Source organism: Artibeus jamaicensis, unplaced genomic scaffold (genome assembly GCF_021234435.1).
Source record: "Artibeus jamaicensis isolate MK-2021 breed Jamaican fruit bat unplaced genomic scaffold, CSHL_Jam_final scaffold_2693, whole genome shotgun sequence".
NCBI lineage: Eukaryota > Metazoa > Chordata > Mammalia > Chiroptera > Phyllostomidae > Artibeus > Artibeus jamaicensis.
This window is the reverse complement of record NW_026522033.1, coordinates 330692-448506: the sequence shown is the minus strand read 5'-3', so window position 1 is coordinate 448506 and position 117815 is coordinate 330692. Positions and strand designations below refer to the sequence as shown.

At 51.6% G+C, this 117815-nt stretch overlaps 7 protein-coding genes across 11 annotated transcripts in view; 2 read left to right on the top strand and 5 right to left on the bottom strand.

Moving 5' to 3' along the window:
* Nucleotides 1–4383: 4383 nt before the first annotated feature.
* LOC119056877 (leukocyte immunoglobulin-like receptor subfamily A member 6) lies at nucleotides 4384–16649 on the bottom strand. The gene is made up of 15 exons (XM_053656743.1): nucleotides 16561–16649; nucleotides 16404–16439; nucleotides 15730–16014; nucleotides 15268–15585; nucleotides 14051–14101; nucleotides 13772–13906; nucleotides 9243–9351; nucleotides 8907–8990; nucleotides 8750–8799; nucleotides 8278–8562; nucleotides 7830–8132; nucleotides 7339–7635; nucleotides 6813–7115; nucleotides 5612–5662; nucleotides 4384–5467 (listed from the first exon to the last, which is right to left on the bottom strand). Exons 1-15 carry the CDS (start codon nucleotides 16592–16594, stop codon nucleotides 5319–5321), a joined length of 2490 nt encoding a protein of 829 aa, XP_053512718.1. The 5' UTR covers nucleotides 16595–16649; the 3' UTR covers nucleotides 4384–5318.
* Nucleotides 16650–25512: 8863 nt separating this feature from the next.
* Nucleotides 25513–68572, bottom strand: LOC119054613 (uncharacterized). The gene is given in 28 exon segments (XM_053656742.1): nucleotides 25513–26315; nucleotides 26446–26496; nucleotides 28804–29112; nucleotides 29224–29508; nucleotides 29730–30032; nucleotides 30865–31149; nucleotides 31364–31399; nucleotides 31538–31828; nucleotides 46200–46301; nucleotides 46444–46461; nucleotides 48031–48330; nucleotides 49814–49849; nucleotides 50290–50372; nucleotides 53098–53243; nucleotides 53819–53877; nucleotides 54087–54124; nucleotides 54212–54254; nucleotides 54347–54457; nucleotides 56183–56417; nucleotides 56420–56511; nucleotides 57748–57783; nucleotides 58196–58261; nucleotides 65026–65175; nucleotides 65315–65371; nucleotides 66780–67100; nucleotides 67858–68142; nucleotides 68321–68356; nucleotides 68477–68572. Coding segments are annotated over 28 exon segments (3948 nt in total). The 5' UTR covers nucleotides 68520–68572; the 3' UTR covers nucleotides 25513–26184.
* Nucleotides 68573–76017: 7445 nt separating this feature from the next.
* LOC119060073 (leukocyte-associated immunoglobulin-like receptor 2) lies at nucleotides 76018–79870 on the bottom strand. Of its 2 annotated transcripts, none has more exons than XM_037159951.2 (5): nucleotides 79739–79870; nucleotides 79299–79334; nucleotides 78175–78498; nucleotides 76661–76759; nucleotides 76018–76521 (listed from the first exon to the last, which is right to left on the bottom strand). In XM_037159951.2, exons 1-5 carry the CDS (start codon nucleotides 79770–79772, stop codon nucleotides 76355–76357), a joined length of 660 nt encoding a protein of 219 aa, XP_037015846.2. In that variant the 5' UTR covers nucleotides 79773–79870; the 3' UTR covers nucleotides 76018–76354. The 2 variants fall into 2 exon arrangements, with proteins under 2 accessions (XP_037015846.2, XP_053512697.1); XM_053656722.1 differs by having other exon boundaries at nucleotides 78209–78498.
* A 3994-nt stretch (nucleotides 79871–83864) lies between these two features.
* LOC128626092 (leukocyte-associated immunoglobulin-like receptor 2) lies at nucleotides 83865–90847 on the bottom strand. 3 transcript variants are annotated; one of them, XM_053656719.1, is made up of 6 exons: nucleotides 90764–90847; nucleotides 90423–90606; nucleotides 87937–88128; nucleotides 87624–87659; nucleotides 86017–86310; nucleotides 83865–84378 (listed from the first exon to the last, which is right to left on the bottom strand). In XM_053656719.1, exons 2-6 carry the CDS (start codon nucleotides 90559–90561, stop codon nucleotides 84212–84214), a joined length of 828 nt encoding a protein of 275 aa, XP_053512694.1. In that variant the 5' UTR covers nucleotides 90562–90606; nucleotides 90764–90847; the 3' UTR covers nucleotides 83865–84211. The 3 variants fall into 3 exon arrangements, with proteins under 3 accessions (XP_053512694.1, XP_053512695.1, XP_053512696.1); XM_053656720.1 differs by lacking the exon at nucleotides 87937–88128 and having other exon boundaries at nucleotides 87624–87671; XM_053656721.1 differs by lacking the exon at nucleotides 87937–88128.
* An 897-nt stretch (nucleotides 90848–91744) lies between these two features.
* LOC119060071 (leukocyte-associated immunoglobulin-like receptor 2) lies at nucleotides 91745–96126 on the bottom strand. The gene is made up of 5 exons (XM_037159949.2): nucleotides 95981–96126; nucleotides 95514–95549; nucleotides 93837–94154; nucleotides 92502–92594; nucleotides 91745–92356 (listed from the first exon to the last, which is right to left on the bottom strand). The coding sequence occupies exons 1-5, from the start codon at nucleotides 96012–96014 to the stop codon at nucleotides 92202–92204; spliced, it is 636 nt and encodes a 211-aa protein (XP_037015844.2). The 5' UTR covers nucleotides 96015–96126; the 3' UTR covers nucleotides 91745–92201.
* A 15307-nt stretch (nucleotides 96127–111433) lies between these two features.
* On the top strand, nucleotides 111434–116406 carry CDC42EP5 (CDC42 effector protein 5). Of its 2 annotated transcripts, XM_053656667.1 has the most exons (4): nucleotides 111434–111932; nucleotides 112135–112274; nucleotides 114468–114540; nucleotides 115877–116406. In XM_053656667.1, the coding sequence occupies exons 3-4, from the start codon at nucleotides 114538–114540 to the stop codon at nucleotides 116336–116338; spliced, it is 465 nt and encodes a 154-aa protein (XP_053512642.1). In that variant the 5' UTR covers nucleotides 111434–111932; nucleotides 112135–112274; nucleotides 114468–114537; the 3' UTR covers nucleotides 116339–116406. The 2 variants fall into 2 exon arrangements, with proteins under 2 accessions (XP_053512642.1, XP_053512643.1); XM_053656668.1 differs by lacking the exon at nucleotides 114468–114540 and having other exon boundaries at nucleotides 111438–111932.
* Nucleotides 116407–116823: 417 nt separating this feature from the next.
* LENG9 (leukocyte receptor cluster member 9) overlaps nucleotides 116824–117815 on the top strand; it is a 2373-nt gene continuing 1381 nt past the window's right edge. Inside the window, exon 1 of the mRNA XM_037143740.2 lies at nucleotides 116824–117815. This exon is cut by the window's right edge and continues 1381 nt beyond it. Within this exon, the coding sequence (XP_036999635.2) occupies nucleotides 117256–117815 (560 nt within the window). The 5' untranslated portion in view covers nucleotides 116824–117255.

Here is a 117815-nt window from a genome sequence, read left to right as displayed (position 1 = left end):
GTTTTAGACCAGGGCCATGGAGTTTTAGCAAGAGCAAGACATAACAATCTGTATGCATTTTCTAGGCCTGATTCCCATGGGAAAACTCAGTTTGTGGGTCTGGCTCTTACCCACCAGATTGCTTCTGTAGGTTTTCCATACAGAGCTGAGTCCCATTTGCCAGGCCAAAACAAACTGGTACCCTAGAGTGGAAAATATGAGAGTAATGGAAGCTGATCACATGCAAATATCTGAAAAATAAAGAGATGATTCAATGATTTGAGCCAGGAATGTGAATTGTTTTACCGAAGACTATAACGAGTTAGAAATCTGACAGATGGACAACCCAATAGATGGACACATTGAAACAATTACTCCCATCATGGATGAGACAGAGCTGAAGGTCTAATCATGAAAGTAGAGTACAATATTGAGGACATTTCTAGAAAACATCAATGGGAGACCAGAAGTCGAGAATGTAGGTACCAGGGATTAGATGGAAGGGGGCCAATGTCATATTGATCATGTCAGAAGGAAAGAAGTGAGCATGATATTTAGTAACAGCTCCAGACATGAATATTCAAACGTTTTACAGAGATGTGGGAAGACCAGCTAGTGAGAGAGGGCATGTATGCAAAATTGAAATCTGTGTTTTCACTTAGTGGTGAATGAAGAAACTGAAGGCTAATAAAAATGCAAAACCATATTCTACACTGCATTGTATACATTCAAGAGGTTCATTTTAAGCCCTAGCTGGTAGTTCAGTTGGTTAGGGCATTGTCCCAGTGTGCTAAGGTTGTGGGTTTGGTTCCCAGCCAGGATACACACAAGATGCAAATGATGAGTGCTCCATGAGTAGAACAAGTCTGCCTGCCTGTCTGTCTGTCTGCCTCTTTCTTTATCTCTGTTTGTGTGCATGTGTGTGTGTGTCTCTCTCTCTCACATCTATAAGAATGGTGGTGGAGAAATGAAGAAACTCAACTTTAACAATAATAGTACATGTAAAAAGAATAAAGAAAGGAAAAAAATTAAATCTGATTAATTTAATTTTATGTGCATTTCAACTTAAATGGCCTGGGATCCTGAGTTACTTCCTAGAAAATGTGAATATCACCATAGTGACAAACTGGCTGGGACCAGACTTCCTCATAGCAAAGAGTGACACCAGAAGACAGTGGGGACACACCTTCCAGGAGCAGACTGTAGTGAAGATTGTGCACTGAGCCCCATTAGCTTTAAGGGACAAGGTGAATGTGTCAGCCAGGCCAGTCCCTAAGTGGGAACCTGTGTGTCCTCCCAACCCCACCCAGTGAGGCTGTGTCTCCAGGACAGAGAACGGATTTCTGGGGTGAGAGCCTTAACCACAGGGGGCGTGTTTTTCCTCTTTGAGGAGTGAATCACACACTTTAATTGAAATAGTAAAGTGTTTCCTAGTCACTTGATGAAGAAAATAAGACTGGAATAAGACACTTCCAGAGCAGCATGTTTTTAGATATGGTCCTATTTTCACACTTGTTGAAAGGAACAGTAATTTAGTTAGAAGAACAAAGACAACAAACTAGAGAAAGTGAGATGCAACAGCAAAGGAAAATGGAAAAAACAAAATCGAGGGAAAAATGCTTAATCTCTATCATGTGATCTACAAACTTACATAATATTTGATGTCAACTGTATTGAAAAGCAAAGCTTATATACAAAAGGAAGAAATGATGTCATTTGCTACATGGATGTATCTGAAGGACAAGGGAAATAAACAGTCACAAAACAAAAAAACAAAGCCAAACCCACAGACACTTTCATCAAGCACATCACCCCACCTCACCCCACCCAACTTGCAAGTCACCTGAGATGGTTCCAGTGGCTTTTCCATGTCCATGGCCCCTCTTGTCTCATGCTGCAGACTTTCCAGAAATCTCTCAAAACGGTAGCAACTGACCCCTAATCAGTGTCCTAGGAAATGGCACATAGGTACACATGTTCTCTAAGGCAGGTACTTAAAGGTACAGCTGTGTGTCTCTAACTGGGTAAGTCTAATGTATTTGGTGAATTGTTGAGTATAAGTAGCCCTCCTCCAAGTGATGCACTAGAATTCTATCAGCTCAGTGTTCTCTACCCTGAGGGATAGAAGGATTTTCTCCTTGGCATCTCATCTTGGTGGGTTGGGACTGTGGTCTTGTACTTTTGTGAAAAATCAGTTACAACATTTGTAGCTGAACAGAAGTCCCACAACTGCTTCTACATTGAAGTGGAAGTGATCATTACACGTAAAAGGGCAGGCATCTTAGGTGAACTCTGGGGCTGTCAGACTGTTGTTACTGGTGTCCCACATTGGCTTGTACTGTCTGTGAAAGTCGGTTGTGAGTCACTCACTTTCCGACCCTGCATCAAGACCTCACAGGGGGGACTTCCGCCAAGATGGAGGCAAAGGTGGATGTGCCGTGCCTTCTCACACAACCAAGTTTAGAGACAACTAAATATTAGCAACAGAAAACACAGCCAGAAAACGGAACATTGAACTTTTCGGAAGTCCGTTAACAACAAATTCTTCAGCCTGACCGGTAAGGGGTGAAACCAGCGGCTGGTGAAGCGGGGTTGCACAGGAAATTCGGTCAGATGGACTCAGGCAGGTGGAATCCAGACGCGTGGAATCCAGGCGCAGGGTTGGACCTAGTGAGCGACCAAGCGAGCGACCAGGCGAGCGACCGCCGGGGAGACAACGGGGGAGCGGTCCTGCGTGTTGACTGTGGTCGCGCATTTGTGTGGGGGTGGACAGGTGAGGGAGTGGGCGGTTGGACCAGGGCCCGGCGGGTCCCAGCGGCAAGCGGCAGGGAGGGCACCGCCATTTCCCTGCTCCGACCTCACCTCCACATACAAACGTCATAACCCAGCGACTCTGAGTGGCCCGGCCCAGGTGAACCACCTAAGGTGCTGCTCCTCACCCACCTGTGAGAGACAGCAGAGGGGGTCGCCATTTCCCCGCTCTGACCACGCCCCCACATATAGCGTCACAACCCAGCAACCTGGGAGTACAAGGCGCCCCTTCTCACACTTAAAGGGCGCGAACAGACCAAAAATGGCGCAAGAAGATCTCAAAGCCCCAGAACCTATAGATCTAAGCGATGAAGAAATAGCAAAACTCTCAGACCCACAGTTTAAAACGTTGGTGATCAGGATCCTCACAGAACTGGTTGATTATAGCCACAAATTAGACAAATATATGAAGGCGAAACTAATTGAAATGAATGGAATTGCACAGGACACCAATAGCAATGAAAAGGAAACTGGGACTCAAATCAATGGAGTGGACCAGAAGAAAGCAAATAATGGCCAAACAGAAGAGTCAGGAAGCAAGAATTCAAAGAAATGAGGAGAGTCTTAGGAACCTCCAGGACATCTGTAAATGCTCCAACATCCGAATTATAGGGGTACCAGAAGGGGGAAAGGCACAACCACCAGTGGAAAACTTATTTGAACAAATAATAAAGGAGAATTTCCCCAATCTGGCAAAGGAAATAGACTTCCAGGAAATCCAGGAAGCTCAGAGAGTACCAAAGAAGTTGGACCCAAGAAGGAACACACCAAGGCACATCATCATTACATTAGCCAAAATTAAAATGAAGGAGAGAATCCTAGAAGGAGCAAGAGCTAAAGGGACAGTCACCTACAAAGGAGTCCCCATCAGACTGTCAGCTGATTTCTCAAAAGAGACCTTACAGGCAAGAAGGGGCTGGACGGAGGTATTCCAAGTCATGAAAACCAAAGACCTACAACCAAGATTGCTCTATCCAGCAAAACTTTCATTTAGAATGGAAGGACAGATAAAGTGCTTCTCAGATAAGATCAAATTCAAGGAGTTCATCATCACCAAGCCCTTATTATATGAAATGTTGAAGGGAATTATCTAAGAAAAAGAAGTTAAAGAAACATGAACAGTGAAAGGACAACAAACTCACAGTTATTAACAACTACACCTAAAAGAAAAGCAAACTAAAAGGACAGCTATATCAGGAGTGGAAACATAGAAATGAAGATCTCAAGGAGGGTTAGCAACAGAGGAGTGGGAGGAGGAGAAGGGGGGAGAAGGGGGGAGAAGGTACAGAAAATAAGTAGCATAGACAGTAGATAGAAAATAGATGGGGGAGCAAGAATAGCATGGGAAATATAGAATCTAAAGGACTTGAGACACATGGTCATAAACTAAAGGGGGGGGGTAATGGTGGGGATGGGGGGTAGGGTGGATGGGAATGAAAGAGGGAATAGAACAACTGTAACAGCATAATCAATAAAAGAATTAAAAAAAAAAGACCTCACAGGGGCACCTCAGTGTTGGCCACAAAGGGACCATAGATACCGGAAAACACAAAGTGCCATGAACCAGTGCTTTATTAAGGGAAATTCATTGGGATGACATGAATAATGGAATTGTATAGGTTTCAATGTACAATTCTCTAAGGCATCATCTGGATACTGCACCGTGTTTTTAACAGTGGGTTTTCCCAGGCAGTGCAACCCAGGGGATCCCTTCAAACAAACACGTCTTCATTTCCCCCAGGCTGGTGTGGCTGCATTGGTTGGAGCACCGTCCCATAACCAAAAGTTTGTGATTTCAGTCCCCAGTCAGCTCATATACATATATTACAAGTTCAATTCCCTGTTAAGGCACATATGGTAGGCAATTAACCGATGTACCTTTCTCCCACTGAGATTTCTCTCTCTCTTTGTTCTCTTTAAAAACAGCAATGTAAATACCTTTGCTTCCAAGGGTAGAACAATAGCCTTGATACCTTGTGAGGAGGTTCCTGGAGAAAGCCCCCAGGAGCCATCTGAGGAAAGTTGAAGACATGTGGGGTTGAGAGAGGGTGCTAGGACACCATTTGGGATTTATCTCTTGTGAGCTGAATGTTTGCGATGCCAGCTCATGGGTTTATTGAAATAGATGTCATGCTGTGCACTGAGTGGATGGACACTCCATAGAAACATGAACGCAGGTGGAATTAGACATAAAGAAGAACGAGTTTACTGAAAGTGTAGGGAGGTGTGGCCCTGACCATGCCATGTGGGATCAACGCTAATTTAACTGAAATGGGAAAAGGTAGGAATCGGTCACATGACTCAACAATGGTTGGGAGGAGAAGGGCAGAAGTTAATGGCAGAAGGGTCCAAAGATTGTCTCCGTGCATATGAGCAATGAGTCCTCCCCCTGCATATGAGCAATAAAACGAGTCCTCCATGGGCGGTGAGTTGCAGACACCTCATACAGCATGTCCCAGATTATTTTCCACAACCTTCTGGGCACACGACTTCATTTCCAAGTCTCTCCCACTCTGAGAGATGCCCCTTTACTTCTGTGTTCTGGTCCTGGTGGCAGCCTGGGCCATTCTCTCGCTGTCTCGAGCCTGAGACAGCAGCACCCCGAGGACCAGCAGGACCAGCAGAGCCACGCCCATGCGGATGAGATTCCCCACTGTGTGGTCCTGGGGGCGGGAGTCTAGGAAATGTGGACAAACAGGTCACAGAGGTCATAGCAGACAAAGTTAGCTCTGGATCCTGGAAGCCCACTCAGCACACCAGTCTCCCCCTGACAGACAGGACCCTCTGCACCAGCCCCACAACTGAGGACTCTCCTACTCACCACTCGAGTTGTCTGAGCTGTTGTGTGAGGGGCCGATGGTGTCGGCTGCTCCTTGAAACACATAAAGAAGTGGGTGCGTGAGGAGTTGATGCCGCTCAAACCAACTGTCCTCAAAACTCTCCCGTTCCTCATTACGTGACTATTTCCAGCCCCTTCTCCAATCCTCTCTCTGCAATGGGGGTCCTGTCTGCTGTCATGGGTTCTGCCAGTCCCCTGGGGACTTCTGAGTATAGACTTTGGTCTTGAGACCCTTTGGGACATAGATTGTCTTTTTCCTGAGAATTCAGTTTTGGTGAATAATGTGGTCTCTCATTACAGATCAGAGGATGTCCTTGTAATCTCTCTCTTCACAGTGGGAGACTGACCATCCAAACTCTCCTCTGGAGATGAGAGGTTTTATTTATTCAGCAGCTGAGAACTCAGCATCCATGGGTGGGTCTCATCTATACAAACAGACATATATGTGGTACTCGAACAATTCCAGGGCTCTGAGTAGATCATTTTATGAGTAAAACTTCAAAATGCATCTAAAGTCAAAAATAAACCTTTTAGAGCATGTGTAAAGAGGTTCTTAATAATGAAAGTTTGCATTCATAATAGATGGGCGAATTTAACATAATTCCAGTGAAAATGAAAATAGAATTACCTTTCTGAAGTCAGAAATGTTTGTACCTCAAATTTACACATGCAAGTACTGCCTAAGAATTGTGAGAAAGGAGCAGGAACAGACAGGGGCCCCCAGAGCTACGGAGCAGACAGGGGAGCCCTGAGTGTGGGCTGGAGCCCCCAGCTCCCCCTGAGCCTGGCACAGCCCCTCCTCACTCTCAGGTGAGCACTGAGTGCTGGAGGCTCCAGGTGAGCCCAGGGGCCTGCAGAGCTGGGCTCCCAGGGAAGGGGGGACCCCAGGGGCTCAGACTCTGAGATGAAGATGCAGGAGGTGAGCGGGGGAGGGGATCTGTGTCCTCTCTGCTCAGTCTAATCACCTTTCTCCTCACTTCTCACACCTCCCTCCTCTCTCCTGCTCTTTCTCTCTGCTGAGATTCAGAAAAGGGGGCTCAGGGGTGGGAGGCCCCGTCTCTTTCCACCTCTCAGCACCTGGACCCCCTCTGTGGAACCTCTACATTCCTCATGTATTTCTGTCCCCGAATCTCCTAGGGACAGGGCCCAGTGAGAGTACAGAGGACAGGGTCAGGGGCCTCACCTGAGACCAGGAGCTCCAGGGGGTCACTGGGCTGTGACAGCAGGTAGGGACTGTTGCGGTTTGTGCTGTAGCACCTGTAGGTCCCCCCGTGGGCCAAGGTCACAGGACCCATGGAGAACTCTGCCTGGTGCTTCTGAGCTCGGGACTGTGAACTGAGACGCAGGGGGGGATTGGCTACCCCCTCCTTGGTCAGAAGGAAAGTGTTACTCCTTCTCCGTGACTGACACAGCAGGGTCACATTCTCTCCTGAGGCCACCACGGGGCCCGGCTGCACCGAGAGGGAGGGTCTGTCAGGGAGCCATCCTAGAGAGAGGGGGGCAGGTCAGGGGCTGCTGCCCACCATGTCCTGACCTGAGAGTCACCAGGCCCCTTTCTGTCTGTCTCTGGTTTCTCTGCATCTCCCCTCCCATCCTCTGTCTCTCTCCTTAGGGACCCCACACCCCTTTGTCCTGGCCATCACCAAGTCAGACCCCCAGCAGGGCCTGAGCAGACTCTGAGTCCCCGAGTGAACCCACTGGCTCCTCACCTGCCACCAGGATGTCCAGGGGGTCACTGGGGGCTGACCACTCAGAGGAGAGGTTGTGTCCACCATAGCACCTGTAACGGCCCCCGTGGGAGGTGCTCACAGCGTCCAGGAGAAAGTTGGCCTGAGAGAGCCCAGCCTGGGGCTGCAGGGCATTGATCTGGGGGAGGCCCTGTCCCCCTTCCTTGGACAGAGCAAATCTGTCATAGCTGATGCCAGAGAGACACTGGAGGGTCAGGCTCTGTCCATAGGCCACGATGGGGCCCTGCTGGGTCAGGAGGGAGGGCTTCCCTGAGCCACCTGGGAGGACCAAACAGAAAGGATAAGGCTGGTCCCTTTATGAACTTTCCTCCTGTACTGACCCCCAGGTCCCCCTGTCTTTCTCTCTGTCCTCCCCTCACCTCCCACATGGGGTTCCCCTCCCTACAAAGACCCCAGTAACCTTTCTATAGACTCAATCCACGCAAGAGGCAATATAGAGATTTTTTTTTTACCTTGGATCAGGAGCTCCAGGGGGTCACTGGGCAGTGACCACAACTGGGATGTGTTCCTGTAACAACCATAGCATCTGAATGTCCACCTGTGGTTGGGGTTCACGGGGCCCACAGGGAACAGGGCCTGGACCTGCCACCTGGGGTGTGGCTGTGAGTCCAGGGTCCAGAAGAGCCTGTCCTCTCCTTCCTTAGTCAGAATGAACCTGTCAAATCTCTCCCATGAGCCACACTGGAGGGTCGCTTTCCCTCCTGAGGTCACAACAGGACTGGGCAGGGCTGAGAGGCTGGGTTTGCTGTAGACTCCTAGGAGAGGAGGAGTCAGCATGTTAAATGGGGCTCACACCTCCCTCACATCTCCCAGGGCTGGGCTGTGAGGAGGAGACCCCCTGAAAGTATCCCCCTTTCTGAGGGCAGAGCCTGAGGCTGGGACCCCTGAGTGTCCCCTCACCTGTCACCACCAGCTCCAGGGGATCACTGCGGTCTGACCAGACACCTTGGCTGACATATGAACACTGATATCTCCCTGCAGTGAACTCTGTCATTTGTATGATAAAGAACTTGACATTCTTCCTGGGATACTGTGATATCTGTCTATCCAAGGTTGCTGGGCTTCCATCTTTATACAAATGGAACTCCTGGGCCTGCAGGGGCCCCTGACAGCAGATGGTCACTGAGCTCCCCCAGGGGATCACAGGGCCTGGTTCTGCCCAGAGGGTGGGCTTGGCGAGGGTCCCTGGAAGGAGTCAGAGGTGGGGTCAGAAGTCATTTCCACCCCCACTGCCCAGATCACAGCCCCAGGACTTTCCCTGACGTCCCCCATCCATTAACCCAGAACTTCTTTTTCACCCACAGCTGCCAGATGGAGAAGCCCTTTGTCCTTTATGTGGAGAGGGACATGGGGCCCCTGGGGACAGACTCACCTCCCTGCACTGGGGTCTTCAGGCCTAGGCTCAGCCCTGCAAGAGAGTCCCTGTGAGAGATTTGCCCTGAGTCCCGAGCAGAACCCTCCTCCCTAGGAGCCTCCTGAGCCCTGGGGTCCTGACAGAGCAGGGCTTCCCCTTCCCCCTCACATCTCACCAAGGCAGAGCAGAGCCATGAGAATGGGGGGCATGGAGTCTCCTCTCTGAACCCAGCTGTGTAGAAGGTAGAGACCAGGGCGCCCTGAGGGTTACAGGCACATAGGGTGTGGTCACTGGGAGGATGCCCTTCTGTCACCAGATGACCACATCAGCAGCCCCTGAGGTAGGAGGACAGTGTCTCCCCCCAGGAGTCTGCCTCTCATTCTTATGATGGCGAAAGAAATAGACCAGAGCCTCCTGAGAGGCTCCTTGAAGGTAAGGTGACCCAGAGCATGTCCTTCCAGGTGAGAACCTCCCCCAGGATGCCCATTCATCCTCCTCCAACTTCCAGTACCTCCTTGTGGGTCCTCCCCATGCACAGTGGTTACTCAGGTTCTGCAGATGCTTCAGAAAGACTGGGGTCCCTGTGTCTGCAGAGCTCAGCTCAGCAGAGACACGGTCCCCTCCTCACTGTGCAGTTCAGGCAAGTGTCACTGTGACAATGAGCACAAAGGATAGACACAGAGGAATAGAGGAAGGAAACACACCCTTCCTCTGGCCCCAGAGTGTGACTTTCTTTCCATACCAGCCACCCTCCCTGACTTCTCATTTTTTCTCAGCGACAGCATCCACTCACCTTCCTGGGGACAAGCTTCTGAGTGATCCCTGCCCCTCTGTGCCCTTGTTTCCTGGTTCAAGCCTCCTCCTCATGCTGTGGTCCTGCCTACAAGCATCACAGGACCTTGATTTTGGTTACAGTCCTATTTTTTACTTACAGCAGATATTTACTTAAATACTTGTCATCCAATGTCCTTGTATCCTTGAGTGGTAATGTCCAGTCTCTGCCTCAGTCTCCTCATCTGGATCTTGTTGTCACAAAGCCCAGTCCCCACAGAGGCTGTGGATCAGTGGTGCTGGTTCATGGCAGGGAGGCTTCCATTTCCAGACCAGATGAGGACGTGAGTGGGCTGGGACATGAGAGGATCAAGGTGTCCAGGGTCAAGGGCAGGGTCGTAGCACCCACTTGACAGCTTGTCTTCTCTGAATACCAAGCACAGCTACTCACAATAGCTCTCCATTATGTAGGCATGGACATGTCTAGGAAAGAGAGATGAAATTCCACAAATGAAGAGGGAAGCACAGTGGAGAACAGAGACTGAGACTGAGTCGACCCCCATGACAAGGACTACGCACAAATCACAGGGAGGAAATTTCCTCTGCCTCAAGTGGACAGGGAGGGACCCCAGGTCCTCACCGTTAGAGGGTGTGGGAGCAGGTGAAGGCTGGAAGTGTGGTCCCTGCCCCATGTTTCTGTGTGGGCTCTGGGATTCCTCTGCCCACTCACCCAAATTCATGGTCAGCAGTGAGCAGTCTGTCCTGTGTATCCTGAAACAGACTGAATCTAGTAAGTCAGCCAAGAATGTCTGTCTCATGAGTGTGTGTGAGGTTCTCATGGACCAGCCCTGGTGGGCAGAACGCTGAGGTGATGCTGAGCATAAGAGAGTGGACTGCATGGGGCAGAGGCAGCTGCCATTGCCCCTGGTCAGCCTGACTCCCAGGACAGCCCTGGAGAATCTGAGGGAGACCAGGTGTGTGAGGGGAAAGATTCCTACAAGAGTGGACAGTGCAGAAATTCTAATGATGACAGACAGAGCTATGGATGCCCTCTACTGACACTGGGGACTGTCACAGGCAATGAAAGAGAGTCAGTAGGAAACATGAGAGCAATGGAAGCTGATCACATGAAAATATCTGAAAAATAAAGAGATGATTCAATGATTTGAGCCAGGAATGTGAATCGTTTTACAGAAGACTATAATGAGTTAGAAATCTGACAGATGGACAACCCAATAGATGGACACATGAAAACAATTACTCCCATCATGGATGAGACAGAGCTGAAGGTCTAATCATGAAAGTAGAGTATAATATTGAGGACATTTCTAGAAAACATCAATGGGAGACCAGAAGTCGAGAATGTAGGTACCAGGGATTAGATGGAAGGGGGCCAATGTCATATTGATCATGTCAGAAGGAAAGAAGTGAGCATGACATTTAGTACCAGCTCCAGACATGAATATTCAAACATTTTACAGAGATGTGGGAAGACCAGCTAGTGAGAGGGGGCATGTATGCAAAATTGAAATCTGTGTTTTCACTTAGTGGTAAATGAAGAAACTGAAGGCTAATAAAAATGCAAAACCATATTCTACACTGCATTGTATATATTCAAGTGGTTCATTTTAAGCCCTAGCTGGTAGTTCAGTTGGTTAGGGCATCGTCCCAGTATGCCGAGGTTGTGGGTTTGGTTCCCAGCCAGGATACACACAAGATGCAAATGAGGAGTGCTCCATGAGTAGAACAAGTCTGCCTGTCCGTCTGTCTGTCTGCCTCTTTCTTTATCTCTGTTTGTGTGCATGTGTGTGTGTCTCTCTCTCTCACATCTATAAGAATGGTGGTGGAGAAATGAAGAAACTCAACTTTAACAATAATAGTACATGTAAAAAGAATAAAGAAAGGAAAAAAATTAAATCTGATTAATTTAATTTTATGTGCATTTCAACTTAAATGGCCTGGGATCCTGAGTTACTTCCTAGAAAAAGTGAATATCACCATAGTGACAAGCTGGCTGGGATCAGACTTCCTCATAGCAAAGAGTGACACCAGAAGACAGTGGGGACACACCTTCCAGGAGCAGAGTGTTAGTGAAGATTGTGCACTGAGCCCCATTAGCTTTAAGGGACAAGGTGAATGTGTCAGCCAGGCCAGTCCCTAAGTGGGAATCTGTGTGTCCTCCCAACCCCACCCAGTGAGGCTGTGTCTCCAGGACAGAGAACAGATTTCCAGGGTGAGAGCCTTAACCACAGAGGGCGTGTTTTTCTCTTTGAGGAGTGAATCACACACTTTAATTGAAATAGTAAAGTGTTTCCTAGTCACTTGATGAAGAAAATAAGACTGGAATAAGACACTTCCAGAGCAGCATGTTTTTAGATATGGTCCTAGTTTCACACTTGTTGAAAGAAACAGTAATTTAGTTAGAAGAACAAAGACAACAAACTAGAGAAAGTGAGATGCAACAGCAAAGGAAAATGGAAAAAACAAAATTGAGGGAAAATGCTTAATCTCTATCATGTGATCTACAAACTTACATAATATTTGATGTCAACTGTATTGAAAAGCAAAGCTTATGTACAAAAGGAAGAAATGATGTCATTTGCTACATGGATGTATCTGAAGGACAAGGGAAATAAACAGTCACAAAACAAAAAAACAAAGCCAAACCCACAGACACTTTCATCAAGCACATCACCCCACCTCACCCCACCCAACTTGCAAGGCACCCAAGCTGGTTCCAGTGGCTTTTCCATGTCCATGTCCCCTCTTGTCTCATGCTGCAGACTTTCCAGAAATCTCTCAAAACGGTAGCAATTGACCCCTAATCAGTGTCCTAGTGAATGGCACAGAGGTACGCATGTTCTCTAAGGCAGGTACTTAAAGGTACAGCTGTGTGTCTCTAACTGGGTAAGTCTCATGTATTTGGTGAATTGGTGAGTATAAGTAGCCCTCCTCCAAGTGATGCATTAGAATTCTACCAGCTCACTGTTCTCTACCCTGAGGGACAGAAGGATTTTCTCCTTAGCATCTCATCTTGATGGGTTGGGACTGTGGTCTTGTACTTCTGTGGAAAATCTGTTACATTTGTAGCTGAACAGAAGTCCCACAACTGCTTCTACATTGAAGTGGAAGTGATCATTCCATATAAAATGGCAGGCATTTCAGGCACACTCTGAGGCTGTCAGACTGTTGTTACTGGTGTCCCACACTGGCTTGTACTGTCTGTGAAAGTCAGTTTGTGAGTCACTTCCCAGCTCTGCATCAGGACCTCACAGGGGCACCATGATGTTGACCACAAAGGGAACATAGACACCAGAAATGAGAAAATGCCAAGAACCAGTGTTATAATAAGGGAAATTCATTGGGATGACATGAATAATGGAATTGTATAGGTTTCAATGTACAATTCTCTAATACATTTTCTGGATACTGCACCGTGTTTTTAACAGTGGGTTTTCCCAGGCAGTGCAACCCAGGGGATCCCTTCAGTCAAAATGCCTTCATTTCCCCCAGGCTGTTATGGCTGTGTTGGTTGGAGCATCGTCCCATAATCAAAAGTTTGTGATTTCAGTCCTCGGTCAGCCATAAACCTAGATTGCAAGTTCAGTCTTCTGTCCAGGCACATATTGGAGGCAACCAATCAATGTACCTTTCTCCCATTGATGTTTCTCTCTCTCCTTTGCTCTCTCCCAAAAAAGTAATGTTAATACGTTTGCTTCCAAGGGTAGAACAATAGCCTTGATTCCTTGTGAGGAGGTTCCTGGGGAAAGTCCACAGGAGCCATCTGAGAAAAGGTGAAGGTGTGTGGTGTCCAGAGGTTGCTAGGGCACCATTTGGAATTTATCTCTTGTGAGCTGAATGTTTGTGATGCCAGCTCATGGATTTATTGAAATAGATGTCATGCTGTGCACTGAGTGGATGGACACTCCATAGAAACATGAAAGCAGGTGGAATTAGACATAAAGAAGAACGAGTTTTTTGAATGTGTAGGGAGGTGTGGCCCTGACCATGATCCCAGGTGGGATCAACGCTAATTTAACTGAAATGGGAAAAGGTAGAAATCCGTCACATGAGTCAGCAACAGTTGGGAGGAGATGGGTTGGATTTAATGGCAGAAGGGTTCAGACATTGTCCTGAATATGAGCAACGAGTCCTCCATGTGCAGTGAGCTGCATGCATGTCCCAGAAAATCTTCCAGAACGTTCTGGCCACACGACTTCATTTCCAAGTCTCTCCCACTCTGAATGGTTCTCCTTTACCTCTGTGTTCAGGTCTTGGTGGCAGCCTGGGCCATTGTCTCGCTGTCTCGAGCCTGAAATAGCAGCACCCCGAGGACCAGCAGGACCAGCAGAGCCACTCCCATGCGGATGAGATTCCCCACTGTGTAGTCCTGGGGGTGGGAGTCTAGGAAATGTGGACAAAGACGTCACAGAGGTCTCAGCAGACAAAGTCACCCTTGGATTCTGGATGCCCACTCAGCACACCAGTCTCCCCCTGACAGACAGGACCCTCTGCACCAGCCCCACAACTGAGGACTCTCCTACTCACCACTAGAGTTACCGGAGCTGTTGTGTGAGGGGCCGATGGTGTCGGCTGCTCCTTGAAAACCATAAAGAAGTGCGTGTGTGAGGAGTTGATCCCTCTCAAGCCAACAGTCCTCAAAACTCTCCTGTTCCTCATGATGTGACTGTTTCCAGCCCCTTCTTGAATTCTTTCTCTGCTGTGGGGGTCCTGTCAGTCTCCTGGGGACTTCTGAGTATAGACTTTGGTCCTGAGGCCCTTGGGACATAGATTGTCTTTTTCCTGAGAATTCAGGTTTGGTGAGAAATGTGGTCTCTCATTACAGATCAGAGGATGTCTTTGTAATCTCTCTGCTCACAGTGGGAGACTGACCATCCAAGCTCACTCCTCTGGAGATGAGACTCTATACTTGTTCAGCAGCTGAGGACTCAGTATCCATGGGTTACTCTCATCTATACACACAGACATATATGTGGTACTTGAAAAATCTAGGGCTCTGAGTATAGATGATTTTATGACTAAAACTTCAAAATGCATGCAAAGTAGAAGATACAACTTTTAACACGCTTAAAAAATCTCTTAATAGTAAATGGGCAAATTTAACACAATCATAGTTAAAAAGGTGTAGAGTTACCTTTGTGAAGACAGAAATGTTTATAACTCAAATTTATACATACAAGTACTGCCTAAGAGTTCTGAGAAAGGAGCAGGAACAGACAAGGGCCCCCAGAACCACAGAGCAGACAGGGGAGCCCTGAGTGTGGGGAGGAGCCCTCAGCTCCTCCTGAGCCTGGCACAGCCCCTCCTCACTCTCAGGTGAGCACTGAGTGCTGGAGGCTCCAGGTGAGCCCAGGGGCCTGCAGAGCTGGGCACCCAGGGGAGAGGAAGGTGCTCTCTGGTGGAGAGGGCCCAGTGTCAGGGCTGGGAAGGGGGACTCCAGAGGCTCAAACTCTGAGATGAAGATGCAGGAGGTGAGTGGGGGAGGGGATCTGTCCTCTCTGCTCAGTTTAATCACCTTTCTCCTCACTTCTCATACACCTCACTCCTCTCTCCTGCTCTTTCTCTCTGATGAAATTCAGAATAAGGGCTCAGGGGTGAGAGGTCCAGTCTCCTTCCACCTCTCAGGGGCTGGACCCCCTCTGGGGAGCCTCCTGCACTCCTCATTTATTTCTGTCCTCAATGTTCCTAGGGTCAGGACCCTGGGCTAAGTGAACACAGAAAGTATAGGGTCCGGGTCACCTCACCTAAGACCAGGAGCTCCAAGGGTTCACTGGGTTGTGACCACACCTGGGGGATTTTGCTGTAACAGCCGTAACATCTGAATGTCCACCTGAGGCCGGAGGTCACTGGGATCACTGGGCTCACAAGGAACAGGGCCTGGGACTGCCCACTGGGGTGAGGCTGTGAGTCCAGGGTCCAGGAGAGCCTGTCCTCTCCTTCCTTGGTCAGAATGAACCTGTCAAATCCCTGCCATGAGCCACACTGGAGGGTCACGGTCCCTCCTGAGGTCACAACAGGGCTGGGCAGGGCTGAGAGGATGGGTTTGCTGTAGTAGGAGAATCCTAGGAGAGTAGGAGGCAGCATGTTAAATGGGGCTCACACCTCCCTCAGGTCCCCCAGGGCTGGGTTATGAGGAGGAGACCCCCTGAGAGTATCCTCTTCCTGAGGGCAGAGCCTGAGGCTGGGACCCCTGAGTGTCCTCTCACCTGTCACCACCAGCTCCAGGGGATCACTGCGCTCTGACCAGACACCTTGGCTGAGATAATAACACTGATATCTCCCTGCACTGGGCTCTGTCATCTGTGTGATGGAGAACTTGGCCTTGTTCCCAGGATCCAGTGGCTTCTGTCTGTCCCAGGGTGTTGAACTTCCCTCTTTATGCAGACGGAACTCCTGGGCCTGCAGGGCCCCCTGACACCAGAGGGTCACAGGGCTCCCCCTGGGAATCACAGAACCTGGCTCAGCCCAGAGGGTGGGTTTGGGGTGGGTCCCTGGAAGGAATCAGAGGCTGGGTCACAAAATATTCATCCCCAGTCCCCAGATCACAGCCCTAGGACCCTCCCAGATGTCTCCCATCTGTCAGCCAAGGTCTGACTTTCTCCTTTTTTAATTTTACAAACACCTTTTTCTTTGTTTTTAGAGAGAGAGGAACAGAGGGAGAGAGCAAGCGTGAGAGAGGGAAACACTGATATCAGAAATGTCGGCTCCCTCTCCTGTGGTTCCCAAGCAGGAATTGAGCTCACAGTCCCTTCGCTTTGCTGGACGAGACCCATCCAGTGAGCCACCCGACAAAGGCTGGTCTTCTCCTCGTTTAGCTGATCAGGCTGCTCCCACTTCTCAATGAGAAAATAAAACCTCGTACTTCTGGGGACAGACTCACCTGCATGCACTGGGGTCTTCAGGCCCACGCTCAGCCCTGCAAGAGAGTCCCTGTGAGAGATTTGCCCTGAGTCCTGAGCAGAGCCCTCCTCCCCAGGGGCCTCCCGAGCCCTGGGTTCCTGACAGAGCAGGGCTTCCCCTCCTCCCTCACATCTCACCGAGGCAAAGAAGGGCCCTGAGGGTGGGGGGCATGGTGTCTCCTCTGTGGTTCTGGCTGTTTAGAAGGAAGAGACCATGGTGTCCTCAGAACAGGGAGGCAGACTGGGTGTGGCCACCGGGAGGCTGGCCCTACTTGTCACAGGGTTGTCACATCAGCAGCCCCACAAGAAGAGGAACAGTGTCTTCCCTTCCCAGAAGCCTGGTTGTTGTTTCCAGGGTCAAGCAGGAAATTGATCTGCAGCCCTTGCAGGTGAGGTGACCCAGGGCATGTCCTTCCAGGTCAGAGCCTCCCTCCCCAACAGGGTCTCCTTCCCCCTCAGCCCAACCATCAGCCCCTCCCCGTGGGTCCTTCCCATGCACAGTGGTCACCGGGCCCTGGAGACGTGTCAGAAGGATGGGGGTCCCTGTGCCTGCAGAGCTCAGCTCAGCAGAGACACTGTCCCCTCCTCACTGTGCAGTGCAGGCGAGTGTCACTGTGACAATGAGCACAAAGGGGAAACACAGGGAAATAGGGAAGGACACCCCCGCCCCGGGCCCCAAGGTGTGGGTTTTCTATTGCAACCACCTCAGGAATTTCTCATTTTTTTAGCTAGAGTGTCCACCCACACCTTCCAGGGAACAAGTCTGACTCATTCCTGCCTCCTCAGAGCCCTTCTCTCTCTTGGCCAGAGCTGTCCCCTCATCGTGCGGTCCTACCTTCTGCTCTTCCGCTTTTGGGGACAAAGAGTGAGTCAGTGTCCTAATTTTTGTGACAAAGCTCATTCTTGTTTAAATGCTCCTCCACCATCCCTTTGATATCGAGCAATAATATTGAATCTCTGAGCCTCAGTTTCTCCAAGGGAAACATGTTGTCATGAACCCCACTCCTCAGAGGGGATGCATGCATGGTGGTTATGCCTGGGTCCTGGGAGGGATCAATCCTCGTTGGTTTCTATATCTGATGGAGACGTGTGGGTTGGGACGTGAGCACATCAAAGTTTGTGACTCCACAGTCAAGGTGGACAATGGATACGCCCCCTCGGAAGCCCCCGCCTGCTCCTAATATCTGAAATATGCACCACCACACACTGCAGAAAAAGAGAAGCAAAAGTTCCCAATATCAGAGACGTCAACAACACATAAAACAGACCAGAGCTGAGTAGTTTCCACCGCCTGGGACAAACAAGGGGTCATTGGAGGCCTCACGCACAGGGAGGGGATTTGGAACAAGAAGAGCATCGGAAGCAGTTTCTCCCTCCCTACAATTAGGTAACAGACCCTGGAATATCTCTGCCCACGGACAGCCTGTGGTCAACACTGAGCCATGAGACCTGCGTGTGTGTGAAGCAGACTCCAGTCTAGTCTGACCTGTGCGTCTGTCCAGGCGTGAGTGTGAGACTCGCCTTGGAGCCATCCCTGCCAGGCACTGCACAGGTAGATGCTAAAGTTTGGGGAGTGCACACAGTGGGGAAGGCACTTAAGCCCTTTTGAATGAGAATATCAGGAGAGCCTTGGAAAAAAAAACTCTCCATGGACAAGTGGGTGTGAGGGAGGTGAGTGTTCCACAGAAATGGACATCAGAGAGATACCCACAGAATGCCACCTACTGGTGTGAAAGACTGTACAAGGTTTCCGAGAAAACACTAAGAATACCTAAAACTCAATTTTAAAGACTTTATTTATTTATTTTTAGAGGGGAAGGAAGGGAGAAAGAGAGGGAGAAAAACATCTGTGTGTGGTTGCCCCTCTCATGCCCCCTACTGGAGACCTGGCCTGAAATCCAGGCATGTGCCCTGACTGGGAATTGAACTAGCAACCCTTTGGTTTGTAGACCGGCACTCAATCCATTGAGCCACCAGCCAAGACTATACTAGTTTTTAAAAAATTTTTGTTTTGATCTTTCTTATTTTTGCTCCATGCACACATATGTTTTCTCTTATTCCAATCAAGTCTAATTTCTAATCTTTTTTTTGCTGCTGCATCTGGATTTTTAAGTACATACTATTTTTTAATGTAAACTTTTATTTTCCAGCTTTATTGAGATATAACAGAAATATAACTGAATTATGTTTTAAAACTCATGTTTCTTTCACAGGCTTCTGTTGCTCATTTATTTACCTATTTTACATTTAGAAGTATGGTTCTAATTTCCTCCTCTTTCCCCCAAGTCCATCTTTGTCCAGTAACACACAAAACTTCCATACTTGAACATACATCTGAACTTTATATTACGTTGCCCTTATCTATTACGTCCACATCAAATTGTTTTAATTACAGAGGACTAATAGTGTGATAGGGACCCCCTCCAAAAAAAAACAAACAGGAATTATCTTCTGGAAGGCAGGCCTCTTGTAGCATAGGCTTCCTCACTAGGTGAGTGTTCTAGGAACCCATCTGTATCAGTGTACCAGCTGATGCGGTTATGAAAGGCTGTGCTCAGCTTCAATGAGTTTGTTCTGAAGCCTAACACATTTGCCCATTTCACTGGGTGATTTACGAGCACTGATTGCCCAGTAGTTTTTTAACAGCAACAGCAGGACTTCAATGCCTCCTCACCCTCTCTAGTCACCTGATCTCACCCTGAGTGAGGTTTTTTTTTTTTTTTCCTGGATGAAAAAAGATCTCAAAGGGAATTGTTTTGCCAACGTGGAAGAGCTGAAACAAAAACAAAAAAAAGACAGAAGCACCAAAAAAGCATGAAAATCAACAAGTCCAAAAACTGTTTTGAGCAGTTAGGAAAACATCTTGATAGGGGTTGCCTCAAATGAAGAGTGGCTGAAGGTGGCTGAAATTTAAACATCTAAGAATAAATACACAATATTTTATAGATAAATTCCCCATTTTTTAGTGTCCCTCCTATACTTTAGTTTCTGGTTGAGCTAGTCCTTCCCTACCTTTACAGCTGTGCTTTGTTTTGGTGTTTTCTTACATTTTCTCAGATTTTTGTTTTCAATGTAGACTGTAGTATTAACTTCTTTAGTTCTTGGTATACTTTGTGGACTGAAGTACATTTATAACTTAAAATATGGGGAGATGATGTTGTTATGTGCTCAGTCATTGTTTCCAATGATAAAGGATTTGCCTATTATCATCATCACTCTTTTGCTGTTCAGAAGTGTTTTTAGAAAGGTATAAAAATGTGTTGGTAAGTTCTACACAGCCTGTATTACATTTATTCCTTAGAATTTTTAAGGTGAGCTTGTGATTAATTTGTGCATACAAAAGCTGTTGGTTCAAATAAATTAATATGATTTAAATGACTTATTTTATTTTTTTACTGTTGAGAGACTTTTATCATTGAGTCTCTTGGGCTTTCCAGTATACTTCCTTTAAATCCCTCCACATATCCCTCCCTGGTATTCAAAGTCTTCAGAAAACTAGCTCATCCTGCTTTTCCATCCCGATTGTCCATTCAATACCCCTACCAGTGTAGAACAACTACCAGTCCTATAAGGGCTCTTGCATTGCCAAAAATTCAGTAAAAAAAAAAAATGGCTGTAATCTATTTGAAGTCTTATAATACACCCTACCTTTTTTCTTGGCAACAAGCCTGGTTCCCAAATTCATTGAGAACCATACAATTTTTTGAAAATGCAAAAATTTTAAAGATGTGCTTCATTTGGAGGGCTTGTACTACTGCAAAATAATATTTCAAAAGCATGAAACAATAAGAATAAGCTCTAATTCTAGGGCAGGGTTTTAAGCATTGTCTGTAAGAGTGGATGGAACTGGATGACATGTTAGGGTAGCTGGCCCTTTGGTTTTGACCCTTTTTTTCCCTTGGGCTCCCAGAAAATTCTCACATGCTTCTTCCCATATCATAACTAGGTATGTACCCTATAGGCTCCTCTTATCTGAAGTCTCTGCTACCCCTTAATATAGTCAGGAAGGTCCAGTCAAAAGCCAATGTTCAATTCTTGCTCTGTCTCATTCAGACAGTTCCCTCAAATAGTTCAGAGATGATTTCTATCATTAGAGAGTTACTGTGTTAAGAACTGTGATTGTTCAATTTTTAAAACAACATTTTTTATTGAATCCATGGGATGTTGCCTGGAATGATCTGGAACTATGGCCTGTTCTGGGTGGGGATTAATCATGATTCAGCTGTGTTCTTGAAAGGGTGAGAGGACCTTCAAATTTCAGACTGAAACAAAAGATAGGAGATAAAAAGAGGAAGCAGGCATTGAACCAAATGGAGAAATATTTTGTATTAGGGTACAGATAACAAAGAAATAGAGATGTGCTAGGGGGCTGAGAGTCAATTTAAGAGAAGCTGAATTAAATTCATTGAATTTGGCCCTGGCTGGTGTAGCTCCGTGGATTGAGTGCAGGTCTTCGAACCAGGGGATCATGGTTCGATTCCCAGTCAGGACACATGCCTGGGTTGCAGGCCAGTTCCCAGCAGGGGACACACTAGAGACAACCATACATGGATGTTTCTCTCCCTCTCTCCTTCCCCTCTAAAGGTAAATAAATAAAATCTTTAAAAAAATAAGTAAGTTCATTGGATTTAGGGTTGTAGGCACATCTTTTTAGCATCCCATTTCACATCTCTCTGGGTGAATGCTGATTTCATACTAAGTCTGGTCTCAGAATGTGGTCTCATGTGGACAGTGTCCCACCTCAGGGATGTCCATGTGTCTCTCCACATTAAGATGCAAGGACCTAACCTGAAGCAATTTTGTTTCCAAACCATGAAGAAGCTAACAATCTCTGGGGAAAACTCTTTAAAAATGGAGGGGTCACAGCTCATACCTTCCCAAGCATTTCTCCCATTGACCTCAATTGTCAGGAAACAAGAATCAAGCAAAGGGAAAGAAAAGTGTTTTTCTGGAACTTAAAAAAAAAAAAGGCAAATCCAGGCACACTGATTCATGTACCAACCAAAATAGTGTCCTTACTGGGGAACAAATTCACCATATACATAATGTTCTCATCAGTTTTCTGTGGACACTCAGATGAGTTGGTCTGAGAAGACATTGGTCTCAGGAAAGAGTGAACCCCTTGGCTGATCCCCAACCATGGCCTAACTGCACGGGGACTCAATGGGAAAAAGGAACCCAAAGTCCAGATTGATCATCTCATTTCCAGTTAGCAGGCACGGGAAAAACTTGGTCCTGGATTAGCTCTAACTCAGACTTCATTTCAAATTCATTCAGTTGAAGGCTATTGGTGTTTAAACAGGAGAATTCTCTGCCTTGAAACTAGTACTTCTTATTTGCGAGGTACTCATTGCATGCCCAGTGACCAGTTAGGTTAACCAGATAACCAAGTGCTTGTTATACTAGACTTATGTAAAGAAAAAACATGTGGGAGCATTTTCTTTGGAGTTTTCCCTTGACTTTTGGGTATACGTGAGCTATGGGGTTTGGATCTCTACAAGAATATTGTCAACAGTTGGTATGTTCTCCAAAGCACTTAGTGCTTCTGAACCTTCAGGCTTCTAGAGGTCAGAAAGGATTCAATTTCCATTTTACTCCATGCATACTTTAGAATGCGGCTATTTAATCAGGTTTATACAACCACGCCTGCTCTGCATTCAGTTACCCCAGATATATAATTGCCAAATGACCAGATAATGACAGTAGCATTAGGCAAGCCAGATATCAGATACGAGTATCTGAAGAGTCTAAATCCCTCCAACTCCACACAAGGGCTGGGGAAGGCATATTGTTGTTTGTCTCCCTAACATAGTTTCCAGAATTCCTCCAGATGTGGCTCTTGTTCTAAGGAGAGGGAGGATCAAGATCAATTATATAGATGATATGGAGGGTTGAGAGGATGTTAGGAGCTAAGAGCATTTCCTCTTCTCTTCTCTTCTCTTCTCTTCTCTTCTCTTCTCTTCTCTTCTCTTCTCTTCTCTTCTCTTCTCTTCTCTTCTCTTCTCTCCTCTCCTCTCCTCTCCTCTCCTCTCCTCTCCTCTCCTCTCCTCTCCTCTCCTCTCCTCTCCTCTCCCCTCCCCTCCCCTCCCCTCCCCTCTCCTCCTCTCTTCTCTGCCCTTCCCTTCTCTTCTCTTTTACTCCCCCCTCCTCCCCCTCCCTTTCCTCTTTCTCCTCTTTTCTCTTCATATAGCCTCTCTCTTACTTCCACTCCTTCCAGACCCACACAAAGACAATTTATCTTTATTGTGGATATGCTTCTTTCCCTCTTCTCGACAGTCGTTGAGTCAGCAATGCCTCTCAACCTCTCAACTTTTCTTCCTTATTTTCTTTTTCATCTCTTCATCAAATAACAGAATCCACTGAAAAGCCTCAGGGACTCCCTGGGATCTTTTTGTCAGGTGGAGAGTTCTCTTGAATTCAGACTTTGTTTGCATTTTAAGGGATTTAAGGTGCTGATTTCCTCTCTCTTTTTTTAAACTTTTATTTTATTGTTCAAGGACAGTTGTCTCCATTTTCTCTCTATACTCTCTCTGACCCCAGCCATCCCCACCTCCCTCTTCTGATTCCACCCTCATTGGTTTTGTCCATGTGTCCTTTAGAATTGTTTCTAAAACCCCTTTCCCCTTTTCCCCCCTCTGGTTACTGTGAGTTTGTTCTTTATTTCAGTGTCTCTGGTTATATTTTGCTCACTTGTTTGCTTTGTTGAGTAGGTTCCACTTATAGGTGAGATCATACAGTACTTGTCTTTCACCACCTGGCTTATTTCACTTAGCATAATAAATGGATCAAAAAAAACTATGGTACATTTACATGATAAAATACTACACAGCAGAAAGAAAGAAGGAGCTCCTACCCTTTGCAACAGCCTGGAAGGTGCCGATTTTCTAACACCCAGCATGAATTCAGAGGACGTGAGAGCAGCTATAACTGGCTTTGCTCTACACACATCCAGTCTCTCCATCTCTTTCTATGATCACTTTTTTTTTCATGCCTTTGGACTTTGGACAGGATTCTGGAACTTATCAGCATATCAAGTCACAGCTTGTTAGCTGAAAAGAATCCATCATGTTAGATGAGTCTAAGTATTCCTTTTGCTCAGTTCTGAATTTGAGGTAGTGAACAGTGCCCTTGATTTTTGAATGTGGGAGTTTTCTTTTTTGTTTGCTCATTTGTTTACTATTTATTTTATTATTTATTATTTTATTATTGTTCAAGTACAGTTGTCTGCATTTGCCCCCCTACGCCTCCCACCCCAGCCATCCCCACTTCCCTCCCCTGATTCCACCACTCCTTGGTTTTGTCCATGTGTCCTTTATAATTGTTTCCGAAAATCCTCCCCCCTCCCTCCCATTATCCCCTCCCATTTGAGCTTAGCCCATCACCTATGTAAGAAATTAGCTTCTCACTGCACCAAGACTTTTTTGCCTCCCATTGCTAACTCCCATCTCAACTCTCATCACCTTCTTCTTTATCCCACACACTGCCATCAAACTTAAATGTTAAATTTCTGTTCCTTTGCTATTATTCCATCAACTTGAATCTTTGCATATACTGCTTCCTACAAGGCCTCTATTCTCCATGTATTAGAAAAATTCTACTTATTTTCCTAGATTTTATCATAGGTTTTTCAAAATTTACCAAACCTAGGGATATCCTGTTTTACTTTACCTTTTTTAAAGAGTTTCCAAGACAGTTCTGGCTGGTGTGGCTCAGTGGATTGGGCGCTGGCTGCGAACTACAGGGTTGTTGGTTTGCTACCCAGTCAGGACACATGCCTGGGTTGCAGGCCGGGTCCCCAGTAGGGGGAGCATGAGAGGCAACCACACATTGATGTTTCTCTCCCTCTCTTTCTCCTTCCCTTCCCCTCTCTCTATAAATAAATAAATAAAATCTTTTTTAAAAAGTAAAAAACAGGTCAGCTGGTTGTAATTATCATCTAGTCTGTTCCCAGCATCAACATCTGAGCTTGGACTTACTCTCCATGGGTGATGTCGATTATGATGGTGTTGATGGTGGTGATGATAATGATGATGATGGTGATAGTGGTAATAGTGATGATGATAATGGATATAATTAATATCTCTTCAGTAAAACTCATATGCCAGACTCTACTCTAAGCTAAGTGTTTGAAAACTAAGGCCAATGGACCAAGTCTACTTCCTCATTCTTTTTTTATAAATAAAGTTTCACTGAAACACATTGTTCATTTACATATTTCCCATAACTGCTTTCACATTACAATGGTAGAACTGAGTCATTGAAACAGAGGTCTTAAGACCCACAAAGCCAAAAATATTGAGAATTTGACCCTTTGCCGATAAAGGCACTGACCTTTGTTCTAAGTGATTTAGATACATTACCCATTCAAAGCTCCCAGCAGGCTAATGGGATTGGCCCTCCTATTCTCCTAATTTTATGCACATTGAACTTGAGATACAGAATTTAAGGACCTTTCTCAGAGTTCCCCAGAGCATTATCAATGCATCTGGGCTTTAATACACAGCATCAGACTACAGAATTGAAGTGCGTGGTCACTCGGTAGTGACCCTTCTTATGTGAGTTAAAAGGTCAGAAGCCCATCATATCTAACCACTCTCACCTGGTGTTCAAAGTCCAGTCAGGTTCCTGAATTCCTCTCTGGATCTGAGCCTGGGTTGACATTTCAGACAGTCCAATGTTTCCCCCATGGTTTCCAGTATAAAGCCTATTGGGACACTATCCTACTGTTGTGTCCTGATGTTGTGCTGTGACGTCCCTATGATATTTCCATGTTTTATTGAGAATGTTGTTTACAATTTTGGGCTAATGGGAACTATGCTTTTCTCCTACTTTCCATGGCTGTATCTTTGGGCAGATGTGCAAAGGCTTCTCTGGGGCATAGTTCTAGGTGTAAGACTGCTTATTGTAGCTGCCCATTACTTGCCCTGACCCAGAAAATTCCCCAAATTGGCTGAACCCATTTGTACACTTACCAAGTAGTGTGTGAGATGCTGCTTGCTCCACCCTCTCTCCAACAGTTAATATCAAAATGAAGACAAACAAACACGTGTTTATCATCTCAGAACTCACAAATCTTATTTAATTGGCAGCACAGCCCTGAAGTCACTACCAGTCACATAGGAGGCACAAAAAGCTCACAGGTGAGCTGCCACTTGCATGGGGCCACACAGGAGAGTGTGGACTCCAAGTGCAGGTGTTGCAGAAGCCACCTAGGAAGCACCTGGTGAAGAGAAAGGAGCTTGCAGAATCCAGACACAGTGCTGGGATAACATTCTAAGCTTGCACCTTCCAAGCTGGATGTACGTTTTAGTCCATTGGCTTAATCACTCAACCATGTTACCTGAGTCTCTGCACTTAGAAGGGGAGGCAGAGAGCAACTCACACCAGGGAATGTGGATGCTAGAAACAAGATATTCACAACACCATGTAAGAATAGAGCATGAGACAGAGTGAAGTAATGGGCACAGTCTCTTCATATGGACGTTGCGTCATGAAGATGGCGGAGTGAGAGAAGCCCCAAACTGGGGAGATAGCAAGGCATGGGCAACGTTTGTGACAGGGGAGCCTCCCCCAAGGGACAACTGAAGTCCCCGTCATTGCTTCCAGCACTAATCACACCGTGTCAATTGTCTAAGTCCTCCACACCAAGTTCACACCGTTTGTGGCTCCAACTTTCTGGACCTTCTTTGTCATCATACCTTGCACGCGTGATTTTGATCTAAGTCTCTGTTGCAAATCCTGAGGCATTGGTGCACTCCATCTTCAGTTTACCTTTGAGGACCCTCTTCGACTGTGCCAGTCCTGATACACCAGCACCCCCAGCACCACCAGGATCAATGCAGACAGACCTATGCGGATGAGATTCTCCACTGTGTAATCGGGGCGTTGAGTGCCTGGGGACAGGGAGGAAAAGGTTGTGGTGGGTAGTGCAGATCACACTCAAAGCGGCAGCTGGGGCAGACGCTAAGACCCCCGTCCCCTTGAACATCTGAGTCCCCAAGCCAAACAGGTTCAGTTACTTACCACTTGTGGCATTTGGGGTCTGCACTGATGGGCTGATAGTAACAGGAGCCTCTGAAAATCAGGAAATCAGAGAGAGTGAGGAACCAGTAGCCTGCCAACCCAGCAATCACTCAAGGATCTGCCCTATTACATCTCCCTGCTCACACCCATTTTCATCTACTTCCACCATGATGCCTTCCACCGCTCCAGGTGAGGAGGCAACCCTCCTGCCTCTGATTTCCTCATGCTTAGACTTAGCTTTCAGGTCTTAAAAGCAAGAAGGGTTCACCCACACCCCTTGCCACAAGCTAAGAGTGAACACGTTCGAAAACTCTTGAAGTTTAGCTTTGACGTGATCTCTCATCCTTCTGGTGCATTAGTCCCATCTAAATGTAATCTCCTGAAAATTAGAGTCTTCAGTTAATCCTCAGGTGAGAGTCCTGGGTCCATGGATGAGAGGTTGGTGCCCAGGGGTTATTGAGTGTTGGGGAAAAGAGGTGTGAAAACCTGGGGCCACCACTCTTTGCCCAAAGTCAACCAGCTCTTTCTACTCCTGAGTCTGCAGTGAATACTTGCAACTGATTTTCTTCTGTTATTTCATGTATACATTTTTTACTGATTCACTCCGTAAAGTGTTATGGGCTATCTAGAAACACATGTATGTACACATGTATCCATACACATGCACAGATGTTATATGTATTATGTGTATAACATGCACTAATACATGATATGTTCATACATAAATATGCATATAATATGTGTGCTTATACACATGTGTATATTATATATGCATTATATAATATACTTTGTATAAATATAAGGAAACATGTATATTAATATATACATGAGTATGTGGGCACACACATGTGTATTGGTAATGATGATAAAGAAAAATTAATAGTATTAAGTAAAATGTGTAACGGATATATCAGAGCTATGATTATGAAAATATACAATATAGTAAGAATTGGTTAAACACTTTAAAAACGATGAAAGGGCCCTGGCTGGTGTAGCTCAGTGGATTGAGTGCAGGCTGCAAACTAAAGGGCTGCCAGTTCGATCCCCAGTCAGGGCACATGCCTGGGTTGCCGGCCAGGTCCCCAGTGGGAACCATGTGAGAGTCAACCACACATTGATGTTTCTCTCTCTCTTTCTCCCTCCTTCCCCTCTCTCTAAAAATAAATTTAAAAAATCTTTTGAAAAGCCAATGAAAGGTATTAAGAGTATATAGGGTCCCAGCCAATTTAGGGAAAGATTTTTACATCAGAACCTGAAGAGTAAAAAGAGTGAGCCATGGGAAGAGACTGTTGACATTTATCACAGAACTAGTGCCCATGTCCTCTGCCTAAGCTGTTTTACCCTAAAAACTTAACCACAATGTAAGGACTCGTTCTTTCTACATACACCTGTGTTTTACGTAGGTACAACAACATTCATTGCAGGGTGGCTTGCAATATAAAATGATTGGAAACAAACAAAATGACAGATTTTAGGGCATTGGATAAATGGAACCTGCTACTTCCAAGCAAGGGAATATAAGGCAGCCATTAAACTGTCTAAAGCGGCCCTGGCTGGTGTAGCTCAGTGAATTGAGTGCTGGTCTGTGAACCGAAGGGTCATTGGTTTGATTCCTAGTCAGGGCACATGCCTGGGTGGCAGGCCAGTTCCCCAGTAGGGGGCGTGCGTGAGGCAACCACACAATGAAGTTTCTCTCCCTCTTTCTCCTTCCCTTCCCCTCTGTCTAAAAATAAACACATAAACTATTGTTTAAAAAAAACCCTAAAGTGGATTGGTATGTACAGATACCAGACCATTCTTTAAAATGTATTAACTCATTTTTTTTTAAAAACATAGAGCAGCTCAGAACAGTGTCTATAAGATGCTGGTCTTTGTCTATGCACAGAGCTGTGCTTATAGGATCTCGAATATTTCGGGGAAAAGGTAGAAGACTGTGGCTGGCACCTGATGTTGCTCGGAAACTGAAGGGTGGAGCCAATGCTAACAGAATGAAAGGTGCTATACTCCCTGTTCACCACCTGTAAACAATTTCAGGTTTATGTCATGTCCATGCATGGCCCTGAAGGAGAATGAGGAGGAGGAGGAGGAGGAGGAGGAGGAGGAGGAGGAGGAGGAGGAGGAGGAGGAGGAGAAAAAACATGGGACCCGGAGAAAGAGAGGCCTCCTTGGCTTTTTCAATGATTCATTCCCCACACAGGAATGAGCACCCAGTGGCAGACGGCAGTGTCTGGGCTCAGAAGAGGGCAGAGGAGGAAAAGACAGACAGACGTGGTACTCAGTGGAAGGTGGTTGGGCGCGAGCTCATCCAGACACCTCGGTAGATGGAGAGGAAGGAAAACACCACAGACAGCTCCTTACCTTCCACCTTGAGCTCCAGGGGGTTGCTGGGATATGACAACAGGAAGGGGGCACTCCTGAGTGACCCATAGCACCTGTAAGTGCCCCCGTGGTCCAGGGTGGTGGGGCTCACAGGGAAGTTTGCCTGAAACACCCCATCTTGGGACCGAGCCCTGATGTGCCGAGGGGGGCTGGCTACCCCTTCCTTGAGCAGAAGAAACGTGTCAAATGAGCTCCCAGTCTGACACCTCAGAGTCACATTCTCTCCTAGGGCCACGGTGGGGCTCGGCTGGGCTGACAGAGTGGGTGATGTGTTCTGAGGGGCCGAGGCTGAGAGAGAGAGAAGATCATGGTGTTAGGGGCCACTTCGTCCCTGTCCACCCACCCCTGGACCTCAACTGAGGTGCCACTCTGAGTGTGAGCTGGGGAGGGGCTCCTCACCTGCCACCAGGACGTCCAGGGGGTCACTGGGGGCCGACCACACATAGGAGAGGCTGTGTCCACCGTAGCACCTGTACCGGCCCCCGTGGGAGCTGCTCGCCGGGCCGAGGGAGAAGTTGGTCTGAGAGAGACCAGCCTGGGGCTCTTGGGGGAGCTCCTGTTCCCCATCTTTGGACAGAGCGAATCTGCCATAGCCATCATCAGAGTGACACTGGAGGGTCACCGTGTCCCCGGGGGCCACCACAGGACCTGGCAGGATGGAGAGGGATGGTTTCCTAGACACACCTGGAGGAAAGGGAGGTCAAGTTTGTAAGAGGGTCAGCTGCCTACAGTCCCCTCCCCCCTGGGCCTCCCCACTGCAGATTCTGGTGTGTCCCTGGCTGCCGGAGCCCTGAGCTCTCTCGCTGCAACCTCATCCCACCCAGTGCTCCACCCGAGATGACGAGGCTCTGCCTGACCTGCCTGGAGAACCAGGGAGTCCTGGGGGAATGTTGTGGGTTTCTCACCTGAGATCAGGAGCTCCAGGATGCTGCTAGAGGAAGACCACACGTAAGGAGAGCCTGAGAAAGCACCGTAGCACCTGTACATCCACCTCTGACTCGGGCTCATGGGCCCCAGTGTGAAAAGGGCCCAGAACCACCCATCAGCTCCATGCTGGGAAGCCAAGCTTTTGAAGTGGCCATTTCCTCCTTCGTGAGACAAAAAAAACCAACCGAATTCCTGCCACGAGCCACAGTGCAGGGTCACACTGTCTCCTGAGGTCACGAGGGGGCCAGATAAGGCCAAGAGGCTGGGCGGGTCGAACATCCCTGGGAGAGAACAAGCCGGAAGCGTCAAAAGAGGAGACGACACTTGAGGACACTGTGCTAAGTGAAGCAGGCCAGTCACAGGAGGACAAATACCGTCCGATTCCACTCATGTGATTGAGGAAGCAGAGAGGGCAATGGTGGTCAGCAGGGGCTGGGGAGAGGGGCAACTGGGGAGCTCAGTGGGTCTAGAGTTTCAGTTCTGCAAGATGGGTAAGTTCTAGACACCTGCTGGACAACATCGTGACTAACAATACAGTATTGTGCACTTTAAAATTTTAACAGTTTGGGCCCAGACTGCTGTGGCTCAGTGAACTGAGCACTAGCTTGTGAACCGAAGAGTTGCCAGTTCAATTCCTGGTCAGGGCACATGCCTGGGTTGCGGGCTAGGTCCCCAGTAGGGGGCGCATAAGAGGCAACCACACATTAACGTTTCTCTCCCACTCTTTCTCCTTCTCTTCCCCTTCCCCTTTGTCTAAAAATAAATAAAATTATTAATTTTTTTTAAAAAAGGCAAATGGATTCAGAAGCACAAATTTGGTCGTTACAAAATACTCACTGGAAATAGGGAATACAGTCAATAATATTATTAACAACTATGGACGGTGCCGGGTGGGGTTGACTCGACTTAAGGGGGTATCGCTTCGTAAATCATAAGTCTAATTGCTATACTGTACACATCTCATGTCGAACCAGTTCTTACCGTAATAAAAACAGGGGGCAGAAGAGAGGGCCATCACCTGCCAAGCCCTGTTCACAGGACTTAGCTGTGGACAGGAGTGGCTCCTCCCAGGGTACAGCGGCCTCACCTGTGCCCCAGAAAGCGTCTGCTCACCTGTGACCACCAAGTCCAGAGGCTCGCTGGGAACCGACCAGCTTGCTTGGCTTTGATACCTGCAGTGGTACCTCCCGGCAAGGTCTCGGGTCATGAGCTGGATGCGGAACTTGACCTTGTCTCTGGGTCTCTGTGGAAACTTGCTTCTCCAGGGCTGCGGGACCCACTCCTGGTGCAGGTAGTACCTGTCGGCTTCCTGAGGCCCCTGACACCAGATGCTCACAGGCTGCCCCTGAGCAACAGCAGTGCTTGGCTCCGCCCAGATGGTGGGTTTGGGTAGTGTCTCTACAATGGAAGCAGAGGGGGCCGTCGCCATCTTCTCTGTGCCTCGGTTTCCCCTAGCTCTCAGCCTCGGGGCTCCTCACATGTGTTCCCTACTTAGCCATTTAGAATTCCTCTCCTCCCTCTCTGTCCTCCAGATACCCTGGGAAGGGGGATGGGTGTCCCACATTGTCCCCAAGGAGGAGGCAGGATCTGAGAGGCCTGGGGATGGACTCACCTGTCTGCAGGTAGGTCTCCTGGCCCAGACACAGTCCTGCAAGAGAGACCCCGGTAAAAGGCCTCCGATTCCTGAGCAGATTCCACTTTCCCTGAGACTTCCAGTTCACGCCAGGAGGTCTTACGAGAGATCACCTCCCGCATAGGGGCTCATCCCTTCCTGCCCACAACTCACCGAGGCAGAGGAAAGCGGCAGACAGGATGGTCATGGTGCTGCCTGCCGCTGGAGAAGGCTGTGCAGGTGGGAAACACTGTGGGACTTGGCAGAGCACACAGACCCACATGGTGTGGGCAGATGGAGGCTCCCCCGTCCCCGGGGCTCGGAGGAAGGCGAGAGGCTCCTTCCCTCCAGCTGCTCTCAAGGGCTCCTGTGTCCCCGCAGACGGCTGAGACCAGAGCTGAGATGCCACTCGGCTCTGAGCTTGTGCCTCCGGGACGTGACAGGGTGGGGACCCAGGTTCTAAGCCTGAGTCAGCCCCGTGGGTCACGTAAAGTGGGTGTGCCAGGGAAGGGGGCCGCACCACTTCCCCTTTCCGGACCTCCATATATGGGAACCTGTCTCTGTCTGTCCCCAATCATCCAGCAAATGTCTATTTTTAAAAAATATTTTATTTATTTTGTTTTCAGAGAGCGGGGAAGGGAGGGAGAAAGAGGGTGAGAAATGTCAGCGTGTGGTTGCCTTTTGTGCACCTACTTCTGGGGATTTAACCTGACTGGGGATTGAACCAGCAACCCTATGCTTTGCCAGCCGATGCTCAATCCACTGAGCTACACCAGCCAGGGCCAAGTATCTGTTTGAACCCCTAGATTTTTCCAGACCCTGGACATCCATCTGTGAACCAGACCAGAGGGGGTCAGAGTGCTGGCCAAGGTCAGATTATTGGAAGAGAGATGGTCAGTAACTAATTTCACGGTGAATTACTCTTTCAAAAATAAGAAATACATCAAAATATGAGACAGTGTGACAGGAGGAAAATCTGAGTTGTATGTTATGAAAAGTAGCAAGCTGCTATCCTCACAGATGTGGGCTTCAGAATAGATCATATCCTACCATCACCGGTCATCAGGAAAATGCAGCCAGTAACTGAAAGGGATAAACGTATACATCAAAACCATGTGAGAACTAGAGAAAAATGGTGGTGAGCTTCTTTATACCTTGAGAGTAGAGAACGGCTTTCTAAACATGATACTGAATTCTCAGTAAATTTGAGTTTGCTGAAACGTGTATGGTCATGTGAACCAATGCCACCCCGGTAAAAAAAAAATACAGTAGCCTTTTCAAGAAAAAATAAGCCCCTAACCCAATTTGGAAAACATAGAGAGAATATACATATTACATATAATATAATACAGGGGTTGGCAAAAGTAGGTTTACGTTTGTTTGTAATAAATAATACAATGTCGATTAATAAGTAATAATAAAAGAATAAACTCTGTGTTTTGCATACTTACAATGGCAAACCTACTTTTGCCCACTCCTGTATAATATAATATAATATAATATAATATAATATAATATATATAATATAAGTTAATCTCTATATGTTTGTGTATATATATATATAATAAAAGGGTTAATTGTGAAAAGGGTTAATTTCCTCAATATACTAAGTTAGAAAAAATGAATTTAATTTTCATGCTATGATTTTTCTTTTTCTAAATTTATTTTTTATTGATTATGCTGTTACAGTTGTTCTATTCCCCCCCTTCATTCCCCTCCACCCTACCCCCCCATCACCACCATTACCCCCCCTTTAGTTTATGACCATGTGTCTCAAGTTCTTTAGATTCTATATTTCCCATACTATTCTTGCCCTCCCCCCATCTATTTTCTACCTACTGTCTATGCTACTTATTCTCTGTACCTTCTCCCCCCTTCTCCTCCTCCCACTCCCCTGTTGCTAACCCTCCTTGAGATCTTCATTTCTATGTTTCCACTCCTGATCTAGCTGTCCTCCTAGTTTGCCTTCGTTTTAGGTGTGGTTGTTAATAACTGTGAGTTTGCTGTCCTTTCACTGTTCATGTTTTTTTAACTTCTTTTTCTTAGATAAGTTCCTTTAACATTTCATATAATAAGGGCTTGGTGATGATGAACTCCTTGAATTTGATCTTATCTGAGAAGCACTTTATCTGTCCTTCCATTCTAAATGAAAGCTTTGCTGGATAGAGCAATCTTGGATGTAGGTCTTTGGATTTCATGACTTGGAATACCTCTTTCCAGCCCCTTCTTGCCTGTAAGGTCTCTTTTGAGAAATCCGCTGACAGTCTGATGGGGACTCCTTTATAGGTGACTGTCCCCTTAGCTCTTGCTGCTTCTAGGATTCTCTCCTTCATTTTAATTTTGGCTAATGTAATTATGATGTGCCTTGGTGTGTTTCTTCTTGGGTTCAACTTCTTTGGGACTCTGAGCTTCCTGGATTTCCTGGAAGTCTATTTCCTTTGCCAGATTGGGGAAATTCTCCTTTATTATTTATTCAAATAAGTTTTTCACTGGTGGCTGTGCCTTTCCCCCTTCTGGTACCCCTATAATTCGGATGTTGGAGCATTTAAAGATGTCCTGGAGGTTCCTAAATCTCTTGTCATTTTTTTGAATTCTTGCTTCTTGACTCTTTTCTGTTTGGCCATTATTTGCTTTCTTCTGGTCCACTCTATTGATTTGAGTCCCAGTTTCCTTTTCATTACTATTGGTTTCCTGTGCAATTCCATTCATTTCAATTAGTTTCACCTTCATATGTTTGTCTAATTTGTGGCTATAATCAACCAGTTCTGTGAGGCTCCTGATCACCAGTGTTTTAAACTGTGCGTCTGAGAGTTTTGCTATTTCTTCATCGCTTAGATTTATGGGCTCTGGGGCTTTGAGATCTTCTTGAGCCATTTTTGGTCTGTTTGTGCCCGTTAAGTATGAGGAGCGGAGCCTTGGACTCCCAGGTCGCTGGGTTGTGACTCTGTATGTGGAGGCGGGGTCAGAGTGGGGAAATGGCGGCCACCTCTGCCGTTTCTCGCATCTGGGTGATGAGCAGAGCGTTAGGTTGTTCACCGAGGCAGGGCCACTTAGGTCGCTGGATTATGACGCTGTATGTGGAGGCGGGGTTAGAGCGGGGAAATGGCGGTGCGCTCCGCCACCTCTTGCCGATGGGACCTGCTGGCTCTCGTCCAATCGCCCACTCCCTTGCTTGTCTATCCACACACGAATGAGCGACCACAGTTAACCCGCAGCCCTGCTCCCTTGCTGTTTCCCCGCGATTGCTTGCTGAGTTGCCCACCAGGTCCAACCCTGTGCCTGGATTCCGAGTGCCTGAGTCCATCTGACCAAGTTTTCCTGTGCTACCCTGCCCTGCCAGCTGCCGGTTTTGCCCCTCTTACCGGTCAGGCTGAAGAATTTGTTGTTATCAGACTTCCGAAAAGTTCAATTTTCTGTGTTCTGGCTGTGTTTTCTGTTGCTATTATTTAATTGTCTCTAAACTTGGTTGTGTGAGAAAGCACGGCCTCTCCACCTATGCCCCATGCTATGATTTTTCATACTCATAATTTATTTTCCTGTATGATATGAGGAATGGACATAACTTACATTCTACGACTTTTTCTAATGTTATCAACATAGTTTAAAGATAGCACATACAGACTTCTCGTCAAGATGGAGGCATAGGAAGACACACTGTGTCTCCTTGCACCACTAAGAGAAGGACAATAACAAGTTTAAAAACAAACAAACAAACAAAAAATAACCAGAACGGCTAGAAAATTGAACCTTATGGAAGTCCTACAACCAAGGAGCTAAAGAAGAAATATTCTTCCAGACCAGTGGAGGGATGGAGATGGACAGCTGGGGTGGAGAGGACTTATGGCAAGGCGGTGGCTGGTGGGGTGAGCAGTCCCACATTTGCATGTGGGTAAACCAGGAGGAACAACTGGGGAGCAAGACAGACCACACAGCCCAGGGTTACAGCCTTGGGAAATAAAGCCTCAAAATCTCTGACTTAAAAAAATGGTGGGGGTTGAGGCAGCAGGATAAATTCCTAGCCTCACAGGAGAGTTCGTTGGAGAACTCTAGAACATACACAAAACCATCTGCCTGAGAATCAGCACCAGAAGGGCCCAATTTGCTTGTGGGTCATGGAGGAAAGGACTGAAAGTCCATGGGGAAGTGAGCAACCAGCACTGTTCCCTCTCAGACCCCTCCCTCAATACAGTGTCACAATGCAATGTGGGTTGCCCCACCCTGGCGGATACCTAACGCTTCATCCCTTACTGCATAACAGGGGCACCAAGACAAAATATATGGCCCAAATGAAAGAACAGATCAAAGCTCCAGAAAAAAATATGACTGAGCGTTGAAGAGATAGCCAACCTATTCAGATGCAGAGTTCAAAACACTGGTAACCAGGATGCTTACAGAAATGGTTGAGTATGGTCATAAAGTAGAGAAAAAAGTGAAGGCTGTGAAAAGTGAAATAAAGGAGAAGGTACAGGGAACCAATGGTAATGGGAAGGAAACTGAGACTCAAATCAATGGTTTGGACAAGAAGGAGGAAATAAACATTCAAGCAGAACAGAATGAAGAAACAAGAATTCAAAAAAATTAGGAGAGGCTGAGGAAACTCTGACACAAGTTTAAACATCCCAACATCCAGATCATAGGGGTGCCAGAAGGAGAAGAGGAAGAGCAAGAAATTGAAAACTTATTTAAAAACATAATGAAGGAGAACTTCCCCAATCTGGCAAAGGAAATAGACTTCTAGGAAGTCCAGAAATCTCAGAGTCCCACAGAAGTTGGACCCAAAGAACAACACACCACCAAAGCACATCATAATTACATTAGCCAAGATTAAAATGAAAGAGACAATTCTAGAAGGAGCAAGAGATAAGGGGACAGTCACCTACAAAGGAGATCCCATCAGACTGTCAGTGGATTTCTCAAAAGAGACCTTACAGGCATGAAGGGGCTGGTAAGAGGTATTCCAAGTCATGAAATCCAAAGACCTACAACCAAGATTGCTCTATCCAGCAAAACTGTCATTTAGAATGGAAGGGCAGATAAAGCGCTTCCCAATAAGGTCAAGTTAAAGGAGTTCATCATCACCAAGTTCTTATTATATGTTAGGGGACTTAACTAAAAAAGAAGATAAATAATATGAACAGTAAAATGACAACAAACTCACAACTATCAACAACAAAATCTAAAAACAAAAACAAACTAAGCAAACAACTAGAACAGGAACAGAATCACAGAAAGGGAGATTCCCATGGAAAGTTATCAGTGGGAAGTAGAGGGAAGAGAACGGGGGGAAAGGTACAGGGAATAAGAAGCATAAATGGTAGGTACAAAATAAACGGAGGGAGGTTAAGAATAGTATGGGAAATGGAGAAGCCAAAAACTTACATGTATGATCCACGAACAGGAACTAAGGTGGGGGGATGATGGTTGGAAGGGGTTACGGGGTGGAGGGGAGAAAAAAATGGGACAACTGTAATAGTATAATCAATAATATATATTTAAAAATAAAATAAAGACAGCACATATAAAAACTTTATATTGATCTTAAGATAAATGTGACCAACTCAATTCCTATATTCAAAAATATGTTTTACGCATGAGCATATCAATCCAATTCTAATAAAATAATATTTAGTTATTTTTTAGTAGGTTTTGGTTCATAAGAAGTATTTTCTCCTATTTTGCCTAAAAAAAATTTCTCAATTATCCATATGTAAATATACCAAAAACAAACCAATGACTTCCCACAATTGCACACAAGGGGTTGGTTATGTTAGTCACATAATTCATTTACAATGTATGTGTATTTGTAGATTTATTAATACAAAAATAAATATGTGTATACAAATACATCATATTTAATCAGAATTGAAATGTTTGTTCCACCTCTAATTATCACCCAAGTCACTAAAAGCATTCCAGTTCTAGCAGAAAACAAATATTTTTATGAAGAAATTACTTCTGGGTTATTTTGGGGGTTATTTCTTCATTCTACCTTGCCTACATATAAATGAGTACACAGATACATATTTCAAAGTGGGGAAAACCTATTATCTCTTAAAATAATGGGTAAAACTCATGAATGGACAAATAAAATGTGTTGCAGCCATGCCATGAAATGTTACTCAGCAAGAAAAAGAAATACAGTACTTACATCTTCTACAACATGAATGACGTCTGGAAACTTTATTCTAAGTGATGGAAGCCAGTAAGAAAAGACCAGGACTCAAAAGGGAGGAAGATGCGTCCAAAAGCTTCCACTGCTCTGTCCCGAGAGGCTGTCCCTCCAGTCCGGGTCTCACCAAGGACCAGGAGGAGAATGGGATGGGACTCATGCCCAGCCCCACAGCTGTCACCGTCCTGGAGCTGGAGTGTGGAGGACGGAATCTGCAGCTGCCACGGTGGTCAAGAAGTACTGTCTGGGAGCCGTCTGGAAGTTGCTACCTCAGTGGCCTCGTGCAAAGGGGCAGAGCTCTTCATAGTTCTTTCCCCCCGCCAATGACACGGGGGAGGAGGGTCCCTTGGCTTCCAAAACTATTTCCTCCCCCCAGGCTCTGATGAGGATGAATTCACGTCCAGAGGATCCCCTGGGTGTGGACCTCGCTTTAATCCCCGCCACAAGGCAGAGAGGCAAGGATTTGCGCAACCAGCTGACATAAATTTCAGTTCCAGCTCCATACACGAGTCCGCTGTTCTTGCACAAAGCGTTGCACCATTTCACACCAATGTGTCTTCACATTAAAAATAGGAAGCCTGAGACCCCCCCTCCAGGCATTTAATGTTCAGCTGCAAGTTAAATTCCAGCAAGGGAGTCAGTGCAGTAAACATGCGCCCTTAACACCACCTTCCTTCCCATCTCCCCGCCCCCGTCCCGCCCCTGTCGTGGCCCTGGTAACAGGACAGGGCGGGCTGCCCCATCAGCAAATGCAAAACCCTAAAGGGATGGAGCCCCTTTAAACGCCTTACAGGAGAGAGTCTGCGGGAGCTGTTCTGGGGGAGGGAGGGCACGTGGGGCCCCCAGCTGGGTGCTGGGAGGAAGGGCAGAAGCAGGGCTGGGGAGGTGTTTGTGAGCCTCGCAGCTACAGTGGCAATTATACTGCATGTAAATGCCACAAATCATTACATTGTATACCTTCACCTTACACAGAGTTCCCTGTCAGCTCTATCTTGACTTTTAACAAAGGCGAGTCTGCATCAGAATACTTGGAATATCCCTAAAGCACGCAGGCAGGGCCCCTGTGCGGCCCAGTCCTCCTCCTGGGGCTGGGATGGGGTCATGGCCCCTGCGGACAGACCCAGCTTCTCGAGCTGGATTCTGGCCCCTGCTGCACCTTGCAGCCCAGGGTCTCGTCCTCACACACAGAGCAGCTGCTCAGATCCCCACCACCCCCCTGTTTCTGAGTGTGCCCAGCTGGCTCAGCCCAAATGGGAGTGTCTGCCATGGGGTCTGCAGGACAGAGCCTGATCCTAGAATGCCCAGGGGTCTCTGCTTCTTGGTGTTCCCAGGAGACCCAGATGCACAGCCCTTCCCAAGGCACCCACATTCTCCTGCTCCTCAGCCCCTTCACTCCTCCTGCTGGGAGGACCTTGGTGTGCAGCCCGGAAGGCAGCCCAGGATTGCAGGTGGACTCACCGGCTTGCGTCCAGATCCTCAGACCTCGATGGAACTTGGCAGGAAGACCTCCTGACCTTGATCCACCTTCACCTGAAGCCGAGGCTCTCAGGAACGTCACGGTGTTGTCTGGACTGTCAGCCTTGGCAGCCTGGCCCGGCAGCCTGGCCCGGACTTGGGCTGGGGAGAAGCTCAGCTGCCCACGGGTTCCCACCTGCAGCCCTGGGCTGTGGGAGGTTGTGTGTCCAGAAGAGGATTTCCCATCACCATCTTCCCCTCCCTTCCTTCTCCGGACTCGCTGAGACACACAGACGATGAAAGTGGGGAATGAAAATGCCTCAGCCGCACCCGAAGCAGGGGCCAGTCCAAAGTTTCAAGTGCACAGGATGTGGGGGGCTGGGCTCCCCACCACAATTCAAACAGCAACCACCCAGACAACGGGTGGTTGGTTTTCTCTCCACTCTGTGTAAGTAGGTCTCTGATCTTCCCCAGGTTGGGGCTGAGGAAGGCGCCCAGCCTCCTGGGCGCTGAGGCTGAGTGAGGCTCCCCTCGCCTCCTCCTGGGTCCCTGGACGGACAGCAGGGCGGCTCTGCCCACAGCCTCAGCTCCCGAACGGGACACCCTGGTCTCACCAAGGGCTGCGCTCGTGTCACTGCTGACACTTCTGTGCCTTCCCTTCTTCCCCTCCAAGACCCCGTTACAGCACACAGCACCCCTCTGCCACCGAGACACGTCAGTGTGCGATTCTTGGGAAATGAAGACATTTACAACACACGACTTCCAACATTTATTCTGAGAATTCTGACTCAGCACCACTTGCAAAGCCAGTGATTTCCCTGCATCAATGCCACTGAGTTACCTGATGTAACTTAGCATGGATCTCAGGGGAGTGCTGGGGGTTGGCCGTCCCCATCGGGGCCCCTGTGCCACCCACGGTTTCCAGGGAAGTGAGGGGTCACAGGGTCAGAATAAACTGTGTGGACACCTTCCCGGGCCTGGAATGCGGGGGCCACCTCTGGTCACGCAGTGACCCAGGGGATCTGAGTCACAGCAGGATAAAGAGGAAAGAGACAGAAAACACCCGATTTTAAAGGAAGAATTCCCGCCCACACTTCACTCTCACGGTCTTTGTCGGACCCTGACTCCTGCATGTCTCAGGCTCTGACAGCACCTGGCCCTGGCAGCCTCACCCCCAAAGTCCCCCAAACCACTGTCCAGTCCTGGTCTGGAACCCCATGGACCACACATGGCCTGGGGCCCTACAGAGTCTGGCCCAGGACACAGGACACTTTAACGCCACCCTGAAGAAAATGACACATGTCCCCTTGAAGGGGATCTGTCCCCACCTGGTGTCTGGAAGTCCGCTCCCCACCCAGCCCTGCAGGGACAGCTCCCAGGCCACCCCATGCTGGGGGTCAGTGTCCAGGGCCCTGAGCCCAGTGTGAAGGCCGAGGGACAGGAGTGCAGAGGGGGAGGGGAGCCACTGGGCTTGGGGGTCAGCGGGGGGTCAGCGGGAGGGCAGGGAGCCTGGGACAGAGGACACAGCTGGCTCCAGGGGCTCAGGGCCATCAGACCAGCCCAAGTCTTGGGATCGAGGCAGAAATAACACCTGCACTCTTTTCACTCACTGTGCAGATGCCAAATCTGGCCTCTGTCCCTGTGAACCATGGGAGACGTGATTTCCTGGTCACTGCTTGCAGACCCGACGTCCTTCATTAGCAGATGGACGACGTCAGCCCAAGCTGGGCCCTGGCACAGGGTCAGAAGCAGCTTCTGAAGCTTCAGGAGCTTCCGAACGGTCAGAAGTAGTCCCTGTGGACCACAGACCTCGGCTCGGCCCTAATGCAGGGCTTGGGAAGGGCCCCTGGGAGGAAGCAGAGCAGGATCTCCGAGTCTATTATGAGGAAATAGCCTTTCCTTCCCTGTCAGGACAGGACGGAAATAAGTCTTTGTGTTACTGTCGCCTCCACAACATCTGTACTCTCCATCCTCATTTGAATCAGAACATCACTTTTAGTTGGGCACAGTGCCTCATGAAAGACAACCCAGCACCTGGTAACCCCAGAAGTAATGCTAGGCAGCCTCTCGGTCACATCTGTGAAAATAAGATGGAAAAGATCCTGATGGTGAGAATCCCACGAAGGCATCTTGCGGGGTGGCAATGAAGCCAGGAGGACCCTTTTCCACTTCTGCCTTTCTTTGCCATTTAGACTGCAAATGCATGCAATGGCCGGAGCCCCAGCAGCCATATGGATTCAAGAGGCAAACTTAGTGCTGGTGACCAGAAACTAAAGTTGTGGAGCATAATGAGGGAGCCTGCATCCCTGGTGACAGTGCTCTCACTCATTAAACTCCACAAAAAAAAAACCGCATCTCTGTGTGTGAGAGAGAAATCAGCTTCTAAGATGCTCTCTGTTATATGCAAGGATGCTGGATGTTAAACTGCAGTGAGGAGAAAGAAGCTGAGGCCTGGCAGACCTGTGGTGACTACCCAGAGGCATAAGGAGAGAACGTATCAAGGAGGCCTGTGGGGGCGACTTTGCCCTCAAGTCCCCCCGTCCGCCACGGATGAAAGTAAACACTACCAAGGCCTGATCTGCTCGGGGTGGAGAGGTGGCCAGTTTCTCAGGAAAAAAAGGCCAGGAGCCCCTTCCTCCAGGGGCTTTTATTGGGTTGTAATACACAGGAATACAGGGAGGCAAGGATCAAACAGTAGATGACATTTCAAAGAAATCTGCGGGCTTTGTCTGAATCAGTGTCTGTCAGGAAGGGGGTTTTGCAGAAACTTGAGGGAGACATACTCATTTCCTGCTTGGACCCTTAACATATGAATGAAAACACTTAGCAAAGCAGGTTTCACAGGATTTTTTGGAATTCTTTCTTATGCCAGATTTCTCCCCAGATACCGCTCTAGCAAGGCAAGGAGCTGCACCTCTCCCCATGAGGTTTTCAGGCTTAAGGGGATTAGAGCACAGGAAGCACTTCTCCCAGAGGACAAGGGGACTCAGGTTATGTCACATAGCGGGGGCGGGGGGCAGGGTCCATTGCTCCCTCTTTGTCGCAGCCCCCCGAGTCCTTCCATGATGCCCTCCCAAGTGATCATGTCTGGCTTAGGTTGCCCCTCCCTGTGAGGAGACTTACCCCTCATCGACGTTAACCATGCTTTGGGGGCAGGGGGAGTAAACTGAGGCAGTGTTCGCTACCAGAGACAAGCTCTTGTCCCCACTGTGGCTCGCATTCCGGACGTCACTCATTCATCCTTAGCCACGGGGGGGTAGTTACAATTCCTGAAACCAGGCAGAGCGATTCCCAACAGAGACCCTTCCCCATCTGGGCCACAGAACTCTGAGCAGAGATGCCATGAACACATAGGGAGCTGCTCAGCTGAGCAGATCAGGGGGGCCGGGGGGCTGGAGGAGGTGAAGCCAGTGTGTGAGACAGCACTGAGTGCAGCGTGGGTGCAGCTCGTTTGAGAGACTGAAAAAAAAAACTGAACAAAAAAAAAAAACACCCCAGCATGTCTAGCAATGAGGGAGTGAGACAGAGCAGGGCAGGAAGTGGCTAGACACCAGCAGAGGAAATAACATTGATAAGCGATCTGATACGACCTCAACTCAACCAGCGGAGGGTTTCTGGTGAACAGCAAAGTCATCGGACTTGTTTTTTGCTAAGTGCACTTGCAGAGAAGAGGGTGGATGTGGCTGGGATAAGCCCCTGAGGCCCCCGAGGGCTGCTGTGGTGGGGAGAGCTGAGGTTGGAAGGATGGCCCTCAGCGCGGGTGTGGGCGCATTGAAGGACGCAGGAAGTGAAATCTGAGGGGTGGTGAGACCAGGGTGAGATAAGGGGAATCAGTGAAGACAGTGTTTCTCTCTCCTGCAGTGGTGAGAGAGAAGTCAGGTGTGAGTGGGCAAGAACCAGGGGTCCGGTTTTGTATTTTGTGGCTCTCTGAGAAGTGTAGACGTCCCCGGGGGGTGTTTGCAGGCACCCGGAGAAACTTAAGAAGGACATTCATCGGGTGTAACTGGGGTTCGGTCCCTCCCAGAACCCACAGGACTCCTGTCAGAGATGCCCTTGGCGTGGAAGGGATTGGGGATTGTGTAGAAATGACTCGCTCTCCTGTGACTGGATCACATGACCCAGAGAGAGCACTGCAAGGGAAGCCCCAGGGAGAAAAAATGCCCACTGTTTTATTTCTTTAAATGGAGGTCAAGGTCAGTGTGCTGCAGGGAAAGACTTCATTGTCACCATATTCTCCAAAGCACCCTCATTGGCATGATTCTCAGTAGGCAGCTTCTGTCCAGACAGGTTCCCGGGCACCTCCCACCCAGACATTCCATGGCCTTTCTCTATGGGACCTGTCCCTTCCCAGGGTCAGAACAGGTTAGGGGACCCAGTCCCTCCCCTGGAGGCTCAGGCACAGATGGCCCAGAGTGGGCAGGGCCTGTATGACTGACTCTCCCTTTAGTGCCAAACAGGTCCCGGACTAGAGGCTGGACTGAGGTGGGGCCTGGACCACCCTTTGGTTCCTGTGGTCCTGCCTTTGCGTCCCAACTCACTGGGGCCCAGGAAGGTGGTGGGAGGAGGGGAAGTGGCCAGCCTTTCACTGACTGCTCTGTCCGTGTCCTGTGGGGAGGAGGACAGGGCCCTGCAGGTCAGGAAGTGTGCAGGGGCCACGTCAGAGGGGCCACTTTCCATGGTCTCCCAGGAAGGGAGGTGGGTGCTCCCAGTCTCGACTCTGGCTTCCCGTTTGGGTCCAGAGAGTCTCTGATTTCCAAAAAGTGAGGTATTAGTGAGATATTTTACAGGATAACCAGGCTAAACCCTTATCCAGATGAAACACTGATAGTATTAGTTTATCAGATGTACTCAGAGATGGATAAGAGATAGATAAACAGAAAGATAGTTGGATAGGTAGTTACATACATAGGCACTCAGATACATTGATATATATATATAGTTGCATAGTTAAACTGAAAATTATAAAGTGAGATACATAGATATGTAGATGGATGTGTGTGTAACATACAGTGACATACACAGATAGAAAAATAGATACATAGATTGATGGTTACACAGATGGCTACATGGACACTTAGATACATACTAACAGACATGGGTATGTAGACACTTAGATACCTAGACAAGTAGATACGTAGAGAGTTGAACAGACATTAGGAAAGATGCAGAGATAGTTACAGAGGTATGTAAATATTTAGATACCTACATTGTTACACAGACAGATACATAGATATGTAGTTAGATAGATACTAACATATAAAACAGATACATAGCTACTTAGACACATAGATACATACAGTTAAATAGACACTTAGCTAAATGTACTGATAGTTCCATAGATAAATAGACACTTAGATACATAGATCGTTACATAGATAGAGTCTTAGATACAGAGAGAAATATATAAAAGCATAACAGGGAAACTTATTGGCTTCTCTTCTGGTCCTCACAGGCTGACAGTCCCCAGCAACACACTTATACAAACGCTTTGGTTTCCCACATGCAGAAGGCGAACCATACAACTCTCTTGAGACCTTCGTGTTATTACTGGGGTGGGGCACAGAGAGGAGAGTGTCACACTGGAAGGACACTCACTCTGCCCCCCACATGCTCTCCAGGGCAGGTGGCCACCTGCTCAGTCACGATGGCCCTGTCTCTGTGCCCCTCTGTGTCCTGTGACCCTGGGCTGCGCTCTGCACACACCTGCCGCCAAGCTGGCTCTGGTAGTTCCTAAATTAAAAGCCCCTAAGGCTATAGAAGCAGATGAACTAATGAATGAGTCACGTTGTCCAAAGGTTGGTGGGCGTGGCTTCTGGGAAAGTAAAGTTAACAAAGAACCAGATGGGTCTGGGCTGGTGGCTTCATTTCCATCTGGAGGCTGATAAGTGACCCTGGGTCCATTAAGGCACAGATCACAGGCACTGTGTGGAGAGAAGGGGGACTCCTAGCCTCTGCCCCTCACATGAGGAGTCATATCATGATGACCTCAGGGGAGAACCCAGTCCCATGAGGAGGAGACAGGACAGAATCAGGAGCTGGAGGGAGAGACCTGAGATTCTCAGGGTCACAGGCCAGGGAGGGGCTGCTGGGCCACAGCACCAGGCAGCCTCCCAGGCAGAGCTGGGGTCATTGGGAAGCGACGTCCTCATTGTCCTGGCTCAGCCAGGTGAGCTCAGATGGAGACAGAGGAGGTGTCTGAGATGCTGGCTGTTGTGTCTTCCTGGATGGGATGGGGCTCAGCCCCTCCAAGAGCACAGACCTGCTGCTCTCCCCAGACCTGGAGCTCAGCCCAGGGGGTCACCCAGCCCTGTGGTCACTGCTGCTTGTGGAGAAGAGCATCGGGCTCTGGGAGTGCGCCTTCCCCTCCGGACACCAAGGCCCCTGTGGGTTATGATCCTGGGTCTCAGCGCCACCTGCCCAGGGCGCCATGTTCCCGAGCCCCAGCCACCCAGCACCTCCAAGAAATAGAAGGTTCAGACCATGGGCTCTGTCCTGGGGAAGAACCCAGGGAGTGAACCTGCAGATTTGGGGTGGTGTGACCACACTGCCCACATTCCCCAGTGTCCTGCAGGGAACCCGGGGTCTGTGGTCAGAGCCACTGCCCTCAGAAAACATTCAAGGAATCACACACCCTGGGCTGAGACTCGCCCCTGTGTGCAGACACAGCAAATGTGTGGTCTCACTTCCTGCCCAACAAGTAATCACATCTGTTTATTGGTGTTGCCCGGGGTGGGAACGTGGGTGAGAGGGAGCAGGAGGGCCTTGGGGGAAATGCAGCTGAAGCAGGAAAATCCCAGTGTGGATGTCACGGGAGGAAGACCCCAGACACTGAGACCGCCACACAGGGACAGGTGTGGACCCGGAGGAAATGGCCAGAGCTGCGAGCCTGGAGCCTCTGACACGGGGCAGGAGAAGGAGGAGAAGGAAGAGGGCAGCAGAGGGTGGAGGGCCCTGGGGCCTGTCTTAGGACCTGGAGAGGGGGGAGACGCAGGGAAAGGGGTAGATCCAGGGTCACATCCACTGGAAGCCTCAGACCAGTGTCATCGCTGTGAGCATTCTCTTTGGGCACAGCGGGATGGCTCTGGGTCCCCTGGACTCCTGTGTGAGCCTTCTGGCCCTAAAGGGGGAGTCTCCTGGGTCCTGGGATGCAGTCTTTCTGGCGGGAGCTCTCTTGTCTCCCTCACTGTGGTCCTTGAGGGCACCTGCGCTGACTGTGCCCAGCCTTGGCCAGAATCGCCACAAGGCTCAGCAAGACCACGCTGGCCAGCCCAGTGCGGACACAGTTCTCCACCGTGTAATTCTGAGAGGCGGGGGCTGGAAGCAGAGGACAGGGGGTCACTGACAGGTGGACAAGAGCCAGCCAAGCCCAGGACCTACAAGAGAGGAGCTCCTTCTCCATTGGGCAGGACTTGTCTCTTGGAGCACTCCTCCTGGGGACTCTCCCCTGGTGCCTTACCTGTCTGGGAGACTGGTCCTGTGGGTACCAGGGGGACTTCAGTGGGTACCAGAGTGACTTCTGTGGGTGGAGGGGTGACTTCAGAGGCTGTTCCTGGGACTGAGAAAGCACCACTGTTTGTCTCCTGCACAGACCCTCCCTTCCCTGGGAGCACCCAGCCCCTGGCCTCCCCACCTCCAGGCCCCTGGGTCCCCACCCCCAGGCTTCACTACCAGTCACCACAGCACCCAGTGCAGGGCCCAGTGCAAACTCAGACTTGCTCAGGGACCCAGGGTGAGTCTCCCCTCCCGGATCTCACACCCCCCAGGCTGAACAGGCCTCTGACTCTAGAGGATGCAAAGTGTCCCTGCCTGCAGAGGGTCCACCCCCCAGGAGAGAAGCAGGACCCCTCCCCACTGCCAGTCTACTGCCCACTCCCCAGCATAGCCCCAAGGAGGGCACCCCCAGGCTGAAATCTCCACTCCTCAGCCCAGGAGGGGCTCTGGATGAGGGGAGAGGGGGCTGAGGTCTCTAGTGACTCCTGTGAGGGGGCAGGAGAAGCCCTGTGCCCGGGTCCCTCCTCGGCCCTTCCCTCTCAGCCTGGCCCTGCAGCTCCCACAGTATCCACACTCGGCCTCTTTCTCTGCCCCTCTCAGTACAGAGGACACCCTCTGACCTCCCCAGAGAGGGGACAAGGACCTGTGAGCACAGCAGAATGGAATTCTCTGTGTCTACTTGTCTGAGGGGCAGGACACTGCTCAGAATGTCCTGTCACTCTCCACACATGAGCACAAAGCAGTGGGACCCTGGCGCAGAGAGAAACAGGGTGGGTGGGGGGGAGTCACCTCACCTGGCCACTGGGTCTTAGGTTCTGGACTCTGACCCCACCTATCAGGGCCACTGTCCCACCTCCAATCCCCTAGGCAGTGAGTGGTCACATGGTCAAGATAAACTCGGTGGACACTCCCCAGGCCTGGAAGATGGGGGCCACCCCTGGTCATGCGCACTGACCCATGGGGTGTCTGAGCCACAGCAGAACAAAGGGAAAAGAAACAAATTTAAAAAAAATACTGTTTTAAAGGAAGAATTCCACCTCTCCTCCCTCACTCTCATCGCCCTTGGGGGACACTGACTCCAGGATGTCTCAGGTTCTGACCACCCCAAGCCAGGGGCTGCCTCATCCAGAAGGTCCCACAAAGCAGTGTCCAGTCCTTCTCCAGGAGTCCATGGATCTGCACTGGCTGTGCCCAGCTGGAGGGGCAACCGCACCACAAGGGCGCTGAGCCGGGCCCAGCAAAAAAGAGAGTTTAACACCATCCTGAAGGAAATGACACCTGTCTCCTTGAAGGAGGTCTCTCCCCACCCGGTCTCTGGAAGCCTGCTCCCACCCAGCCCTGCGGGGACAGCTCTGAGCCCCCCCCTGGTGCTCAGTGTCCAGGCCATCATGGTGTCCAGATGGGTCCAGGGCTTCAGGGCCCTGAGCTGAGTGTGAAGGACAAGGGACAGGAGTGCAGGGGGCAGGGGAGCCACAGGGCTGGGCACCAGCAGGAGGGCAGGGAGATGGGACAGAGGACACAGCAGGGGACAGGGTCCAAAGACGGGGCAAACCTGAGGACAGGGTGGAGATGTCCTGAAGCGTCACCTTCAGGGGCTTACGGAACACAACCCACATGGACCCTTTGCGATGGAGGCAGATATAACATCTGGCAGTGTCTTCACTCACGGCAGGGGTGCGGAATCTGGCCTCTGTCCCCTGTGAGCCGGGTTGAGACATGGTTCTCAGTTTCCTGTGCACATATCTTTCGTCCTTCTTCACCAGGCTGCAGAACTTAGTCCCAGCGCCCCGGCACACGACAGCTGCAGGCCGTTCCCGGAGAGTCACAAATATTGGCCTAGACTGGATTAAGACTGTGAGGAAGCAGAGCAGATCTCAGGGTCCATGATGAGGAAATAGCTTTTCCTTCCCTATGAGGACAGGAGGACAATGAGGCAGAGACTGGTGTTGCCTCCACTGCATCTGCACTCCCCAACTTCATTCGAACCAGAGCATCACTTTGTAACCAGACTCAGTGCCTCGTGGAACAAAACACAACACCTGGCAGCTTCAGGGTTGGTTCTGTGTAGCTGTGTGACCACTTCTGTGACAATGAGATAAAAGAATGTCACCCTAATGGTGACATTCTCATTGAGTTATCTCGCCAGGTGGCAATTAAGCCTGGAGGACCTTTTTCCACTTCTGCCTTTCTTTGCAAACAATGCAATGGCTGGAGCCCTGGCAGCCACCTTGCATCAAGAGGCAACTTTTGTGCTGGTGGCCCTGAACTAAGGTTGTGGAACAGAACAAAGAGAGCCTGCATCCCTGGTGACACACGGGCCGCCACACTATCTCTTGCCAAACTCCACAGAAAACTGCTTCATTATGAGAGAGAGAAATCAGCTACAGAGATGTTCTCTATTATAGGCAGGGATGTGGGGGATAAGCAGATTTCTGAGAAAGGCCTTGAGGCCAGACAGACCTGTGGTGACTACCCTCAGGCATAAGGAGAGAGCATAACAAGGAAACCCTTCCCCATCTGGGCGAGCGAAGTCTGAGCAGAGATGCCATGAACACCCAGGGAGCTGTTCAGCTGAGCAATCGGGGGGCCGGGGTGCTGGAGGCAGAGAAGTCAGGGTGTGAGACAGTCCTGAGTGCAGCGTGGGTGCAGCCTGTTTGAGAGACTGAAAGAAACCCAGTTGTCTGGTGATAAGGGAGTGAGACAGAGCAGGGCGGGATGTGGCTAGACACAAGCAGAGGAAATACATTGATAAGCGATCTGATAAGAGACCTCAGTTCAACCAGCGGAGAGTTTCAGCTGGGAAGTTAACTCATCGGATTTGTTTTTTCTAAATTTACCAGCAAGACAGAGCAGGGCGAAGGTGGCAGGGAATGTCCCCTGGACACCCCAGTAGCTGCTGTGCATCGGGGGTGAGGGAGCTCAGTTTGGGAACATGGTCCCCAGCAGGGACATGGGTACAGGTGAGGACACATGAGGACATGTGGACAGAAACCAGCAGGGATCTGGGATGGAGGGACATGAGGAGGGACACGCGGAGAATCAAGGGTGACTGTGTTACCTGGTCCTGGACTCGAGACCCTCACTGAGAAAACAAGAGCAGACTGATGAGGACTCAGGTGGGAGTGGGTGAGAACCAGGGGTCCAGTTTTGCATTTATTGACTCTGAGGGGTCTGGAGACCAGGGCTGACGTCCGGGGGTGTTTGCAGCCATCAGGAGAGACTTGGGAGGGACATTCCTCGGCTGTAACTGGGGTTCGGTCCCTCCCAGAAACCACAGGACTCCAGTCAGAGCTGCCCTTGGGGTGGGATGGATTAGATACTATGTAGAAACTCACCTTTCTGCCTCTGAATCACCTGGCCCAGGCAGAGCACTGCAAGAAGAGACCCAGTAAGAAAAATGCTCACTGCCCAGTTTCCTTAAACAGGGGTCAAGGTCAGTGTGCAGCAGGGAAAGACTTTATCTCCACTATGATGCTCAAACCACCCTCATCCACATGACTACAGGGGGGGGGCAGCTTCCTTCCCCTGCAGCAGGTTCCAGACAAGTTCCCGGTCACCTCCCAAATAGGGAGCCCCGTCCGGCCTGTCTGTATCTGAGCTGCTCCATCTCAGGGTCCAGAACAGGTTAGAGGCCCTGGTTCCCTCCACTGGATGCTTAGGCACAGGTGACAGCAATCTGTCACTGTCTGCATAGCTGACTGTCCTCCCAAGACCCAGAAAGTCCTAGACTAGAGGCTGGACTGACATGAAGCCCCTCCAGTGTCTCACCCCCTCTGTCCCTGTGGGTCTCCCTCCCAGTGTTTGGACTCACCGAGGCCCAGGAGGGTGGTGGGATTCAGCTGCATCACCAGCCTTTCTTTGCTGTCCTTGTCCTGTGGGTAGGTGGACAGGGACCTGCAGGTCAGGAAGTGTGCAGGGCCACGCCGTGGGCTCATTTCCGTGGTCTCACAGCAAGGCAGTCTGGCTCCTCCCAGGCCCAACTCTAGCTTCCCCTGCTTGAGTCCAGAGAGACCTTGGTTTCTGGAAGGCATTTCTGATGAGATGTTCCATAACCATGCTGAGCTCATGTCCAGATGAAACTTACCTGATATTAACTAGAGATAGACAGTTACATGATAGAGAGATACATAGACACTTAGATAAACACATAGGTACTTAAATAGGTACACAGATCCATAGATACATAGTAAGTATATAGATAGATAATTACACTGATAGATACATAGATACTTAGATGTATAGCTACATAGACATAGACAGAGTATAGGCAGGAAACTTACTTGCTTGTCATCTGGTCCGCACAGGGTGAATGTTTCGAATCACATATTTCTTTATGCAAACACTTCACTTTCCCACATGCAAAGAAAGCAACCACACAACCCTCTTGAGACCTTCATGTTATGGCTGGGCGGAGGGTACAGAGAGGAGAGTGTCACACTGGAAGGACACTCAGTCTGCCCTCCTCATGCTCTCCAGGGCAGGTGGCACCCTGCTCAGTCACGATGGCCCTGTCTCTGTGCCCCTCTGTGTCCTGTGACCCTGGGCTGTGCTCAGCACCCACCTGCCGCCCAGCTGGCTCCGTTCTTTCTGAACTAAAAGCCCCTCCGTCTACAGAAGCAAATGCACTACAGAGACAGTTACATTGTCCAAAGGTTGGTGGGTGGGGCTTCATGGAAGGTTGAGTTAGCAATGAACCAGAAGGGTCTAGGCTGGTGGCTTTATTTCCATTACAGGCTGGTAGGTGACCCTGGGTCCATTACAGCACAGATGACAGGCACTGTGTGGAGAGAAGGGGGACTCCTACCCTCTGCCCCTCACAGTGCAGAGACATATCATGATGACCTCACAGGTGAGGGCCGGCCCCATGAGGAGGAGACAGGACAGAATCAGGACCTGAAGAGAAAGACCTGAGACTTCTCAGGGTCACAGACCAGGGAGGGGCTGCTGGGCCACAGCACCAGGCAGCCTCCCAGGAAGAGCTGGGGTCATCGGTAAGCGACGTCCTCATTGTCCTGGCCAGCCAGGTGAGCTCAGATGGAGACAGAGGAGGTGTCTGAGATGCTGGCTGTTGTGTCCTCCTGGATGGGATGGGGCTCAGCTCCTCCAAGAGCACAGACCTGCTGCTCTCCCCAGACCTGGAGCTCAACCCAGGGGTCACCCAGCCCTGTGGTCACTGCTGCTTGTGGAGAAGGGCATCGGGTCTGGGAGTGCACCCTCCACCCCAACGCCAAGGCCTCTGTGGGTTATGATCCTGGGTCTCAGCGCCACCTGCCCAGGGCGCCATGTTCCCGAGCCCCAGCCACCCAGCACCTCCAGGAAATAGAAGGTTCAGACCACGGGCTCTGCCCTGGGGAAGAACCCAGGAGGTGACCCTGTGGACTCAGGGCAGTGTGGCCACAGCAGTCAGTGTCCCTGTGTGTGTAGCAAACCCGCCTGTCTGTGGTCAGAATTACAGCACCGGCTCTCCTGGGTGTCCAGAGTGCAGACGGCAGCTGGTGGGACTTGCAGGTGCTGTCACCTGTGAGCCTCTTCCTGTGGTGGATCCGTCCTTACACTCAGTGTCTCTAGGTGACGTGTAAACCAGAACCTACTGGTTCTGTGTCCCTGTGGAACCCAGACTAATGCACCAATAGATGGAAAGTAACAAAGAGATGGAAAGGCAGACACTCAATACATGATGGAACCCCAAGAAAATATAGATAAAAATGAAGAATTGGAAAGCAAATTTCTGGAGGAAAATTGACCCTGAGTAGACAAGGCACGTTAAAGATCAGTACAACTTAAAATCGAGGAGGAAGGCTGGACACCCACCCTCTCTGAGCCAGGACAGAGACCTCCTGCTTAGTGAGATGTTTTCCTCCCCTGAGGTCACAGGTAGCCGACCTTGGGCAACTTAGTGAGCATTTCAGTCCCTAGTTTTTAAAAAACCAAACAGAGGAAAGCCTGCAGGTGCTATGGAGGGTTTGCCCCAGGAGTCAATATGCTAATGTTTCACAGAACTAAAGTAGCAACTGCACTCTTAAAAAACCTGGCTGAGGTTTGGTTGAACTTTTAAAATATTCTTTTAATATATAATAACATTTTTAATACCAGGCCTATACCAGGCATGCAAGTTTCTTCTTTTTTCTATTAAAAAAAAAAAGCGAAATTAATTCAGACCAGACGCTTGCGCCCTACAGGTTTTCAGGGTTAAGATTCCTTTTAACTTGATGGGGCAGCCAGTTAGACCCCCCAAGCTGGGTCTGGTGACACCAGCTGAGAAACATTAGCTGGGTCTCTGGAAACTGCTGCCCAACATTAGATGGGTGTCTGGAAACTGCTGCCCAACATTAGATGGGTCACTGGAAACTGCCAGGTGCCAGTAGCTGGGTCTCTGGAAACAACTGTTACAGGTGTGCTTCACCAAGCTGGTTCACTGTAGGAGGGGCCTCTTGGTTAATAAACCTCCTACATGTTGAGTAGGGGTCCCCGAAGTCCAGGTCTTGTCTCCAGGAGAAATGTGTAGATGCCTTTCAGGAAGGAGACAGACTAACAGGGGAGTCCTCCAAGTGGCCGCTACCGGCCTTTGCAAGAGTGGCGTCCTGCGTCTCGAGGGGCAGAGGCCAGGTGGTCCTGAGGTCAGTGTCTGGGGAGGGCTGCATACATGCTGGACTCGGCTGTGGGCTCCGTGGGTTGTGGGGACTCGGCTCGAGCTGCTCTCCGTGTGAGGGCCCGCTGGTCCAGCTCGGCATAGGTCACCTCCTGGGCGTCCCCTGCAGCAGGGCTCTGGGGGACAGACCCAGGCTGAGTGAGTGTGGCCCAGGCTGAGGGGTGGGGGGCTGCGGGAAGGAAAGACTGGGCAGCCAGCCTCCCTGTGGCCCCTGTGATGCCACCTCCCGAATCTGCACTGGGTGGCCTCCTTCCACACAGAGGCAGAGCTGGTCTGTGTGACCCACAGACTATGGCACCAGTGAGGCCTGTGGCCTCCAAGGAGGGGCCACACACCACACTGTGGCTTCGGCCCATCCTCTCTGGGATCTCTCCCTGTGGGGAGGGGGGCTGCCGTGGAGGAGCCCACCTGCCTGCAGAGGAACTGAGGCCTCCCGCCCCCAGCCCTGGGGGGGTGCCCCCTACAAGTGGACACGCAGCCCCCGGGCAAGCCTTCAGCTGGGTGCAGCCCTGGTCTCTGCACAGCAACCTCATGAGGGTCCCTGAGCCAGCACCACCCAGCACATTCGATCTGCTTCCAAATCCTCACCCAGGATTTGGTGAGGTTTTGGAAGCACTGGGATGATTCTGTGAACCCGTTAAAGTGGGGGTGCCCTGCTACCCAGAAACCAGTAGCAAAGACAAGGACTCACTGGGCTGTGCATCTCCCTGTTTTCCTCGTCCACAAGGGCCTCCACTGTGGTGGCCACGTCTGGAGGGGAGAGAACAGTGGTCAGCTCCTGAGCTGACCATGCCGAACATGCCTGAACATGCCTGAGAGTTCACAGGGTCAGAGTGCATACCCTCCTGCTCCACAACAGCCTATAATGTGCCCAGACACCCTCCCACCCCACTGCCTCCAGAATGGCACTGAATGCCCTTTTCCCTTCTCCCAAGAGGCCCCCCTCCTTGTCCGTTTACCTGCTGGGCTCTCTGTGAGGTCAACTGTGGGGCTGAGCCTGAGGAGGAAGAACAGGTGAGCAAGGGGGGCACCTGCAGGCAGAGAACTGGGAGGTGGTTCCCCGTGATCCCCAGGGGAGCCTCACCTTTCCTGGGGCCTTGGCTCCTCGCCCTTGCTGCTGGGGGGCCCTGAGGACAGTCAGGGGTGTGAATTAGGGGGGAGGCTGTCTTCCCAGCACCCCAAACACCTCACCTGACCCCGCCCTGACCCTGAGACCTACCACGTTTTTTCTGATGCTGCCGGTGGACTAAGAGGAGGGCCAGGAGGAGGAGGCAAAGCAGAGAAGCCACACAGACCCCGACAAGGATATAAAGATGGTCCGTGGACAGGCCTGAGGCAGCAGGGAAAATGGAACCAAGGTGTCAGCAGCGTGCATTTGCTGAGCACCTACTGCATACATGCCTGTGCTGGGTGCTGGGCATGTTCACACCCACATGGATAATCTCCCACGTGCCCAGTAGTCCTGCCACACTGGGACCATCACCCTCATTTTACAAAACCGGGGCCCTGAGTGGGGACATCCTGTCACAGGAAGATGGCGGAGCTGGAATGTGAGGGACACAGACACCCATGGTTTCTCCCTCCCCCACGAGGCAGGCTCCAGGTCCATGGCCGTCTGACCCCATCGCTCTCTGCTGGTCTCAGTGTCCGGGGAGTCTGTCTGCCTGTGTCCTAGGAGTGAGGAATCAGGAGGACGTGTGTCAAAGGCCAGAGCCGGGCCCAGGAGGCTCCGAGTGTCCCTGCCCCCCACCCAGGGGGCCTCCCTGGCTCCGGGACCCTCACCTGTTCCTCCCGGTGCTGCTCTGCTGCTGGAACTTTCTGTGGGGATGGAAATACCAGTTCAGTCCTGTCCAAATTGGTACCATGCATGTTATTGAATCCACTGATATTGAAGTCAAATAAATGTGTCCTGTGTCAAACACATATATATGTCTGTGCACACACATGTATATGGAAATTTTAGAAAATGATCCCTCCCCCTGACAGCTGTCATTCTGTTCTGTGTGTCTGTGCTTCTGGTTCTATCTCCTTTGTTACATCGTGTTGTTCACCAGACTCCACACAGAAGTGAGATCCTGTGGTGTTTGTCTTTCTCTGAGTCTCCAAGCCCAGGGCAGAGGGCTGGACCCCAGAGCAGTATCCCAGATCAGAGCCCCCCAAAACCCCTCCAGGCTGTGGTCTCTACTCACCAGCCGTGGGCGGGGGCTTTGTGGGTGTGAGGGGGGTGGAGGTGACGACTCTGGGGGCTCCCGTGAGCAGAGCAGGAGAGGGTTGCTGCTCTGTGGGGGCTGCCTGGGGTCTGTCCCACTCAGCCTGGCCCCTCCCCACCCTGATCGTCACCCACAGGCCGCATCAGTGCATCACTCAGTCCCAGATGAGCCCTCACATTCCTGAGAAATGGGGGCAGGAGTCAGGGGAGCCCCCTGCTCTGTTCTGCTGAGGGGAAGTGGTCACTCCCCTCACCTCCCACCACCAAGCTGCTCCTGACCCCAGAGTCAGCGTGGAGTTGCTCCTGTGAACCCCAGGGGCACATGGAGGGGTCAGAGTGTCCCTGATGGACTCTGAGTGCAGGACATGTCAGGCCTGAACACACTGGGGAGACACAGCTTCAACCCCCAAATTCTGCAAAGCAACACCCAGCCCTGGTCCTGGCCCCTGGGCCACATGAGTTTCCCAAAGGGATCAATCACGCATACAGGACACATTTCCTGGGGTCCCACCGAGTCTGGCCCAGGAAAAAGGACAGTAAAACCCCATCCTGTGAAGTGGGACACCTGTCTCCTCAAAGGGGGTCTGTCCCCACCCGACCTCTGGGCATCCACTCCCCTCTTAGTCCTGCAGGGGCAGCTCTGTGTCCACAATAATTTTGGGCTCAGTCTCTAGGCCATTGCCAAGTAAAGAAGGGACTGGCTCCCGGGCCCTGAGCTGGGGGTGAAGGACAAGGGACAGGAGTGCAGAGGGGCAGGGGAGCCACAGGGCTGGGCGCCAGCAGGAGGGCAGGGAGCCTGGGACAGAGGACAGGGCTGGGGACAGGGTGCAGGGACCTGGGGCAAACCTGAGGGTGGAGGGAAGACGTCCTCATCTGTCACCTTCAGGTCCAGGATCTCACTGCGCTCAGACCAGCGGGGCCCTTTGTTACAGAGGCAGCGATAACTCCCAGCAGTGTCCCCACTCACAGCCTTGATGTGGAACATGGCCTCTGCCCAGCGAGGACCACGCTGAGACACGTTTGTCTGGTCCCAATAGACAGATCTTCCATTCTGCTCCTCCAGACGGAATGTGTCAGCTCAGCCCCAGCTGGGCCCCGGCACACGATGGTCACAGGCTGTCCCCGGCGGATCACAGGGCCCGGCTCGGCCCTGATGGAGGGTTTGGGCAGGGCCCCTGGGAGGAAGCAGAGCAGATCTCAGGGTCCCTCAGAGGAAGTCACCACATTCACAGTCCCTGTTTTCTGGGTTCACTTCCATGTTTTCAGCAAACGTGCAGAGTTGTGCAAACATCCCCACAACCCAGTTTGCAGAACCTCCCACCATCCTTTCCCCAAACACCACCCCCACAACCACTCCAGTGACTGTGAATCCTTATCACTGCAGAGTGACCCCCCTGACACGGGACCCTGTGACATGAGTCCTGGTCACATGTCGGGCTGTTCTCAGGGTGACACTGGAGTGAGGCGGAGAGGAGTCAGTCACCTCTCTCTGCCCACAACCACTTTCTAGGGGACAAGGAAGGGGCAGAGGGTGAGGGTGATGGGTCACATGTGGGGACAGGGAAGCAGGAATCTGAGAAGTGGGAGTGACCTGGGCCAGGAATGAAGGGCAGGTGGGTGAGACTGAGGGGACCAATGGGGGCTGCAGAGATTCCCATTTCCAGGGCCATCCTCTGAGCAGCACTCAGCTCTGTTCCCACTGCATCCTCTACCTTCCTCGCAGCCTGTTCCCAGTTCTAGTACTGAGGGCCCTGAAACCCCATGTGTGCCGTGTGGCTGGGAGGGGGGAAGACAGGGATCATAGCCCTGAAACAGGAACATGGCACCCAGGTCACTGGAGCCCCACAGAGGCAGGCGCTGGCCCAGTGTCCCCACCCACTCCCTCCCTCACTCATTCTTACATCCATACCCTAGTTCCTCTCCATCCATTTTCACAGGCGCCCCATGTGCCACTGGCCCCACAAACACGACACTCACACAGAAGGACCTGCTTCCCTGTCTGGAGGGAGCAGGGAGCACAGAGGCTGATGAAGGGATCGTGCAAACCCACAGTCACACACCCGAGTAAGTGTGGGAGTCTTGGGCCAAAGGAGGGACAGTTGACCTGTCTGGGAGTCACAGGGAAGAGATGCAGAGCCGAAGGCCAAGTGTGAACCAGCCCAGTGAGAGGAGAGTCAGCCTGGGAGGAGGTCAGGTCCAGTAGGACCAGGGTGTGTGTGGAATTGAAGGAAAGGCTGCCTCTCCCCAGATCAGCGGGTCAGACAGCGTGAGGACAGACCCACCCAGACAGAGACAGGGGCCTGGGTCTCGTCCGAGGTGAAGGTGAGCCACCAGAGGCCTCTAAGGAATATTAATACTTGGTCAGAAAACACAACATTCATGAAAAACAAAATTTAAAATGACAGACTCACCCTCCTGCGTGTGGACGGTCTGGCCCAGGCAGAGCACTGGGAGAGAAGCTGTGGTGAGAAAAACGCCCAGCGCCCAGCCTCCCCCCCCGGGGCTGCAGTCAGGGGCCCTGATGGAGGCAGGACTCAGCCCCCGAGAGTGTCCAGCTCCCTCCTCAGCTTCACCTCTGAGCACAGCCCTTCTTCTTGCTCTGAGTTTCAACGAAGCCCCAGTCCCCTCTCCCAAACAGGTCCTCAGTCTGATCCTGTCCCCACTCCCAGGTATCCACTTCTAGGACTCAATCTTTCTTTCAAGGTCACACTTGGCTTGGGCCCTGAGCTGAGGGTTCAGACCAGCAGGAGGGACCATGAGTTTCCTGGTCTGGAGTCAGGACTCGAAAGTTATGCAGACACCTCCCAAGCGTACCACCTCCTGGGTCCCGGGACATGATCCCTCCATTCCAGGACTCACCGAGGACCAGGAGAGCCCTGGGACAGAGGTCCATGCCCAGCCCTGCAGCCTGCACCGTCCTGGAGCCTGGGAATGAAGGACAGAGCCAGCAGCAGGCACGGTCATCAGCAAGTGTGGGGTCGGGGGTTTTCCTGAAGTTGCCACATCCATCTCCTGCTGCAAAGGGGAAGAGCTAAGGCAGACGGTGCTGAGTGCACGTCGAGTACAATTCGCGTGAGAACCTGAGAGAGACGGGTGCCCTGCTGGTGCAGGAGGCTGCTTCCATGCTGAGGGCCCAGGGGACAGCAGCAGGGCTGAGACTGTGGACAGCACAGGGGTGGGGCTGCAGCAGAGGCTGATGGCTGTGCCCACAGGGGCTGGGCCCCAGTCCCTGGCCCCAGGTCACAGTCTATGGTCAGTGCTGGCAGCAGGGCTCAGGCTGCTGACTGCTGCAGTCTCAGCCTTGGAGGTACACACTCCTAATAAGAAATGTGTATGGCTTGTAGACTCGAGGGAAGCTCACATGCATGTTCAAGTCTACAGATCCCAGCAGCCCACTGGCCTCAGCCTCTTGCAGCTTCTAGCCAGAGGGGACCCACAGTACCGTGCTGTTTCCCACTACTGCCAAGGCCAAGGGTATCCTGGGAATTGTCTCCCTTTCAGGACAGAATCCTATGGGCTGGAGAGCTCAGCAGGGAAGACGCATCGAGCAGCACGGAAACCACGCAGTTTATCCACAATGGCACCGACCTCTGTGATGCCAAAGCCCTCCTGACACCATCACCTGGCTGGGACACATTTGGCTCTGGGTCCTGGAGGGGAAGGTTTGGCCCCAGTCTCTGGGTGGGATGGTGGTGGGCATAGTGACAACTGTCCTCACTGTGACTCTCGCTGTCCTGTACCAAAGGAAGAGCCCTAAGTGGGAGGACACTGGCTGCAGCCCCTCAGAGAGGGTGTCACCGGTCACACAGACTCCACGGGAGTCCCCCTCTGACACGGGGGGTCTGGTAAAGAGCCTGCCTCCTGCACCCCCCCCAGGGCCCAGTCCTGTGGGTGCAGTCAGACCCCCCCCCGGCAGATGTCACAGTGACGAGATCACCAAGTCCAAGTCCCCAGTGTATGTGCACATCCGGAAAAATGAGGAGAAAACAGATCACTCCCGGAGCCAGAAACAAAGTCAAACTGGACTCTGGTGCAGAAACCTGGGCCAGGCAACAGGGGGCCTCGGACAAGAACGAGCACAGAGAGGCAGAAGGAGATGTGGACAAAGACATGTGTGAGTATTCTATTTAATCTTCTTTTTCTTTTTTAAAATATATTTTATTGCTTATGCTATTACAGTTGTTCTATTTCCCCCTTCATTCCCCTCCACCCTGCACACCCCCTCCCATCCACATTGCCCCCTTTAGTTCATGTCCATTTGTCTCAAGTTCTTTAACTTCTACATTTCCCACACTACTCTTGCCCTCCCCCCTGTCTATTTTCTATCTACCGTCTACACTGCTTATTCTCTGTACCTTCCCCCCCTTCTCCTCCTCCCACTCCCTTGTTGATAATCCTCTATGTGATCTTCATTTCTATGGTTCTGCTCCTGATCTAGCTGTCCTCTTAGTTTGCTTTTGTTTTAGGTGTAGTTCTTAATAACTGTGAGTTTGCTGTCCTTTCACTGTTCATATTTTTTATCTTCTTTTTCTTCGATAAGTCCCTTTAACATTTCATATAATAAGGGCTTGGTGATGATGAACTCCTTGAATTTGATCTTATCTGAGAAGCACCTTATCTGTCCTTCCATTCTAAATGAAAGTTTTGCTGGATAGAGCAATCTTGGTTGTAGGTCTTTGGATTTCATGACTTGGAATACCTCTTTCCAGCCCCTTCTTGTCTGCAAGGTCTCTTTTGAGAAGTCAGCTGACAGTCTGATGGGAAGTCCTTTGTAGGTGACTGTCCCCTTATCTCTTGCTGCTTCTAGGATTCTCTCCTTCATTTTAATCTTGGGTAATGTTAATGATGATGTGCCTTGGTGTGTTCCTCCTTGGGTCCAACTTCTTTGGGACTCTCTGAGCTTCCTGGATTTCCTGGAAGTCTATTGCCTTTGCCAGATTGGGGAAGTTCTCCATTATTTATTCAAATAAGTTGTCCACTTGTCGCTCCTCCTCTTCCCCTTCTGGTACCCCTATAATTTGGATGTTGGAACGTTTAAATATTTCTTGGAGGTTCCTAAGCCTCTCCTCATATTTTTGAATTCTTGTTTCTTCATCCTTTTCTGTTTGGTTGTGTCTTCCTTCTGGTCCACTCCATTGATTTGAGTCCCAGTTTCCTTCCCATCACTATTGGTTCTCTGTGCATTTTCCTTCATTTCACTTAGTGTAGCCTTCATTTTTTCATCTAATTTGCAACCACATTCAACCAGTTCTGTGAGCATCCTGATCACCAGTGCTTTGCACTGTGCATCTGATAGGTTGGGTATCTCTTCGTCACTTAGTTGTATTTGCTGTAGACCTTTGATCTGTTTTTCTGTTTGGGCCATATTTTTTTCTTTTGTCTTGTTGTGCCTGTTATGTATCTGGGGTGGAGCCTTAGGTGTTCACCATGGAGGGGTAACCCACATTGCTGGGTTGTGACGCTGTATGGGGGGGTGGGGCCGGAGAGGGAACAATGGTGCTTTCTCCACTCTCCATCCTATCTGAGTCCCCTCCGCTGCTTCCCCCAAGCAAATGGAAATTTTCTGGTGCTGATTCCCATGGGGGGAGGGGCTTGTGTATGTTCTAGGACCCTGTGGGTCTCTCCAACAAACTCTCCTGTGAGGCTGAGAGTCTCTCCCTGCACTTCAATCCCCACAAGTGTTTCTAATTGGTGTTTTGAACCTTTATTTCCCGGCGCTGGGACCCTTCATTCTGCGGTCTGTCTCAGTTTTGCCTGGTTTATCTGCGCTCAAATGTAGGACTGCCCGATCAGCCAGCCACCTTGCTCACAGTGTCTCACTTCAAAATCGCCTCCTTGCTGGGTCTGCCCATTGCCACCCCGTGTCCAGGGTCTGCCTGCCACCATATTGCTCATTAGGGGTGTCTTGTGCGTTCAGTGCCACTATTTTTTGTGTAGCGATCCCGCTCCACCCAGCCGCTTGACCCCACCCTTCCTACCAGTCTGCATGAGTGTGTCTACCTTTAACTCCTTGGAGGTCAGACTTCCATGCAGTTCAATTTTCTGTCAGTTCTGTTGGTTGTTTTGTTTCTCAGTTGTTGTTGTCCTTATTTCGGTTGTGCGAGGAGGCACAGGAGTCTACCTACACCTCCATCTTGGTCGGAAGTCTCTATTTAATCTTCTGATGTGAGGAGCCCGAGGTGTGTGATGAAGACATGGTGTGAGACTGTGTGTGTAAACTGTACGGCTGCTTTTTGTGCTTTTTGGGTTCAGGGTCCTGTACAGCAGGAGAGATTCGGCATCATTCCAGTCTCTGTCTTTAGGTGTGATTTATACGTGTTTATACGCGTCATTCATGTTTATACATGTCATTCCCCCAGTTCCTGTACTATTTTTAACTCAAATACATATGTGTAATTTGAAATGACCTGAAAGCTCACAGTTCATCAGCAGTCATTGGAGAGGTTGTGGAAAGGGAAGTGATGGGCGGTGTCCACTTTTCTCCACTTTAGTTGGGGGACGGCCCCCAGCTGCTTCCTCTTTCTTCTCGGTCTCCGTCCTCTTGGGGAGGGAGTCTGGAGGCTCAGCTCCAACACTGTTCTTACTGCACTAAAGCAGCATTGAGAGTTCAAACAGTCGTGAGGCATGTAGTTTTTTTGTTTTCTGAGGAGCTGCTGGTTCTCCCATCCCATTGCAGCCAATGCTGCCTTTATGGGAACGTGAGGAGGGAAGAGGCTCTGAAATCACACCCCATGTGGTGTCCTGGATCTGGGGACTGTCTGGGCTGCATTTCGTGTGGCAGGAGAGAACCATGCTGGGCCTGTGGCCTCTCCTGATGCTCATGGGCCCCAGGTTCACTGTGTCTCCTAGAACTTCCTGCACCCACTTTGGAGACAAGAGCCCTTAGCAGCCCTCTCCTGAGTGCTGGGGAGGGGAGGGTGGGATGCTGGACAGCCTCTGTTCTCTAAAGAATGTCGAGATAAGAGCACTCTGGTGTTTAAGAGAGAAAGGGCACACCTTCTCCAGAACAGGTGTGGGGATGACCTGTGATGCTTCCTGACAGTCACAGTTTACAGAGAAAAGAGGCATCTCCCTTCCTTTTCTTCCTGGGGTTCTGCCCCGGGTTCCATTTCACTGAGACCCAGGAGGATGGTGGGATTAGGGTCCTTCCCCTAGCCTCTCTCCATCTTCTCTGTCCTTGTCCGTGGGGAGGAGGACAGGGCCCTGCAGGTCAGGAAGTGTGCAAGGTCTACACCGTGGGCTCATTTCTGTGGTCTCACAGGAAGTGAGTCTGGGTGTCCCCAGGCCCAACTCTAATGTCCCCTCTTTGGGTCCAGAGAGGCTTTGGTTTCTGAAAGGTATTTCTGCTGAGATATTCCATAACCAGGCTGAACCCATGTCCACATAAAAACTATCTGATCTAAATTCATAACAGATGGAAAAAGAGAGAGATAAATAAAGAGAGGGGTATGGAGATATAAATAGATAAAAAAATGATAGATACGTAAATAGTATATACATAGATGACAGATAAACATAGATATACAAGAAAGATGGATAGATACAGAAGTAGATGACATATTGATAGATAAGTAAATAATAGGTAGGTAGAAAAATGATAGGCACATGGATACATGTCTACCATATATAGATATACACATGCATAGACACACTTATATAGATGCACAGATACATAAATACATAGAGTTATACAGATACATACAGAGATCAATAGCTGAATAAATAGGCACATAAATACTTCAATAAATACATAGTGACATAGATGCATAAATACTTAGAAACATCAATAGACACTTAGATACAGAGAGAAATACATGGACAGTATAAGCAGGGAAGCCTGACCCCCAGGACAGTCCTAGAGAATCTGAGAGAGACCAGGTGTGTGAGGGGAGAGGCTCCTATAAGGGTGGACAGTGGAGATGCCCTGATGATGACAGACAGAGCTATACATGCCATCTCCTGACACTGGGGACTGTCACAGGCAATGAAAGAAAGCCAGTAGGAAATATGAGAGGAAATTTAAATTCAGCATGTTTAAATATCTCTAAAAATAAACAGGGGTATTAAATTTTTTATTAGATTACAGAAGAATAGAAAATTGTAGAGAAGATTTAGAAACTTTAGAGGTGAACAACGCAACAGAATGAACACATTGAAACGGTCCCTCCCGTCCAGGACTAGACTCAGCTGAGGAAACAGTGATAAAAGTGGAGCACGATGTGGAAGGCATCTCCCGAATGCCGTGATGAGAGACCAGAGTGGAGAGCCAGGTACTTGGACACCAGAATGAGGAGGACAAATGTCACGTCTATTCACAGTTACAAGAAAAGAGGTGAAAATGACACCCAGTAACAGTGTAGGAGATGAATAACTGAACCCTTTACAGGCTTCAGGAAAAACCAATAAGTGAGAGGATGCACGTGTTTAAGTATAAAATCTGAGCCCAGGCTGGTGTGTCTCAGTGGATTGAGTACTGGTTTGTGAACCAAAGGGTCACCAGATCTATTCTCAGTCAGGGCACATGCCTGGGGTGCCTTCCAGGTCCCCAGGTAGGGGCTTGTGAGAGATATTCACACATGATGTTGTGAGAGACCCCGTGTTCTGGGACACGTGGTCCCTTCCTCCCTTGTCTTCAAAGCCAGTGGGTCCTTCTCAGGAGGTGTCTCTGGAATTCAGTGTCTGCTTCCTCCTCCACCTCTGAGGAGCCTGTGATGCCCTTGACCATTGTGAGTCACGCTGTTCTGGGGGCACAGGGACAAGTGTCCACATCCCTGCTCTCATCTCCCTGTCCCTGAACCCGGACTGGGGCTGCTGGGTGGCTGGAGACTCCCTGTCGAGTTCTGAGGAACAGCCTGCAGACCCCCTCAGAGGCTGCACCACTTTGCGTCCCCACCAGGGGGCGCAGGGGCTCCCGTTCCTTCACAGCCTTGCACACTTGATGTTTTTACATTAGTACGTTTAATTATTCTTCAGTTACAGTGGACGTACAGTGTACTATTCCAAGTGTACAGCACGGGGGTTAGACATTTACATTACTTAGGAAGTGACCACCCTACCCCAGTGAGTCTAGTGCCGACCATTTAAAAATAATTTCAGCCATAGTTGTCCTGAGGAGTCTGCAGTGATACCTCACTGTGGTTTTTTGGCTGAGTCCCTTCCCTGGACTTTTGATCCAAGTCAGGTGGGAAGTGAGGATTCAGATGCAGGAGGCAGAGACCACTCCAGGAACACAGGTGGGCGGTCAGGGGCCCAGAGCAGGTGCAGTCCCACAGGTGACAGATGTGGGTGAGACAAAAGTCTTGAGCAGCATGTGCCTGGTCCCCAGAGAGCAGGTGAGAACACAGGGCTCCAGGAGAGGAAGAGGGGGGCAGAGGCTGCAGATACCTGGGGCCTGTCTGAGACCCAGGAGAGAAGGGAGGAGACCCGGGCAGCAGTGGGGCTGGGCTGTGAGTGGGGTGAGTGTCTGAGTCAGAGCCAAACCCTGGGGAAGGAGACGGACCACACAGGAGGCAGGTCCCTGCTGCTCCTGCCACTTCCCAGGACAGAGTCCCAGGCACGGGGCAGCCTCACAAGGGGCACCATGAAATTCACAGAATGGACATGATTCTGGGTCTCTTGGGCTCCACTGGGACCCTGGGGCCTTGGGCAAGGACCCTCCTGGGGGTTTAAAGTCTAATTTTTCTGTCAGGAGCTCACTTGTGTCCAGTCCTGTGGTCTGTGTGGCCACCTGTGCCAGCTGTACGCAGCCTCTGCCAGAATCCCCACCAGGATCAGCAACACCACACCAGCCAGGCCCATGCGGACACAGTTCCCCACCATGTAATTCTGGGAGGCGGGGGCTGGAAGCAGAGGACAGGGGGTCAGTGACAGGTGGACAAGAATCAGCCAATCCCTGGGCCTGTGAGACAGGAGCTCCTCCTTTATTGGGCAGGCCCGTCCCTTCCAGCACTGCCCTGGACATGCTCCCAGGTGCCTTACCCGTCTGGGAGACTGGTCCTGTTGGTGGGGGGGTGACTTCAGGGGCTGTTCCTGGGACTGAGAAAGCACCACTGTTTGTCTCCTGCACAGACCCTCCCTTCCCTGGGAGCACCCAGCCCCTGGCCTCCCCACCTCCAGGACCCCTGGGTCCCCACCCCCAGGCTTCACTACCAGTCACCACAGCACCCAGTGCAGGACCCAGTGCAAACTCAGACTTGCTCAGGGACCCAGGGTGAGTCTCCCCTCCCGGATCTCACACCCCCAGGCTGAACAGGCCTCTGACTCTAGAGAATGCAAAGTGTCCCTGCCTGCAGAGGGTCCACCCCCCAGGACAGAAGCAGGACCCCTCCCCACTGCCAGTCCACTGCCCCCTTCCCAGCAGAGCCCCCAGAGAGGAGGCCCAAGGCTGAGGCCCCCCCTCCCCAGCCCAGGAGGGGCTCCTGTGAGGGGGCAGGAGAAGCCCTGAGCCCAGGTCCCTCCTGGGCCCGTCCCTCTCAGCCTGGCCCTGCAGCTCCCACAGTGTCCACACCCCGCCTCTTTCTCTGCCCCTCTCAGTACAGAGGACGCTCCTGGACTCCCAGGAATGGGGACAGGGACATGTGGAGACAGCTGGATGGAATTCTCTGCTTCTATGTTTCTGAGAAGCTGGACACCCCTCAGAATGACCCACCACCCCTGATACATCACATGAAGCAGCTGCTCCCTGGCCCAGACACACATAGGGTGGTGGAACCCACCTCACCTGGACACAGGGTCAGGGAGGTCCTGAGGGCTAACCCTACCTATCAGGGTCACCGTGCCCCCCACAGGCCCCCAGAGCAGTGAGGTGTCACAGGTCAGAATACACTGGACCTGCCACTGACCAGGGGAGTCTGAGTCACAGCGGCATAAAGAGCAAAGGGAGAGACAGTTTCAGGTTCTGAAGGAAGAATTCCTCCCTCCTCATCACCATCCCTGAGCCGGTCACTTAGACTCTGACTCCCAGACCTCTCAGGAGTTGACCACACAGACTGGAAGGACAGCCTCATCCCAGAGGTCCACAAAAGCACTGTCCATACCTGGCCAGAGACGCCATGAACCCCGTGACTTGCCCAGAGGTGGATGGACCACCCACCCGGGACACGCTGCCTGAGGCCCCACTGAGTCTGCCCAAGTGAACAAAATCAGCTGAAAACCATTCTGAGTGAAAGGACCAAAGGTCCCTTGAAGGGGGTCTGTCCCTGGAAGTCCACACTCTCCAACCCTGCAAGATCAGCTCCCAGCCCACTCCATGCTGACGCTCAGTGCCCAGACCACCGTGTTGTCCAGATGGGACCAGGGCCCCAGAGTCCTGAGTCGAGTGTGAAGGAGAAGGGACAGCAGTGCAGAGGAGCAGGGGACCCACAGGGCTGGGCGCCAGCAGGAGGGCAAGGAGCCTGGGACAGAGGACAGTGCTGGGGACAGGGTGCAGGGACCTGGGGCAAACCTGAGGGTGAAGGGAAGACGTCCTCATCTGTCACCTTCAGGTCCAGGATCTCACTGCGCTCAGACCAGCGGGGCCCTTTGTAATAGAGGCAGCGATAACTCCCCGCAGTGTCCTCACTCACAGCCTTGATGTGGAATGTGGCCTCTGCCCAGTGAGGACCACGCTGAGACACATTTGTTTGATTCTGATAAACAGATCTTCCATCCTTCTCCAGACGGAACAGGTCAGCCCCAGCTGTTCCCCGGCACATGAGGGTCACAGGCTGTCCCCGGCGGATCACAGGGCCTGGCTCGGCCCTGATGGAGGGTTTGGGCCGGAGACCTGGGAGGAAGCAGAGCAGATCTCAGGGTTTCTCTGGAGGAAGTCACCACATTCACAGTCCCTGTTTTCTGGGTTCACTTCCATGCTTTTTAGCAAACATGCAGACTTGTGCGACCATCTCCACGACCCAGTTTAAAACCTCCCACCATCCTGTCCCCAAACACCACCCTCACAACCACTCCAGTGACTATGACTCCTCATCACTGCACAGTGACCCCCATGACACAGGACCCCAAGTCCTGGTCACATCTTCGGCTTTTCTCAGGGTGACAAGGAAAGGGTCAAGGCAGATGGGGTTTCTGGGCACCTCTCCCTGCCCACAGGCACTTTCTAGGGGACAAGGCGGGAAGCAGAGGATGAGGCTGATGGGTCACTTGTGGGAACAGGAAACCAGGTGTCTGAGATGTGGCAGTGGCCTGGGCCGGGAATGAAGGGCAGTTGGGTGACACTGTGGGGACCAAGTGGGGCTGCAGAGCTCTACTCCAAGTCCAGTGGGGGCAGAGCTCAACCCAGATCTGGTCACATGACCCCAGTGAATGGAGATTCCCATCTCCAGGGCCATCCTCTGAGCAGCACTCAGCTCTGTTCCCACTGCATCCTCTACCTTCCTCGCAGCCTGTCCCCATTTCTAGCACTGAGGACCCTGAAACCCCATGTCCGCCCATGTGGCTTGGAGGGGAGAGGAGAGGGCTCCTCAAGGGGTCTCCCCCTTCCGGAGGGCAGAGCCTGAAGTTGGGATCCCTGAGTGTCCTCTTACCTGTCACCACCAGCTCCAGGGGGTCACTGTGCTCTGACCAGACACCTTGGCTGAAATAGTAACAGTCATATATCGCTGCATATAGCTCTGTCATCTGTGTGATGGAGAACTTGGCCTCGTTCCCAGGAGCCAGTAGCTTCTGTCTGTCCCAGGGTTTCACACTTCCCTCTTTATCCAGACGAAACTCCTGGGCCTTCAGGACCCCCTGACACCAGATGGTCACAGGGCTCCCCCAGGGGATCACAGAGCCTGGCTCAGCCCAGAGGGTGGGTTTGGGGAGGGTCCCTGGAAGGAATCAGAGGCTGGGTCAGAACATTTCCTCCTCCCAGTGCCCAGCTCTCAGCCCCCAACATCTCAGATGTCCTTCACCTGGGATGCCAGAAATGCTGTTCTTCATCCCCAACTTCCCAAGGACTGGTCCCCAGGGAGCAATGACACCTGGGATCCCTGGGGACAGACTCACCTGCCTGCACTGGGGTCCTCAGGCCCAGGCTCAGCCCTGCAAGAGAGTCCCTGTGAGAGATCTGCCCTGAGTCCTGAGCAGACCCCTCTTCCCTGGGAACCTCCCAAGCCCTGGGGTCCTGACAGAGCAGGGCTTCCCCTCCCCCTCACATCTCACCCAGGCAGAGAAGGGCCGTGAGGGCGGTGAGGGTGGGAGGCATGGTGTCTTGTCTCTGAACTCAGCTGTGCAGAAGGAAGAGACCAAGGAGTCCTCAGTATAGACAGACTCACAGGGTGTGGCCACTGGGAGGCTGGCCCTACTTGTCACAGGGTTGTCACGTCAGCAGCCCCTCAAGAAGAGGAACAGCATCTTCCCAGAAGCCTGGTTTTTGTTTCCAGGATCGAGCAGCAAACTGCTCCAGAGCATCCTGAGACGCCCCTTGCAGGTGAGTGACCCAGGGCATGTCCTTCCAGGTCAGAGGTTCCCCCACGGGGTCCCCTTCACCCACGGGGTCTCCTTCCGCCTCCACTCGGCCATCACACCCTCCCTGTGGGCCCTCCCCATGCACAGTGGCCACCAGGCCCTGGAGATGAGTCCGGAAGACAGGGGTCCCTGTGCCTGCAGAGCTCAGCTCAGCAGAGACACGGTCCCCTCCTCACTGTGCAGTACAGGCGAGTGTCATTGTGACAATGAGCACAAAGGACAGACACGGGGAAGTGAGGGAAGGACTCACGCCCCTTTCCCTGACCCCAGAGTGTGGTGTTCTTTCTATCCCAACTCCATTCATGAACTGTCTTTTCTCTCTCTCTGTCTGCCTTTTTTCTTCTTTTTTTTTCCAATACTGTCTACCTCACCGTCCTGGAAACAAGCCTCTGAGTCATCTGGCTGCTCAGTGTCCCTTGTGCCTCAGGCAGAGTTCTCTTCCTCTTCCTGTGACCCTGCATGTGAGCTTTAGGGGCCTTTTATCTGGGTTAGAGGTTTCTTCTCAAAATGTTTAATTTATCTATTGATTTCAGTGTGGGTGGGGCTGGGGGACCTGTTGAGAAAGGGAGAGAGAAGGAGAGAGAGAGAGAGAGAGAAATTGATTTGTTGTTCCACTTATTGATGCATTCATTGGTCACTTCTTGTTGGATCCCTGACCAGGGATTGAACCCGCAACCTTGACTTATTGGGATAATGCTCTAACCAACTGAGCTACCCCGCCAGGGCATTCGAGGCTCTTTTTTTTTTTTTAAGCAAAAGATGACCGTTGTGTAAATATTCACCTCTCATCTGCTGCCTGGGAGGCCCAGATAATAATCTCTTGTCTGTTTCCTTGTTTGGGTCATGCTGTCGCAAATTCCTCTCCTCAGAGCAGCTGCCAGTGTCCTGGTTCCTGGTTCTGGGGAAGGTCTGGGTCACGGTTCCCCGGCAGACCAGGTGCAGACAGGAGAGGCTCCCGGCTTCAGCCTCCACAGTGCAGAGAAACATGTACCGTGTCCACCTCAGAGCCCCGGTCTGCTTCAAATACCTGAAGTGCTACTTACGACACTTCTGAAACAGGAAGAAGTAGTCACTTTCTGGAAAAGAGAAGTGAAAGTTCCCCAGATAGTCAGGAAACCACAAGAAAGAACAGAAAGAATAGAGAACAAAGCTGAGTAGCAGCCAGTGCCCGGAGCCAGCGGGGTCGTAGGATGGAAACTCCCACTCCTGTAGGCAGGGGGGGGCAGGGACCCCAGGTTCTCACATGAGGGGGGCAGGCACAGGGTTGGCTCTGCTCACTGACACGTTCGCCCTGAGTCATCCCCCCCCGTGTGTGTGTGTGAAATAGATTTTTTTGCTATTTTTTTAATGATGTGACTGGGTGTCCCCCATGTGAGCATGAGGTCAGCATTACCCATCCCTGCCTAATACAATGCTCAGCAGGTGCTGAGTCTGAGGGAGTGGACGCCATGGGGCAGGGGCAGTGCCCACTGGAGCTCTGGTCAGCCCGACTCCCAGGACAGCCCTGGAGAACCCAGGGGGGGCCAGGTGTGTGAGGGGAGAAGCTCCTACAAGAGTGGACAGTGGAGAAATCCTAATGGTGACAGACAGAGCTGTGGACACTGTCTACTGACACTGGGAACTGTCACACGAAATGAAAGAAAGCCAGTAGGAAACATGAGAGGAAATTTAACTTAAGCATGTTTAAATATCTGTAAAAATACAGAGGGATATTAAATGTTTCAGGCAATAGTGTGGATTATATTACAGAAGAATAGGAGATGATTGAGAAGATTTAGAAATTTTAGAGGTGAACAACACAACAGAATGAACACATTCAAAACATTAAACCCATCAAGGACTAGACTCAGCTGAAGAAACATTGATGAAAACAGAGTATGATGTTGAAGAAATTTCCAGAATGAAGTGCACAGAGACCAGAAGTGGAGATTCAAGATACTTGGAGACCACTTGGAGCAAGGCAGGTCCAGTCTGTAGCTGGCTGGTGGGATGGCGGATGAGGAAGAGGATGCTACTTTTGAGGAATAAAATGAAGAAATTGGAGGAGGTGCAGAAGGTGGACAGGGTAAAAGAGACTTTTTTCTAAAGAACTACAATGTATGATGTATAGGTTTGGGGATGACCAGAATCCTTATACTGAATCGGTGGATATTCTTGAAGACCTTGTTATAGAATTCATCACTGAAATGACTCACAAGGCAATGTCAGTTGGAAGACAAGGGTGGGTAGAAGTTGAAGATATCATCTTCTTGATTCAAAAGGATCCAAGGAAATTTGCAGGACATAGTAAGGTCCTGACAACTAACCGTTTTAGTGAAAGATGGAAAAGGACAGAGTTTCCCACCTTTGTTTTTATGCCTTTGATTTTGGGGTGATAGCTGAGCCTGTAACTGCCTGCCGTGATACTGCCGCACCTGAATCACTTACTGGGTTTTAATGACCATGTGTAATTGAAGGACCTTGCAGACCGTGCAGACCTGACTTTTGGCTCTCTGACCAGTGAGGCGGTGTTCATGTATTAGGTGGATTTGAGCCATTGGTGGCCATGCAGCTTAACACATGAGGTCTAAACGGCACCTTTGCCTTTCTGAGAACTAAGACATGACAGCCACACTGTAATGTTTTTAGACTACAGTAGTCTGAGGGCTTATTAAAAGACAGTGAGATGATTTGTGTTTCTTTTAAGGAGATAGTAGAAGAAAATACCATCTGTCTTAAGGTAATAATTTGTTTTAATATTTCTTTTTGATAAGGAGTGATTTGCAGGAAGGAGCAACTAAAAGTTTCGTGAATGCTGTGTTGAAGACTTTTTGATTTAAAACCTCTCTTCTCGGGCATATAACATACTATTTGTCAAGTTTTAAGAGGACTCATTTTCCCAGGTCAGATTTCCCTTGTAAATAAAAATAAAGGCTTTCAGTAACAGGAATGGCATTGCTTAAAAAGCCGACAGCAGGATAGTGTTCGGGTAGTGTTTTATGAACATTTGTTAGTACTTGTTCATTGCAGAAATGTGTACTCGGCTAAAACCATATATAGCTATGGAAACCACTTTTGTAGATCAGGATATACAGGTTTTGTGTGTATTTGGCTTATTGTACTAAATTATTATTGTATTTAGCTTAACATAAAGATTAAAATTGCATTTAGAGATATCAGTGAATATTACTCTTTGTGAAACTAATGTCTTGTGTACCACTTCTTTTTTTAAAAATTTTTTTATTGATTATGCTGTTACAGTTGCTCTATTCCCCCTTTCATTCCCCTCCACCCTACCCTACCCCCCATCACCACCATTACCCCCCCTTTAGTTTATGACCATGTGTCTCAAGTCCTTTAGATTCTATACTTCCCATGCTATTCTTGCCCTCCCCCCATCTATTTTCTATCTACTGTCTATGCTACTTATTTTCTGTACCTTCTCCCCCCCATCTCCTCCTCCCACTCCCCCTGTTGCTAACCCTCCTTGAGATCTTCATTTCTATGTTTCCACTCCTGATCTAGCTGTCCTTTTAGTTTGCTTTTGTTTTAGGTGTGGTTGTTAATAACTGTGTTTGTTGTCCTTTCACTGTTCATGTTTCTTTAACTTTTCTTTTCTTAGATAAGTCCCTTTAACATTTCATATAATAAGGGCTTGGTGATGATGAACTCCTTGAATTTGATCTTATCTGAGAAGCACTTTTTCTGTCCTTCCATTCTAAATGAAAGTTTTGCTGGATAGAGCAATCTTGGTTGTAGGTCTTTAGATTTCATGACTTGGAATACCTCTTTCCAGCCCCTTCTTGCCTGTAAGGTCTCTTTTGAGAAATCAGCTGACAGTCTGATGGGGACTCCTTTGTAGGTGACTGTCCCCTTAGCTCTTGCTGCTTCTAGGATTCTCTCCTTCATTTTAATTTTGGCTAATGTAATTATGATGTGCCTTGGTGTGTTCCTTCTTGGGTCCAACTTCTTTGGTATTCTCTGAGCTTCCTGGATTTCCTGGAAGTCTATTTCCTTTGCCAGATTGAGGAAATTCTCCTTTATGATTTATTCAAATAAGTTTTCCACTGGTGGCTGTTCCTTTCCCCCTTCTGGTACCCCTATAATTCGGATGTTGGAGCGTTTAAAGATGTCCTGGAGGTTCCTAAGACTCTCCTCATTTCTTTGAATTCTTGCTTCTTGACTCTTTTCTGTTTGGCCATTATTTGCTTTCTTCTGGTCCACTCCATTGATTTGAGTCCCAGTTTCCTTTTCATTGCTATTGGTGTCCTGTGCAATTCCATTCATTTCAATTAGTTTCGCCTTCATATATTTGTCTAATTTGTGGCTATAATCAACCAGTTCTGTGAGGGTCCTGATGACCAGTGTTTTAAACTGTGCGTCTGAGAGTTTTGCTATTTCTTCATCTCTTAGATCTATGGGCTCTGGGGCTTTGAGATATTCTTGCGACATTTTTGGTCTGTTCTGGCCCTTTAAGTGTGAGAAGCAGTGCCTTGGACTCCCAGGTCGCTGGGTTGTGACGCTGTATGTGGGGGCGTGGCCAGAGCGGGGAAATGGCGACCCCCTCTGCTGTTTCTCACAGCTGGGTGAGGATTAGCACCTTAGGTGGTTCGCCTGGGCCGGGCCACTCAGAGTCGCTGGGTTATGACGGTGTATGTGGAGGTGGGGTCAGAGCAGGGAAATGGCGGCGCCCTCCTCTGCCGCTTGCCGCGGGGACCCGTCCGGCCCCGGTCCAACCGCCCACTCCCTTGCCTGTCCGCCCGCGCATAAATGCGCGACCACAGTCAACACGCAGCACCGCTCCCCACTGTCTCCCCCGTGGTCGCTCGCCTGGTCGCTCACTCGGTTGCTCACTAGGTCCACCCCTGCGCCTGGATTCCACGCGTATGGATTCCGCGTGCTTGAGTCCGTCGGACCGAGTTTTCCTGTGCAACCCTGTTTCACCAGCCGCTGGTTTCGCCCCTTACCAGTCAGGCTGAGGAATTTGTTGTTAACGGACTTCCAAAAAGTTCAATTTTCCCGTGTTCTGGCTGTGTTTTCTGTTGCTAATATTTAGTTGTCTCTTGTGTACCACTTCTAAACATCTGCAAATCAGTACTCAGGAAAATTTTACTTTCTTAACCTATTGATACTGAATTAAAGTATAAAAAGTTTAAAAAAAAAAGATACTTGGAGACCAGAATTAGGACAAAGCACATGTATTATAAGTTAGAAGGAAAGAAGTGAAAATGAAACCTAGTAACAGTGCAAGAGATAAATAATCGAACCCTTTACAGAGTTGAGGAAAAACCAACTAAGTGTTAAGGTGCATATGTTTAAAAATAAAATCTGTGCCCTGGAAGGTGTAGCTCAGTGGATTGAGTGCCCACTCGTGAACCAAAGGGTTGCCAGTTCGATTCCCAGTCATGGCACATGCCTGGGTTGCAGGCCAGGTCCCCAGTAGGGGGCGTGGGAGAGGCAACCACACATTGATGTTTATCTCTTTTTCCTTCCCTTCCTGTCTCTCTAAAAATAAATAAATAAAATCTCTAAAAATGAGGAAGTAGATAAAATAAGATTATGTGTCTGTTTACGTGCTTCTCACATGCTATTTTTTTCTTTCTGAAAACCAGAAACTATCAAACATAGGTTGTTAGTTTACCCCACGCATACTTCCGATATGTGGGGGTAAAGAGTGTAGGGGAGAGACTCAAGTGTCCATCTCTGGGTGTACCATTCTATGAGGCTGGAACTTCAGGAACCTTAAAATATCCTACATATTCAAGACACCATGAAGTCAAAAAGATGAAAAAACACACTCTGACATGAATATAAGCTAGTAAAAGTAAACACCAGTTATTGATATTCAATCACCACAGCTACACGATGAAACAAACAAAAGAGGAAGTCTATGAATTTTCTAGGAATTGCATTTCAAATGAGGGTCCAACATAAATGAACCTGTACCCTCACCCCAGGTGGGAAACACCTGTGTGGATGGACACGGTGCGTCCTCCCTGACACTAAGGGGTCCATACACAGCAAAACCCCAGCCGTCCTCAGTTCATGTAAGCCCAGGTCATGCTGTCCATAAAGGGGACCCAAGAACTAGGGGGCTCTGGTTCAGGGCAGGAGCACAGATGGGCCCAGGATCCCTGTCATTCTACAAAGGGCCCAGCTAAGGAGAGCGAGGATGTCTCAGAAAGATGAGCGGGAAAGGACCTTCCGAGGACAGGTCTGGGGAACGAGCGCCATCTCACAGGGAGGGGACCCAGCTCCCAAGCAGGACGCAGACACCTTGAAGGCAGTGCACCTGCCCTAGAGCAGCCCCCACCTCCCCGAGACTGGCTCAGACCCGAGCAGAGAGGGGGCGGCGCTTCCCTGGAGAGGAGGGGCCCCAGCGGGAGCAGAGGGAGCCGCCCCTTCCCCCATCAGTGAGGTCCGTCTGGGGACAGGGGAGGGCGGGACTATCCCTGCCCAGCCCCGCTCTGCAGGAGACCAGGTGACTGGCCCGCCTCCTGTTCTGAGACCCTGCTGCACCCAGACCCAGCGTGAGTCCAGCTGTGACCCCCCCGACAACGGAGCCTACTGCGTGACCCGCTGGGCTTCCGACTCTGGTGGCCGAGTTTGGGTGAAGTGTCAGGGGCGAGGTCAGAGGCTTGTCAGAAACCTCTGCCCCGATTTTTGGAAGCTCGGGGTGAGGGGGGCCTCCTGAGACCCCAGAGACACGGAGTCCAGGCTCCTGACACTCCGCCCGCTGCTGTGACAAATGCGCACCGACCTGGTGGAACACAGCGCCCCTCCCATGTGTGATCTCCGGGTCCAAGAGGTAGGGATTCTGAACCTGCTGACCTTGAGGTGTGTGCAGGGCAGCCTTCTCTCCTGGAGGCTCCGGGGAGCGACCCTCCCTTGTCTTCCAGCGTCTAGAGACCCCGTGTTCTGTGACACGGGGCCCCTTCCTCCCTTGTCTTCAAAGCCAGTGGGTCCTTCTCAGAAAGTGACACTTGGACCCAGTGTCTGCTTCCTCCTCCACCGCTGAGGAGCCTGTGATGCCCTTGACCTTTGTGAGTCACTGTTTCCTGTAGGCACATGGACAAGTGTCCAGGTCCCTGCCCTCACCGCCCTGCCCCTGAACCCGGACTGGGGCTGCTGGGTGGATGGAGGTTCCCTGTCAAGTTCTGAGGAACAGCCTGCAGATCCGCTCAGAGCCTGCACCACTTTGCGTCCCCACCAGGGGGCCCCGGGGCTCCAGTTCCTCCACAGCCTTGCACACTTGCTGTTTTTACATTAGTACGTTTAATTATTCTTCAGTTACAGTGGACACACAGTGTACTATTCCAAGTGTACAGCACGGGGGTTAGACATTTACATAACTTAGGAAGTTACCCACCCCCAGTGAGTCTAGTGCCCACCATTTAAAAATAATTTCAGCCATAGTCGTCGTGAGGAATGTGCAGTGATATGCACTGTGATTTTGGTCAAGTCCCTTCCCTGGACTTTAGATCCAAGTCATCTGAGACCTAGGGGACAGATGCAGGAGGGGTGGCTCAGCGTCTCTTGGGCTCCAGTGTGAGTCTCCAGCCCCAGGGGAGGCCCCTCCTGGGGGTTTGGAGTCTAATTTCTCTGGCAGGAGCTCACTTGTGTCCACTCCTGTGGTCTGTGTGGCCACCTGTGCCGGCTGTGCCCAGCCTCTGCCAGAATCCCCACCAGGATCAGCAACACCACGCCAGCCAGGCCCATGCGGACACAGTTCCCCACCGTGTAATTCTGGGAGGCGGGGGCTGGAAGCAGAGGACAGGGGGTCAGTGACAGGTGGACAAGAATCAGCCAATCCCTGGGCCTGTGAGACAGGAGCTCCTTCTTTATTGGGCAGGCCCATCCCTTCCAGCACTGCCCTGGACATGCTCCCAGGTGACTTACCTGTCTGGGAGACTGGTCCTGTGGGTACCAGGGAGACTTCAGTGGGTACCAGAGTGACTTCTGTGGGTGGAGGGGTGACTTCAGAGGCTGTTCCTGGGACTGAGAAAGCACCAGTGTTTGTCTCCTGCACAGACCCTCCCTTCCCTGGGAGCACCCAGCCCCTGCCCTCCCCACCTCCAGGCCCCTGGGTCCGCACCCCCAGGCTTCACTACCAGTCACCACAGCACCCAGTGCAGGGCCCAGTGCAAACTCAGACTTGCTCAGGGATCCAGGGTGAGTCTCCCCTCCCGGATCTCACACCCCCAGGCTGAACAGGCCTCTGACTCTAGAGGATGCAAAGTGTCCCTGCCTGCAGAGGGTCCACCCCCCAGGAGAGAAGCAGGACCCCTCCCCACTGCCAGTCTACTGCCCCCTCCCCAGCAGAGCCCCCAGAGAGGAGGCCCCAGGCTGAGGTCCCCACTCCCCAGCCCAGGAGGAGCTCCTGTGAGGGGGCAGGAGAAGCCCTGAGCCTGGGTCCCTCCTGGGCCCGTCCCTCTCAGCCTGGCCCTGCAGCTCCCACAGCGTCCACACCCAGCCTCTTTCTCTGCCGCTCTCAGTAAGTACAGAGGACACCCTCTGATCTCCCCAGAGAGGGGACAGGGACATGTGAGCACAGCAGAATGGAATTCTCTGTGTCTACTTGTCTGAGGGCAGGACACCCCTCAGAATGTCCTGTCACTCTCCATACTTGAGCACAAAGCAGTGGGACCCTGGCTCACAGACAAATAGGTGGGTGAGACCCACGTCACCTGGCCACATGGCCGGGAGGTCCTGAAGGCTGGCCGCACCTGGCAAGGTCACCGTGTCCCCCACAGGCCTCCAGGGCAGTGAGGGGTCACAGGTCAGGATACACTAGACCTGCCCACTGACCAGGGGAGTCTGAGTCACAGCAGCATAGAGAGTAAAGGGAGAGACAGTTCCAGGTTTTGAAGGAAGACTTCCTCCCTCCTCATCGCACTTCCTAAGTGGGTCATTGAAACCCTGACTGCAGTACATCTCAGGAGATGACCACAGAGATGGGAAGGACAGCCTCATCCCAGAGGTCCTGAAAGCATCTTCTAGCCCTGGTCAGGGACCCTGTGGACCACATGCCTTGCCCAGTGGTGGATGGACCACCCGCAGGGGACACAGTACCTGGGGTCCCCACAGAGTCAGCCCGAGTGAACAAAATCGGCTGAAAACCATTCTGAGTGAAAGGGCCAAAGGTCCCTTGAAGGGGGTCTGTCCCTGGAAGTCCACTCTCTCCAACCCTGCAAGACCAGCTCCCTGCCCATACACCACATGCTGGGGCTCAGTGTCCAGACCACGATGGTGTTTAGATGCGACCGAGTTTGGAAGGCCCTGAGTCATGTGTGAAGGACAAGGGACAGGAGTGTAGAGGGGCAGGGGAGCCACAGGGCTGGGCGCCAGCTGGAGAGCAGGGAGATGGGACAGAGGACAGGGCTGGGGACAGGGTGCAGGGACCTGGGGCAAACCTGAGGGTGGAGGGAAGACATCCTTTTCTGTCACCGTCAGCTCCAGGGGCTCGCTGAACTCAGACCAGCTGAACCCTTTACTGTAGAAGCAGAAATAAGTCCTGGCCGTGACGCCACTCACTGCCTCGATGCAGAACCTGGCCTCTGCCCACTCTGAGCCATGTTGAGAAGGGAATTTCTCCTCCCTGTAAGCAGACGCTCTCCCCTTCTCCACCAGACGGAATGTGTCCGCCCAGGCTGGACCCCGGCACACGATGGTGGCAGGCCGTCCCTGGCACATCACGGGATCCCGTTCGACCGAGATCGAGGGTCTGGGCAGGGCCCCTGGAAGGAAGTAGAGCAGTTCTCGGGGTCCCAGAGAGGAAGTGACCACACCTCACAGTCCCTCGGAACTGTGAACCCTCAGTTTTCTGGGTTCCCTTCCATGCTTTTAGCAAATGTGCAGAGTTCTACAACCAGCCCCACAACCCAGTTTACAACCTCCCACCATCCTGTCCCCAAACACCACCCCCCACATCCATCCACGAGCCGCCCGCGCCCCCCCCCTCTCGTGGGCGCTCATTTCACTCGGTCACTCCCTGGCTCATTCTCTCATCCACATCCCAGTTCCTCTCCATCTACAGAGGCGCCCCATCTGCCTCTGACCCCACAAACACGAGACTCACACACACAGTCACCTGCCTCCTTGACTGGAAGGAAGAGGGAGCACAGAGGCCGATGAAGGCGCCGTGCAAACCCACAGCCACGCGCGGTGGGTGACAGGCACCCCCTGGAGTGTGGGAGTCTCGGGGCAGATCACTGACCACTGACCTCCTCTGAGAGGCTCAGCTCAGTAGCTGAGACCCCAAGGCCAAGTGAGAACTGCCAAGCCCAGTGAGAGGGGATGTCAGCCAGGGAGGGGACGGGGTGAAGCCAGTAGGTGTTTGAGGAAGTGAAAGGAAAGGTCGCATCTCCGCAGATCAGTGGTTCAGACAGCGTGAGAACAGACCCATCCAGATACAGACAGAACAGCCTGGGTGTCATCAGAGCTGAAGATGAGCCATCAGAGCACTCTAAGGAATGTTAATACTTTGTCAGAAAACACAACATATATAAAAACAATTGAGTTTATAAGGTAGACTTACTGTTCTGCATGTGGACGGTCTGGCCCAGGCAGAGAACTGGAAGAGAAGCTATTGTAAGACAAACACCCAGTACCTGGCCTCCCCCCCGGGGCTGCAGTCAGGGGCCCAGATGGAGGCCGGGCTCAGGGTCCAAGAGTGTCCAGCTCGCTCCTCAGCTTTACCTCTGAGCACAGCCCTTCTTCTTGCTCTGAGTTTCAGTGAAGCCCCAGTCCCCTCTCCCAAACAGGTCCTCAGTCTGAACCTGTCCCACTCCCAGGTACCCAATTCTGGGACCCAACCTTCCATGCTCAGACTTGGGTCAGGCCAGAGCTGAAGGATCAGACCAGCAGGAGGGACCGGGAGTCTCCTGAGCTGGAGTCAGGACTCAACGGAAATGAAGACACTTCCCCAGGGTCCCCCCACTCTCTCCGGGGATGTTATCCCTCCATTCCAGCACTCACCGAGGACCAGGAGGGAGCTGGGATGGAGGCCCATGGCCAGCCCTGCAGCCTGCACCGTCTGGAAGCTGGAGAGTGGAGGACAGAGCCTGCAGCTGGTACAGTGGGCCAGGGTGTGTGGGGTCAGGGGTGTTCCAGGTTTGCTACATCAATGTCCTCATGCAAAGAGGAAGGGCTAATTCCAGACCTTCCTCAATCAGAGTTGGGTACGTCATGTGTGAGAAACTGACAGAGACTGGTGGGTGCTGCCCCCAGTGAGGCAGATGGCCCCCATGTGCGGGGCTCACCCAGCAGCAACGGGGTCACTAGGTGGCCTGTCTGCAGGACCACAGAGCTCTCTCTAGGGAATTATCTTCTTCCTGAAGCTTTGGTCTCAGCTTCATGGTGACCTCAGGGTCCCTTGAGGTTAAACACCAGCTAGACTTTTAGGTCAGCAAGTGGGGCCAGGACTTGTACTTTGGCAATGTCCTCTCTGTTCCTGTTTGTTTGTGGGTCTTATTAAAGATTGTATCTATCTTTAGACAGAGGGATAGGGGAGGAGAGAGGGAGAGAAACATCGATGTGTGACAGAAACACGAGTCATTTGCCTACTACATGCCCACAAACGGGGACCCAGCCTTCAAGGTAGCATGAGCCCTGACCAGGAATTGAACTTGAGATGCTCTGGTTTGTGGGAAGACACCCATCTCACTGAGCTACACCAGTCAGGGCCTCCCTGGTTTTCCCACGGATGGAGCAGATGGACCAGGACATGAGGAAGTGTCCAGACAATTCCCACATCCTCCCCAACAACTCATTCTGCCCCCTTGGCAGCCCTGCCCCATGGCGAACCTGTGCTTTCTGTCCTCACTGAGCATGAAAAGCAAGGGGAGATCAATAAACGTGTATTTATACACATCATCCCTCCAGTTCCTGGTTGATGTTTAGCTAAAGTAAATGTTTTTAATTTAACAAGATGCAGAAGGTCACAGTTATGCAGCGATCCGGGGACTGGTTTGGGGAAGGGGAAGTGATGGGCGGTGTTCACTTTTCTCCCCTTTAGTTGGGGGACGGCCCCCAGCTGCTTCCTCTTTCTTCCCGGCCTCCGTCCTCTTTGGGAGGGAGTCTGGAGGCTGAGCTCCAACACTGTTCTTACAGGACTAAAGCAGCGTTGAGAGTTCAAGCTGTCGTGAGGCGTGAGGTCTTTTGTTTTCTGAGGAGCTGCTGGTTCTCCCATCCCATTGCAGCCCATGCTGCCTTTATGGGAACGTGAGGAGGGAAGAGGCTCTGAAATCACACCCCATGTGGTGTCCTGGATCTGGGGACTGTCTGGGCTGCATTCCGTGTGGCAGGAGAGAACCATGCTGGGCCTGAGGCCTCTCCTGATGTTCACGGGCCCCAGGTTCACTGTGTCTCCTAGAACTTCCTGCACCCACTTTGGACACAAGAGCCCTTAGCAGCCCTCTCCTGAGTGCTGGGAGGGGAGGGTGGGATACTGGACGGTCTCTGTTCTCTAAATGATGCCCAGATAACAGCACTGTGGTGAGCCTAGTGTTTAAGGCAGAAAGGCCGCAACATGTCAAGAGCAGGCGTGGGGATGACCTGTGATGGTTCCTGACACTATGGAAAACAGTACAGAGGATCCTTGAAAAATTAAAAATGTAGACCAATCATAGCATTCAGCAATGTACTTCTGGGTGTACATGCAAAGGAAATGAAAGCAGGATACTCAACAGATAAAACTCCTGCCATGTTATTGCAGCATTTATTCACCATAGCCAAGTGAAAGAGTCAGACTAACTGCCCATCAATGGATCAAGAAGATACACATGCCCCTGTCAGGTGCGGCTCAGGAGATTGGGTGCCGGCCTGTGCAGCAAGAGGTCCCTGGTTCAAATCCCAGCCAGGGCACAAGCCTGGGTTATACGCCACATCCCCAGTAGGGGGCGTTTGAGAAGCAACCACATATTGATGTTTCTCCTTATCTTTCTCCCTCATTAACCCTCTCTCGAAAAATAAATGCAAAAAATAAAAAAGTTAAAGTAGGTAAAATAGGATCTTGTGTCTGTTTACCTATTTCTTGCATACTATTCATTTCATTCTGCAAACCAGAAACTAAGAAAAAGACTCACCCCTGATATGTGGAGGGACAAGGGGAAGGGCAGGGAATCAAGTGGTCATCTCTGAGGGAACTATTTTTTCCACCTCTAATATCTGAAAATATTCTACATACTCAAGACACAATAAAGTCATAAAAGATAAGATATCACACTCTGACATAAATATAAAGAAAAAAATAAATATGAGTTTACTGATGTTCAATCATAATAGCTACATGGTGAAACAAAACAAAAAAGATGGAAATCTATGAATTTGCTAGGAATTGGGTATTCAAATAAGGGTCCAACATAAATGAACCTGTACCCTCACCCCAGGTGGGAAACGCCTGTGTGGATGGACGCGGTGCATCCTCCCTGACACTAAGGGGTCCATACACAGCAAAACCCCAGCCGTCCTCAGTTCACGTAAGCCCACGACACGCTTTCTAAATATTGCTCCCAATTAAAAGAACCCAAGACGGTGGGGGGCCCTGGTCCAGGGCAGGAGCACAGATGGGCCTGGACTCCCTGTCCATCTACACAGCGCGACGGGGCCCAGCTAAGGAGGGTGAGGATGTCTCAGAAAGCACAGCGGTGGGGGGAGGGTGGGGGGGAGGACCTTCGGAGGACAGGTCTGGGGAACGAGCGCCATCTCACAGGGAGGAAGCCCAGCTCCCAGAGGGACGCAGGTGCCTTGCAGGCAGCGCACCTGCCCTGGAGCAGCCCCCACCTCCCGGGGACTGGCTCAGACCCGAGCAGAGAGGGGGCGGCGCTTCCCTGGAGAGGAGGGGCCCCAGGGGGAGCAGACGGAGCCGCCCCTCCCCGAGTGGGGTCTGTGCAGGGGGAGGGGGGGGAGGACTGGAGTGTCCCTGCCCAGCCCTCTCTGCGGGAGACCAGGTGACTGGCCCTCCTCCTGTCCTAAGTCCTGGCCGCACCAGGGCCCAGCTCGGGTGCAGCACAGCCAAATATGGTGTCTCAGAATCAAGCTGCGTCCCCCAGACGCCAGGGCCCACTGCCTGCCGGGCTGGGCTTCCCACTCTGGAGGCCAAGTTTGGGTGAAGTGTCAAGGGCGAGGTCAGAGGCTTGTCAGAAACCTCTGCCCCGATTTTTGGAAGCTCGGGGGGCGTCCTGAGACCCCAGAGAATCGGAGGCCAGGCTCCAGAGACTCCGCCCGCTGCTGTGACAAATGCGCACCGACCTGGTGGAACACAGCGCCCCTCCCATGTGTGATCTTCGGGTCCAAGAGGTAGGGATTCTGAACCTGCTGACCTTGAGGTGTGTGCAGCAACCTTCTCTCCTGGAGGCTCCGGGGAGCGACCCTCCCTTGTCTTCCAGTGTCTAGAGACCCCATGTTCTGTTACTCTGGCGCCTTCCTCCCTTGTCTTCAAAGCCAGTGGGTCCTTCTCAGAAAGTGACACTTGGACCCAGTGTCTGCTTCCTCCTCCACCTCTGAGGAGCTGTGATGCCCTTGACCTTTGTGAGTCACTGTTTCCTGCACATGGACAAGTGTCCAGGTCCCTGCCCTCACCTCCCTGGTCCTGAACCTGGACTGGGGCTGCTGGGTGGGTGGAGGTTCCCTGTCAAGTTCTGAGGAACAGCCTGCAGATCCGCTCAGAGGCTGCACCACTTTGCGTCCCCACCAGGGGGCGCAGGGGCTCCCGTTCCTCCACAGCTTTGCACACTTGCTGTTTTACATTAGTACGTTTAATTATTCTTCAGTTACAGTGGACTACGGTGTACTGTTCCAAGTGTACAGCACGGGGGTTAAACATTATGAAGTGACCCCTCCAGTGAGTCTAGTGCCCACCATTTAGAAATTATTTCAGCCATAGTCGTCCTGAGGAGTCTGCAGTGATATTCACTGTGGTTCTGTCTGGTGTCCATTTCCTGGACTTTTGATCCAAGTCAGGTGGGAAGTGAGGATTCAGATGCAGGAGGCAGACACCACTCCAGGAACACAGGTGGGTGGGCCGGGGCCCAGAGCAGGCGCAGTCCCACAGGTGACAGGTGTGGGTGAGACAAAAGTCTTGAGCAGCACGTGCCTGGTCCCCAGAGAGCAGGTGAGAAGGCAGGGCTCCAGGAGAGGAAGAGGGGGCAGAGGCTGCAGACACCTGGGGCCTGTCTGAGACCCAGGAGAGAAGGGAGGAGACCCGGGCAGCAGTGGGGCTGGGCTGTGAGTGGGGTGAGTGTCTGACTCAGAGCCAAACCCTGGAGAAGGAGACGGACCACACAGGAGGCAGGTCCCTGCTGCTCCTGCCACTTCCCAGGACAGAGTCCCAGGCACGGGGCAGCCTCACCTGGAGCACTGTCAAATTCACAGAACGGGGGTGGCTCTGGGTCCTCTGGGGTCCAGTGGGAGCCTAGGGTGCTGGGGGAGGGTCCTCCTGGGGCCTGGAGTCTAATTTCTCTGGCGTTCACTTTCTTGTGTCCATCCCTGTGGTCTGTGTGGCCACCTGTGCCAGCTGTGTGCAGCCTCTGCCAGAATCCCCACCAGGATCAGCAACACCACGCCAGCCAGGCCGATGCGAACATAGTTCCCCACCGTGTAATTCTGGGAGGCGGAGGCTGGAAGAAGAGGACAGGGGGTCACTGACAGGTGGGATAACCTGGCCAAGCCCAGGACCTATGAGACAGGAGTTTCTTATCCACTGGCCAAGACTTGTGCCTTTGAGTACTTCCTCTGGGCTCTCTCCCCTGGGGACTTACCTGTCTGAGAGCCTGCTCCTGTGGGTGGGGCAGTGAGTGAAAGGGCTGTTCCTAGGAGTTTGATAGAAGTGATGTTCATCTCCTGCACAGACCCTCCCTTCCCTGGGAGCACCCAGCCCCTGCCCTCCCCACCTCCAGGCCCCTGGGTCCGCACCCCCAGGCTTCACTACCAGTCACCACAGCACCTCAGTGCAGGGCCTCAGCGCAAACTCAGACTTGCTCAGGGATTCAGGGTGAGTCTCCCCTCCCGGATCTCACACCCCCAGGCTGAACAGGCCTCTTCCTCTAGAGGATGCAAAGTGTCCCTGCCTGCAGAGGGTCCACCCCCCAGGACAGAAGCAGGACCCCTCCCCACTGTCACCCAACTGCCCCCTCCCCAGCAGAGCCCCCAGAGAGGAGGCCCCAGGCTGAGGTCCCCACTCCCCAGCCCAGGAGGGGCTCCTGTGAGGGGGCAGGAGAAGCCCTGAGCCCAGGTCCCTCCTGGGCCCGTCCCTCTCAGCCTGGCCCTGCAGCTCCCACAGCGTCCACACCCCACCTCTTTCTCTGCCCCTCTCAGTACAGAGGACGCCCCCTGGACTCCCAGGAATGGGGACAGAGACATGTGAGGACAGCAGAATGGAATTCTCTGTGTCTACTTGTCTGAGGGCAGGACACCCCTCAGAATGTCCTGTCACTCTCCATACTTGAGCACAAAGCAGTGGGACCCTGGTCCAGACACAAACAGGGTGGGTGACAGCTACCTCACTTGGCCACAAGGCCAGGGGGTCCTGAGGGCTAACCCTGTCTATCAAGGTCACCGTGTCCCCCAAGTCCCCCAGGGCAGTGAGGGGTCACAGGTCAGGATAAACTGCACCTGCCCACTGACCAGGGGAATCTGAGTCACAGCAGCATAGAGAGCGAAGGGAGAGACAGTTCCAGGTTTTGAAGGAAGAATTTCTCCCTCCTCATCACCATCCCTGAGCTGGTCACTTAGACTCTGACTGCAGGACCTCTCGGGAGCTGACCACACAGGTGGGAAGGACAGCCTCATCCCAGAGGTCCTGAAACCACCTTCTAGCCCTGGTCAGGGACCCTGTGGACCACATGACTTGCCCAGTGGTGGATGGACCACCTGCAGGGGACACACTACCTGGGGTCCCCACAGAGTCAGCCCGAGTGAACAAAATCAGCTGAAAACCATTCTGAGTGAAAGGACCAAAGGTCCCTTGAAGGGGGTCTGTCCCTGGAAGTCCACTCTCTCCAACCCTGCAAGACCAGCTCCCTGCCCACACACCACATGCTGGGGCTCAGTGTCCTGACCACGATGGTGTTTAGATGGGACCGAGTTTGGAAGGCCCTGAGTCGAGTGTGAAGGACAAGGGACAGGAGTGCAGAGGGGCAGGGGAGCCACAGGCCTGGGCGCCAGCAGGAGGGCAGGGAGATGGGACAGAGGACAGGGCTGGGGACAGGGTGCAGGGACCTGGCGCAAACCTGAGGGTAGAGTGGAGCCATCCTCACCTGCCACCTTCAGCTCCAGGATCTCACTGGGCTCAGACCAGCTGTGCCCTTTGCGGTAGCGACAATAATAACTCCTGGCGGTGTCCTCACTCACTGCGCGGATGTGGAATCTGGCCTCTGTCCCGTTAAAGTCATGTGGGATAGTCACAGTCTGATCCCCATGGACAGATCTGTCCTCGTCCTCCAGACGGAACACCTCTGCCCAGGCTGGGCTGTGGCACACGATGGTCACAGGCTGTCCCAGGGGGATTACAGGGCCCGGCTCGGCCCTGATGGAGGGTTTGGGCAGGGCCTCTGGGAGGAAGCAGAGCAGATTTCAGGGTCCCTCAGAGGAAGCCACCAGTTATCACACTCCCTGTTTTCTGGGTTCCCTTCCATGCTTTTAGCAAACGTGCTGAGTTACACAACCAGCCCCACAACCCAGTTTACAACCTCCCACCATCCTGTCCCCAAACACCACCCCCCACATCCATCCAGGTGACTGAAGCCTCATCACTGCAGAGTGATGCCCCTGACACAGGACCCCGAGTTCTGGTCGCATGTTGGGCTTTTCTCAGGGTGACAAGGGAACAGCCAGAGTAGGGTGGGGTCCTGGGCATGTTTCTCTGCCCATGGCTACTTTCTAGGGGACAAGGAGGGGAACAGAAGATGATGGTGATGGGTCATGTGTGGGGACAGGGAAGCAGGCATCTGAGATGTGGGAGTGACTGGGCCAGGACTGAAGTGTAGCTGGATGACACTGTGGGGACCAAGGGAGGCTGCAGAGCTCCCCTGAAAGCCAGGGGGGTAGAGCTCCACCCGGATTGGTCACATGACCCCAGTGGGTGGGAATTCCTGTCTCCAGGGCCGTCCTCTGAGCAGCACTCAGCTCTGTTCCCACTGCATCCTCTACCTTCCTCGCAGCCTGTTCCCAGTTCTAGTACTGAGGGCCCTGAACCCCCATGTGTGCCGGGTGGCTGGGAGGGGGGAAGACAGGGATCATAGCCCTGAAACGGGAAGTTGGCACCCAGGTCACTGGAGCCCCATAGAGGCAGGCACTGGCCCAGTGCCTTCCTCACTCCCTTCCTCACTCATTCTTACATCCACACCCTAGTTTCTCTCCATCCATCCTCACAGGTACCCCATCTGCCTCTGACCCCACAAACACGAGACTCACACACACAGTCGCCTGCCTCCTTGACTGGAAGGAAGAGGGAGCACAGAGGCCGATGAAGGGGTCGTGCAAACCCACAGCCACGCACGGGGGTGGCACCCGTGAGTGTGGGAGTCTTGGGCCAGGGGACAACTGACCTTGTCTGGGAGACACAGGGGAAAGGGACTGAGCTGAGCCAAAGGCCAAGTGTGACCCAGCCCAGCCCAGTGGAGGAGAGTCAGCCTGGGAGGAGGTCAGGTCCAGCGAGACCAGGGTGTGTGTGGAAGTGAAGGAAAGGCTGCCTCTCCCCAGATCAGCGGGTCAGACAGCGTGAGGACAGACCCACCCAGACAGAGACAGGGGCCTGGGTCTCGTCCGAGCTGAAGACCAGCCACCAGAGGCCTCTAAGGAATATTAATACTTGGTCAGAAAACACAACATTCATGAAAAACGGAATTTAAAATGGTAGACTCACCCTCCTGCGTGTGGACGGTCTGGCCCAGACAGAGCACTGGGAGAGAAGCTGTGGTGAGAAAAACACCCAGCGCCCACCCCCCCCCCCACCGGGGCTGCAGTCAGGGGCCCTGATGGAGGCAGGACTCAGCCCCTGAGAGTGTCCAGCTCCCTCCTCAGCTTCACCTCTGAGCACAGCCCTTCTTCTTGCTCTGAGTTTCAACGAAGCCCCATCCCCTCTCCCAAACAGGTCCTCAGTCTGAACCTGTCCCCACCGCCAGGTACTTGCTTCCAGGAGACTGTCCTGGACTGATAACGCACACCCTTCGACTCACCCAGGACCAGGAGGGGGCTGTCACGGGGGCCCATGGCCAGGCCTGCACCTGCCCCACCAGCGGGTAGAGGGTGAAGGGCAGAGCCTGCAGCCGGCACAGTGCTCAGGAAGTGTGGGGTCAGGGGTGTTCCGGGACTTGCTACATCCATGTCCTGCTTCAAAGGGGAAGCTCTCATGCACACGGTCCTGAGTGCTGGTTGGGGACAACATGTGTGACGCTGGGAGAGACTGGAGCCCTGCTGGGTGCAGGAGACTGTGCCCGTGCCCAGGGCCCAGGGAACAGCAGCAGGGCTGAGACTGGGCCCAGAACCCTGGTGGGGCTGCAGCAGAGGCCGCTGGCTGTGCCCACCAGGGCCGGGTGGAGACCGAGGCCCCAGATCTCAGGTGCTGTCTGTGCTTGGTGCTGGCAGAGGGGCTCACAGGTCCCCCTTGTCACCTAGACCTTCCTGCACCCACTCTGAGGACAGGAGACCTTAGAGGCCCTCTCGCAGGTGCTGGGGAGGGGAGGGCGGGACGCTGGATGGTCTCTATTCCCTAAATCACGCCGAGACGACAGAACTCTGGTGAGCCTTGGCGTGTGAGGCAGAGGGACACACCTGGTCCATAGCAGGTGTGGGGTTTGCCTGTGATGCTTCCTGACAGTCACTTTTACAGAGAGAAGGGGCATCTCCCTGCTCCCCTTTCTCATCAGGCCCCGTGAACGCACTAAACATTCCTGGTGCCCCGACAGCAAGCGCCCACACTTCCCTTTTCCCTGGGCAGACAGACAGCTGCCGCACAAGCACCTCCCCCGACTCTCCCTCTGATGACCCACACCCGTGGCTCCTCCGTCCTCAGCTGCCAGTGCCACCTCCTGCCTGACCTGTCACCTCCCCACCCAGCCAGACCCCTGATGGGTCAGCACTTGGGGGACCCCCCACCCCCACACACAGCAGGGCCCTCGCCAGCAGGGGCTCTGGGACAGCCTCCTCTGAGGGAGGGGCTCTCACCTGGTGGCACTTCCTCCTCAGGACACACCACCCACTGTGGCTTTGGGGGCCCTGTTTCCTGTGTCCCCACATTCCTGTCCCTGACCACAGGTGGCAGCAGTGGGGCTGCTTCTAAAGGAAACAGCGCTTCCTGCCTCTTCTTAGTGGCAGGACGAGACCATTGGCAGAAGGACAGGTGACTGTGTAGGGCAGCATCCGAAAGGGACGGTGCCTCCCAGACAAAATCCCAGACGCTCGGCCGCTGTTCCAAGGACAGTATCCAGCTGGGGAAAAAACACCCACTTCCTTGCTCATTGTGTTCATTGTCCTTGGGTGAATGTCTTTAATACACGTTTGTCAACTGAAGACAAGAGAAACCGACCGTGTCTGGCGTTAAGGGACTGGGACAGAGCAGGACAGGAGGTGGCAGGAGGTGGACGTGGGCATGGGACACACACTGACAAGGGACCTGACGTGGCTGCAATCCAGCCAGAAGTCGAGGGTTCCGGAGGGAAAGGAAAGTCACCAACATTGTCTCTACATTCACCTGGCGGACAGAACACGTCAAAGGTGGCAGGGACTGTCCTCTGGGGACCCCAGTTGCTGCTGTGCATCGGGAGTGAGGGAGCTCAGATTGGGGAACGGTCCCCAGCAGGGATGTGGGTACACGTGAGGACATGTGAGGACATGTGAGGACACGTGGAGGGAAACCAGCAAGGATCTGGGATGGAGGGACATGAGGAGGGACATGCGGAGAATCCAGGGTGACTGTGTTCCCTGGTCCTGGACCAGTGACCCTCACTGAGAAAACGGGGGCAGACTGGTGAGGACTCAGGTGGGACTGGGTGAGAACCAGGGTCCAGTTTTGCATTTATTGGCTCTGAGGGGTCTGGAGACCAGTGCTGATGTCTGGGGGTGTTTGCGCCATCAGGAGAGACTTGGGAGGGACATTCCTTGCCTGTAACCGGGGTTCAGTCCCTCCTGAAACCCACAGGACTCCAGTCAGAGCTGCCCCTGGGGTGGGAGGGATTCGAGGTGTAAAAATGACTCCTCTCCTGGGGGTGGATGCCCAGCCCAGGCAGAGAGCAGTACAGGGAAAGGCCCAGGGTAAAAATGTCCAGTGTTCAGTCCCCTTACCTGGGGGTCAAGGTCAGCGTGCAGCAGGGAAAGACTTTGTCTCCATGGTAACCCCCAAACCACCCCATCCACACGACTCCCGGGGGCAGCTTCCTCCCTCTGTAGTGGGTTTCACTCACCCTCCCGGGCACCTCCCACCCAGACATCTGACGGCCTTTCTCCATGGGACCCGCCCTTCCCAGGGTCACGGTCAGGTTAGGAGACTAGTCCCTCCCCTGGAGGCTCAGGCCCAGGTGCCCCGGAGTGGGCAGGGCCTGTGGAATGGCCCCTCTCCCAGGGCCCAGGAGGTCCTGGACCAGAGTCAGGACGGAGGAGGGGTCCGGACCCCACCCTGGATGCCACCCCTTTACTCCCTGGGGTTCTGCCCCTGGGGTCCACTCACCAAGGCCCAGGAGGGTGCTGGGATGGGGGACCCTCACCAGCCTGTCACTGTCTTCTCTGTGTTTATTGGCTTGGCTTCTGGTCCCACAGCCTGACCGTTCCCAACAACACACGTATGCAAACACTGTGGTTTCCCACATGCAGAAGGCGAACCATACAACTCTCCTGAGACCCTCATGGTATTACTTGGGGGGATGCAGAGAGGAGAGTGTCACACTGGGGAAGGACACTCACTCTGCCCCCCACATGCTCCCCAGGGCAGGTGGCACCCTGCTCAGTCACGATGCCCCCGTCTCTGTGCCCCTCTGTGTCCTGTGACCCTGGGCTGTGCTCAGCACCCACCTGCCGCCCAGCTGGCTCAGGTCTTTCTGAACTAAAAGCCCCTCAGTCCACAGAAGCAAATGCACTACAGAGACAGTTACATTGTCCAAAGGTTGGTGGGCGGGGCTTCATGGAAGGTTCTGTTTGCAATGAACCACACAGGTCGGGGGCTCGATTTAACTGGACACTGTGGGCGTCTCTGGGTCCATTTATGGCACAGATCACAGGCACTGTGTGGAGAGAAGGGGGACTCCTAGCTCTTGCCCCTCACAACATGGAGTCATGTGATCATGTCTCCACAGGGGAGGGCCCGGCCCCATGAGGAGGAGACAGGGGAGCACCAGGCTCTGACAGTGCACCCTCCCCTCCGGACACCGAGGCCCGTGTGCATTATGACCCTTGGCCTCAACCCCGCCTGCCCGGTGCCTCATGTTCCTGAGCCCCAGTCACCCAGCACCTCCAAGATTCAGAAGGTTCAAACCACGGGCTCTGCCTTGGGGAAGAACCCAGGAGGCGAACCTGCAGATTCACGGTGATGTGGCCACAGCCAACAGAATCTCCATGTGTGGCAGGGAACCGGGGTCTGTGGTCACCATGACTCTCAGGAAACATTTCTGTTTCTAGGGGAGAATGACGGCCCTCCCCTCCCTCCCCTCCCCTCCCCTCCCTCCCCTCCCCTCCCCTCCCCTCCCCCTCCCCTCCCCTCCCCTCCCCTCCCCTCCCCTCCCCTCCCCTCCCCTCCCCTCCCCTCCAGAGAAACCCTGGGCTGAGGCTTGCCCTCTGCAAAGACAAACACAACAGCTGCGCAGTCTCACTTCTGTGTGTCTATTGGTGTTGCCCCAGGTGGGCACGTGGGTGGGAGGGAGCGGGAGGGCAGGGTGCAGAAGCACCAAATGTCCGAGAGAGAGGGCTGAGTTCAGGGCCGAGCTGCAGGCACGAGAGGGGCTGTGGAGGCAGAATGTGCGAGGAAGCCTGCGATGGGTTTTGGGGGAAAACTCAGCTGAAAGGTGGGAAATCCCAGTGGAGCCTTTGTCAGTCTCGTGGGTGGGAGGCCCCGGATGCTGAGACCACCACGGGGACAGGTGTGGACACAGAGGAAATGTCCAGAGCTGAGGGCCTGGAGCCTCTGATACCGGGTGGGAGGACTTAAGGAAGAGGGCAGCAGACAGACGGTGGAGGGTCCCGGGGCCTGTCTTAGGACCCGGCGAGAAGGGAGACCCAGGAAAACTGGGGTTGGTCGGTGATCATGTCAGGCCTGGAGGCAAACCCTGGAAGCCTCGGAAGAACGTGAGTGCCATGGCCCTGTGCTCCGGGGACAGAGTGAGGGTCCTGCCCGGTCGCCGGCTCTGGCACACTTCGGAGTGCACCGCAGGAGTGGCATTGGGTCTCCCGGGCTCCAGCACCGTCTTTGGAGCCCCCGGCAAGGCTCCTTTGGGGGCTTTGGAGGCTAATTTCTCTGTCAGGAGCTTCCTTGAGTCCATCCCTGTGGTCCGTGGGGCCACCTGTGCCAGCTGTGCGCAGCCTCTGCCAGAATCCCCACCAGGATCAGCAACACCACGCCAGCCAGGCCCATGCGGACACAGTTCCCCACCGTGTAATTCTGGGAGGCGGGGGCTGGAAGCAGAGGACAGGCGGTCACTGGTAGGTGGACAAGAACCAGCCAGGTCCAGGACCTACGAGGCAGGAGCTTCTACCCCACTGGACAGGATTTGTCCCTTTGAGCACCACCCCCACGGGGGACTCTCCCCTGGTGCCTTACCTGTGTGGGAGCCTCCTTCTGTGGGTACCAGGGGGACTTCTGTAGGTGGAGGGGTGACTGTTGAGACTGGGAATGCGATTTCTTGGGATTTTCCTAGGAGTGAGAAAGCACCACTGTTTGTCTCCTGCACAGACCCTCCCTGCCCTGGGAGCACCCAGCCCCTGCCCTCCCCACCTCCAGGCCCCTGGGTCCGCACCCCCAGGCTTCACTACCAGTCACCACAGCACCCAGTGCAGGGCCCAGTGCAAACTCAGACTTGCTCAGGGATCCAGGGTGAGTCTCCCCTCCCGGATCTCACACCCCCAGGCTGAACAGGCCTCTGACTCTAGAGGATGCAAAGTGTCCCTGCCTGCTGAGTGTCCACCCCCCAGGAGAGAAGCAGGACCCCTCCCCACTGGCAGTCCACTGCCCCCTCCCCAGCAGAACCCCAAGGAGGGGTCCCCCAGGCTGAGGTCCCCACTCCCCAGCCCAGGAGGGGCTCCTGTGAGGGGGCAGGAGAAGCCCCGAGTCCGGGTTCCTCCTGGGCCCGTCCCTCTCAGCCTGGCCCTGCAGCTCCCACAGTGTCCACACCCGGCCTCTTTCTCTGCCCCTCTCAGTACAGAGGACGCCCCTGGACACCCCAGAGAGGGGACAGGAACATGTGAGGACAGCTGGATGGAATTCTCTGCTTCTACATGTTTGAGGGCCTGGACACCCCTCAGAATGTCCTGTCAGCCTCCACACAGTGGCACAAGGCAGTTGATGGTCCATATCAACTGGATGGACCAGGATAATGGTCCACAGAGAGACAGGGTGAGGGGTAGACATGTCACCCGGCCACAGGATAAGAGGGTCCTAGAGGCTGACCCCACCTGTCAGGTCACTGTGCCTCCCACGGATTCCAGGGCAGGGATGGATCACAGCATCAGAATAAATGGGGGAGCACACCCCCATGTCTGGAGGATTGGGACCACCCTGGACATGCACACTGACCCTTGGGATGTCAAAGAGAAATGGGTGGACCATGGCCTGAGGCCCCTCAGTGTCTGGCCCATTTAAAAGGACAGTTAATACCATCCTGAACAAGGGGACACACATTCCCTTGAAGGGGGTCTGTCCCTACCTGGTATCCGGAAGTCCACTCCCCACCCCGTCCTGGGGAGACAGCTTCCAGCCCATCTCAGGCTGGGCTCAGTATCCAGGCCATTGTGGTGTCCAAGGGTGTCTAGGTGTTAAGGCCAAGGACATGAGTGCAGGGGGTCAGGGGAGCCACAGGGCTCGGGGCCAGCAGGAGGGCAGGGAGCCTGGGACAGAGGACAGGGCTGGGGACAGGGTGCAGGGACACCTGGGGCCAACCTGAGGGTGGATTGGAGGCGTCCTCGTCTGTCATCTTCAACTCCAGGGGCTCACTGCGCTCAGACCAGCTGGACCCTTTCCAGTAGTAGCAGCAGTAACGCCCAACAGTGTCTTCACTCACTGTGGGGATGAGAAATCTGGCCTCTGTCCACGGTGAGCCATGTTGAGACAAAATTTTCTGATCCCTAAAAGTAGATCTTCTAGACTCCAGGCGGATCACATCAGCCCCAGCTGGGCCCTGGCACACGATGGTCACAGGCTGTCCCCTACGGATCACAACATCTGGCTCGGCCCTGATGGAGGGTTTGGGAAGGTCTCCTGGGAGGAAGCAGAGTAGATCTCAGGGTCCATCATGAGGAAATAGCTTTTCCTTCCCTATGAGGACAGGAGGACAATGAGGCAGAGACTGGCATCACCTCCATTGCATCTGTACTCTCCATCTTCATTTGAACCAGACCATCACTTTGTAACCAGACTCAGTGCCTTGTGAAACAAAACACAACACCTGGCAGCTTCGGGGTTAGTTCTGTGTAGCTGTGTGACCACATCTGTGACAATGAGATGAAAGAATGTCACCCTAATGGTGACATTCTCATGGAGTTATCTCGCTAGGTGGCAATTAAGCCTGGAGGACCTTTTTCCACTTCTGCCTTTCTTTGCAAACACATGCAATGGCTGGAGCCCTGGCAGCCACCTTGCATCAAGAGGCAACTTTTGTGCTGGTGGCCCTGAACTAAGGTTGTGGAACAGAACAAAGAGAGCCTGCCTCCCTGGTGACACACTGGGGCCACCACACTATCTCTTGCCACACTTTACAGAAAACTGCTTCATTATGAGAGAGAGAAATCAGCTACAGAGATGTTCTCTATTATAGGCAGGGATGTGGGGGATAAGCAGATTTCTGAGAAAGGCCTTGAGGCCAGACAGACCTGTGGTGACTACCCTCAGGCATAAGGAGAGAGCATAACAAGGAAACCCTTCCCCATCTGGGCGAGCGAAGTCTGAGCAGAAATGCCATGAACACCTAGGGAGCTGCTCAGCTGAGCAATCGGGGGGCCGGGGTGCTGGAGGCAGAGAAGTCAGGGTGTGAGACAGTCCTGAGTGCAGCGTGGGTGCAGCCTGTTTGAGAGACTGAAAGAAACCCAGTTGTCTGGTGATAAAGGAGTGAGACAGAGCAGGGCAGGATGTGGCTAGACACAAGCAGAGGAAATACATTGATAAGCGATCTGATAAGAGACCTCAGTTCAACCAGCGGAGGGTTTCAGCTGGGAAGTTAACTCATCGGATTTGTTTTTTCTAAATTTACCTGCAGGAGAGAAGAGGGCAAAGCCAGCAGAGAGCGCCCCCTGCAGGCCAATAGCTGCCATGCAGGGGAAAGCAGATGGAGCTCAGATTCGGGACGTGAGGACAGGTGAGAACATGGGGGCTGAAATCAACAGGGTACTGGGAAGGAGAATCGTGGGAGTGAGAAAAGGACAGTCAAGGATGATCAGGTTCTCTGGTCCTGAACTGACGACCTTCCCTGAGAAAACAGGAGCGGACGGATGAGGAGGCAGGTTTGAGTGAGTGAGAACCAGGGGTCCAGTATTTATGGGATCTCAGGCGTCTAGAAATCAGGGGGGATGTCCTGTGGGAGTTTGCTGCTGTCAGGAGGGACCGAGGGCAGAAATGACTCACCCTCCTGCATGTGAATCGCCCGGCTCAGGCAGAGCGCTGCAAGAGAAGGAAGCGCCAGTTACAAGAACGCCAACGCCCAGTTTTGTAAATGAGGGTCACCGTTGGGGGAAGACCTCGTTTCTACCAGCACCTCCAAACCACCCTCATCAACGTGACTCCCAGTGGGCAGCTTCCTTCCCCTTCCACGGGCTCCCCACAAGTTCCCCCTCACCTCCCAGCCAGAGCCCCCTCTGGCCTGTCTGTATCTGACCTGTCCCTGTCTCAGAGTTGAGAACAGGTTAGAGGCCCTGGTCCCTTGACTGGAGACTTCAGTGCGGGTGAGACAGACCAGTCATTGTCTGCGTGACTGACTCTGTCCCTGGGCCCAGTAGGTTCAGCACTAGAGGCTGGATTGACATGGGGCCTGGACCTCGCCCTGAACGCCACCCCTTTTCTCCCTGAGTTCCTGCCCTTGCGTTTTAACTCACCGAGGCCCAGGAAGGTGGTGGGATTGGGAGACATGACCAGCCTCTCACTGTCCTCTTTGTCCTGGTCCTGGAGGGCGGAGAACAGGGGCCCTGCCAGTCAGGAAGTGCACAGGATGGATTCCCAAGAGTCTCCTCACGGGCTCATCTCCGCGGTGTCGCAGGAAGTGACTGGGTGTTCCCAGGCCCAGATGGAAGACTCTAGCTTCCCCTCTTTGGGTTCCAAGAGGCTTTGGTTTCCGGAAGGCATTTCTAGTGAGATATTTCATAATTAGGCAGAGCCCATGTCCTGATGAAACCCACAGAGTATTAAATCCTCAGAGATAGATGATAAATTGATAGATATTTGATACATACATGGACACCTAGACACTCAGATACACAGAGGCATAAATAGTTACTTATGTACATAAATTCATAGACACATAGGTGGATATAGAAATAGTTTTACATAGGTATTTACTTACATGAGTACACACACAGATAATGAGATACATAGATAGATTCATACAGAGTTAGTTACACAGATTCTTAGATACAGAGTTACATATGCAGATACTGATAGATAGTTCAGAGATAGATACATATTGGGTTGGCTAAAAGTACCTTTAGTTTTTTGTTTCTGTACAATGGCTCTAGTCGTGTGTAGTTATCTTTTTTAAAAACTTTATTTTATTAATTATGCCATTACAGTTGTCCCATTTCCCCCCTTCATTCCCCTCCACCCTGCACACCCCCTCCCACCTACATTCCCCTCCTTTAGTTCATGTCCATGTGTCTTAAGTTCTTTAGCTTCTACATTTCCCATACTATTTTTGCCCTCCCTCTATCTATTTTCTCCCCACCATCTATGCTACTTATTCTCTGTACCTTTCCCCCCCTCTCTCCTCCTCCCACTCCCCTGTTGCTAACCCTCCATGTGATCTACATTTCTGTGGTTCTGTTCCTGTTCTAGTTGTTTGCTTAGTTTGTTTTTGTTTTTGTTTTAGGTGTGGTTGTTAATAATTGTGTGTTTGCTGTCATTTTACTAGACATGTTTTTTATCTTCTTTTTCTTAGGTAAGTCCCTTTAACATTTCATAAAATAAGGGCTTGGTGATGATGAACTCCTTGAATTTGACCTTATCTGAGAAGCGCTTTATCGGCCCTTCCATTCTAAATGAAAGCTTTGCTGGATAGAGCAATCTTGGTTGTAGGTCTTTGGATTTCATGACTTGGAATACCTCTTTCCAGCCCCTTCTTGCCTGTAAGGTCTCTTTTGAGAAATCCACTGACAGTCTGATGGGAACTGCTTTGTAGGTGACTGTCCCTTATCTCTTGCTGCTTCTAGGATTCTTTCCTTCATTTTAATCCTGGTTATTGTAATTATGATGTGCCTTGGTGTGTTCCTCCTTGGGTCCAACTTCTTTGGGACTCTCTGAGCTTCCTGGACTTCCTGGAAGTCTATTGCCTTTGCCAGATTGGGGAAATTCTCCTTTATTATTTGTTCAAATAAGTTTTCCACTTGTTGCTCTTCCTCTTCCCTGTGTGGTACCCCTATAATCTGGATGTTGGGACATTTAAAGATGTCCTGGAGATTCCTAAGCCTCTCCTCATTTTTCTGAATTTTTCTTTCTTCATTCTTTTCTGTTTGGTTGTTTCTTTCTTCCTTCTGGTCCACTCCATTGATTTGAGTCCCAGTTTTCTTTCCATCACTATTGGTTCCCTGTGCATTTTGCTTCATTTCACTTAGTGTAGCCTTCATTTTTTCATCTAATTTGCAACTAAAATCAACCAGTTCTGTGCGCATCCTGATCACCAGTGTTTTGAACTGTGCACCTGATAGGTTAGCTATCTCTTGGTCACTTAGATTTATGGGCTCTGGGGCTTTGAGCTGTTCTTCTGCTTGAGCCATAATGTTTTGGTCCGTTCACACCTGTTACGTATGAGGGGCGGAGCCTAGGTGTTCACCAGGGCGGGGCCACCCAGGTTGCTGGTTTGTGATGCTGTACGTGGGGCTGGGGTCAGAGGGAGTGATGGCACTTGTTCCTCTGCCAGATTTCTGTCCCCTCTGCCACTTCCCACAAGCAAATTGGGCCCTTCTGGTGCTGGTTCCCAGGTGTGTGGGCTTGTGTGTGTTCTAGGACCCTGTGGGTCTCCCCAGTGGACTCTCCTGTGAGGCTGGGAGCCTCTCTCGGCACCTCAACCCCCGAAAGTTTTTCCAGTTGGTGCTTTTAGGCTTTATTTCCTGTCGCTGGGGCCCTGGGTCGCATGGTCTGTCACTGCTCATTTTTAAACCTTATCTGCGCACGAATGTGTGTCCGAGGTCAGCCAGCCGCCTTGCGAGCCTTACTGGGTTTTCATTCCTGCACCCGCTCGGGTTGCCAGCCACCACCTTTTCCTGATATGACCCCTCTCCACTGGCCGCTGACTCCAGCCCTCTTACTGGTCTGGACGAATGGTTCGTTGTTGTCAGATTTTGGTACGGTCCAATTTTCTGTCTGTTTTGGTTGTGTTGTTGTCTTTAAATTTGGTTGCGTGAGGAGGTACAGTATTTCCCCTATGTCTCCATCTTGTCTGGAAGTCTGTCGTTGTCTTTAACATGATTAGAAACAATTTTGTTAAATTGCATTGTGACCGCTGTCATATCAACGTGCATTTAAAAAAAGTATCAAAATTGGTGAATTGGGGGACAGCTATTTTTATATTAAGATGGGAGAAAATGTGCAACATTTTTGGCATATAATACTTTATTATTTCAAGAATTATTTCAAAAAAGCAACGGAAATGCAAAAATATATTTGCACAGCATATGGAGAAGGTGTTGTGACTGGTCACATGTGTCAAAAGGGGTTTGCCAAGTTTCTTGGGACTGTTGACATTTTGGCCAAATAATTCTTTGCTGTGGGGCTGTCTTATGCACTGGAAGATGTTTAGCAGTACGCTTGGCCTCTCCCCATGAGAAGCCAATGGCAGGAGATAGCCGACATACTCAACATATCCAAATCAATAAAGTTCCTGGTGAAAATGAAAAATAAAATAAATAGTCTATTTTACAGGAAAAAAACTATAAGGACTTTTTAAACCAAATCACTATACACATACACACATACATTCATATATAGATTACAGTTACATAGATTGATACATAGCGTGATAGCCAGAGAAAAGGGGGAGTGGGGACTGGATTGAAGTTGGCAACAGAAGAACATCTGTTATAGTGTCAACAATAAAACTAAGGCAAAAACCTAAAAGAACAGTCCCACGGAGACAAAGGTGAGTGTAGAGATACTGACACAGACCCTTAGATACATAGTTTCACACTAACATACATAGAGATACAGATACTTAGCCACATAAATACACAGAGTTGAACAGGTACTTAGGTATATGCCTAGAGAGTTACATAAATTGGGAGATACATAGATACTTAGGTACATGTATAGATAGATGCTCAGATACATAGATACATATACAGATGGACACTGCATATAGGGAGGGACACTCACTGGCTTGTCATCTGGTCCTCACACCCTGAATGTCCCCTCTCACACATTTCCTCAGGCAAACGCTTTGGTTTCCCACGTGCAGAAGGGGAACCATACAACTCTCTTGAGACCTTCATGTTATTACTGAGGATGTACAGAGAGGAGAGTGTCACACTGGGAGGACACTCTGTCACCCCCCTCATGATCTCCAGGGCAGGTGGCACCCTGCTCAGTCACGATGCCCCTGTCTCTGTGCCCCTCTGTGTCCTGTGACCTTGGGCTGTGCTCGGCACCCACCTGCCGCCCAGCTGGCTCGGGTCTTTCTGAACTAAAAGCCCCTCAGTCCACAGAAGCAAATGCACTACAGAGACAGTTACATTGTCCGAAGGTTGGTGGGCGGGGCTTCGTGGAAGGCTGAGTTTGTGAAGAAGCAGGTAGGTCTGGGCTGGTGGCTGGATTTCTTTCTAAGTCTGATGGACACCCTTAGATTCATTTATGGCACGGATCACAGGCACTGTGTGGAGAGAGGGGGACTCCTAGCCTCTGTCCCTCGTGATGTGGAGTCATCTGATCATGACCTCACAGGGGAGGGACTGGTCACATGAGGAGAAGTTGGGAGAATCAGGATGTGGAGGGAGAGACCTGAGACTTCTCAGGGTCACAGCCCAGGGCGTGGCTGCTGGGCCACAGCACCAGGCAGGCAGCCTGCCAAGCAGACCTCGGGTCATTGGGAGGAGACTTCCTTATTGTCCTGGGTCAGCCATGCAAAGCCAGACAGAGGCGGAGGATGTGTCTGCAATGCTGGCTGTCCCGTCCTCCCGGATGGGATGGGGCTCAGCCTCTCCAAGGGTGCAGTCCTGCGGCTCTCCCCAGACCTGGAGCTCACGCCCAGGGGTGCCCAAGTCCTGTGGTCACTGCTGCTCAAGGAGAAGAACAGCAACCTGGAGAAGTTGCAATACTGTCTAGCTCCACCATTACTGCTAACCTAAGTAATGTTTTAAAATTCTTACCTGATCCACAATTTAGGTTAAAAAATGATCCTTGGCCCCAACCCCCTAATCTTCCCAGAATCCATGTTCCCCAGACCAGCTCTAAAAAATGAAAGTGAAGCCAGTTGCCCTCCATCGCATGGGTGGTCCTCATCCAATCAGCTGATGCCTGGACAGAACAAAAGGCTGATGTGTAGAACTCTGTCTTTGGACTTGAACTGCAACAGAAGCTCACTCCTGCCCTTCAGATTTTGGATTTGCCAGGCTCCATCCTTGTGGGAGCCAATCCCATAAAATAAGTCTCTGTAGACATGCATCCTATTGGTTCTGTTTCTGTGACAAACCTGTACTGGTACGATGGGTACATGTTTTTTTTTGCGGGGATGATGAAAATATTTTAGAGCTAGAGAGAGGCACTGGTTGCATTAGATTGTGAACGTACCAAGTGACACTGAATGGTACACTTTTAAATAGTAAATGTTGGCCCTGGCTGTTGTGGCTCAGTGGATTGAGTGTGGGCCTGCGAACCAAAGGATCGTGGTTCAATTCCCAGTCAGGGCACGTGCCTGGGTTGCAGGCCAGGTCCCAGCAGGGGGCGCACAAGAGGCAACCACACATTGATGTTTCTCTCCCTTTCTCCTTCCATTTCCTTCTAAAGATAAATAGACAAATCCTTTAAAAATAATAAGTGTTGTGTTTTGGGAGCTTTACTGCAATAGGAAAATAAAAGTAATGATGCAATGCTTGTAAAACAGCACTTCCTTGACGTATAAAGGCATTCATTTTTTAAAAAAATATTTTATTTCATTTTTATTTTCAGAGAGAGGGGAAGGAGGAAGAGGAAGGAAAGAAACATTGATATGTGGTTGCCTCTCACACGCCCCCACTGGGGACCTGGACTGCAACACAGGCATGTGCCCTGACTGGGAATTGAACCAGCAACCCTTTGATTCCCAGGCCGGTGCTCAATCCACTGAGCCACACAAGCCAGGGTGGCACCCTTGTCACACTCACCAGGTACTCTCATAGCGAGTGCGCAGAAGACAACACGTGACCAAGCCAAGTCTGGGCTGCCTCCTCTTTTGCTTCCTGTCTGCCTGCCCCAGTGTTAAGTAGAAAAGAATGTGTCTTCCCCACAGGACAGCATTCTGTGGTCCAGCTGACCCTCGCTAACGTGTTGAGCTTCCCTGTGTCCTACAAAATCTGGCTCCTTCTGTGGGTGTGCCCAGTACCTCTGGACTTGTATCTAGACACTTTTCCTAATTTGCCCATCTGGACCCATCCCCAAGACGGGTGGGATTGAAGGGGCGGGGCAAAACGTGCGCCTGCTGTCCATGGTGCTGATTGGAAATATTCTTTGTGATTATACTTTCAGCACCATGGTCAGAGTCTATGGGCCCATTTTCCTTAGTTGAGCCCCCTGTATGCAGTCCTCATATTTGAGGACTTAGCTGAGTCCTTATTTGAGGGACTCAGATACAAGATATTCAGTCAGAGCAGGAGGGTAAATTAGAAAAATGCTAGAAGCCCTGGGTGATGTGGCTCAGTGGATTGAGCACCGGCCTGCAAACCAAAGAAAGAGTCGCTGGTTCGATTCCCAGGCTAGGGCACATGCCTGGGTTGCGTGCAGGTCAGGTGCCCAGTAGGGGGCGCTCAAGAAGCAGCCACATATTGATATTTCTCTCCCTCTCTTTCTCCTTCCCTTCGCCTCTCTCTAATAATAAACAAATAAAATCTTTAACAAAACTTTCTGAAATTCTTCTTAAAAAAAAAAAGAGGACTTCCGCCAAGATGGAGGCATAGGTGGATGTGCCGTGCCTTCTCACACAACCAAGATTAGAGAAAACTAAATATTAGCAACAGAAAGCACAGCCAGAACGCAGAAAATTGAACTTTTCGGAAGTCCGTTAACAACAAATTCTTCAGCCTGACCGGTAAGGGGCGAAATCAGTGGCTGGTGAAACGGGGTTGCACAGGAAAACTCAGTTGGATGGACTCAAGCACGCGGAATCCAGGCGCAGGGTCAGACCTAGTGAGCGACCCAGCGAGCAACCAGGTGAGCGACCTCGGGGGAGAGAGCTGGGCCGGGGCTGCATGTTGACTGAGGTCGCGCATTTGTGTGTGGGTGGACAGGCGAGGGAGTAGGCGGTTGGACCGGGCCGGCAGGTCCCCACGGCAAGCGGCAGTGGAGGGCGCCGCCATTTCCCTGCTCTGACCCCACCTCCACATACAGCGTCAAAACCCAACGACTCTGAGTGGCCCGGCCCAGGTGAACCACCTAAGGCACTGCTCCTCCGCACCCAGCTGTGAGAAGCAGCAGAGGGGGTCGCCATTTCCCGCTCTGGCCACGCCCCCACATACAGCGTCACAACCCAGCGACCTGGGAATCCAAGGCGCCGCTTCTTAAAGGGCCCGAACAGACCAAGAATGGCACAGGAGGATCTCAGAGCCCCAGAGCCAATAAATCTAAGCGATGAAGAAATAGCAAAACTCACAGACGCACAGTTTAAAACATTGGTGATCAGGATCCTTACAGAACTGGTTGATTATACGGACAAATTAGACAAATATATGAAGGCGAAACTAATTGAAATGAATGGAATTGCATAGGACACCAATAGCAATGAAAAGGAAACTGGGACTCAAATCAATGGAGTGGACCAGAAGAAAGCAAAAAATGGCCAAACAGAAAAGAGTCAAGAAGCAAGAATTCAAAGAAATGAGGAGAGTCTTAGGAACCTCCAGGACATCTTTAAACGCTCCAACATCCGAATTATAGGGGTACCAGAAGGGGGAAAGGCAAAGCCACCGGTGGAAAACTTATTTGAACAAATAATAAAGGAGAATTTCCCCAATCTGGCAAAGGAAATAGACTTCCAGGAAATCCAGGAAGCTCAGAGAGTACCAAAGAAGTTGGACCCAAGAAGGAACACACCAAGGCACATCGTAATTACATTAGCCAAGATTAAAATGAAGGAGAGAATCTAGAAGCAGCAAGAGCTAAGGGGACAGTCACCTACAAAAGGAGTCCCCATCAGACTGTCAGCTGATTTCTCAAAAGAGACCTTACAGGCAAGAAGGGGCTGGAAAGAGGTATTCCAAGTCATGAAATCTAAAGACCTACAACCAAGATTGCTCTATCCAGCAAAACTTTCATTTAAAATGGAAGGACAGATAAGGTGCTTCTCAGATAAGATCAAATTCAAAGAGTTCATCATCACCAAGCCCTTATTATATGAAATGTTAAAGGGACTTATCTAAGAAAAAGAAGTTAAAGAAACATGAACAGTGAAAGGACAACAAACTCACAGTTATTAACAACCACACCTAAAAGAAAAGCAAACTAAAAAGGACAGCTAGATCAGGAGTGGAAACATAGAAATGAAGATCTCAAGGAGGGTTAGCAACAGGGGAGTGGGAGGAGGAGAAGGGGGGAGAAGGTACAGAAAATAAGTAGCATAGGCAGTAGATAGAAAATAGATGGGGGGGCAAGAATAGCATGGGAAATATAGAATCTAAAGGACTTGAGACACATGGTCATAAACTAAAGGGGGGTGATGGGGGGAGGGGGGGAAGGGTGGAGGGGAATAAAGGGGGAATAGAACAACTGTAACAGCATAATCAATAAAAAAATTAAAAAAAAAAGAAAATGAAAATACCAGGAGATGGTAATAACTGACATTAATGCGGACTCCCCTCACAATCCATGAATCCTGAATAGGAATAGAAGTTTGGGACCTGGGCCTCACACTCAGAACTACAACCTTCGGAACATACCAGGATGTCCCATAGTGTTGGTGCTTCCTTGTTGAGGTCAAAACGTCTCTTCCTGGACTAACTGCAGGTGACCAGCTATTGAGTATGACTAAAATACAGACCAAAGTCACACCACACTGCTTTCCAACCTACATCTGCTTCTTGGTAGCTCTCTGTCCTTGGGAACGTCATTCCATCTCTCTGAGGCTCACTCTGTTTTTCTAAAAAACGTTTTTGTAAAATGGCAATAATAGTGGCGTCTGCTTGTGAATGTATATTTGGAGGATGGATGGTCAAAGATTATTGTATTCTGGCTTTCAGAGTATCTGGAGCCAGGCCTTCTGGGTCTCATTATAGGTCTGCCTCTTATTGACTCCCTGACTTAGTAAAGGCCCGCTCTGTCATCTCTAGAATGCAAATCCTGGTAGGACTTCCTTCATAGGGATTTGGTGAGAATCCGTGCAGTGTATCCAGGTGAGGTGTGACTGCAGTGCCTGAACTCAGTTAGCCCTCCTTCAAGACTGGGAGGGGCTGTTACTATTACCACCATTATCACCCTAATTATTTCAATCATTAAGTGCCTAGACACGGCCTGATGAACTGTGTGCAGTCATGACCACTGCTGGCATGGATTATCGTGAGCGTCCCTGTGGGGAAACTCACCGGAAGCCACGTGGGCGAGCGTTGATGTGACTGGGACTCAAAACCAAGCCTGTGACACTAATGCACAAGCTATTGTCATAATCCCACCTGCCCACGGTTAATGTCAAGGCAGGAAGAATAAAGGCAGGGAATCCACTACTCCCAGATGGAAGACCGAGGCTTATAGTGCTTTGGCCATGAGTTTGCAGCAATTATCTCTTGGAGTTCCTTATTTCCTCAGCCTTTTCTCATTGGACCAAGACAGCCCTTCCCTTCACAGAGCCTGCAGCAGGTTCCTGGGAACTTGTCCTTGCAGGGTTGGCGGACAGAGAAGGAGGGAACTGCAAACGGTCTGAGCGGCAGGGAGACAAGGTCACAGCTGGACGAGTCAGCCAGAAGGAAGAAGGAGCTGAGACGCATCACAGGGAGCTCCAGAGACAGAACTCAGCTGTTCTCAGAAGTTGGCAGGTACTGCAGCCCACTCCCTAGTGTGACGGCTTCTCCTCTGTTGGCTTGGTCCCTACTTTCTCTCTGGCTTTCTTCTCTCTGTGTGTCTTTGTCTGCCCCTCTCTTCCTCACTCTTCACTTCTCTCTCTCTCTCTCTCTCTCTCTCTCTCTCTCTGTTTATCCCCCACATTTCTGCGTCTTTAACTGTGTCTCTTTCCCTGTTTATTCTTTCTCTCCCTCTGTCTGTATGGGTAGGTCTCCCTTCCTCTGTCTGACGCTCAGTCTCTCTCTATTTCCTGGCCTCTCACCCTGTGATTTTCTGCCTCGCTCACTATCCGGGGTCTGGGGCTCTGTGTCTTCAGAGCCTCTCACTGTTCTCTCTGTTCTTATGTTTGGGTGTTGGTGTTCTGGTGCTACCCTGTCTCGACATTACACTGGCTACTGTTTCCCATGCTGTGCTGTGTGTCTCTTTTCTTTTAGTGTCTCCCTCCCTGTGTTTGTGCCACGTGGGTGTGTTATTGGGTCCCCATCTTTCTTGAGCTTCTGCTCTTCCCTCTGAGTGTAGACCTCTCTCTTTCTCTCTATGTGCCTCAGTCTTTTTCCACATCATTCTCTTTCTACCACTACTACCCTCTCTGTGTCTTTCCCTTCCCCCTCTGAACCTAGATGGGCTCTCTCAAAGCCTTTTTGTGTGTTGGAAATCTTTCACGATGGCAACACTCCAATGCTGGGTCACCTCCCCAGGCCATTGGCCTTCTCCACACACAACCTGAGCTTCAGGAGAAATGCCCACTGGTCCTTGCACACGTATGGCTTTTGGGAGAGGCCCTGCCATGCTGACTCAGTTTCCTCATCTGCTCGATGGACAGAAGAATAACACCTGCCTTGCAGACTGATGTAAGGATTACATGAGATGATATGTTAGAGATGCTTAAAAGAAGGCTTGGTATACAGCAAGGGCTCAATAGATGTTGTCCTGAAGTTCACCTGGGCTCATATCCCCTTCTAACCGGCTGAACCAGCCCACGCCCACCAGGCCAGGCTGCAGTCCCTTCACTGTCCCTCCTTCCCCTTCAAGAGGCAGACACCCCTCACATCACCCTGTCCTGGAGACTCTCTAGTGCTCTTGGTCGAGGGCTGCCCAGGACCAGACCACTAGCAGTTACTTCCATTTTAAACCTCTAAAATTTCATAAAAATTTAAATTTCAGTTTCTCAGCCTCATTTCAAGTGCTTGGCAGACACATATGGTTACCATACTGGTCAGTGCAGATAACAGACTATTTCCATCCTTCCAGGAAGTTCTGTTGGACAGATTCCTTTTATTCCCCTGCTCCCAGTGGACAGGAAATGCCCTCTGTAGTGTCCTCCACCTGTCCTCTCTCAGGGCCAGTCTGCCTGAGTTCAAATCTCACCTGCGCAGCTTAACACCTGTGTTAGCGAAGTCACCTAAAAATTAAAGTAATTGAATAAATAAAATGGGAAGAAGACATGAGCAGACACCTCTCCCAAAAGGACCTTAAAAAGGACCAACAAATAGATTTAAAGAAAAAAAAAAGATGCTCAACTTTACTAGCTGTTCGGGAAATGCAAATCCAGACTGAAGTGTGATACCACCTCATACCTGTTAGAACAGCTATTATCAACAAGACAGGTAAGAACGGTTGTGGAGAAAAAAAAAACCACAACAATTCACTGCTGGTGGGAATATAAACTGGTACAGCCACTATGGAAAGCAGTATGGAGGTTCCTAAAAATAAAATTAAGAATAGAGTTACCATGTGACCCAGCAATCCCTTTCTGGGTATCTACTTGAAATTTTTGAAAATATTTATTCGCAAAGATATATGCACCCCTGTGTTCATTGCAGCGTTATTCATGGTGGCGAAGACATGGAAATGACTGGAGTGGGATGACTTTGATAGAAGGTGGGATAAAAAGAATATATATATATATATATATATATATATACTACTCAGCCCTAAGGAAAAATAAAACACTGCCATTTGTGATGACAATGGATGAGCCATAAGAATATCATGCTGAGTGCAATAAGACAGAAAAAGGCAGAACCATACTATTTCAGTCACCGGTGGGATATAAAGCAACAAGTGAGCAAACAGGACAAACAAACAAACAACAACTCATGGACACAGACAATGGTAGGGTGGTTACTGAAGGGACGGAGGGTGGGGGGTGCAAAAAAAATGTGGGGTCCCTTGTTCAGAATGATTAGTGTTTTCAGGGTGGTTACAGCAGATCATTAATCCAAGGGCAGGACCCCCTGAGCAGAGGACCCAAAATAATTGCACAGGTCTCTCCCAGGCCGTGACTTCAGCATTTCCGAAACACCGGCTCTTTCCGCTCTCCACGTTCGTGGTGGCCCCACAACCCCAGGCCCTGCCCTCTGAAGTCCATGGGATGGACAGAATGCCCCCCTTGGGATGTCCAGGCATGAATTTCTGGGACCTATGAATATGTCGCATCACCTGGCAAAGGGACTTTGCTAGTGTGGTTCAAGTTACGAACCCTATGATAAGGAAGTTATGCTGGCGTGATGGTTAATTCCATGTGTTTACTTGGCCAGCCTACAGTCCTTTGGTCGTTCAGCCAAACTCTAACCCAGGTGTTGCTGCGGAAGCATTCTGTCGATGTGGTTACGCCTACAAGCAATGGGCCCCCAGTAAAGAAGGTCACCTTTGAGAAAGGATGGGCATCGTCGGATCAGCCGAAAGTAGAACAAAACGGAGGTTTCCCCGAGGAGAAGGAAATTCTGCCTAGAGATTCAGCATCTGCTTCTGCCTGTCCAAGACTTTGTAGTGAGCCCCACGGAGCTGGGGCTCGTCAGCACCTAGCACCTCAAAACCCAATTCCTTGATATAAATCATATACGTATGTGTGTGTGTATATTACATAGTTATAGATAGCTGGTTGTCGAGTAATACATTAATACATATCCATCAGCAAATATAGATGGATAGTATTATTATTACTTGGTAATCAGTAAAAATTAACCTTTTATAGATTATTTTTTAAATATATTTTTATTTATTTAGATATATTTGTAACTAGATATATAACTAAATATATCTAGTTAAAAATAAATATATTTTTAACTAGATAAATATCTTTTTAAAAAGATTTTTAAAATTTATCTTTAGAGGGGAAGGGAAGAAGAGAGGGAGAAAAATACGAATGTATGGTTGCCTCTTGTGCGCCCCCTGCTGGGAACTGGCCTGCAACCCAGGCATGTGCCCTGACTGGGAATCGAACTGCGATCCTCTGGTTCACAGGCCCGCGCTCACTCCACTAGACAGATATCTTAATATATATGGAGATATATGTGTATATATGTATGTCTCCTCCCTACTCTGTTTCCCTGGAGAACCCTGACTGATAGATACACCTGTGACCCAGGTGGGTCCCACCTGATCACATGAGCCCTAAAAGCAGAGCACCTTCTCTGGCTGGAGGAGCCTTAGGAGCAGACTGGCCCCAACTGATGAACAGCAAGAGCCAAGAACTTCAGCCAGCACCTGAATGAGCTGGGAAAAGGACGGTCCCAAGTAAGGGTGCCAACATCCTGATTTCAGCTTAGAGAGACCTGAAGGAGCCACCCCAACTCTGCCCTACAGAAAATGAGATAATAGGCATCGCTGGGTTGTGGTCATCCGTTATGGAAGCAAAGGGAAATAAATAGCATAGCCCATGGCTCCTCTCTCCCTTTCTTTGTCTCTCTCTTGCATCCCCCATACCTTTTTGGTTACTAAGTCCACGTGAGCCTGCCTCCTGAATATCCCTTTTGTCTGTACCTTCTTCTCCACTTCTGGACCCCTGCCCTAAATCAGGCCCCTTTCTGGGGTTTTAGGGTGAAGCCAAAAAAAAAAAAGTCAAAGGTCCGTGGCTGGTGTGGCTCAGTAGATTGAGTGCAGGCTTGCGAACCAGAGGATCACCAGTTTGATTCCCAATCAGGGCACATGCCTGGGTTGCAGGCCAGGTCCCCAGTAGGGGGCGCGTGAGAGGCAACCGCGCATAGATGTTTCTCTCCCTCTCTTTCTCCCTCCCTTTCCCTCTCTCCAAAAATTAATAAATAAAAAAATCTTTAAAATAATATCAAGGGAGCACCAAAGATATTCCATCATCATGATGCGCAACACGGTAATGGAGCAAATGAATAAATGCAACAAAGAAGAGTGAATAGCACACCCATAAGGAACAAAGTATCAACATTTTAACAGGATCAAATGAAATATCAACAAAGTAACCATGTGGGGGGCTGGGTGGAGTGGTGGTGGAGGGATTGAGCAAAAAAGAAAACGGAAAAAAAAAAAAGAGAAAGAAAAAAGCTCCTGGGCACAAACATTAGTGCGGTGATTTCCTGGGGGGGGGGGATAAATGGTGATGGAAGGAGCCTTGACTTGGTGTGTGGTGAACACAGAATACAGGGTACAGGTGATGTGCTGTGGAACTGTGCACCTGAAACCTGTATAATTATGTTAGCCTGTGTCAACCCAATACATTGCTTTTATTTTTTTTAAAGTCAAGGTGTGAGTGACTTTCCCTTTTTATTCAGGCTCCCATCACAACGCTGATCCTGTCTTCATTTGAAGGTTTTTTTAAAAAAAGATGTTATTTATTTATCTTTTACAGGGAAAGGGAAGGAGAGAGGGAGAGAAATATCAATGTATGGTTGCTTCTCACGCGTCCCCTGCTGGGAACTGGCCTGCAACCCAGACATGTGCCCTGACTGGGAATCGAACCGGTGATCCTCTGGTTCGCAGGCCCTCGCTCAATCCACTGAGCTACGCCAGCCAGGGCTTCATTTGAAGTTTTGATATTTTGTTCATTATGGATCGTTTTTGCAGTCCTTTTTAAAATATTGCATTAACGTGGTTGGTGTGGTTCAGTGGATTGAGTGCTGGCCTGCATACCAAATGGTCACCGGTTCAAATCCCAGTCAGGGCACATGCCTGGGTTGGGGGCCAAGTTTCCAGTAGGGGGCGCGTGGGAGGCAACCGTACATTGACGTTTCCCTCCCTCTCTTTCTCCCTTTCTAACAATAAATAAAATCTTAAAAAAATACAATATTGCATCAAAATATTATTTATCCTGAAACATCTATCCGTACAATGGAATATTTTTCAGCTTTTAAAAAAATGAAGCGCTGATACCTGCTATGATGTGGATGAACCTTGAAGAGAAGCCAGACACGGAAGACAACACACATCAGATGAGCTCATGCATCTGATGTGTCCAAAACAAGCAAATCCACAGAGACAGAAAACAGGTTCACAGCTGCCCTGGGCGGGAAGGGGGGGGCGTTGAGCGGGGGAAGGGTGGGGAGTGACCGCTAATGGGTTTGGGGGTTTCCTCTTGGGGTGATGAAAATGTTTTGAAACTGGATAAAAAAATGATGGTTGCACAACGTGGAGAATGCACCAAACGAATAACGCGTTTAAATGGTTAACTTTATTTTATGTGAATTTAACATCAGTCAAAATGAGTGAACACACATCTGTGGTTTAAATCTGTTTATTGATCTTGGTTACTTGGTTTTGGGTGACCCCCCCCACACACACACACCTTAGATTTTACTCTGGTTGCAAGTCCCAACCTCGCTCAGGCCCCCTGCAGGGGGACTGTCCATCCCCTGGGTCCGACCCAGTCATTACGGCGTTGGAGCTGGGCTTCCTGGACAAACCAGGCACCGGGAATTCCAGCCACACCTTCGGGGCCCTTTGCTCCACCTGGCCTCCGACCTGTTCTCTTCTTCCTTCTCTCCTCTGCTTTTATAAACGTCCACTCTTCCTGTGCGTGTGTTCCAGCCACGCCTCCTTGCTATCTCTCTTTACCTCTCTTTTTCTGCAGCCCCACCACTCCGCCCCCAGCTCACAACTGAGTCAGCCTCCTCCCGGGCCCCCCTCCCCCCCGCCCCGCCGCCCCGGGGCTCCGCCTCGGCGCCCTGCAGCCAGCCTCTTTCCAGAGGACTCTGCAGTCTCTCCAGGTCAGGCCCTCTCTCACAGTGGCCCCCGAGGGATCTTCGTTAACACCCAAGCCTGACCTCCTTCTTGTCACCTCTAGGCCCAGGCTCTCAGGCTGATGCAATGACCTGCGTGTGGGTGACGGGTTTCGCGCCGGGACGTTCAGCCAGGAACGTGTCCAAGGCAGAGTCAGCGCTGCCCGTGGAAGACCACGTCCGCCCTCCTTGCCTGTTCCTCCCTCTCTCTTTCTCTCTCCCTCAGTCTCCACACACACCGCCCCAACAGCTGCAATCTGGAAGAAATTACTCTCCCAAACAGCCAATTCAGGAAATTCCAAGCTGGGCAGGGGGAGGGGCCGGGCTGGGGGCGCGCCCCGCGCGTCCCCCACCCCCTTCTGCGTGTCCTCCCGAGCACACCCAGTCCCCGCCTCCTCCCGCCCCTACGCTCAGCCCGGAGGGGCCTCAGCTTTTCCACCGCTGCTTTCTAGTCCTTGAAAAATCCTAGAGGCAAACTTTTTGGAAGCTTGGTGGGGAGTAAGGAAGGCTGGGCGGGGCCTGTGCCTTAACCCTGTCTGCCCCAGACGGACTGCGCTGGACCGACCGAGCGGCGACTCCGCGCCCGTTTGGGCTCCTACCATGGCCCCCGAGAGGGGCTGACACTTCGGTTCGGGCGCAGGTACAGAAGGGGCGGACGCCAGAGGGCGGGGCCCGGACGGAGCCGGGGTCTGAGCCTGGGAGCGGCTGGGACCCCTGACTCCTGGGCTGAGGGAGGAAGAGCTGGGGGCAGGAATCTTGGGACCCGAGAGACAAGGGGCCTGGGCGCCGACGCCTGGGTCCAGGTCCCCTTCCAGGGTCCGCATGACACTTCCTTTTGGCAGGTGAGGTCCGGCCAGGAGGAAGGAGGAAGGACGGCACGGGCCTGGGAACCGCAGGCCCAGGCGGGCTCCGAACCCAGGGCGCGGCGTCCCAGCCTGAGCCGAGCCTGAGCGCGCCGGGCCGGCTCCACGAGGACCCCGAGGTAAGTGAGGTGGTCGGGGGCCCTCGGTCAGGTCCGGAGGGCAGCGGGACCGACGGCCGGAGGGACGCCGGCGGCTGAAGCCAGGGCCGCAGCCACGTGGCCGCAGGAAGCGCGCCCGGCTGTCCGCAGGGGCCGGTCGGGGTCTTTCCCGCCAGGGGTCCCGCTGCCCCGCCTCGCCGCCTCTCCCACCGAGCTGGGAACCAGTCGGGCCGGATCTGGAGCGGGTTGTTATTTCCGTCCTGGCGGGGCTGGGGCCAGGAGGGGACAGAGGAGAGCTGTGACTCCCCCGCCCCCCGCTCGCCTTTGCAGCTGGAGCGCGCAGGAAGGGGACGGGGCGGACCCGGGGGCGGGAAGCGGGCCGCAGCCCAGGGCACCCGGGGGCAGGAGACGCGGGTCCCCAGCCTGGCTCCTGCCACTCTGCCCGCTTCACGTTTGTCACAAACAACGGCCCTTCTGTGGGGAGCCTGGGCCGAGTGACGCTCTTGTTCTGATCGTGACCTCACGGCGCGGAGCGCACAGCTTTGCTGGAGGGAGGTTAAAACCTCGGTCGGAGAGGACCAGAGGCTGGGCAAAGTGGCGTGGCGCACCCCAACGCCTCAGATCTGGTAGAAGAGGGGACTCTCCAAAACACTGCAAACAAAACAAAACAAAAGCCATGTCTATCATTGTCCTCATCTGGAATGAAAAAAAAAGGCGGAAAAAGAGAACAAAACAAACATGGTAGATGGGTGTAGGAAATCCCAGGCCTTACAGCAAATCGAAACATCATTTTTTCCGTGGGCACGCACACCGCTCGTCCTATCGTGTCCTCCGAGGGCCGTGGGGATCTGATGTCACCCTCACACTCTGGAGCGCATCTGCGGGCCAGGGCAAGTCCCCCCCACCCCCCTCCCCAACCCCCCCACGCCCTGTGCCTCGGCCACCGCAGCTGGCACACAGACCTGGAGACTTGGGTCTCCCCCTTGTTTGGGATGGTCGGAGAATCTCAGACATGCATTCGCCGGGCTGTGTGGCCCACAATAAGTGCTTGGGAAATAAAACATCAGCATCCTGAGAGTGCTTTGCGACCACCCCTTGCCCGCAGACGTTTTTTTTTTTTTTAATTCATTGATTAGAGAGAGAGAGAAAGGAGGGGTGGGGGAGGGAGAGAAACACGGATCTGAGAGAGAAACATGGATGGGTTGCCCCTCCCCGCGCCCCCCTATTCGCCCAGCTGAAGCTGGAACCTGTAACCCAGGTATGCGCCCGGACCGGGGATGGAACTGCAATCTTTTGGTCTATGACATGATGCTCCAACTGACGGAGCGACCTGGGCCAGGGCTGTATGCAGGCGTAGTGATCCCTGTTTCTGGCAAGTAAACGGAAGTTTAGAGATGAGGGAGTTCGTTCAGGGTCCTACGGAATGGCGATAGCAGGCCAGGTGTGTTTGATTAATGTCAGAGCGCCAGGGGCTGCCAGGTGCTGGAAAGTGGTGGTGACGTCACCACCGGATAGGGCAATAGGAGGGTGGGCGGAGGGGTGAGCCAGGGCTGAGCAGGGAGAAGCTGCGGCCAAGAGCTGCCCAGGGTGTGGCATCCGTGCAAAAGAGCCAGAGACAGTGGTAACTATGGAGTCCCACAGAGCTGGCTTTGTAACCTTGGGCACATCACATACTCTCTCTGGGGTCCCTTTCCTTGTCTGGGATATGGTGGGACCAAGCATGTATTGAGCGCTTGCTGTGTGCACCAGATACCATGCTCAGGCTGTCACTGGGAACATCTCACCTATCATGGCCAAGCGGCTAAGAAGTATCATGTGTGTATCATCCCATTTTCAAGATGAGGTGGCGAGATCAGAAAGGTTGAGTCACTGGCCCAAAGCCACACCGCCGTGGGCACAAGCAGATGCAAGCCTGAGCGGTTGGCTTTCTGAGCTGGGCTGTCTTTCACTTGTTAACTCTCAGCAGAGTAATAACGGGCCCTGAGAGAGGATTTATTTTAAACTGTGAATTGAGATTTATTCGTGAGTGGAGGTCAGCATTAAAAAAAAACAAATACAATAGATTAGAATCAAAAATATTCCAAGCATGTAGCATGTTAAAACAGTAAGTCTTGTTTTGTACTTTTTTTTTTTTTGCTGTATGTGGAGGGCAAGGGGGGAGAGATCTGGTGATTGTTTGCGCAGGCTGCAATAAAAATATATTTATTCATCTAGGCTGAGGTCGGAGAAGGCTGAAAAACACCGCAGAACTGGTGAATCAAGACTGGGTTTCTCAGAGAAATAAATGGTGTGTGTGTATGTGTGTGTTTGCATAGGGTAGAGGGCTGTCCTCATAACAGGTCCACCTACGATGATTTTGAGGTTTTTTTGGCTCTACTTTTCTTACCTTATCGCTAATATTTCCCAGGGTGCTTGTTACTAAGAGAACAATGTTGGCTGCTTTGCCTGCCTCTGAGGATTTGATCAGATCGAAATCTCCTTTCACTGAGATCGTTTGAGAACACATGCTGGGTCCCCCCTGCCCGCCCCATAACGCTAGCACTACCAATGGGCCAGTATCCTTACAGAGTTTTCCAGGTAGTTTTCTCTGAGCAAGGAAGCTAGTGACTTTTTATCCCTTTTACAGATAGGAGACAAAGAGAGGTCATGTCTTATGTCCTGGTTCCTACAGCTGGCAAAGGGTGGGGCCTCATTTCAAATAGCAAGAAAATCCTTCCTTATAACAGTGCCTGATAACAGAAAGGCACAAGGTCGTCAAAGGCCCTCCCAGAAGTTTCGCAAAAACAGCCCAGTTCCAGGATGTGGGCAAAGGTTCACAGGCATTTCCCTGTGACATGAACCCTGTCCCCTAGCTTCCAGGTCACAAGCTGCCAGCTTGGCATTGACGCCATTTGACCAATTTTTAAACATAGACACATTTGCCTCGTTAGTACTCTTACAAAAAGTAAGATATTACATTGTCTCTTTGAACGTTGAACAATTCTAATTGGCCACTGCATGCAGACTCCCAGACCCTCCCTCAGTTGAGTCGCCCCCAGTCAGAATCTTCAAGCAGGCCCCTTCCTTTTGACGACATTGTGTTTTAGGGCCGGGTTGGGATAAAGACAAATATAATCCAGACATTTAGAAATAGATCCAACATTTCAGCAACCACCCCCCCCCCCCGCCCCAGGGCTCAGGAAGAGTGTGGGCCCCAGGCACCTTGCCTGCTGTGCTATCGGGTGAAGTCAGCCCCTGCGTTCAGGGACTTGCACGTGTGAAGAGCTGGGGCTTCTGTCCAGTTTGGAGAGCATTGTTGTGTGTGTGTGGGGGGGGGGCTGCTGCTTGTTGCCTGGCCTCTAGGAAACTTAAATGTTTTTTAGTGGAATCAGCACAGCGTGGTGGTTATGGGCAGGCCTAAAATGGAATCTGAGATGTGAATCGAGTAGCGGAGGCCTCCAGGCCCCTGGGGGCCTCAGTTTCCCCCCATATAAGTGGGAGTAGTCTTCCTGCCATCATCCTGTCCCTATTGGGGTGGAGAGGACGACATCCTGGGACGGCTGGCGAGGCCCAGGGCTTGGGGTGCTGCTCGCATAGGGGTCCACTCTGAGTGGAGGCCGTGCTGACCCAGCCCTACCCTGCAGATGCCGGTGCTGAAGCAGCTGGGCCCCGCGCAGCCCAAGAAGCGACCGGAGCGCGGCACCCTCTCCATCTCCGCGCCTCTCGGCGATTTCCGGCACACGCTGCACGTGGGGCGCGGTGGCGATGCCTTCGGGGACACGTCGTTTCTGAGCCGCCACGGTGGGGGGCCGCCCCCCGAGCCCCGGGCGCCGCCTGCCGGGGCCCCGCGTTCCACACCCCCGCCCGCCGTGCCGCAGCCGCCGCAGCCCGCTCTCCGCGCGCCGGCTCCCGCCGACCCGCTGTTGTCCTTCCACCTGGATCTGGGCCCCTCGATGCTGGACGCAGTGCTGGGCGTCATGGACGCGGAACGCCCAGGGGCCGCGGCCGCCAAGCCCGACGGGGACCCCGGGTCTGGGCCTCAGCGCCCCAGGGCTCGCTGCCGCCCCGACGCGGATCTCGAGCTGGACGATGTCATCGGCCTGTAGGCTGTGGGTTCCCCGCGCCCTTGGTGTCCTGCACCCCACTTCTTTATACATAAACGGCCAAGGTCTGTGCCCCGGTTCTGTCTGTTCACTGTGGACGTGGGAAAGGGGAATGATGGAGTTGTGGTTCCCCCAGGAGATTGGACCAGCCGGGTCTGATGGTGGGCGTAGGGTGGTGCGACGCGGACCCTTCAGAAAAGCCCGGGGCGTGGCCAGGCGGAGCCCCTCCCAGGGGCGGGGTCCTGACGTGGCTGATTCCACAGCCTCATTCATTCATCCTGTTGACTGAGTGCAGCTGTGGGCCGGGTGGCGGCCTGACTCACTCCCTTATCCAGCTGAGCCCCACAGGAAAGTGGCCGGGAAGAGGCGTGGTCCCCTGCAAGAGGTCCCCCCCCGCCCCCCAAAGCTGCGCTGGCCCAAACGCTAGGGCGGCATCAGCTTCAGGTCTGAGCTACCAAGTTCAGATTGAGCCTGCAGACCTCTGGTTGTGCCCTGCGCCTGCAAGAGGGCGCAGCCCAGAGGGGCGTGGCAGCACATGCAAATCACGAGGCGGGGGCGGGACCAGCCCTTTGAGGTCTGCCGGGGAAAGAGGCGGTGTTTCACATGCAAATCTTTAGACAGGGCGGAGTCAGACTTAATAAGGACCCAGAAGGCGCGTGGCCGCACTGTTAAATGATTAGCTGGGACTGAAGCCAGGCTTGCTGGGAGGGCGGTAAATCATTTAGACAGAGGGTGGGACCACACTTGTAAACTGCTACTCCATGGAGGGGCGGGGACAGGATCCCCTAGGACACTGGTGGAGGGCGAGGCGCTTGGGCGGAAGTCAGAGTCCATGAGCGCGGGTGGGCGTGCCTCCCGGGCCAGGGTGTGGTCAGAGCGACCGAGGGCAACGCCACAATCCGGTCACCGCCCCGGTGTCTATGGAAGAGGTAGGACAGCCTGAGTCGCCCCCTGAGGCCCCCACCATGGAGCCCCCTCCGCCACAGGCCTGCCGCTTCTTCCTGGAAGGCCGCTGCCGCTTTGGCGGCCGCTGTCGCCAGCCCCACCCCGGGGCCACGGCCCCCGCGAGGCCTGGCTGCGGGGCGGAGGCGGGGGCCGGGACCAAAAAGCCTCCGCTGCGCACTGCCGCGGCCGTCATCCAGCGCATCCGCTGGGACCCGCGCCTAGACCCTGCTGACTTCTCGGTGGGCTACGCCGACCGCTTCCTGGGCGTGCTGGAGGAGCCCTTCAGCTCCTTCTGCTGGGACGAGCCGCTGGCGGCGCTGGGTCCCGGCTCGCTGGCCGTGCCGCAGCACCGCGTGCGGTACTTCCGCTTCCGCGGCCGCATCGTGTGGGACCGCGCCTCGCGCACTGATCACGTCTTTGGCTCTGGCTCGGTGGAGGGCCGCGGGCCCACCATCCTGGACGCACTGGACAGCGGGGACGGGGACGACGTGCTTGGGGATGGAGAGGCACATGAGGCCGGAGATGTGCACAGTGA

Excerpts from the sequence above, each read along its gene's own strand:
- LOC119056877 (XM_053656743.1), bottom strand. The coding sequence starts at position 16,594 with ATGCCCCCCACCCTCAGGGCCCTTCTTTGCCTCG. Across the intron at positions 16,440-16,560 it reads CAGGGCCCTTCTTTGCCTCG|GGCTGAGCGTGGGCCTGAAG; the intron begins GTGAGATGTGAG and ends ACTCTCTTGCAG. Across the intron at positions 5,663-6,812 it reads CCTGGAGCTCCTGGTCTCAG|GAGCAGCCGACACCATCGGC; the intron begins GTGAGGCCCCTG and ends ATGTGTTTCAAG.
- LOC119060073 (XM_037159951.2), bottom strand. The coding sequence starts at position 79,772 with ATGGGCCTCCATCCCAGCTCCCTCCTGGTCCTCG. Across the intron at positions 78,499-79,298 it reads GACCGTCCACATGCAGAACA|GGGCCCTGCCCAGACCCTCG; the intron begins GTAAGTCTACCT and ends ACTTCCTTCCAG. Across the intron at positions 76,760-78,174 it reads TGTCTTCCCTCCACCCTCAG|TCCCAGGAACAGCCTCTGAA; the intron begins GTTTGCCCCAGG and ends GTGCTTTCTCAG.
- LOC128626092 (XM_053656719.1), bottom strand. The coding sequence starts at position 90,561 with ATGTGGGAAACCACAGTGTTTGCATACGTGTGTTGTTGGGAACGGTCA. Across the intron at positions 87,660-87,936 it reads CAGCCCCCTCCTGGTCCTGG|TGCTCTGTCTGGGCCAGACC; the intron begins GTGAGTCGAAGG and ends CTTCTCTCCCAG. Across the intron at positions 84,379-86,016 it reads CCTGGAGCTGAAGGTGGCAG|CCTCCGCCTCCCAGAATTAC; the intron begins GTGAGGATGGCT and ends CTCTTCTTCCAG.
- LOC119060071 (XM_037159949.2), bottom strand. The coding sequence starts at position 96,014 with ATGTCTCCCAATCCCACCACCTTCCTGGGCCTCG. Across the intron at positions 95,550-95,980 it reads CACCACCTTCCTGGGCCTCG|CGCTCTGCCTGAGCCGGGCG; the intron begins GTGAGTTAAAAC and ends CTTCTCTTGCAG. Across the intron at positions 92,595-93,836 it reads CGCCTCCAATCCACCCTCAG|GAAAATCCCAAGAAATCGCA; the intron begins GTTGGCCCCAGG and ends TCTCACTCCTAG.